This window comes from Pseudorca crassidens, chromosome 19, assembly GCF_039906515.1.
Source record: "Pseudorca crassidens isolate mPseCra1 chromosome 19, mPseCra1.hap1, whole genome shotgun sequence".
Lineage (NCBI taxonomy): Eukaryota > Metazoa > Chordata > Mammalia > Artiodactyla > Delphinidae > Pseudorca > Pseudorca crassidens.
The window spans coordinates 33,848,516-33,954,470 of NC_090314.1; the positions used below are offsets into that span (position 1 = coordinate 33,848,516).

Sequence of the window (105,955 nt, forward strand, 5' to 3'; positions counted from 1 at the left end):
TTCTCAGACACATGCACGCACAGACTCGCCAGACTGCCGTCTTCCCCACACGTGCACACAGACTGAGTCGAGAACCACTGCCTTAGTTAATGATGATTTGAATACATCACTCAGTTCCAACGGTCTGCTTGCTAAGAACGTCATTCTGAAGGCCTTAAAGGCAGGCCTCCTGGATTTTATCTCCCCTTAACTCATTCTGTGGCCTACAAATTGAAAGGACCACAGTAACTCAGATGTGGAAAGGGCCTGGAGATTCCCCCCAATAAAAGGTACCCCTGCAGCCACGTGGTAAGTTGTGCTGTTGTGATAAAGCAGAGGGCTGTTGGAAAATAATCAGAAATTCTCTCAGGAAGCCCAATTATATTTTTACGTCAAGAATCAAAATGCTGGTGCTGTAGACTTCAACCCATCATTCACAAACCTTTTATCCTGTAATTAAGCCAGATCTGCTGCTGGGCTAATTCTTCCCTGAATGACACCACCCTTTGAGCCAGGCCGTATGTCGGCAGAAGACTTCACTCTGATGATCTATTACACCAATACATCACCGCGGTGAGCTGCCTCCTTAATGGTTTATCTATAACACATCATCAAAGTGAGGCACGCTCATAATATATTGCTCAATAAGTCTGCGGTGGCCAAGGGGGGAAGCCACAAACAGCGGCCGAGTCCATGCCCTTACATGGTTGGTGTCAGTGCACGGGGCCCACGCTGGGCACTCCCTTCCTAAACAAATGTTTATGTAGGTGGGAGGGCTTCCACACCAATAGGCTTTTAAAACATGAAGAACCATGACCTTAAGAAAGTCCTATAAATCCAAAACAGAAAAGCCCCTCAGTGGGTAGTGAGATCGACCCTCCTAAGCCTGTCAAATAGGTAGAAAGTATTTTCCTTAAGCTCTTACTTAGTAGAAGGCCAGGGCCACTGCACTGCACAACTCCAGGGGGCGCCGTTCACAAGGCAGTCTGTGCAAATTGTGTCCCCTGGGGTTGTGCAACGTGCAGCCTGAGCCACCCCGCGCAGCAGCCCTGTTGGAGGCCTTGGTTAAGAGCAGAGACTCTGGCATCACTGCCTCCTTTGAATCAAGGTTCTGGGAATAATGGTTGTATTTCATGGGGTTGCTATGTGATTGAACAAGATAATGTAACCAGGGCACCTATTATGTCCTGAGCACTGAACATATATTAGCCACGACTGATAGCAACCTTAACAAATCCCGAGAGCCAGGACACCTGCAGGACCAGGGCTGGGGTAGCGGGCAGCCCCTGTGTACTGTGATCTCCATTCTGTGGGGCCCTGTCTAATTCTTATGTATTTAGATCCTGCTTCATTCCAAAGAAAAAAGGAGGGCGGGGGCTTCCCTGGTGGCGCAGTGGTTGAGAGTCCGCCTGCCGATGCAAGGGGACACGAGTTCGTGCCCCGGTCCAGGAGGATCCCATATGCCGCGGAGCGGCTGGGCCCCTGAGCCATGGCCGCTGAGCCTGTGCGTCCGGAGCCTGTGCTCCGCAACAGGAGAGGCCACAACAGTGAGAGGCATGCGTACTGCAAAAAAAAAAAAAAAGAAAAAAAGGAGGGCGAATGGACAAAAGAATGCTTACAGAAACTATACGAGGATAAAAATGAGTAGATGGGGACATCTGGACAAAGGGAAAGAAAGATCAAGCAAAGTTTAAGCAAAAGTAGTACACAAAACACCTCCAAGAATGGGCCAGAGTGGGAGAAATGGGCACACTCGCCTACTCAGCACAGCTGTTCTAGAAGAGCGATTTGGCAAGATGGTTAATGACATTCCTACAGAAAAAAGGGGCGGAGCATCGTACAATTTTGCTAGCATCCCCCAGTGCGTGCCGGTGCTTCATGTCAAAACAGGACTCAGAGGAAGCTGCTCTGTGAGGACCCATCTTCATAGCCGGCGTCTGGAACCTTTCCAGAGGAACAGGTCTGTGATAAGCAAGAGGGAAGCAGACAGACTCTGGGGGCTGGTGCCTGGAGGCACAAGAGATAACATCAACCCTGAGCAGGGCCCTCCCTCACGCTCCTGCTGCCGGCTGGGACCCTCTACAGCCTTCGAGCCGGAGCAGCTATGGCCCTGGATCAGAAGCATCCGCCCTTCGCCTGGCTCAGCTCACGGTCCCTCTGACTTCTCGGACCCTGGGTCCATTCAGCGGTCTGTTGAAACCTTTGGTTCTTATCCGCATTTCACAAAGTAGAGAATCGAGGTAGTTGACGGAACAAGAAATACAGCCATAAGCATTTTATGTAATTGATTGTGATTTGTAACAAGAAATATGTATTGGTCTCTGCCCCCGGCTCCTGACACAGGGCTCTTGAAACCCCTGTAATTTCCAGGGTGATAGGAGTGTTTTTTGTTCCAATGAGGTGACTCTAGGTGGGCTCTTAGATAGCTGCTGGATGAGGGCTGGTCACCAGAAAGCCCAAGCCACGATTAGAAGCTTGGAATTTTTAGCCCCGCCCCCCATTCTCTTGAGGAGGGAGAAGAGCTGAAAATGGAGGCAATGATTGATAATGCCTATATGACGAAGCTTCCATAAAATCCCAAAAGTATGGTGTTCGGAATGCTTCCAGGTTGGTGAACACGTGGGGGTGCTGGGAGTGTGGCGCCTTGGAAGCTCCACGTCCCTTCCCCATACCTTGTCCTAGGCGTCTCCTGCATCTGGCCGTTCATCTGATCCTTGGTCACGTATAAACTGGTAAACGTTAAGTAAGTGTTGCCCTGAGTTCTGTGAGTCTCCCTAGCAAATGAATGAAACCCAAGGAGGGGGGTCGTTGGAAGCTCTGATCTACATCTGTTTGGTCCGAAGCACAGATGACGACCTGGGCTTGTGACCTGCCGGCATCTGAAGTATGTGTGTGTGTGTATGCGGGGTGAGGGTGGGCAGTCTTATAAGACTGGGAGGCTGGGCTCTTAACCTGTGGGATCTGATGCTATCTCTGGGTTGATAATATCAGAACCGAATTAAATTGTAGGATACTCAGCTGGTGTCTCAGAGAATTGCTTGTTGCAGGGGGAAACCTCCACCTATTTGGTGACCAGAAGTGAAGTGTTTGATGTGAGTAGTGAAGGTAACTGACAAGAAGAAACACCCAGGAGGGAAGAACTGGGTTTTCCCCTACAGAGGAATGTGGAAGACTGAGTTTTTCCCCTACAGTAACGCTCCAAAGATAGAGGAACCATATTAGTTTCCTAGGGCTGCCGTAACTGCCACAAACTGAGTGGCCTAGAACACCAGGAATTGATTCTTTCACAGTTCTGGAGGCCGGAGTCTGAGATCAAGTTGCCTGCAGGCCATGCTCCCTCTGGGGGCTGGAAGGGAGAATCCCTCCTTGCCTCTTCCAGCGCTTGGTGGTTGCCAGCAAAACTCAGCACTCTTTGGCTTGTGGTTGCATCTCTCCAATCTCTGCCTCCATCCTCACATGACTGTCTTCCCTCTTTGTGTGTGTCTGTTTCCAAATATCCCTCTCCTTACAAGGGTGCCAGCCATTGGATTTAGGGCTCCCGCTAACGCAGTATAACCGCATGTGAATTTGATTACATCTGCAAAGACCTTATTGCCAAATAAGGTCACATTCACAGGCACCGGAAATTAGGACTTCAATGTACCTTTTGGGGGGGAACACAATTCAACCCAAAGCAGAACCTTAGTAGGTGTTACTATACAGAAGAACTAGGTGGAAATACACCCCAATGGAAGGAAGAGAGAATCTAAGTTAGCTCAACCCTCATCTATCGTAGCAGGAAGCCCAGACACTGTGACTGCGGTGGGTAAACAAGAAGTGGTGGTATAAACTATGATTTCTGGGAAAGTAATCACCAGAGGCGCTAAAACCAGAAGTATTTAACAGTGGTTGACCCCAGAGACAGACCTGGGGTAGGAGGAGTCTGAGAACCTGTTCAGGGAACTCTGGGGACATCTGAATATGGACTGGGTATTAGGTGATATTAAATTAATTTTTTTGGCTGCACTGCACGGCATGTGGGATCTTAGTTCCCCGACCGGGGATCGAACCCGCACCACCTCCAGTGGAAGCGCAGAGTCTTAACCACTGGACCACCAGGGAAGTCCCTAAATTACTTTTAATTACCATCTTATTAGGCTTAATGATGGTATTGTGTTGATGTAAGAAAAGGTCTTTTTTTTTTCAGAGAAGCAGGCTGAAGCCTTGGGTGAGGGAGGTCATGTCTGGACTTGCTTTAAAATACTTCAGAAAAAATACAGGCGAGCAAATATGGCAAAATATTAATAAGGGTTAAGTCTACACGATGAACGTATGGAGGATCATTACACTATTTTCTCTTCCTTTACGAGGGCTTCCATAATCAAAATTGAAAAAGTGAAAAGATTTTAAATAAGTATTTAGTAAGTCTTGGAACGTGCTCGCTCGCCCCATCTTTGTGGCTCTTCTGGGACCCACAGACCCAAAGAATAGGCCTTCTGAGGTCTTGTAGTTCAACCCCTTATTTTACAAATGGCTGAAAAGGTTTAATGACTTTCCAAAGTCACAGCCAATTCGTGGATGAGCTGGGGCCGGGCCGGGGTCTCCAGGAGCCTCAGCCGGTGCTCCATCTACTGTCTCAAGTCTTCTTCTCCTGCGTCGGTTTTGGGCTTAAGGGAGCTATTTTTAAATGTCAGTAAGAAGGGGCTTCCCTGGTGGCGCAGTGGTTGAGAGTCCGCCTGCCGATGCAGGGGACATGGGTTCGTGCCCCGCTCCGGGAAGATCCCGCATGCCGCGGAGCGGCTGGGCGCGTGAGCCATGGCCGCTGAGCCTGCGCGTCCCGAGCCTGTGCTCCGCAACGGGAGGGGCCACAGCCCTGAGAGGCCCGCGTACCGCAAAAAAAAAAAAAAAAAAAAAAAAAAAAAATGTCAGTAAGAAGCGGCAGCACACTCAGTTGTTTTTTTGTTTCTTCTTGTGTTGTGTTGTTAAGGCAGACATCACCTATGAGTTCTCATACGTACGAAATTTTGACTATACCCTGAAAGTTTTATTCTCTTCAACGTGACAGTAAAGTACATTCAAGTGCTTTAGATCTTAAAGTAACCCCTTTGGGGGTTGGCAACGCATGCCAGTTGAGCAGTAAGCATCTGTCATCTATCCTTCATTAATATTAATTATAGGTGGCCAGCAGCTCAGGGGAACAAAGTCCTGTGGGTGAGAGTTTCCTAAATTCGACCTTCCTGACTTTACAGGTATTCAAGGTGGTTCTTTTCAGAAGCCAGTCTGAATTTGATTTTGATTACTTCAGCAATCAAAAGGGAAGGAATAAACAGGTCCAACCTTAAGAACATGCTGGATTGGAGGTTAGGTTGCCCAGGCCAGGAGAGACCCGGCTGGAATGCTGTAGGACTGTGGAATGTTCTGGTGCCCTTTATCTGCCTGGAGCTCAGGTTACCAGACCGTTCCTACTCACCTGGCCTGTCTCCCAGGGCCCCTTCCTCTTCTCACACATCCAAAATTGGGAAAGTGAGGGGATGGGGCAATGTTGCCAAAGCAAGTTTGCCTTCTTAGGATTTAATGTGGAATTTTTCTGACATTAAGCCTCTTGTTCTAACCTCAGGGGCCCCATGAGTGTGGCTGGACAGCGAAACCGGGAGCCAGGGCTCAGGCACAGTCACTGAGGTAAGCCAGGCCCTGGGCTTGCACCCTTCCTCTGCCCGGTCTGAACTGGAGACCCTGCCTCGCTGTGAGAGGTGACAGCCCAAGGCTGGCAGCAGTGACAGCACAAGCCCATTGTTCCTTGAATTATACCCTCAGGGGGCTGGAAGGGAGCCAAAGTGACACATAGGCCACGGCAGGGGGATGGATCCCAGCAGGAAGCCAGGCCTTGGGAAGAGGATGCGCTCCAGGAGAGCAAGGAGGCCATGACCCTGCCATGAGCTGGAGCGGGGCCATTTCACCTCACTTGGCAGGAGCCAGGGGAAGCTGGTGCTAAAGCTCAGGGTCCTCCTCTCTCCCCGTGTTTAATATTCTAGAGATAATCCTGAGCATGTCTAGAGTTTCAACTGAGCACGCCGGGAGGGGGTTTGAGGAACAGTGGGCATTTCCTGCAGAATTCTTTAGCAGGAGAGACGGGACCATCATCCTCTTCTGCTGCTCTGCACCCCTCCTGAGGCCACAGTCTCCGGCTCTGCTCTCCTGGAAGAAGCCCAGCCCTGCAGCTCCACACCCATTTCCATCTTCCCACACCTTTATTTCACGTAACTGTAGAAGCCTTGAGAGTTTACGAAGTTCTGCCACACCAGCATCTTGGTGGCATTCTGCCCCCCAAAGCATCCTTGGTGCCAATACGATTATCCCCATGACATAGATGGGGGAGCATTCCTTTGTTCATTCACTGTGTATCAACAAATACACTTTCAAGGACCTATTAGGCTCCAGACCCTGTGCTGGGACTGAGTGTGGCTTAGAAGGGTTAAGTGACCTGCCCAAAGCCGCAGTCACACAGGGAGCATCAGGGTTTGAACACAATTCTTTTGACTGAGGCCTCGAGAGGAAAGAAGGCAGAGAGCTCTTCCTCCCAACGCACCCGGGTGGCACCCTAAGCCTTGTGCTCCTCTGACCTAGCATCCCGGGTGACCAGAGGCAGAGGGGTCCCACGACCCACCTGCAGACCAGCCAGGGACAAATGGAGGGAGACGGGCACTGGACAGGGGGAAGGACAATGAATAGATCTTTCTGGCTCTCCGGACCGCACTCCCATCCGACCCACCATTTCAGCCCTGGTACCCACGACCTCCTGCCCTTCATTGGGAGGAGGACCAGAGAGAGTTCCAGAAACTCCTGCCCCAACTGCTGAGCAGCCCCGGGTCCCAGAAACAATGTCTCTGAGGTCTTCTTCTGCTGGGCCTCTAGGTTGTGACCCTCTAGCTTCCCTCCACAATCTGGGGTGCAGGGGGGAGAAAGAAAGGAGAAAAGTTTAACATAAGGAGGGCAGGGGAGCAACAATGAGGAAGGAAGGAAGGGACAGAAGGAATGCCATTAAGAAACTGGTTTCTACACACACACACAAACACACACACACGTACACACACACTATCTGCCTAAGCAATAACTAAAGAAAAGCAGTTTTTCAGTGCAACCTACCAGCGATGGGTAAGTTCCAATAGTGGACAAGTTTGCAGGCTGGTGTTTGGTTTCCTCCTTTGTCTTCTTTGATTGATTGATTGACTGATTGATTGATTGGGTGCTAGAAGGCTGGAAGAAGATAAAGGAGATGGTAACTATTAGAGGGGAAGGGTTGAGAAAAGATAAATGGTTAAACAAGCGGCTGGTGAAAAGGTACTCGACACCACTGTTTGGTTTCTTCTGCATTTTGATCTAAAGCACATTCGTCTCCACCCAGTGGGAATCAACAGTTGCTGAGGCCTTCAAGCAGGGAGAGCAAAGACACATCTGATTTGTTCACGCTCATTTGCTCACAACTCCAAGAGGTAGATGTGAGTATTCCTGTTTTACAGATAAGGAAATTGAGGCACAAGCTATTCATTCACTCACTCCCCTAACGTCACAAGACAAAGCCATCTATCTGGGTTTCAAACCCAGGTCTGTCTCTGCAAAGGCCCGGGTTTTTTCCACTACTCCGCGCTGCTCCCCTGCCTGCAGCGTTTTCTCCCTCCATCCTCCGGAGCAAATTCGCAGATGTGTCACTGACTGGAGGAGGTTAGAGAACACTGCTCTGGGCAGGGTCCCCAGGGGCTCAGCACCAGTTAGGGTCCTTCCCCTTCTGCTCCTATTATGATGCAGACAGTGCTGGATTCCCCGCCCCCTACCCGGTAAGTCTTTGTCATCTGCCCTGAGGCCCATCCGCTCCCATCTCTACCCTATCCCAGGCACCCCAGGACCTCAGCTTCCTAAATCTCAGGCAGAACACCATTTTACAAGGACACTCTCCAACCTTGAAAGGCAAGGTACCCCGAGGCAAGGAAATAAAAATGATTGTGGCCGATCAGCATGAGAGTGCAGCGCCATCTAGCGGTGCTGGGGCCAAGGTCCCAGGCGGTGACATTTTCAAACAATCGATATCTCATTATCAACCATAATCACAACCTGATGTTTACTTTTGGAGAAATGTTCAGCAGCAAGGGATGCAAGTGCACTTTTCTGCATGTTTCAAGAGGTCTGCGATCCTAAATGCCACAATGACTATTAAACAGTGTCCTGCCCATGAGCAAACAGGAGGGAGCAGAGATTGATTGTATGTCTTTTCATCTAAGCTGCTCACCAAAAACAAAGCATCCATTGAAGCGACTGACCTTTCACTAACTGCTGGAAAGAAAATGCTTGATAAATAATAAATAGACCACTACTGGCTGTTACTTAGAATCATCTTTTAATTAAAAGAACTGAGCAACTAGAAGCTCAGGTGACTGACATTTAAGTTCCAGTCCAGGAAAAGCATCAATCGAGGGTAAAACTATCCCCCCGATGTAATTTCATTGTCAGCTAACATTTAACGAAAATCCCTTCTCTGTAATCTGCCCCGATGGTGGGGGGTAGGGGGTGAGCCAGGGAGGCGGCATTTGTAGGGAACATAGCACTTAACTTCCGGCCTCCCTTGCCTTCCCCTAGCAACCTTTTCATTTTCATGCTGCAGCAATAAACACTTGTCTGGTTCAGCGTCTCCACAGAAACTGCTCCAGTGCTGGGCTCATCCAATCGGAGACCCACTTGCCACACTGAGCGCTACCCTAGGAGTGACAGGAAAACCATTTCCTGCCTTTTCCACAGGAGGGCAGGTGCCCTTCCTCCATCAGCTAAGGTGACCTCAACCAAGCTGCTCACTGAACATGCTCAGGCATCCATCTCCTCGAGCACCATCAAAGGCTCAAAACACACGGTTAACCCAGCCAGCCGGTCCTCCACATTTTGGCTGTTCTGGAATAGAACGCAGGAACACAGGGACCAGGAACAAAGTAATAACCTTGCCCCCACCCACCCCCACCCCCCAAACACACACGACTCACCTTTCCTTGTTCCTAGCTCCACGGTGCCAGCCTGCTTCCATTATCGGAGCCACACCATGTCACATGCCCCAGGTCCCAGGTAGTCAGGGAAACAGACCGCCTGGTTCTGAGCAAGGCTTGGTCAGAGCTGAGAGCCTAGAAGGATGGATAAGGCCGCACAAGGCTAGCGTGCCTCAGCTGGGTGCCCAAGAACAGAGGCAGGCACCAGTGCTAGCCTCAGAGAAAATCTCATCATCCCACCTGAATGACTTTGTTTAAAAAAAGAATCTGTTGAATGTTTTCAAGTGGCAAGCCATCATTTATTTAGGGGGAAGGGTATCATTCTAACAAAATCAGGAATCCTTTGGAGGCACAGGTTTTCTGTAATTCCACTTTCACTATCAGGAAAACAGGACATTAAATATTATATAGACAGTCCCCGACTTACGATGGTCTGACTGACAATTTTTACACTTTACAATGGTGCAAAAATACGCATTCAGTAGACACCGCACTTTGATTTTTGAATTTTGATCTTCTCCCAACCTAGCAATATGCACTGTGATACTCTTTTCTTTTCTTTTCTTTTCTTTTTTTTTTTTGCGGTACACAGGCCCCTCACTGCTGTGGCCTCTCCCGTTGCGGAGCACAGGCTCTGGACGCGCAGGCTCAGCGGCCATGGCTCACGGGCCCAGCCGCTCCGCGGCATGTGGGATCCTCCCGGACCGGGGCACGAACCCGTGTCCCCTGCATCGGCAGGTGGACTCTCAACCACTGCGCCACCAGGGAAGCCCTGCACTGTGATACTCTTTTGTGACGCTGGGCAGGGCAGCTCCCAGTCAACCATGAAATCACGAGGGTAAACAACTGATACACTGACAACCATTCCGTCTTTCACTTTCAGTACAGTACTTAACAAATTACATGAGATATTTGACACTTTATATAAAAATAGGCTTTGTGTTGGATGATTTTGCCCAAGTGTAGGCTAATGGAAGTGTTCTGAGCATGTTTAAGGTAGGTTGGGCTAAGCTCTTATGTTCAGTAGCTTAGGTGTATTAAATGCATTTTTAACTTATGATATTTTCAACTTATGACGTGTTTATTGGGACTTAACCCCATCGTAAGTTGAGGAAGACTACACAAAATTACAAAAGACTTGTGTTTGCCTTTTAAGGACACACAATCAAGGATCGGTTCTACCCAACAAAAGCAAAAGAACTCTGTAAAACCTGGTGAATCTGGGACCACTTAAACAAGCCTCTCTATTTAAATGATGGGTGATGCAGGACCGTTTCATCTGCTGACTTTCTTGTTCCCCCGTCCTGGCTCGGTCCCCACACCCTGTGTCTCTCTACCCTCCCCCTGGAGAGCTCATTCATTCTCCTGGCTCCAACCCTTACCTGTGCTAAGGTTTCCTCCACATCTCCCAGACACCCAACCGATCTCTGTCTGCCACTTGAACATTGAGCCATGACCTCTAACACAGCATGTTGAGAACTGAAGTTCTCTTCCCCACCTTGCTGTCTGTTAGTGATATCGTTATTCTTCTGGTCACTCAGGTTTGCAACCTTGAAATCCCTGCCTTCAAGTGGGATGGCTACAGAGACCAAAGTCTTTCTGACATGTCTCTTCTTCCCTCCCTCCCTGCCAACTCCCCCAACCCTATTCTTTATGTCACATCTGGGTGAACCTTCCTCTGACCTGTTTTCATTATGCGTTATTTCCTTGCTCAAACTTCCTTATACCCACTCAAGTCCTCTGTGTAGTTCTCGAGGCCACCACGATCTGATCCCATCCTATCTGCTCAAACCTGTTTTCCACTGCTCAAGAGAGTAATAAAGGCACTTGTCACACATGCTACAAGTGAGTTTTGCATTCATTATCTCAAGTAATTCTCACAGTACTAACTGGAAGCCAAAGAGGCAAACGTCATCCCTATTTTGTAGTCAGAGAGATGGTGACAGGCACAAGGTCACACCAGTAAAAACTGGAACAACCAGAACTAGAACCCAGACCTTCAGACTTGTCTGGTGCAAACTTCCCTGTAACCTGGACACGTGCCTTCCTTGGCTTCAGCTCAGCGAACCCACATGGGGGGTCTACTCCTGATTTAATGATGTAGTGCATACAAACAAGAATTTCTGCCGTTGTTCACACTCTCAACAGGGAGAGGATAGTTACCTCTGGCATGGAGGACCAGGGTCAACCAGGCAGGAGTACAAAGAGCAGACCCAGGGTGCGAATGCAGTGAGCGCAGCCTGGAAGTGTCTCGACAGGGACTTGAGACTCAGTTTGGATGTTGGCAAACCTTGCGAGCAGAGATAGCTTTTGAAAGGGCTGTGAAGGTATGGTTTCTAAACACTGCGGTGGCAGGGAGGTGCTCCTGGCAAAAGAAACAGCACACACACTTCACGTCCCACCTGCCCTTCAAGGCTCTCCAGGCAGTGGTCCTAGACTAGTCCAGGGCTCATCCCTCTCCCCGACTCTCTACACTTCCGTAATTTAAAACGATTCCTGTTCATCTTGTTTTGAAAGTCACTCTTATTTTCCCAACTAGATTTTAAGCTCCTTAAAGAAGGCCGAGAATGAGGTCATACTTCCATTCTCTCCAAACACTATAGGGACCTGGTGATGGCTTTTGCCCACACTGACCATGGGAAGAGTTCTGAATTCCCCAAGGAAGCTTCACACCTTTGACAATGTTTTGTTTTTTTCTTTTTAAAGATTTCCCATCCTGGCTTTCTCAGAAGCCTAGACTTTGGTCACCCACCCCCCTAGCAGCTGCCAGTGGGGAGGGGGGTGGCTGTTCAGGGATCCTTCTGTTTGGGGCGCTGGGGCTCCTGGGTTCTCTCTCTGGCTCGGGGTGGGGGACAGGGAAGGCGGGAGCACGCTCCCAACCCAGCCCCGCAGCACGAAGACCTCTCCTCATATCGTGCAACCCAACCCGGCTCTGTGGGAACTGGCAGCCGCCACCCAGCCGCTCACAATGACATTCCCTTTGACTGTGTTTTGATCACTGAGGTTCAACCTAAAGGTTTGCTACGCGTCCATACGAAGGATCTCTGAGACATTAAGTGGAAAACAAGGTACAGAACAGCATACGTTGTGTCCCCCTGTACACACTCAAAATTATTTCTGGAAAGAAAGGTGATAGTGGTGGCCGCAGAGAAGGGAAAATGGGAGGGCCAGGGAACAGGAGTGGAAAGATTGACTTTTCACCTTCAAGTTTTGAACCATGAGCATGTATAACTTTTTGTTTAATTATGCAACAAATAATTTTTTTAAACGTCTTCATTTCTGTGACAAAGAAACCACCTTGGGCTTCCCTGGTGGCGCAGTGGTTGAGAGTCTGCCTGCCGATGCAGGGGACACGGGTTCGTGCCCCGGTCCGGGAGGATCCCACATGCCGCAGAGCGGCTGGGCCCGTGAGCCATGGCCGCTGAGCCTGCGCGTCCGGAGCCTGTGCTCTGCAGCGGGAGAGGCCACAGCAGTGAGAGGCCCGCGTACCGGAAAAAAATAAATAAATAAAAATTTTAAAAAAAGAAACCACCTTTTAAATCCCAGAAAGATAAGGTTTCTGAGCATGAGGGAGCCACGATCGCTCTTCTGAGAACAGAACCAACTGCTCCACCTGCCGCAGTCTTCCTCCCAAGGCCAGGCCCGGTATCTGGCACCCAATGGTTGCCTGATGTCGAATGGATGTAATTTACTTCCCCATCTAAATGTAAAGCATTCCCTAAACAAGAGGAATTGTACAACAGTGATAAAGGCGTGGGGGAGAAGCAGCATGGCTGAGAATGGCTTTTGCCTCATGTACTCATCGACCTTCCATTACCTGAGCACCATGTGCAAGGTGTACAGTCTGTGGGAGAGGCCACAGCAGTGAGAGGCCCGCGTACCGCAAAAAAAATAAAAAAAATTAAAAAAAGAGAGAAGGGAAACATACCAGAGAATCAAATGTGAACACAAAACCCCAAGCAAACCTACTAAGAATGAGTCCCATTCAAACAATACTTACAAAGGTTTCCTCATGCTATTTACAGTTTTAAAGTAAATTTACTTTATAAGCACCGAGGAATTCTTTGTTTAATACGGCCCTAACATAAAAGTTCACATAACTGCTTCTTCAAACCATGATACAGAGCTTTATGACAACCTGGAAGTGGAAACCAAGAGAAGGCAAACGTGATGCCTTAGAGATCGAGAAACATTTACACAGTTCAACTGTTAAAAACAGTACAACATTCACGCCGTGAATCCAGTCTGGATGTCAGTGTACACAGCATACAATTCTTCAGGGAGGTGAGAGGCCTGTCGACTGCTCTCCAGGTGCCCCCAAATGCTGGGCCTGTGGATCTTCTTTCAGAGACTGGTTCTCCTCCAACGCAGTCTGGGGCTCGACACCCATGGGTTCAGATTTCCAGGAAATGTGACTACCATCCTGTTGCTTAAAAGACCAGATATAAGTACGTCACACAGATGTTATGACTTTCACTCAATCAGCTGAAGCTATATGACTAGCACATTCTATCACTGACTCAAAAATCTAACATTAATATCTCAGGTCAAATTTGATTACAACAAATAATAAACATGATAAAAGTCTCTACAGAACCACAATTTTAAAAGCCCTCGTGACAACTCACTTGTTCCAAGCCACAGTCCTTACCACAAAAATCTAGTCTATTCAATCTAACGGTATTTGACCTGGAGCCACGGTTGGGGAAGGAAAACCAAGCCTTCCTTTAACCTCTGACAAACAGACAACCAATCCTAGTAACAGTTTTGCTAACAAAATACTCACAGTCCTTGCCTCTCCTACTCGTCTTAAAATGACACCTTCTGCCAATAAAGCCTTCCCTGCTTCCACAAATAACTTCTCTTCATCTGTTTCTCCAAGTTCCTGTAGTTCAATGTACTTCTCCACAAACCTAGAATTCCAAGCAGTCACATCTTCAGTCTGTATGTTGAGAGTCATCAAGACATGCTATTACACAGTCCTGAGTATTCCCTTAAGAGAACTTCCTAGGGAGTTTGGGATTGACACGTACACACTGCTCTATTTAAAACAGATAACCAAAAAAAAACAAAAAAACAGATAACCAACAAGGACCTATGGTTTAAAAAAAGAGCTAATTAAAAACAAAAGGAGATCTTCCTATAGGAACATCTTTTTCCTCAAGTGGAATGCAACAAAACCCCTCAAATTGACAACTAAATTCTAAAAAAAAGAAAGGTAACCAAAGACTCATGGAATGGCTTACCGTTGACAGGTAGACTTGAAGTTTGGATTGAACAGATCAAAAGCTTTTGGACCAGATCCATAGGTTGAATAAAATTTCCTAGAAAGTACAAAACAACACAATATAAATCTCCAGTTATAGATCATGACCAAGAATGGAGGAAAGAATAACTGCTGGGCCCTGAGGAACCGAGTATAACATGACCTACAGACCTTTTTTGTTCGTTTTAAATAAGCAATGCAGGCACATGGTAAATACATCAAATGTTACAGAAAGGTATCCAGTGAAAAGTAACACTCCTCCTCACCTCTGCACCCTAAACTCCCAGCTCCCCTCCCCTTAAGCAACGCTAACCCGTTTCTTGTGTATCCACCCAGGAATGTTCTACCACTATACAACCATACATGCATCTATCATTCCCTGTCCCCAGCCACGCTGTTTAACCCCAAGGATAGTAAACACATCTTTCCTTTTTACTTAATATTTCTCAGAGATCATTTCAAATCAGGGCACGTAGATTGTTTCTAGTCCTTTGCTACTTTAGACAGTGTTGCAATGATTACCTTTATCTATATTTCTTAGTGTACCGTGCAAATAAGCCTGTGGAATAATTTCATAAAAATGGTATTGCTGGGTCAAGGTATGTGCCTTTGTAATTTGGCCTTGCAAACTGCCAGAATGCTTGCCAAAGGGGCTGTGCCAACTTATACTCACACCGGGAAGGCAGGAGACCGCCTATTTCTATACACCCGCACCTAATTGTATCTTCTGACGTTTTGACCTTTGTCCATCTGACAGGTGAAATATTATAATTCATTGTAGTTTTGCTTTTCTTATGAAACAGGTTGAACATCTTTTCATGTTTAAAAGCAAATGAATTTCCTTTTCTGTGACCTGTCCACGTTCTTTGCCTATTTTTCCTCTTGGTCTTTCTCTTGACTCATAAGCAAACTTTATAGCAATATAAACAGGAATTAGCCCTCTGTCATACATGTTGCAAAATTTTTTCCCAGTATGTCACCTGACTTTTGATTTTGCTTATGGTAGTTTTTGTGTGCAGAAATTTTAATATTTTCATCTATGGCTTCTGGGTTTTTGTATCATGCTTAGGTAGGCTTTTATCACAGAGATTATTTTTTAAATTACCCCATAGTTTCTTCTAGAACTTTTAGGACTTCACTTATTACATTTAGGTTTTGATAAACCTGAAATTTATTTTGTTGTTTTAAGTTCTTAAAAATATCAAAAACACCAAAAAAAAAAAAAAAAAGGCCAAAAAGATAAAGGTTCAAAAAACGATTTAAGTATAAGGTGTTATTATTTTGGCCTTAACGGCAATAAAAGAGGAAGCAGTAAAATATTCCACATTCTCCAGTGACCATCACCCAGTTCCACTGCTACGCACACAGAAGCACAAATGATTTTAATATGTAAATGACCTTGAAAGCATCCTGACCGAGAGCATGCAATGGACCTGAGCAGAAAACTACTGAAGAAGTATTTAATGCCCCAAAGATCTCTGAAAATTTACAAGCAGAGCCAGAACATACTTGTTCTCCTACCTCAAAGGAGTGTCATGGGAGAAAAAAAAAAAAAGATTCGTCAAGTGAAAGGTGCCTGGACCTCAATAGAGAAAATGACTTTATAAATTGTTTTCTTACATCCAGAAATAGGGATAAGAATAAGGTATATGTATTAATTTCAATTAGGCACAATCTCTGATCTTAACATTTAAAGACAAAAGAAACTGTACACACTCTGGATACTAAAAACTGACATCCGTATTTGAGGGAAAGGGCTTTGTCAGTGAATTCCCAGTAAGCTGACCTTGAGCCTCATTGTTCTCATGACTAAAATGGAGACAAGGATACCGACCGACCCTGCAGGGTTGGAGTAAGACCTAAATGAGATAACGCTGGTTAAGGGCTTAACACGGTGCCAGCCACCAAACAGATGTGCAGAAACAGGTAGCTATCATTGCAATGATCAGTCAGTTGTTGGGCTCCAGATTCTACTTCTCTGAACTTCTGCTTCTCTCACATGGGTGACGGGCTCTGATTCCCTAATCCGGCTAGATAGACAAGACCGGCTCCACAGAGCAAGCCCAGACTCAATTCCTATTTAAGTTGTCAGACTGCTGGCTAAACCTTTCCTTCTAAAGTTCTGCAGCCTCCTGTCCACCATACGGGCCCGGCACTCACGCTCTAATCCGATCCTCGTGGTAGAAAATGTCCTGGATGTGAGCTTTCGCTTTGCCGTATCGCAAGTGGGGCCTTCGGAAGACCGGCTCCCTCAGTGGCGGGAAGGCATTATATATGTCAAACCAGAGGGGCTTCTCCTTCAACACACCAGCCCGCATCAGGTCCCGCGTCCTGAAGGAAGGGTAAAGAACGAAGATTAGAGGGCTTCCCTGGTGGCACAGTGGTTAAGAATACGCCTACCAATGCAGGGGACACGGGTTCGAGCCCTGGTCCGGGAAGATCCCACATGCACGGAGCAACTAAGCTCGTGTGCCACAACTACTGAGGCTGCGCTCTAGAGCCTGCGAGCCACAACTACTGAGCCCACGTGCCACACTACTGAAGCCCGGGCGCCTAGAGCCCATGCTCCGCAACAAGAGAAGCCGCCGCAATGAGAAGCCCGCTTCCCACAACGAAGAGTAGCCCCTGCTCGCCGCAACTAGAAAAAAACCAGCGCACAGCAAGAAGACCCACTGCAGCCAAAAATTAATTAATTAATTTAAAACCAAGGTCAGTCAGTGAATCAGTGTAGCCGCAGCCCGGGACACCGGCGGGGTCACAGAGTCCGGAAGACACCCGGAAGGAGGGCAGAGCAGGAAGTCCCCTACCTACAGGTAAGATGTTTCCATATTCCAAACCAACCTAACAGTGCTCGGGAGTTAATCTTCCACCTTCTTACGTGCGTCCCACCCCCCTCGCCCCATCCCCGTCCCGTCAAGGAAAATGCAAAGACGGTCCCGCCAGGCCCATCAGCCCCTTCCTCCCTTCCTCTTCCTAGAGACCTCCACTCGGGGAGCGGACAGGTGCGATCTTGAACATGAGAGCTAAGAAATTCAAGGGGTGACGTAGTCAAGCACAATTCTTCAGAAACAGGAGAGAGCACAAGAAAGGCCTGGCCGGGCTCAGACCCACCCAAGAAAGGGCGTAAAAAGGGGAGGCGCCCTCGGCCCACCCCGGCTCCGAGCACGCACCGCGAGAAAATGCTCCCCACGGTTTCCAGGCGGCTCCCCGCCATGCCCGGCGCCTCGGATGCCGTGCGGTTCCTCGTACCGGAACCGGAAGCGTCCACAGCAGGCAAAGTGACTGTAAGTCGCGGGCCGAGCCGCGGATCGCTGGGCTACCGCCCCGGCCCCAACGGGAGGGCGGAGCCAGGCAGAAGCAAAGGATGGCCGCATCGGCACGCCATCGGCTACACGCCAGGTTCAGACAGGAGCACTCGATAGCCGAGCCGCCAGGGAGGGAGCGAGCCAAAGCCCGGCAGAAGCAATAAATGACCGATCCAGGGGAGTGGTTAATTGTGGTGGTTGCTTTACCCTCCCTGGCCTTATTGAGCCAACTCCGCCCAAGAAGACCGGGCCGTGCGGAGGGAAGATGATGGGGAGGGAGGAGGGAGGCGCAGCCTAGGTCCTGGGAGAGCCAACTAGTCTAGGAATTCGTAAGGCAGAGATAAGAGGTCACCAGCTCTAGGTACGGGCTGCACCTAATTTTGGTTGGAGTCAAAGACTGCGCGGAAGGAAACCGAGGCCCGGGGAGGAACGTCACCCGCCCAGGGTCACCCTAGAGCCCAAGCCTCCGTCCTCCGTCTCCTACTGTTTAGCGCTCCCCACTAAACCCTTTGGCCCTGGAGCGCCACCTGCGTGCGCTCTAATAGGGATGCTGCGGGCAGCTAGGGTTTTCTCCCCGGAAGGCGTCGCTAGCTAGCTGTTCCTTAGAGCTTGAAAAGTGAAAGTGTCCGGAACAAACAAATTCCGAGAAGGAAACTCAAAAATCTGGGGAAGTATCCTCTCAGGATAACCTTTTGTCCCAGCAGTCATACTTTGGGTAAAGTACCCCATAGAAATTAAAACACAATTTCACGAGGATATTTGTGCAGAGATCGTCATTGCAGCATTGTTTGTAATGCACCCTCCCAACCATCGAATGGGAGATGGCTGGAAAATTATGCTTCATATAATCTATGGAGTCCTATGCAGCTATTGAAATGAACGAGCTAGATCCATACGTATTGACCTAGATGAATGCCCACGACTTATTGTTAAATGAAAAAGGAAATTGCAGAGAAGGTCTTTAATCAAAAGAAAAAAGAAATCTTTTAGACGTGTTTGTATGAGGATAGAAACTATGTGGAAAGGCACCTATGGCTGTGAACATTGATTATCTCCAGTGAGATTGCAGGAGGGGAAGGGAGAATTTTTTTTCTTTATGTATTCTTCAGAGTTTGACCTGTGAAGAGTTTGTATTCATTTTTGAACTTTTTAATCCAGTGAAATGTTCTGAATCACATACACACACAATATCTCCGGGGAGCCCCATTATCTTTGTCATCAAGAAAGTGTCAAGTCATCCCAGAGTCCTCCCTGCTCTCTGGGAGGCTGGTGAGGTGGAGGGGGATGTCTGATGAGCAGTTAATGCTTGCTTGTGTTCTCTCACCGAATCCACACACCTACCCACAACTGGCTGTTGTTATCCCCATCATAAATGAGAATGTGAGGCCACAGAGAGTTAAGTAACTTGTCTGATAGGTAACTGACAGAGCCAGGCTTCCAGCCCCACCTAGGCACTTTCTAGGACCCCACAATGCCTCCTTAGCCATGCCTCCGGCTGGAGACTAATGGGCTGAGAAGTCAGGCAAAACTGGTGCCAGGGGCAGGGGACAGGGTGATCTGAGGCCGAGGGCCGAGAGGTGGGTTTCACCGCTGCCTCAGGACCTTCTGGAGCAGGGAAGAGAGAGCACAGCTCTGGCCGCTGGGCCAAGCATGGAGTCCTAGGCAGGTCTACAAGACTTTGCTCTAGGGAGAGCAAACATACTCGCAGCTAAATATAGTCTTCCCAGGCTTCAAAACAAGTTTCTAATTCCGTCCAAGTAAGAACTAGCTGCCAGCCCAGACCACAGACACACTTCCCTTCTCATACTCGGGACTGCCCTGTAGGCCACTGCTGTTACCCAGTTACCGCTGCTAAAGAATTAGAAGGGCTTATTGCAAGTTCAGGGAGGGGAGCCAAAGACCCAAACGCTCGATGGGGGAGGAATTGCAAGGTGGCAGTTTTCTCTCTAGATCTTCTTGGGGAAGTCCCTTCCTCTTCTGAGCCTTTCACGTTTCCCCTCCAGCATCCTATTTCATGCTTCTGTGACTGAGAACGGAATGTTGGTGGGTAGTGTAAGGAACCATGGAGATGTGGGAGCAAAGATGCATTGGGAACCCTCTGAACCTGCAACAGGAAGTTGCATCCCAGGGAGCATTCATTCATCACGTAGGAGGGAGCTGGGGGCCGGCAGAATGGACAGTAGAGGTTTTCTGTCTTCTCACCCGGGCCTCTCAAAGCTGCAAGAAGCTGATGCACTCATGCCATGCACCACACCAGGGACCTGGATTATCTCCTTCAATAGTTCAACTACCTGAGGCCATAGATCATGTCCTGATAATCTTACAGATAAAGGAATAGAGCTTGTAAACTCTCCAGAAGGTCATATTCCTTCCACAATACCGCTTGGCCCCATTTTGTCCCGCTGCATCACACCGTAGATGTGCCCATTAATCCTGTCATCTTGGGCACTTACATAACTTTTCAAGCCTCTCTTTCCCCATGTAACATTTGGCGGTGTCTGCTCATTGCCAGAGTAAAAGCGATCATTCGTGTAAAGCACGCATCACAGTGCCTATACGTAGTAAGTGCTTGTAACAGGCAAGTCTAGTGGCTGTTACAGCATCACTTCTGCTGTTGTGTCCCGTAATCCACTGATTGCCCCCGAGACTGCAACATTTTGATGATATTCCATAGATTGCCTTAATGTTTGATTTTCTTGTTAAATGATCCATTCATCCCACAAACATTTTGGCGCCCACCTGACCCTGTGCTGAGTCCTGGAGAAGCTGGCTGTCCAGAGGGGGAGACAGAGAGGCAAATGCATAATTGATAAGTTATGTGCTGAATAGCTTATTGACTATTGGGTAGCTAGGGCTGCCATAACAAAATACCACAGACTGAATGGCTTAAACAACAGAAATCTATTGTCTCACAGTTCTGGAGACTGGAAGCCAGACAGAGATCAACGTGTTGGCAGGGCTAGTTTCTTCAGAGGCCCCTCTCCCCGGTTTGTAGAGGGCTGTCTTCTCCCTGTGTCTTCACACGGTCTTCCCTCTCTGTGTGTGTCCATGTCCTCTTCTTATGACTCCAGTCATATTGGATTCAGGCCCAAACTAATGACCTCATTTTTACTTAAATACCTCTTTAAAGATGCTATCTCCAAACACAGCCACATCCTGAGGTACTGGGGGTTAGGACCTCAGTGTATGAATTTTGGAGGGACACCATTCAGCCCACAACATTGATCAACAAGGACCGGAACTGAATAGCTTCCATTTGCCTGCCCAGAGCCACACCCACTCTGTGCCCTTCTTCACCCAGCTCTGCTTCCGCCCCCAGAGGCTGACTTCTAGGACGGCATCCTCCAGCCCCTTGCCCTCTGTTTCACCAATGGGAGGCATCGGCCAGGGACTGGGAAGAAGGAGGAGACAGAAGTCATTCCCACCCCTCCTCCGTATACAATCCAGGACCGTAAAGTCTTAGATCCGCAGGGCGGCCTCTTCACACCCAGCTCTCTCCCCAGGTTCCAGTCTCCTCCCTTCTCTTCAGGCCTAGAGACGGCCAACTGTGCCCCTCTGTACCACCCGTAGGGTCTAGGCCATCCCTTGCGGCTTCCCTACAGTCTGCCCACACCTTTGTAATTAGCGCCGAGGAGTTTGTCTGACAAAAAGAACAAGCGCATCTCCAATAGCAGAAGAGCTTTGGCAAGTGAACCCCCCAGCATGCTGATGAAATCATGAATACTGCAGAGAGCCAGGACCAGAGAGCAGTTAGATGTTGCTTTAAAAGGGGAGGAAAGCAGTAATATATATTCAATCCACAGGACAGGGCCCAGGAAGAGGAAGGGCATGGAGGGGGGGGTCTTCAAGGAAGAGGCAGGAGTGCCCCCTCTCACCTCCATGCTGTTTGTCTCCTGGCCCAGACCCTCCCTCCTTGGAGGCCCACACCTCCACTTCCTTTCAACAGTCAGGCGGGAAGGCGCTTCAGCCCCAGCACACACTCAGCCAGACCGCATGGATGTGCCCCTGGGACCTGCTTGCTCCCTCACCTTCTCTCTCTCACTTTGCGGGCCTGGCGTTGTAACTGTCTGCTTGTCTGAGTCTGTCTAGCTGGGCCTCTTTGAGGCAGCAACCAGGACTCTTATCTCTGCCTCCCCACACCCAGCCTGGTGCTTGGCCCAGAGCTGGCTCATAGAAAGAATTTTCCAGTTGAACAGCACGGAGAAATAAAACCAAGTTAGAGCAAATGAGGATGCAGTGACCTCAGCCCTCCTTTGCTGCCCTCCTTCCTGGAGGCCTTCCCTGGATACACCCATAGGGAGAAAGCTGTGGTTGAATGGAAGCAATCCTCCAGCCTATCAGGCCCCTGGTCACTTCCCGTTCTGGCTGTCCTCTGTGCCTCACTGATAGGATAGATCCCTTTTTATAAACCTCTGAGCCTCAGCTTGTCTTCTGTGAAATGGGCATCATCATAGCACCCACCACATAGCCTTGTTAACACCTATAGTTAACCAGTGGGTTAACAAGTGTAGTTATTACCAGTGGGTTAATACTTGTAGAGTGCTCAAAACTGTGCCTGGTGTATAGTAATTGCTCAATAAATAGGAGTAATGATGATAACAATTTCTGACCATTCCATGCCCAAGAGCAACAGATCACAATGTATTCAATCACACCTACAATTAAATCTCATCTAACAATTTTCAAGGCATTTTCTTTCTTTCCTTCTTCCTTCCTTCCCTTTTTTTCTTTCTTTCTTTCTTTTTTCAGGGATTGAACGCAGGCCCTCAGCAGCGAAAATGTGGAGACCTATCCACTGGACCACCAGGGAATTCCCTCAAGGCATTTTCACATGGCTGCCCATTCATTTCTTCAGCAAACAGCAGCCTTGCCCCCAAGGAGAATCCAGTTCAGGCAGAGGAGAGAGAAGCACTTTGTGCCTACCTGCCCTGGGTGGTCTGTATCACTGTGGAAACAGGAGCCAGCTAGGTCTGGCCTTTCGTTATCAGAATTAAAGTCCAGTGGGAACCACGCTGTGGAGTTTTCCCAGCAGAAGATGAGACCCTTGCAGGCACACATTTCGGGGCTGGGGTAGGCCCCTCTTTTCTTGGGGGAGGCAGAGCCCTCCATCTTTAATGTATACCTGAAGGTCATGGGGTTCTTGGAAAATGCAGATTCTGACCCAGTAGTTCTGGGGTGAGGCCTGAAACTGCATTTCCAAAAAAACTTCCAGGCTGACGCCAATACTGCTGGTCTGCAGATACAGTAATCGACTCACCCAAGTTTGCCACGGACTTTCCTGGTTTTAGCATTGAAAGTTCCACATCCCCACATCCGAGGAAACCACTCAGTCCTGGAAAACCAGAACAGTTGGTTACCGTATCCACAGACCACGCTCTGAATGGCAAGGTCAGAGCAAGACAGGCTCGTGCTGAGTTTGTACTGAGCTTCACAACTCCTCCCTGCAGAGTCCCTGGAATAATCCTCCTGGCCTGATAAAGGACTCTGACTCTTTATAGAAATGACAGGCCAGGTAGATGCTGGTTTTGTGGGGCCTGAAGCTTATGTAATCTCAGTGGCCCTTTTAAGAAAATGGTACAAAAATATCCTTGCTTTGCAAATTTTACCAAACAGAAGACCATGTGAACAGAGTAAACTTCCTCGTCTGGCTTCAGGCCACACAGGTGCTCGGGTCTTCCTTCTGGGAACATGGTGTTTGGGCCCCTCGGTGGCCAGCAACTGCCGCTTCTGAGAGATCGCCACCAGGTGGCAGTAGATCTACACAGCCCCCTTCAACACCCCAACCCACCCCCTCACCCCACCATCAACTCCAGAAACTTCCAAATCTTTCTCCAGCTGGTCTAGCCAATTAATCCAATGAATATTAATCTATGCTGTGATAATGGGCAAAAGAGGTTCATGTGTGGCTCTCAGCAGCATATTTGCCATCTAATGGAAATGCTAAGATTGTTTTAAAAATCAGATAAAGAATGCTAATAGGTGACTTCCGGGCATGCTGTTGAAGATGTTTTTAAGCAGGTGGACCTTTCCGTGCTCTACAGATTGCATTTATGCAGGGGTTCTAAGTCTTATCACCTGTTCCCGCCACCCCAATATATAGCTTAGTGTTTAGGCACCAGCTCTGGAGTTCAGCTGCCTGGGTTCAAATTCAGGCACTACCACTTACTGACGGTGATACTGAGTAAGGACCTTAACATCTCTGGGGCTCAGTTTCCTGATCTGGGAAATGGGAGTATAAATACTGATTTCATATAATAGTTGTGGGATAAAATAATGTTTGTAAAGCACCCCAGAAAAATGACTGACATACAGTAAGCACTGATAAGCAGCTCTCAGCATCATCGTCCCACACCTTACCTGCCTGCTTCAAACCAAGTTCTCCTGTGTTTCCTCCAACCTCAACCCCTTACCAGTTGCTTCAGGAGAACAGAGGGAGGGTTGAGACCCCAGCATGGTAATAACCAGGCCAGTTCTTCCGGGCACAGCATTCCCCAGCCCCATGAGCTCCTCGCAAGCTGGGACTGAGCCCCGAGGACACCAAAGCATACAAAGGGGGAGGGGCATTGGCTGGACCAGACTCCAGATAGCCCAGCTCAGCATTTTTGCAGAAGATGAATCTACAAGTATCACGTTGTGGATACCAAGAGCCCAGGACTTGCAGATGAGCATGGTGTGAGGCTGGGTGGCTGAGGCAGTCACCTGACCCAGCCCGACTCCTTCCTGGGTCCTCTACACACTGTTCGACTGGGAGGGACTCATCATGGAGCAGGGGCTTCCTCTTCTGTACTCCTGTTGGACCTGGTAAGCTTTCTTTGCCTTCTTTCCCTACAGCCCCCTCTCTGGCTCCAATCACCTTCAGCCTCATCTACACTAATAGGCGTAATAGTGAGTGTGCTCAAACTTTGCCGCACATTAGAATCACACGAGGAGCTTGTACAATCTGATTCCCAGGCTAAATCCCGAATCAATGAAACCACAATCTCTGGGAATGGGACCAAACAACAGAGATGATTCCAGTGTGCAGCAAGTTTGAGAACCAGTGTTTCTCAAGCCTTACTGGGCACAGAAGACAACTGAGGAGTTTTTTAAAATGCACATTCTGGTTCAGTAGGTCTGGAGCAGAGCTGGGAATTCTGTTTCTAACAAGCTCCCGGATGATAGAGATGCTGCTGGTCTGCAGACCAGACTTTGAGTAGCAAGGTAGTAGAACTGTGGTTCTCAAACGTATCAGAATCATCTGGAAGCCTTGTTCAAATACACCCCAAGTTCGGATTCAGGAGGTCTGGATGGAGGGCGGAGCACAGGTTTTGAAGTCAGGCAGCCCTGGCCCCTTTTCTTACTTCACACCTTGCTAGCTCTTAGGTAAGTTACTTAACCTTTCTGAATTGTCATTGCATCATCTGTAAAGTGGCCATTATTGGGCAAGATTAATTGGGCTAATATGAAACACCTAACAGACTGCTTAGCGCGCTGGTCCGCAAACTTGATTGCAAACTTGAGTGTGAACTTGAGTCACCTGAGGCGCTTTCAAAGAAACCAACCTGTAACTGCTGATTTACTTGGTGTAGGGTACTGAGCATCAAGATTTTTTAAACTACTCTGGTAATTCTACTCTGCAGCCAGTACTAGGTACTGACCTAACACCATGGCTCCCAAACTTTAGTGCATATCAGCAGCACAGACTGCTGGGCTGCACCCCCAGAGTTTCTGACTCAGTTTGGGGTGGGGTTGAGAATTGGCATTTCTAACAAGGTCCCAGGCGCTGGTGCTATGCTGGCGGCGGGGGGATTTACACTGATCAACAGCTATCAGTAAAGAATGCACAGAGCAGGGATGAGAGGATAATCTTGGGCTGCTGAGGTCCAGACACCAGGTCTGGAGCATCGCCAGCTGTCCAGGTACGTCAATTTACAAGCCCACCTGGGTCTACCTGGGCTAGGCGCAGGGCAGGCGTGGGGGCAGAACATTTTTGTAGGGGAGGCAGGAAGAACTGCATTGTTTATCCAGGAGAAAGGCCAATGAACTCAAACATGGCATGGGGACGGGGGGACTTCCCTGGCGGTCCAGTGGCTAAGACTCCATGCTCCCAATGCAAGGGGCCCAGCTTCGATCCCCGGTCAGGGAACTAGATCCCACATGCTGCAACTAAGAGTTCACATGCCGCAACTAAAGATCCCTCATGCCACCACGAAGATCCCGCGTGCCGTGACTAAGACCCGGTGCAGCCAAGTAAATGATAAAATAAACAAATAAATACTAAAAACAAACAAAAAATCATGGCATCAGAGGAAAAGCAGTGACTTGGCCTGGGTGACTCGGAGCCCAGAAATAAGTTGTGTGGGTTGAAGCCACAAGGAGGCCCACAGCTCAACACCAGGAAGAACTTTTTAACCTTGAAAACCGCCCTGTCTGAAAAGGGCACCAGCCTCCTCCTCTGGCAGTGAGCTCCCTGGCGCGGGAGGTGGTTCACCGAAGCCTGGGAGTAGGGAAAGCGAGAGGGGTTTGAACTGGAAGATGTCTGCGGGCCCTCTGAAGCCTGACACTACAACATCCCCGCAGCTCCAGGCGAGACGTAATTCTGGCAGCTTTCTGTTTATTTAGGAAGGTGACCGGCTGGAGCGCTCGCAACAGACTGCTGTTTCCCTGACCTGCCAGCAAGCGGTTTACTTTCCCAGGCAAACAGGAAGGCGGGCAGCGCCAGCAGGTGGGCGAGGCTGCGGTGCGGCACAGGGGCCACCTGAGGGGCGCTGCGGGGATGCCGAGCCCCGGGGCCCCGCGGGCACTGCGGGTGGGCCAGGCAGGCGGCCCACGGGCGCGGGGTGCAGGGGGGAGGGGGAGGCGAAGAGGAGGGTCAGCCCACGCGCCGCCACGTCAGAGCACCAAGAGAACACCAAGTCTTTATTACACGAATTCCTATGAAACTGCTCCAAGATAAAACCCACACGCAGGAGAAAAAACAAAAACAAAAAAACTGACAAAGCCACACACACGGACGGGGGGTGGGGGGTGGGGGGCGACTGGCGCTCCCCCTCTTCTGTGCCCGGTCATCAGGAGCCCTTGGGGGGCGGTGGGGATTGGAGGGCGGCAGCACTTCCGCACTCGCTCGGGAGGCTGAGCCGGGCCAGGGTCCCCCTCCGGCACCGCGGGGAGCCCGCCACGCCCTCACTATCTCGAGGTGGCTTAGGGCCACCAAGCCCCGCCAGGCTTGGCGCCCGCCCCCAACGCCCCACCGCCGCGCCGCTGGGCTGGCTCCCCGCTCGGGCCCTAGCCCCGTGCCTGCCCGGCTCCCCGGTTCTCCCGAGGTCGGCGCCTTCCCGCCTCCAGCCGGGCCACGGAAGCCCGGCTGCCCCTCCCTCCCTCCCTCCCTCCCTCCCGTTGGCAGTGGTTGGTGCCGGGTCAGGTTCGTAGGACCCTTGTTTTCCTCCTGGCCATTTGCCTTCTCACTCTTGGCAAGGGGCACCCAGCAAGCCCTTCTGCCCCAGAGGCTCTGGCCCGGCTGGCAGCCTCTCCTTCTTGCCCCTCAGTCCTGCACCTTCTCAGGGTTACTAAAGAACTGGCCGCTGCCCACCCTTAATGACAGCAGAACTTCTAGTCCAACTGGGGAGTCAGAGCCCCTGGAGCCCCCACTGTCGTGGGACTACAGGATCCCATCCAGGACTGACTTTTGTCTTCTGTCAGAGTAAACACTACCCCTGCCTAGCTAGAATCCGCCAGCTCCGGGGTGGCCAGCCTCCCCATCCCTGCTGGGGGCCCTTGCCAGCCCCTAACAGAGGCAGCCCGAGGGGCCCAGGCAGGGTACTCAGCAGATACCTCTCTGTGGTGGCCCATCACTCCTCAGAGCGGGCCTGAGTGACTGCCCAGGGCTTTCTCACCCAGAGCTCCGTGCAGGGGAGTGCCAAGGACCAGCACCCCTGGGGAAAGACTGAGATGCAGAAGGCCATGGGAATAAAGGACCCTAGGTGCCCAGAAGGGAGCTGCGGATGGGGGTATGGGATCAGGCAGTGTCTGTGGCCCGACAGGAGAGACCAGGACAAGAGGGGGGCAGGGGCTCCACCTTCAGGCCAACGAGCCTCTGGTAGGATCATCCTCCCCTTCTGGGTACTCCAACCTTTGCCAGTTTTCTGGGTGGTTTTTTTTTTTTTTTTAAGAAGAGGGGTTAGGTCCTACATTTCCACTCGTTCCCCACAGAACAGCCTGGCTACGAAAGGGACTGTGGTTGGCTGCTGCCTCCACCCTCAGGCCCTTCCTCCAATCACAGCATGCAACTCCGAAGTTCTCAGTCCCTTGGGAAGTGGCAGTGGCAGTGGCTGGGCTGGACTGTGGCTGGAGAACCACTGGGCCTCAGAACTCAAGCACCATCCGTCCGGCTGCAGCTGGGCTCTTCAGCGGAGGGCCGGTTTGCTCTGTGGCTGCCTCTACCGGGTCAGATGGTCTCCGGCGAGGAGAAACTGCTACATCTGGCAGGAAAAAGGGATGGGAGAAGTCTTTTTCAGTGGAGCCCAGGGGTCTTTCCTCACCACTGGTTCCTGGAGAGATGGTTCTGGGCAGAAGCTTCTAAAGACAGGAGGCTTCTCCTTCCCCCAGGGACTCTATGTCAGCCTTGGAACCCTGCCTGCGGTCACACCCAGCAATCCAAGCTCCTAGAAACATTCCAACTTGCAAAACAGCAGGGACTCTGGCAGCTAGAGATGGAGTGGGGCGGGTGGGGTGAAGCAGCTGTCTGTGAAGGGCTGAGAGGTGTGCCTGGGTGCCTGGCCTGTTCTGTGATACAGCGGTAGCCCAGCTGAGCTACACCAAGGGCACCTGTAGGGGCAGAAAAGTAAAATGGGATCAGAATTTGGTGGGACCCCCACACCAAGCTGAGGAGCCTTCGCTCGGAAGACCCGTTCAGAGAGCAAGGGAGAAATGGAACTGTAGTGGTGTCCTGGTGATGGGTAAACAGAGCAGGGGCAGTGAAGAGACCAGCAGCTGTTAACCAGGCGATGAGAGTCTGCCAGGGCAGTGATGCGAGGAATAAGAAGAGAAACGAACCGGGGAAATCGGAAGTGGGACTGTCTAGCTTTCAGTGAGTTGACAGCCAGGGCTAGAAAGACCATCGTGGGCACAGCTGGGGCCGTGGAGTGGATTTGGAGAACTAAGAGGGAGATTCGGATTTGGGAACCAACTGCACAGAAGTATTGCTGATGCTGTAAGAGAGGCTGGCGGCACCGCTAGGGAGAGGGAGTAAGGAGACTTTGAAGAGGGTCAAGCCCAGAGCTACGGGGAGAGCTGGGATTGCGGGAGTGGAAGGAGCCACGGGAGCCCAAAAGCTCACAGAGAATCAAAGGCAGAGAGAAAGGGGATCCAGGATTCCTGGGGCCACAGGAGCCAAGGGAGGGCAGTTTCAGGGGAGACGACGGGCATGGCGTGCAGAGACAGCACCAGAGGATGCAGAACAGGAAAAGGCCCAGGACCTGGCAGGTGACCCTGAGTCAGTCTGGGGGTGGGGGTGGGGGTGCCAGCTGGCAATGGGTGAAGGAGGATGCACGTTTCTGCAAACTGGGTGATGATGGAAAATATTGAGGACTCTTGGTTTTTAAGATGGGACGAGGAGGATGTAGACCTGAGGAAGGAAAGGGAAAAGCTGGAAGATTCAGGAAAGAAAGAAATTATGAGGAAGGTCCTGATAAGGGGTGGCTTTGGGCCAGCACGTTTCCCGGGGGACCAGTGGGAAGGAAGTGGTAGCGACACTGCACGGGAGGCGGGGGTCCTCCCCTCGGCTGGCTTTATTTCAGCATTCCGGATACCTGGGAAGCCTGGGTGCGGCAACATGGGTGAGGAGAGCCTGAGAGAACAGAAGAGGTCTGGAAGGGCCTGGTGGAGGGTGGCGAGTCAACTAGAGGTGACGTGAAGGCCAGCCGCCCAGGCTGAGGGGAGAGGGCGCCTGTACTCTTCCTGGCTGTGTCCTCCCCACCCTGGTTTCTCCCCTCCACTACAGCTACCCTGAGGGTAGCAAGTATTTCTCCATAGCCTGAAACAGGGCCATACCTGCCACACCGTGAGCTCAAGAAAGCCCTGTAGGGCTTCCCTGGTGGCGCAGTGGTTGAGAGTCTGCCTGCCGATGCAGGGGACATGGGTTCATGCCCCAGTCCGGGAAGATCCCACATGCCGCGGAGCGGCTGGGCCCGTGAGCCATGGCCGCTGAGCCTGCGCGTCCGGAGCCTGTGCTCCGCAACGGGAGAGGCCACGACAGTGAGAGGCCCGCGTACCGCAAAAAAAAAAAAGCCCTGTAGATAGCTGACCCCTGGGACCAGGACAGCGGCTGGGGGCAGGGTGAGCAGGCAGCTTCCTGATGGGGGAGGGGCTGGAAGAGGGACAGGTTCCCCTGAGCCCTGGAGGAGGTGTTGACACTCCCTGTTTCTTCCCCAGGGAGGAACTGGGATAGAGGAGGAAAAGCAGCCTGGAGGCCCATGGCTCCAGCCAGAAACAGAGCTGTCTTGAGAGGGGCCGTTCCCTCATCTTCCCCACCACCAAAACCCGAGGCAATGGCAGAGTTGTGTGTGGACGTGGCCAGGTGAGGCCACCTCAGTTTTTCTTAAATTAGTGTGCTGTGTGTATCCTGGACTCTCTTCTCAACTGTGTTGTAAACTATTCAAGGTCAAAGCTGGTTTTTCTCTTCCTGTTCCTAGCATCTGGCATAGGTGTGATTATCTTCTGTCAAATGAATAAATAACGCAAAACACTAGTTCCCCCATGCACACGCCCCCCTGCCGTAACAAGGGAAAAAACCCCCGACCTGCGCCATCTAGTTGCCTGAGCCTGATGCCTCTGGACCACGGGGAAGACCACCCTCTGGGGTGTGGGGCAGGGCAGTCCTGCACCTTACCTCTTACTGTCCTTCCCTTAGTGCTTCCTCCACCTTGGGCACCTCCTGTCGCCTTCCCCGGAAGTCTTCGTCTGAAAAGCAGAGGAAAGCACCTCACCCTCCACCCTGCAGGGCCTCACTCAGACACGTCTCCCAGGCTGGGCAAGACAGCTGAGCCAACTCTCTTCACCCTTGTTTGCCGGGGCACACGCTGATCCCCGGGAGCGATGCGCGGGTCTGGTGAGGGGCAACTGGGCACGGTGCGGGGTTAGGACCCCTGGCTGCTGCTCTGTCTCTATCGATGAGCTCTGAGGCCTTGGACAAGTTCTTCCCTCAGTTTCCTCATCTATAAAATGAGATGGGGAAGTTGGACTGTCCAGATGACCTCCAAGGCCCTTCTAGCCCTTGTTTCTGGATGTCTCCTGAGCACCAAAGGGCTCCTCTGCTCTGAGGCCTGAGGATCAGGGTTCAGCTGTGGGCCTTGGAAGGTCTGAGGCAGTGTCTGCTGGCCCACACGCCTTTGGGAGGGACTGAATGAACGCTGGAAGGCCTCTGGGCCCCAGACACTGAAACTGCCCAGCGCGTGGCTCTCAAGGGGAGGCCCTTCCATGTGGGTGGGCCTGTCTGTCCCCTCACACCCCAGAGAATATTCCCCAGAAACAGCACTCGGTGCTTTGTGCTCCAGGTAAAGATTTAGGTGGAGATGTGGCTGGGCCCCTTTTCAGGAGTGGAAGGGAGAGGAGATATGGACCAAGTCACGAGGGGGACCCATTTCCTTGGGTCGCCTGCCCACCAACCCTGATATGTCCCCCAGGTTCGGTGTCCCCTCCTTTACAGTCTGGGTTCACCTGTGAAACACCCAGGCCCTCCTCTTGGAGGACCACCCAACACAGGCAACTCAGAGCCCCGACTTCCCTGCACTCCCCGCCTCACCACAAGTGTGGCCCTCCACGTCGTCCAGGAGATTGGCTGTTGATGCCGCAGCCCCCAGTCTGCCGGGCCATTCAGGAAAACTGTCCCAGGGGTGGGTGGGCACTCCCTGTCCCTGGACTTCTACCCCCGCCCCAAGCTCAGGAGGCCTTCACCGCACCAGCCTTATCCCCCCAAACTCCCCAATACCTCCTGCAGGCTCCTTTTCTTGGGGTCAACTGAGCAGCCAGGCGCTGACTCTCTCCCCCAGCTCCCATCTCTGGGGACAGAGAAGGAACTTCCTCCCTGTTCTCCTTTGGCTGCTCAGCTTCTATAATAATATCCTGGGCCCTGTTTGACAAGCATGGATGGAAGTCTGGGTAAAATTGTGGAAAACCATATTTTTACTGGAGGAACTAAGAGTGAGAAGGCAGGGCCAACACGTGAATTGAGGAGGTGGAAAGGTCTGTGGATCAATTCAACTTAAGAAATTAGGGGGGTTTCCCTGGTGGTGCAGTGGTTAAGAATCCGCCTGCCAAAGCAGGGGACACGGGTTCGGGCCCTGGTCCAGGAAGATCCCACATGCCGTGGGGCAGCTAAGCCCGTGCGCCATAACTGCTGAGCCTGCGCTCTGGAGCCCGCGAGCCACAACTACTGAAGCCTGTGCGCCTAGAGCCTGTGCTCTGCAACGAGAGAAGCCACCGCAGTGAGAAGCCCGCACACCACAACGAAGAGTGGCCCCCGCTCTCCACAACTAGAGAAAAACCTGCATGCAGCAACGAAGACCCAACGCAGCCAAAAATGAATAAAATTAATAAATTTATATTAAAAAAAAAAAGAAATTAGGAAAAGGTTTGCTGATTTCCATGGAAGGACGAAGTTTTCTCTCAAGACGCAGATTACCCCAGACAAAAAGTTACAAAGTGGTAGGACAACTTCTGAGCCTACAGGGGCCTACACTGGCCTGTTCCCCATGCCTGGTGATGGGAGTCAACACTGGTGTCAAAGACAGGTCAGGGCTTCCCTGGTGGCACAGTGGTTGAGAGTCCGCCTGCCGATGCAGGGGACATGGGTTCGTGCCCCAGTCCGGGAAGATCCCACATGCCGCGGAGCAGCTGGGCCTGTGAGCCATGGCCGCTGAGCCTGCGCATCCGGAGCCTGTGCTCCACGACGGGAGAGGCCACAACAGTGAGAGGCCAGTGTACTGGAAAAAAAAAAAAAAAAGAGAGAGAGATAGGGCAGCGCCAGGCTGGCAGCAGGGCCCAGGGTGGGAGAGGGGAGAGTCACGTGGCCCGGTCCCACTCCGGGGGAGGGTTCAGCCTCAGGGAGTCCAGCCCAGGGTTTTCAGCACCCTTAGCACCCACCGCTGCCACCCGGTGCCAGGCTGGAAAGGATACGACTGATGCTTCAACAAGTGCTTCCTCTTTGACTTCCTCATCTTGGTCTTCTCCGAGAAGGCCCTGGCCAGTTCAAACAGCTTCCTCCGGGTGGCTAGGGGCAGAGAGACCTGTGAGCCGCAGTGAGAGCAGCAGGTAGCTGCCCCCCAGGACTGGGGCAGGGGGGCAGGCTGGTGGGGGAGGGAAGAGGTGACAGCAATCGCAGACCGGGGTCAGGCTGGTGCCCTGGCGGAGTGAGGCTGCCATCCTGGGTCGGCCGGCAGAGGCAGCACAGGCCACCGAGAGCCTGGCCAGGGACCGCAGCCAGCAGCTGAGATCCGGGTATTCCTCCTTCCCCAGCTGTGACAGACGGCTTCACATCTTGGCTTTCTTCCTGCCACCTCCCCTTCTCCCCTCTCCACCTCCAGGGTTGGTTCTGGGATTTCCATGACTAATCCGAGATTTTCTCTGAAATGGAGCCTGAAAGGATGGCAGCCTCATTCACGCATGGTTGTGTGTCTGGGGGGTGGGGTGGAGGGGAAGGCGGGACCCGGCTGGCAGGACTTCGTGGGAAGGGGCCACTGAGCCGGTGGACCGCCCACCCACGGAACGTGGACTTAGCTTGGGCCTCCCCACTCAGGCCCAGCCTGGCCAAGCCCCCTCAAGCCACAGAGACTGTGAACTCTAAAACGGCGGGGGGCAGGGGGGCGCGGTGTCCAGCACATTATTATTTTTCTGCAGACAGATGGCCCAAGAGGATTTAAAACTTAATTTGTATCCAGACTCAGTTGCACAGGGAAGTGCGGCAGGAAAGCTGAGGGAGCCAGCCCGTGATCAAAATGTCACTTTGGTTCACCAAGAGTCAGCTGCATTAAAATTCCGGGTGGCTCCCTCCCTCCCAGGAGGCCACAGGCCGGTCTTAGAAGAGCCGGGGAGGGGGCGTATGCTGGACTCACATTTTCCCATGTGTTTCAACTTGTCCCTGAATAAGGCATCTTCAGACGCAGCGGGGTTGTTGTCGCTGGTTCCTGGAAGGGGGAAGACACCTCTGAGGGCCAGTGGCTGCCCAAGGCCCGGGGAGGGGGGTCAGGGCTGTCCCCACAGGACAGGGGCTCAGCCCCACCCTTCCACTTGAGGAAGGGAGCAAAGAGCAGGCTTCTGCCCTAACCAGGAGGGAGCTTATAGCAAGGAGGACACCAGGGTTCAAGGAGCATTTCTTTCCCCACCCAAGCCTCACTCTCCCCTTTTCTGTAAAAAGGGTCAGGGGTCTGGTCTGTATGTGTGGAGGGCCGGCTCCCACAGGCTCCCAAGTGTCTGTTCCTCTGACCACGCTGCATTCCGTGAAGGCCCTTTGGTAGCTTGAAATCAGCCACGATGGGAGTGTTTACACCATGGAAGCTACCAGATGCTAAGCACTGGGGCTTCCCCTGCACCCCGACAGGCTGTCACACATTCACCAGCACGTGGCCAGCCTGCCTGCATCCTGACGTGGTGTGCCGAGTCTCCCCGTTCACTCGGCACCCACTTGGGTCCCTCTCTGCCCTTCTAAAGCTCCCACGCTAATCCCGAGTCACCTTGCCTGCTAAGTCCCTGTGAGTCATCCTGATCCACCTCAGCGGTCCCGGTGTCTATGGTTAATTTGGGATCAAGGACAAGAGGCTGCTGTTAAACCCCCAGATGCGTATCTGGTGGGACCTAAGCTCCCAGCCTGTCGCTTATGAATCAGTTCGACAGGATTTTCTCTCTTCAAGCTGGGATCAGCTGAGCTCCCCATCCTTCTGCCCCCCTCCCCCATTCTACCACGCGATGTAAGCTCTGTTTCGGGCAAGAGATGCGGATTCTTCCTCTGAGGCGGGCAGCCTGTGTGTGTGTGTGTGGTGGGCACTGGCTGACCAGGGGCCACTGTGCACACACACAGGCAGAGTCCAGATGTCGAGGATGGAACCGGGACCTTCAGAGTGTCCCCAGCTCCAGCCTGACCCTCGTCCGTGCAGCCCAGCAGCCTGCTGTCCACCCCTGGCCCTCCTTCAGCCACTGAGGCAATTCTTGCTTCTCACCACCTTGGACGTGAAGCTTCCAGTTCTATTCCTCCAACACTAAGGCAGAGCCTGGCCTGTGGCAGATACTCCCCAGGTACTGAATGAATGAATGAACGAATGAACTCTTCCCAGATTGATCCTGCCCTTCCGCGCCAACATGTTTTTGCCGTAATTAACAAGCATGTCTTCAGCCTTGCTGCTTCTTCTGCCTGTTTCTCGGACGCATCTCCAGTGTTTGCTCCCAGTAAAACCATAAGCTCCCCCCGGGCAGTGACCCAGTCTCTGAGTCCCTTGCCACCCCAAGCCCGACACCCCGTGGGACATTACGTGGTGTGGTGTGTCCCCTTCTTGCCCGTGCTCCAGGCACCTCCAAGGAGTTCAGCCAGTCCATTGGCCAATCCCGGGTGTGGGTTGCAGCAGCCGCTGGGTTGGTAAGAACACGGGGCTGCTGAATGGAGGGGCCATCTCCCTCTCGGAGAGCACGGAGAAGAGGGAGAAACCTCCCCACAAGCCTGCTTCCTCAGCCTACCCCCAAACTCCAAATACGCAAACCACAGCTGGGGTGTGAGCCCCCTACACCCTCCAGGCCCCTCTCTTAGGAAGGCAAGGTTACCTGGGACAGGAGCAGGAAAGTCAAAGTCATTTCCCACAGCTACGCTGCTGGATGTAGATTTCTGGGACTCGTATTTCAATCGATCTGGAAAAGGACCACATTCTGGTCGGGGAAGTTAGCTCCCACCCAGGGGCAGCCTGCGCTGAGATGCAGGAGGTTGTTAGAGGCCAAACCCCCAGAATCACACACACACACACATGCACACACGAAATATGTGCACACACGACGCCTACGGGCTCTCAAAGAACCAGAACTCTCAAAGATACAGAAACGACTGCCCTGACAACCTGCAGTGTCAGAATGTCAAAATGAGAAGGACCCTGGGAAGTCAGACAGTCCAGCCCTTCATTTAAAAGGAAAGACCCCGGGCTTCCCTGGTGGCGCAGTGGTTAAGAGTCCGCCTGCTGATGCAGGGGACGCGGGTTCGTGCCCCGGTCCGGGAGGATCCCGCATGCCGCAGAGCGGCTGGGCCCGTGAGCCACGGCCGCTGAGCCTGCGTGTCCGGAGCCTGTGCTCCGCAATGGGAGAGGCCACAGCAGTGAGAGGCCCGCGTACCGCAAAAAAAAAAGGAAAGACCCCGAGACCCCCAGCACCTTTAATGCAGAGCTGGGTCCAGCCTTGGGCCTCCTCTGTCTCAGGCCAGACTTCTCCCTGCACACCGTGCTCCCTCCCCCAAAACACAGTCAGACACACACACGCGCACACACCCACACCCCTCTCCCACAGGCCCCTCGCTGTACCCCCATCAAACACTCCCACCCTGAAGGGGGAAGGCAGCCAGGCTGGGGCCAGTAGAGTGCTGGGCCCAAGGACAACTCAAACACCCAAAAAACTCAAGAGCCCCTGCTCAAATGTCCTCTGCTCAGGGAGGCACCCACGGACCCAATCACTCTATTCCTGGAGCCCCAGACATATGGTGCCGAAGCCAGTGCCTGGCACAGAGCAGACAGGCAGGGGAGCAAGGGAGGGGCACCCCTCTCTCTCTCTGAGTTCCAGAGGAGGGAAGCGGTGGCTGGTGACTCAGGTCCCTGTTGGCAGACTTCTGGGGCTCCCACCAGGATAACTCAACAGCACAGAGGCCACCCCGAGCTCCAAGGCTAAAGCCAGCATCAGCCCCTCCTTAGCCGTGGAGCAGCGGCCGCAGCGCCCCACCCCGGGCACCACCTCTCTCCAGGGCAAGGAGGAAGTCGCGGTTGCGCTGCAGCTCCTTCATGAACTCCTCGTTCTGCAGGAAGAGCGCGATCCTCTCGTCCTCCAGGTATTGCTTCCAGCGGTTCTCCTGGTCCCGGGGTCCGGGCCCGGCCGTGAGGGGCCGGCCTCCCTCCGTGATCGCAGGCTTGGAGCCCCCGGAGGTAGCCTGAGGAGGGGAGCGAGCATGTGGACCGTCTACTCACAAGGACGCACGCTGCACAGATATCCACGCGCACCTGGGGGTACACGTGTCCTTCCCAGGATGCCGTGGCCGCACCCTGCGGCCAGCACCTCCTATCTAACTTCACAGGCCAGAGCCCTCTCTGCTGAGGAAGCAGCAAGGGCTTAAAAACTACTCCCCACCTCCTCCACCTTGGACGCCCCCCCCCCACCTTCCTTCATCAAAACCTGAATAGTCCGGAAGAGTGATCTGCGAACTGCTCAGGGTCCCCAAACTCAAAGCTCTCCCTGTCTAAGCTGTCTCAGGGGAGACCCCTTGCAGAGGGCCAGCCTCTGGGGAGAAGCACCTCTGCCGTTGACAGCTCCCCACCCCCTGCCCCTGCCCACCTCCCTCCAGCCTGGGGTGATGGCCGCAGCCAGGGAGCGTCCCCAGGGCTGTCACCTTCCTGGGCGGAAGAGGAAACTTCCAGGCCCAGACAGGAAATGAGGCTTTTGGTTCAGTGTTCTTTCCCTACAAACCCAGGGCAACAGAAACAGCTCAGCCTGGGCTTAAACAGCAGGGAGTGACACTGGCTGGCATGAACGGTGTGGGCAAGCAGAGCTGCTGCACAGGCCAGGGGCGGGGGAATCCTCCGTTACCTGTATGCTGTCCAGCTGCTGGGGCAGGATGCGGAGAAAGTCTTCGGGGAGGTTGCCTAGCAGTGGGGGGTTCCAGTTCCGATAGCGCCTCTGGCCGGAAGGGGGCGCGGAGCCCAGCATGTCGATGCTGCGGGGTGAGAGGTGACGAGGAGGAGGGAAGAGTCAGGCCCAAACACAGGTGTCCTGGCCCATCACACCAAGATCTTGCTCAGACTGGCACTGCTGCTCCAGAGCCTCCCGTGGCCTCCGCTGCCTCTAGCACAAAGGCCCAGCACGCTAGCTCCCCTTCTCAACCAGGCTTCGGCTGACCCCCAGCCTCTGGGCCTGGGCTCCGCTGCACTGGATGTTCCACTGCTCAGCGCCCTCAAGGCCTCTGGGCCTAGAGAGCTCTGTGTTGCCGGTGCACATATCGCGTGTTGTGGATTTTGACATGGATGTGGCAGTCATGGCCCTTCACGCTTCTATCCCTAGCACCTAGCATGACGCGAGCTCCTCCTGGCTGCTGAGTGCCAGGCGTGCTCCGAGTGAACAGACACAGAGCCGCCAGCAGCCCAGCCCGCCCCAGTGCTGGTTTGCTAGGGTCGGGGGACATGAGGACAGCAGGATCCCTAGAAGGTAAGTGGATCTAGGCTCCAGTTCTGGCGCAGCCACAAGCCAGCCACGTGGTCCTGGGTGAGACCCTGTCCCCTCTGGGGCTCAGTCTCCTACAAGCTGCTGTCTCCCTGCCCAAGTGCGTGGGAGCCCCTCGGGAGGCTGTCTCGAACAACGTGCTGAAAAGGCACATGGAGGTGTGGGATTGGAAGGGTCCTTGTTCCAAGTGGCGCTGGGGAACCGCTCCCCTGGGCCAAGGCGGAGGCCAACAGCGAGGCGGAGAGGAGAGGAAGGAGACCCTGGCACGTGGCCTCCCTGACCCCCAGCCTCCCGTCCGTCCTGGCCTGAGGGCGGCCTGGGGCCTGGCCAGGAGCTCCCCACAGCTCCTCGGCAGCCTGCAGCGTGGCAACCGCAGGACACGTGTTCTGCTGAATCAGGGAAATAACACACAGAGAAGGCAGCCGAGGGCCGGGAGCCACTCTCTCTCGGGCCTGGCTCTGATTTGGTCTCGAGCTCCAGGAATCCCGCCCGCCCCCTCACTGGAGGGGAGCTTTTCCGGGCTGCCCCTGACTATGGAAATAACTTCCTTTCTTTTTCTATTTTGGGCGGGTGGCCTGGCGGGCCCAGGGGGAAGGGCGGGGGTGGCAGCAGACGGGATAACAAGCCGCTAAAGGCCTGGTGGGAGCTCGGCACTCAGACAGGAGCCAAGGAACCCCGGGCACCCTCTCACTGTACAGATGCGGGGATGGTCCAGAGCAGAGCCTGCCTTACGGCCCGGGACTCCCATTCCTGGGCGCCTTTCCTCCTCCATCACTCATCCACCTCCTACCACTGTTGGCGGCTTCATTTTTCTCCAAGGGCCAGATAGTCAAGGGGGTGGATACCCCATCCCTCTGGGACTCGAGGACCTTCTTTGGTCGAGCCCGGCACCCTTCCTCCAGCTTCGGGGTCTTCATCTGGGACATGGGTGCCCACCCCAACTCAGTCACACCCACAGCTACCCAAGAAAGCCATGGAGAGAGAGCCCCGGAGTTGCAGCTGGACCCCTCTAGCCATTTGTTACTGAGAACCCAAGTCAGGAGGGGGGACGAGGAGTAGAAGGCTGAGTGTCCCTCGCTGCTGGGCTCGCGGTCCTGGAGGAGGGGCAGGCCCAGCCCCCTGCCCTGGCACCGGCTGAGATGAGGTCAGCCCACAGCTGTGAGAGCCAGGGGGACACTGAGTACGGGCGGCCCAGGCAACTCCACTGTGGTCAGAAAGGAATGTCAGAAATGAGCTGAGAGGCAAATAAAAAACTTCCAAGGCTGTAATTTCAATGGAAGAACAGCAGGTGGCCTGTGAGGAGGGGTGCCTCTGGGCTTCAGAGCCTGTCATTCATTCAGGAAAGGACAGGCTGGGCGAGGGGAAGGAGAGAGAAGGCTGGGGGGGACTCTCTGGACCCCAGAACTAGAACTGCATGCCCCATAAGACCCCCAGGCCTACCCAAAGGATATCAGAGCCCAGAAGGATTTCAGCAACAAGCCTTCCAGGCAAGATTTTTGGTAAAGACTAGACACTGAGGCCCTGATGGGGTCAGGCCTGTCCTGGAACACACAGATCGTCCTGCTAAAACCTGGGCCCAGGAATCCTGGCATTCCAGGCACGCTCCCCTGGGATCAGCCTGCCCCTCTGTGCCCCAGCAGGGCCAGCTCCCAAACCCTCTTCATCTTCACTCTCAAAGGCACCCCAGAGACTGGAGGTGGCAGAAGGGAGCCAGGCCATTCCTGCCCCCAACCCCCCCACTCAAATCTGATTGGCCCCAGCAGCCAGAGAGAGATTCCTAAAACACTAACCTCACCCCGTCACTCTCCAGCTTAAACCCCTGGCTGGAGGATAAGGTCAAAGCTCCTTGGAGGACCCCCAAGGGCTTCCACGATCTTCTCACCCCTCCAGCCTCACCCAGACATTCCATACTCCCTGGAGTTCCCTCAGATGGTGCCCCCTTTCCTGCCTCCAGGCCCTTGCACGTGGTTTCCTCTGCCTGGAACGCCCTACTGTCCTCCGCTTTACCAGCTAACTGCTGGGACATCAGTTCCTCTAGGCTGCCTTCCCTGTACCCTGCCGCGCGTCTCCGCCTCCCCCAGTCCCTGATCTCCTTGGGAGGTCAAAGCGGGGCTGTATTCATCTCTGTATCAGGTGACTCCATAATGCTGGAAATGCACGTCCTGGATGGAGAGACGGAATGAGGCCCTGGAAATGGGCTGGGGGTGGATCTGGGCCTAGCAGGGCCAACCCGGGGCAAAGGGGCACGTGCTCAGAGGTTGGCCCTGCCTCTTCGGAGCGCTGGCCTCTGAGGGCAGCCTTACCCCTGGTCTCAATGTTCACTGTCAGAGCTGACCTCAGAGGCCCACTGTGCAGCCACGGGCAGGAGGGAGCAGTAAAGCACTGGTGACAGGTCTGATTCATACCCGGCACTGTGCTAAGGGCCCCCCCCCACAATGCCTCATTCAACCCTCACAGGAGTGCTGAGGTGGGGATTAGTATTCCCATTTCACAGATGAGGCAAATGAAGCTCAGAGAAGTTAAGCAGTAGCCAAAGGCACCTCAAGAATCACAGTTAGGCAGCTAAAGGAGGCAGGGTGGGGGAGCACTCTGCCTCTGTCCGACCTCACAACTAAGTTCTCTTCCCTGGACCCACCCCCAGGCCAGCAAAGCCTTCATTTCCGGGTAAGGCCCCTGAACCTGAGGCAAGGGCAGTAACTTGTCCAAAGGTATGAGCAAGACCTCCTGAGCCTTGGTCTAGTGCTGAGGTCATTTTGCCCCCAACTGGGGCTCCCATCACTGGGCTACACTACCCCTGCCCTACTTCACCCCACCATGCACAGAGGAGGGGAGGGAGGATGCGGCCAGGATATCCATGCCAGGCTTACAATGGGATTCTGTCTCTTATGGGCTCAGTCTCACCTTCTGAAAAACAGGTAGAACTATTCTGCCTAATAGAAACTGAATTTTTTGCAAAAGCATCTTGGGATATTAAAAAAACGTCAAAGGAAAATCATTTAGCCCTGGGCATCATGACCCATCCTGGGCTGCAAGTCCTGCCAAGATCTCACCCAGACCTATCCACTTACCCCCTGCTTTGCCCCATTACAGCCTCTGGTATCACTTGTGATGGAGGACCTCAGCTCTGCTCCCGTCCCTGAGTCGAAACAATGCTTCCTCCTCCCCCCATAACTTTCTAGGCCTCTATCAGCTCCCTGAGCTGCAATCACAGAGGTTTTTCTCATTAGGGGGATGACAGGACACAGCAGGGAAGAGCATTTGTTGGCTTTGGAGTCAGAAATGACCTGGGTTCAAATCCCAGCTCTGTAGTCTTAGGGAAGTTATGAAACCTCTCTGAGGCTCAGTTTCCTCATCTGTAAAATGAGGATGACAACAGTGCCTACCTCACAAATTGTTAGATGGTTTGAATGCGATGGCGCAGGTAAAGAACGTTGTCAGTTTCAGGCATTTGAAGGGCACTTAGTAATGGTAGGTGTTATTATTATCTATACCTGTATGATCACAGAGTTCTCCACCACCACTGTCTGGGGCTCCCAAGACCCCCAGAAGGGAAGATCCACTGGAACAAGTTCCCTGTCCTGTCATGTCCCCACACCCCTCCCCACCCCAGGCCTGAGTTCTTCTCAGGACCAGCAGCTCCAGGACAAAGAGGCACCTGGGCTCCAACGGCCCTCTTCAAACACAGAGCCCAGAAAAACAAGCACTTCAGAGACCCAGGGACCCAGCTGGCAACCAGCTTCATTTTAAACTTCCAAATTACAGAGTCCCTGATCTGGACGAAGTCTCCAGGGACCTAACTCTTCTGCTTCCAATTATCGAATTACCCCAGAAAAAGAGACTTACTTGCTCCCATTGCTTAAAAATCCCCACAACGTCCCTAGAACAGGGATAGCAAATAGATATCCATTCCATCCATTACTGATGACTGTCTGGGAGTGCTGTTTTGAGGAGGATTCTCAGGTTCTGTCTCAACTTAGCAGGAAAGAACACAGTGATCAGTTAGTAATGTTTGCCATGGGCTCAGGAGGGGAAGTGTCAGTACACATTCCACGCGTCTGTCATCCCCAATCTGCATCTCCCAGAAAGCAAAGGCTGAGCATCGTTTATCTCTATGTCCTGTCCAGTGTTCAGCATAGCATCTAGTCTGGAGTAGGAATTTAGTGGATGTCTGATCTTGCAATCCTTACAGTTTGAAAGTCCTCTTTGGTATCCAGCTAAAATGCCTGTTGCTGCAGTAGAAGCCTGTTCCTGGTGGAACAGTATACCGAAGGGTCCAGTCAAGTTTCCCTCTGTGTTTGTACTCAATCCCAAACCCTGATCCCCTTCCCCATTGCCTTGTGTTCTGAGAGGAGATGGATTCTTACCGGGGAGGTGGAGTGGGGGGAGCCAGAGGGTAAGGCCTGTCGAACATGTGCATGTGGTAGGCTGGAGGGGAGTACACAGGCGGGGGTTCCTCGTCAGAGCTATCAGGTTCCAAGGTCCTTTCCAAAATCTGTATCAGAGACGACAAAGAAAGAAATATTAACAATCCTTCCTTGAATTTAAATAACATTTAGACAGAATCAAGTGTGGGCGAGGATGTGTAGTAAGGGAACTCTGCTGCTGCTAGTGGGAGTGTAAAGTGATATAACCAGCACTCTGCAAAACCGTTTGGCTTCCTGTACTAACGCTCAGCACATGGGCTACTTCTGAGCCCACGATTCCAACATACACAGCAGACGTGAAAGCTCTTCTCCCCAGAGGGAAGCTCCATGCAGCATTAGCCATCCAGGTAAGGTTCAAAACCAGGCAAAACATGGGGCTTCCCTGGTGGCACCGTGGTCAGGACTCCGCGCTCCCAATGCAGGGGGCCTGGGTTTGATCTAGATCCCACATGCATGCCACAACTAAGAGCTCGCAGGCAACAACTAAGGAGCCGGCGAGCTGCGACTAAGGAGCCGGCGAGCCGCGACTAAGGAGCCGGCGAGCCGCAACTAAGGAGCCTGCCTGTCGTGACTAAGACCCGGCACAACCAAATAAATAAATAAACACGTGGGGGTAAAAAACGGGCAAAACAAATTTACAGGGATTGCAGTTGGAGCAGTGTGACCTCTGGGGGTGGGGAAGGCTGAGAAGGGTCACAAGGGGGATTCCAGGCTCTGTTGATATTTCTTGATCCAGGTGCTGATGAAACTTCACCGAGCTGCATATTTGTGGCTCGTGGACTCTTCTGTCCCTGTGTTACTTTTGGTAAATAACTTTAACATCATTCCTACCCTCTCTCAAAGTACTTCCACATCGATTATGTCACCTGAAGCTCAAACAACTGGGCAAAGTAGGCTGTGGGTCATTACCCCCATTTTACAGATGAGGAAACTGAGGCCCAGGCTGACCGATTAACATGGCAAGAGCCACACACTGTTTCTACAACTGAGTCTTTAACTTAGATGTGGTCCCTACAGCAAGAGTGCCTCCTTCAGACACAACGCCTGCACACCCAGGTTGGATTCTCAGGGAGATAGCAGCAAAGGGAGAGCCCAGGCTCTTTCTTGGCCTCCTCTCCTCATCCAGGAGCCAAAGAAAGGGGCAGGAGAAGCCAAGGCTGGGCAAGGGCCAGGCTTCCTGCCATATGGACTGACCTGAACCCTTCTGCAAAGGAGTCTGGAGCAGGAAGAAGCCATCAACCTGGAGAGCCCAGGTCACACAACCCCACCCCCGCGCCGTCCTCTCCAGCTCTGTGCCCATCTCCTCCAAGACCAAAGAATGTGGGAAGGGCTCAGAGGCTGTCAATTGGCCCAAAATTCGAACCCCAAGTGAATTTGCAGAAATCACTGCTAAGATGCCTCTGCACATCTCTGCCCGAGCCCAGCCATGCCCAGGCACCCAGTCTCAAAGGGACACCACGGCGGGTGGGCAGGTGGGTGAGTGAGCGCGCACGTGCGCGCGCGCGCGCACACACACACACACACACACACACACACTGCCACGCTTTGTACACGTACAGCCAGCCTGACCCAAGGAGGCCTCCTGCTCTGGAATGCACTAACGTTCTTTCCTTTGAGGCAGAAAGTACTTAAACAGATGCTTTTGCAGAGAAAGAAGAATGCAGCTGCTTTTCGGGCCACTGCTCTTCTTACCCCAAATTTCCACAAGAAAAAGAGAGAACACTGTCAACTCCAGCCCTGCTCACTGACACACACTTGCACAACCTCCAGTGCCCGGCACACAAGTGCTCTAAGGGACAGGGTTCCACGCTGGGGCTTGTAGGCCGAGCCCCTCCCACTCAGTGGCTGGCTTGGACTGTCCCCGCGAAGCCGGCGAGATGGGCGAGGAGGGGAAGCCTCAGTAGGAATTGCTCCCAGAAGGAAGCCGCTTGGGGTTCCTCTGACTGGGGCCCATAGCAGCCCCACCTCGGGCTCAGAGAGATCGGGCCTCCACAGCCGCGCAGGGGGGCTTCCTCCCCTCTCAGCCGCTCCTGCCTCAGCGCGGCCTCCTGGGGCTACAAGAGCCAGACGCTCATCAGAGGCTCCTGGAGCAGAATGAGGAAACGCCAAGGAGGCAGACAGCAGGCCAGGCACGCTCCGGAAAGGCTGATCCCCAGTCTCCAGGGAGAAGTAACCCCAGCCATGTCTCTGGACTCCGCCCCCCCCGCCCCGCCCCGCCCCCTCCCCCTCCCCCACCAGCCACCGTGAGGCTGTTCTTCTGGCTCTAAAGGTGCTGAAGTTTTTGGTTCTGTGGCTTCCTGGCTTAACTCCATGTGGGTGATGGATGCCTGCCAGGTGCTCTGGGGGCCAAGGTCTGGGCCATTTATCTGACAGGAGATATTTCTCTGTGGCAAGGATACCCCTCGGGCCAGCCCACCATCCATCAGCCCCCAGAGAGGGGGCTTTTTCAGTCAGCAGTTATTGTCATCCCAGCTGCTGCTCATAAATTTTCCGCAGCACTTTCCGCTGGCTCAGGAACCGCCTGCCGATGGGCCCACGCAGAGCTCCAAAGATGGGGGGTTGGGGAAACAGCCAAGGAGGGGTGCTGAGAAGGGGCTCAATCCGGAAAGCAAGATTCTTGGGAAAACAGAAGCGCACACAGTGCAGGCCCATCTAGGGCATCAGGCAAGCTTTGCGGAGGGTCACAGGGCTGTGGGTGCCATGAACAGAGAAGGAAATATGATCCTACCTGCCAGACTGTCAGAACAAATGAGACTGTGGAAGGGGGTCAGCGTTTGCAGAGAACTTTCCTTCCAGCTCACACTTAAAGGATGTACCTGCACACACATACACACACCTCCCTTTCACAAAGAAGATCTGGTTTTTCCAAAACTCCCTCCACTGGCTAATCCAGGCAGAGCCAAGGAGTGCTCTCCCGGGGAAAGAGACTAAAGAAAGCTGCGCAAAGACAGCAGCAACATTCATTCATTCAACAAACACTCCCCGAGTGCCTGCTATGTGCAGTGACTGTCCCGGGTGCTGCGCGTGACACAGGGATGAGCCAGATGCCGTTGCCCACAGGGCTTCTCCTCCATCCGGAGAGAGAACTCCCAGGCAGCAGCCCTAGAGGAGGAAGAGCAAGCGGGCTTTGCCCTACAGGATGCCTCTGATGAAGGGAGAAGAGCCACCTGCAGGGCTGTGTTGAGAAGGACTCTGAGGCCACATCTGGGTCTAGGTTTCCCACTGTAAACGGGGGTAATAATAACGCCACTTCACAAAGTTTATGAGATTCGAAGAGATGATCACCTAAAGCATGTAGGATGGTGCCTGGCCCAGGCTGGGACTCAGTGAAGAGCAGAGCTGAATCCGATCTGCTGGGTCCTTCCGTCCTATCCATGGCTGCATGTCCCAGATGCCCCTGTGGGCAGTGACCCTCTTGTTGAAAGACTCTGAGTGCCCCTTCTTCACCCAGCACTGCACGTCCTGCTGAGACTAGGGGCTCAGACATCTACTGAGCTCTTGGAGGGGCCGAGGAGGCCTGGTCACACCCAGCAAGTGGGCCTTGATGCAGTGGGGCGGTCCCTTCGCCCTCAGCCACCTTCCTGGAGAGAGGAGGGAACTGCTTGGGTATCGCTCGCGCCTCGGTCAGAGGAACTGAACTTGCAAGCTCTCCTCCACGGGTCCCTACGCTCCAGAACACACCACACTCCTTCTCAACCGCAAGGCCTCCTGGTCTCTGCGCACTCTAGGATCCTCACAGAAGGTCCTGCTGCCAGATCCCTAACATTCCTGCTCTATTTCACCTCCGAGCCTTTGCACAAGCTGTCCCCTCTGCCCACACACCTTTCCCTCACTCTTCACTCTTCCTCTGGGAAGCCATCCCTTCCTCTCTGTTGCTTCCATTTCTCCCATCCTAGCACTCACCCCTCCGGGCTGCCATTGCCTGACACCTGCCTCTAGTCCTCTCTGGACTGTGAACTCTGTGGGGACAGAAACTCTGACCTTAGCAGGTACCTGGAGGTTCAAAAAATACAGACCAGACAGCTCCAGCCCGGAAGTGGGGTTCGGGACGTTGGGGTGGGGGCTAGGTGTCTACATTTTGAACAGGCTCCTTCATTCTGATGACCCCTGACCCAGGGTCTAGTACCGTGCCTGGCACAGCCCTGGAGTAGTGTTTGTTTAGTGACCGCATGAATTTTGCCCATAAAATAAGGCCACGGGCTGACTTGGGTACGTTTCCCTGGGAGAAATAAGGCTGCTTGCTAGGTAGAACCCAGACAGGAGTATAACCCAAGTCCTCTAACAGGTTCAAACAGTTGTTGGAGCTCCTGGGAATTATCGGGGCCGTGCCCCTACCTCCGGGGGGATGCTGTCCTCCGAGTCCGAGCTGTCCTCGTAGACGCTGCCGCCACCCGCCTCCAGGTTCATCTGCAGCAGCTGGTCGATGGTGGCGTCCACGGCGCCGCTGTTGGCACGCAGCACGCACTCGATGATGTCGTAATCCATGTTGGGGAACATGGTCTTGAAGTCGTCCATGGCCTGGTTGAACTCGAGGCGGCGCACCTGGCGGGCGGGCCGGCTGTTGTTGAGCTCCTGCGAGGCGGCCGCGCTGCCCCCAGCCCCGCGCGCCGCCGCCGAGCCGCCGCCCCCGCCGCCGCCCCCGCCGCTCCGGCGGAACAGGCTGGTCATCTTGCCGAGCCGCTGGGGGAAAATGTTTCCCGCCGGCGCCGAGCCCCTTCCCCCGGGTCCCTGCGCCGTCGCCGCTCGCTCGGCGGCTTCTGGAAGCTCAGTCCCGCGACGGGCGGGGTCCCCGGGTCAGGAGACAAGGGCGCGGCATCCGGGCCTGGGCCGTGCGGGGCTGGGCGGCTGGTCATCCACACCCCGGGAGCATCCTGGGTCCGGCTCCACGGACCATCCCACCTGAAACCGAGGGAGACAAGAGTCAGGGGCAGAATGCAACGAACTCGGCGACCCCCGCCAAGCCCACGGGAGAACAGCTTCTTTCTGCTTTCTCTCCAGCTGCAGTAAACAGCCACAGCTCTTTACCAGTTAGCAAGGGCTTACATCCTGACACCACTGTGAGGTAGGTGCTATCATCCCCCTTATGCAGAGGCACAGACCTGAGAAAGTGCAGGAGGCGGGGATTTGAACCCAGCACTATGGCCCCTGAGCCACTGGTCTCAACCACTACACACACTGCCAAGGACTCCTAGAGACTTGACTGGGGCAGGAGGGGCTCTGTATAGGCAATGTCCTCCCCCTCTGGTCTCCAGCCCATCCAGTCTCTGCTTTCCTTAGCTCCCTCACCTCAGGGCCCCACCATCATGGCATCCACTTGTGCAGAGCTCCAGTAAATCTGCAACAGAACGCAGTGCAGCCCACTCAGAACCAGGCCTGTAAATCACTTCCAAGGTAGCACTTCTGCTAGTGCAGGTAACTGAGAGTTGAATGTGTCCAAAAACATCAAGTTCTGACTTTCTCTTGCTTATCCCAGCATGTACGGTAATTTTGCTAAGTGTAGAAAAGTGGCAGCTTTATTTTCAGGGACTGTTCCAGCACAGGATATTCTTAAGTCCTTTTCTAGTACTGGGGGTCATCATCTTAACAGATGATAGAGAAGAGCTGGTGTGAGCCAATCAGCACGATCTTCCTTGCCATGATCTCCACAGTTAACTGATGATGAAAGGAAGACCAGACCAGACCAGACCGTGTGGAAGGTGCAGTGGAAGCGCCCTCCCTCACCCTGAGGCCGGAAGACACATCACTACCACTGATTCCTTCTGTCCCTAAAGGTTAGTCCCCTCACAGGTAAAAATGGGGCTTCATACTGTCCCCCAGTGCCTTCCAGTGCCACCATGCTGAGATTCTTATCTCCTTCAAACCTCCACCTCCTTCGAGGGACGTGGAAATTGTCCGGGGCTTATGCTCTGGGGCTTGCTGGGTGGGTGTCTGCCTAGTCCCAGGGAGGCGGGCTGTGTTCAAGAGCAGGAAACTAGAAGCACATGGGCCCCATGCAGCCTCCGGACACTGATGTTACAGAACTATAATCCCCTCCCACCGCCAGAGAAAACCTCTTAACACTGGAATATCTACATGCAGATACATTTTTCTATGCACATACTACCATAAGTATGAATTCATTTTACTGAAATGTGATCAGACCATAAATTCTACTATGCAACTTCCTTTTTTCCACTTAATGATTGATTGTAGCCATCTTCTCATGTCAGAACACAGAGATCTCCTTCATGGTCTTTAATGCCTGAGTAGTATTCTGACGACTGGGTGAAGTAATGACTTATTATCCAACCTCCTCCACCCCATCGCTTCCCAGACGAGCGAGTCACAGCTCAGAGAGGCCAAAGCCAGTGCACAAGGAAGCCCAGAGGAGAGACCTCAAAGGATCTGTCCAAGAAACGTGTTATGAGGATGAACACAGGAGGGGAGTCAAGTGTGACGTGGCCTCCCACAGCTGGCTTTGGACACCCCAACTCCCCTCACCCACACCTTCCACCCGCCCTGACACACTGTAAGGTCAGAGGATGCTGCCAAAACACCCTCCAAAGTGGGGCTCCACCCTGGTGTCTACCTTTGTCCTGAGTTCTGGAAACTTGCCCTGAGGCTTCTAACAAGGGCCTCAGGGCCAGGAGGCCCCAGAAGCCGGGCCCTGGGCTGCAATCTGCTGTCCTGGTGTCGTCACACACGGGGGTCAGTGCCTTGTGCTAACGCGTCTGGAGTCGGCCACCTTCACCACCTTCGCCCTCCCCCTCGAGTAATTTCATAAGAGAGATTGAGGGACCTGGCTCTCACTTTGCCAAGGGCAGCCCCTTGGAGAAAGAGGCCGGGACCTGATCCCCCCCTGACAGAGGAAGAAGAAAGATGATGGGGTCCACGTTTTCCCCATTAACAGCCCTCTTTACAGGTCCCTTGGGCTCCGGGCCTGAGTGTCGGGAAGCCCCCAAGAAACCTTCTTGCCCTCCTACCATTTAAGTAAGTGCCCTGATTCAGCCCCAGGCGGCAACTCCCGCTCTGCCGCTCCAGCTGTGGGACCTGGTACCCGTCCCCTGTCCTCTCTGTGCCCAATCCCTCACCTACACGAACGGGGCTTCCATGAGAATTAAACAGGATAATCCTCAGCACGGTGCCTGGAACGTGGTTAGCTGCGTGACTGTTGTCGCCGCTGCCCCACAAGGCCGGCAGAGAGCCAGGGGCCGTTGGTATCCAGCCAAGCTGCTCCTGGAGTGGATGGGGCGGGGGATTCTAGGCGATCCTTCCCCAGCATCTGGATATCAACCCCCCGAAATTCTGTCAGCCCTCGGGAAGGAGATACCGATCCTCACAGCCCCAGGGGAGGCTGGGCTGCAGCAGCTGCTTCCATTTACCCCAGGTGCAAAGCCTTGAAAAAGAGCACGTTGTGTGTCTGCCGCGACATGAAAACGGCCGACAACGCTACAGCCTGCTGCACATTACAGATGAAGAGCCGAGACCCAGGACCAGAGGAGCTGCCCAGGACACAGAGCAGGAGCGGTAAAGCCTTGACTTTTCCATCAGAGAGCGTTTCTGTGGATGAGGAGAAAGCGGCTCAGAAACAGTAATGGGAAACAGGATTCAGTGTAGAGAAATGCTATTTTCATAGGACTCTGCAAGGAGCCACGGACTCCCAGAGCCAGGCTGCCTATAATTAACACCAGGAGGGGTCGCTGTGAGGGCCCCCACTTCTCAGAGGACCATCTCCCCAGCCCTCGCTGAGCTCAGGTGCAGAGGCTGAGGCCAGGGCTGAGGTTTGGCCAGCGTGGCTGGGAGCAGGGAGAAGGACTGTCCTCAGGGTCAGAGTCATCCGTGCCAGGCTGCCTTCTACAACCGGCACAGCTCAAATGAAAAAAAATTTTAAACACATGAAAAAATGAAGTAGGCAGCTTAGGTGTACAAGCTTGTGCCAGGCGCTTTCACATTTAATCTTTTTTTTTTTACAACTCCAGAGACAGATGTTATTGTCCCCACTTTATAGCTGTGGAAACCAGTTCAGAGAAGTTAGGTAACTTGTACAAAGTCACACAGCTAGTGTGTAGAGAAGCCAGAATTAGGAACCCATTTCCTAAGAGGCAAAAATGCCAAGTCAGGCTTGCAGGGCTAGGAGCGGAGGAACCTCAGAAAGGCTCAGGAGACGGCACAGCCTGGCTGACATTCCAGCAGAGGAAATGTGACCCAGACAGCACTGGCGGAGGGAGGGCAGGGAGGGGGTCTGTTGGCTCTGCCCCAGAACTGGCTCTGTGACCTTGGGGAAATCACTCCTCCGCCTCTCTGAACCCTGGCTGCTGGGCACTGGCAGGGAAACAGAGGGAGATAACCCCTGACTTCTGAAAAAGGAAGTGAATCTAACCTGCTGAGCCCATTAGACCTCTTGGAGGCAGACTCAGAGGCTCTCCTGAATTCACAGGTTGTGAGCAACCTGGGGATTGGGAAGCAGAAACCCCATACCTGTCCTCCCCCAGGTCCCAGGGAGCCAGGCCTTCCGCCTCCCCAGAAAGGAATCCAGGCCTGGCAGGGGCGGCAGACAGCCAAGCTTCCCTCCAAGCGTGTGTAGACAGCCAAGGCCTGAGTCACTCCCGGCCTGGCCCAGGGAGGTGGGCCAGCTGCCCAAGTCGGAGAGTCATTCTCCCGACTTTGCCCAAGGTCATCCCAGCCAGTCTCCTGCAGGGCCAGGTAGGGCCCACATGGGGGATGTGAGAGCCCAGGAGCCAGAATGGATTCCCATTCTGCCTGTGCCTGGTAAGGCTGTGTGACTTGGAGAAATTATTTCATTTCTCTGAACCTCAGCTTCCTCATCTGTCAAAGTTGGGATCATACCTACGTGGAAGGGGTGTTGTGATAGAATTTATACGGGTGCCTCAGCATAGGAAGCACCCAACGAGACAGGTTGGTGCGACCTCCGGCCCGGGTCTTGGCCCTTTTCCTGAGCTATACTCAAACCTTGAGTGATCTTGTCCAGTCCCACAGCTTTGATACTGTCTACACGCCGAATATTGGCTCCCACATGTCTCTCGCCCTGAGGTCTCCCGGGAACGCGCCCTTGAACTCCACACTTGCACAGCCGACCCGCTGCCTCCACGTGGATGTCCAACAGCAGCTCCAACGTAACTTATCAGGCGGATGAGTAAAGAAGGGAAGGAAAGAAGTTGGAGTGCAGCAACTGTGGGTTCCCTTCCCCTCTCTTCCTTCTCCGGCTCATATCAACGGTGGGGACGGGGTGCTTTCTCCATTTCCAAAGCCCTGTCTTCTCTGCATTCTCATTCAGTCCTCACAACAAACCTATCATTTATACAGGGTGTGCATTATTACCCCACTTCACAGACGAAGCGACCAAGGCCAAGGCTGCTCAGTGACACGGTCAAGGTGCCTGAGCCCTCTGCCGCCTGGCCTGAGGGCCTCCTCCCTGGCACACAAGGCTGGTCTGTTGGTCTTCTTTCCAAGCCAGCGACAGCTCCAGCGGGCAGGAGCTCGACCCCCTCCAACACCTGAATTGATACTCTGCTGCCTCCCAGGAGGACCAGGACTCAACCCCAGAAGGTGGGGATTAGAAGAGGAGGCCTCAGGAGGAGGTATGGGGCTGGGAGGCCAGAGGTCCCAGTTGCCAACACTTTTCTGCACGCCCCCCCCATTCTTCTGAAGTGACTACCCGAGGCCAGCTGTGTCGCTGCACACCCCTGGCTCCCTCCTCTAAAAACTCCCAGGGACAGACCGGATCTTGTGATCTATCTGTAACTGCTGTGATCACAGCCTGCAGAGGGACTCGCTGTCCCTTCTTGCATAAGATCTGGGCCCAGCCCAATGGCACTACCATTCCAGGCCACTAGGTGGTGTCCCAGGGCTCAGGCCACAGCTGCTCCCAGGAAAGGGCATACAGATCAGCTTCTCTCCAAGAACTCAAAAATCAGCCCCACCCCCGACTCTCGGGCTGACTAAAAGGAAGAGGAGCCACCCAGCCACTCCAGGGATCTTAGAATCCAAGACTGGAAGAGTTTCAAAATAATTTATTCCCAAGGTGCGAAATACAAGGCGCACACGCCACTTATTTATATCCTGTGTCCTTGGCAGACATCACTAATCCATCTAGGTATTGTCCTATGGAACCCACACAGCCTCAGAAGCCTTTTCAACTCAGCCCTCTGGGCAAGTCACTACCAAGTGATTAGAACTGGCAAGCAAGATACACCCTGCTTGCCAGCCCTTTCATTTCCCGTATGAGAAGACCAGGCCCAGGCTTATTTTGTCTCATTAGGAATCTGGGCTGCAAAAGCCAGCAGGGCCAGAATGAGGTCATATGACCCCTGGGATGCTTGTGTAACCATGGTTAAGTCCTGGGGAAACCTCAAGTGGGTAATGGCAGTGTTAATGGAGAAGCCGCTGGGCCTGGGGCAGCTGCATCCTTGTCCAATTGTCACCTCAGACGTGATGGGGGCAGGGCACAGGGATGTCTGCCTGAGCTTCTTGGCTTATGAGCTAGAGAGGCCCCAAAAGGGGAGAAAGGAGGGCAGGACAAGAGACAGAGAGAGGCTGTCAGGGTCTGTGTGTGTGTGTGTCCGAGTGTGTAAGTGTGTGTGTATGCGCGTGAGCACCCGGCGGGGGAGGGGGGGCGGGGGCAGCCCTGACAGAGGCGCCTTGTCCTCCGGTCCCTGCACAGTCTTGTTTTCTTCCCAAGCTATTAATGTCACTGCAGCTTCAAACGCCCGGTGACCTTTAAATGCCGAGCCTCCTGCTCCAGACCAAGGCGCGGAAAGGGCTTAATGGAAACTCAAACGGCCACAGCTGCTGGGGCCGCAACAAAGCCAGCCTCATTCATTCCCGAGGCACCGGGAGCTGCTGGGCAGCCACACCTGTGCCCACCCCCCGGGGAAGGGGGTGTCAGGAAGGGCAGAGAGGACCCTCGGGCACGGCCATTGGGAAAAGGAGGCCTTATTGGACCTAAGAGAAGAGGAGGAGGAAGAGAGGGAGAGGCAGACTCAGTTCTGCCATGCCCGGCTGTGTGACCTTGAGTTAGCCACTTACCTCTCTGGGCCATCCCCCATCAATTAGTCCAATCTAAGGCTGGGGCAGGAAAGAAATCCACCTACCCCAGTAATATCTTTTAAAAATCTATACGAGAAAAAAAACAAAAAAAGATGTTTTCTTTCCTAATTTTTCTCTCTCTTGCTTCAACTTCTGTGGGCAGGTCTACAGCTGATGGGGGCTGTTGTGTATGGACTAGGGCAAGAGGTTTCAAAGGAAGTTAATAAGGTCCCTACCCTGTGAAAGGACTGGCCCCAGAGCTTCAGTTCTAAGGACACCATTGTTCATCTTTGCTCCTGAGGCCCAGACATTGGGCTTGGTTGCCGTAAAAGGGCTGAGAAGTCAGCTCCGCCTTCCAGTTGAAAAGATCCAAGATGAAGCTCCTCAGGCATGAATAACGTGTCATTTGTTCGGCTCATCTTGGTAGAATGACGGTAATAATAGCAATAATGATAACATAACACTTATCGCCTGCTTCTTTATGTACCAACCACTATTCCAAGTGCCTTATGCCTGTTAATAACTCTTTTCATCCTCTCTACAGCCCTAAGAGGTACATATTACCAATGCTATTTCCACTTTATAGATAGAAAAATGAGGCACAGAGGAGTCGAGGAATTTGTTCAAGGTCACACAGCTAAGTGGCCAAACTGATCTGACTCCAGACCTGGCACTCTTAATCCGTCAGGCCTGACCCCCTTTCTGCATTCCCGAGGCTGAGCACGGAGTCAGGCACACAGCAAGAACTCAGTAACTGTGAACTGAATTGACTCCTAATGGGGCAGAGTTGCCCCTGGAGAGGCTGGGGGTACCTGGTGCTCATGTCCAGGGAAGAAGGGAGGAGGAAGGAGTCCAGGCAAAGCCTACCAGAAGGAAAGACAGAACCATGGCAGTTTCCTTACAAATCCCTTTTCTCTACTCCACCAAGGTTGTCCGTTGCCTGGGCAACCAACTGTTTTCCATCTCTACCTGAACTGGTTGGGACTATTTCCACAACAATCCGTCTCTCCATCAACAAGCGTTACCAGCTCGGCCAAGACTCTCAACCCAGGCGCCTGGGAGGAGATCAGACTTCAGTTGACAGAGGGGAAGCTGCTCCCCGCTGCCCCACCCAGGGACTGCAGCCTTGCGGAGCGCCTCTGGGCTGGCAGGAATGTGTTTGTACCTGGGACCAAGTGCAATGGCCCAAACTGGGAGAAGGGGGCCCTGGCAGCTCAGGTGCCAGGCAGTGAAGCTGGGCTGGCTCCAGGCATGAGCTCTTGCTGGCCCAGTTCCAGCTCCTTGGGAAAGAGGGGCCAGCTGCCCCTCCCCGGGCATGTCCTTCAGGCGGTTAAGCTGAAGGCCCCTCCACAGGCTGGGCCTGCATGGTCTGATGCTGAGCCCTGAAGTCTGGGCAGGAGATGTCTCTGGGCCCCTGGGACAGGTGGTCAGTCAGTGATGCCACATAATTCAGTATCTGAGCATGCCCAGGGAGTCCAGGCCAAGGAACCAAGATTAGGGAGGGGTGCTCAGAGCAGAGGAGGGTCCTGGGAACTGAAGTCCCAACTCCTGTCCCCTTACCCCACACTAGCACACACTTTGCACCCACCCACTGATCCATGAATTCCACTTCTATGCAATTCATATAACACATTTGATGGAACACTATACAGTGGTAAACAAAAATAAGGCATCTCTGTATGTCTCTATGCCCAAGACCTATTGCTTAGGGGAACAATGCAAGGCACAGAAAAGTAAGTATAGTCTCTATACTATAGTGCATTAGGGTATGTGTATGTCTACATATGGAGAGGGTGAGGGAAAGGGCTCTGAAAGGATTCATAAGAAACTGATACTATAGGCTTCCACTGGGGAGAATTAGGTCATAAGAGACAGATCAAGAAAACTTTTCTCTGTAAATCCTTTGGTACCTTTTAAATTTTGATTCATGTTCATTAATTTTAAAATTATAAAATAAGCAGATAACCTACAAAGAATATCAAAATGATAGCTCTGCCAGTGATTTTCTGTTCTCTTTGCATATGCATATTATCTACAATTGACATGAATTACTTTTTAATAATAGTCATAGCAAATATCTATGAGCACATACTGTGTGCCACGCACTTTCTAAACACGTGGCATGCATCATCTCATCAAAGCCACCCCACAGTAAAGCAATTATACCCATTTTACAGATGAGGAAACTAAGACTCAGAGAGTGTAAAGAGCTTACGTAGGGTCACACAGTCAGTGACAGAGCCAAAATGTGAATGCAAACAATCTGTCCCCAGAGTCCATGCTCTTCTCAACCTCCGTCTTACACTGTTCTCTGATTTTAAAAAACCAAGTCAAACCAAACCAAAAACAACTGAATGATGACAGAAAGAAATCTTAAAAGCACAGAGCCTCCAGGGCTTTAAAACTTTTGTGATCCTTCGAATCCCAACTCCATCCCTCCTACCCGGACTATCTGGGCAAGCCCTCCCTGGCCAGAGCCTCAGCCTCAGGGCCAGGGCCCCACCTATCTCCTGGGAGGGTTGCAGGGTACACAGAGATTCCCGGTGGGCAAGGTGATGGCTGATGCCACAGCTGTTTCAGGGGTCAGACCACAGTGTGGAGGGCCCACCGGAGCAGCGCAGTGGGGCGGGGTCTAGCCAGGAAGCTCCCCGTGGAGGGGAAACCACAAGTTGGTTTTTACCGGCGCTGTGTCTGGGGTAGGAGCGCAGCGGCTAAGGATGGGCTTGAGCTCAGGGCTAACCCCGGCTTCCATCCCGATCACTGCTGCTTGGGTGAGTGGAACATCTCTGAGTGCGTTTCCTCATGTGTAGAACAGGGACACCTGTATGTCCTCAGACAGGTTCCTGAGGGGGATCACGTTCTCTTAGTCGGGGCAGCCGTCAGTAAGACTGTCTGTGTCTAGAGCCTGGCCCAGGAGTCAGGCCTGGGGTTATGATCTTTTTTTTTTTTGGCTGCGTTGGGTCTTTGTTGCTGCGCGTGGGCTTTCTCTAGTTGCGGCGAGTGGGGGCTACTCTTTGTTGTGGTGCACTGGCTTCTCATTGGATGGCTTCTCTTGTTGCACGGGCTCTAGAGCACAGGCTCAGTAGTTGTGGTGCACGGGCTTAGCTGCTCCGCGGCATGTGGGATCTTCCTGGACCAGGGCTCGAACCCGTGTCCCCTGCATTGGCAGGTGGATTCTTAACCACTGTGCTACCAGGGAAGCCCCTGGGGTTATGATCTTGAATCCAGCCCTGAGCGGGGAGAGTATGCAGCATTAAGGCTCTTCTCAGGTGCCTCCAGGACCTCAGGCTGGGGTGCTCTGGGACCCCTGCGTGGAGCTGCCGCTGCTGCTGGGGGCTGGGCTGGTTTGACAGGGGCCTGCCCCCAGGGAGGGGCTCCGGGCTGTGCAGCAGGAGCACAGGCACACAGAGGGCCCTTCTCCGAAGTGCTTCCTATAGCAGCTGGGGAATGCAGGTCCCGGGCTGGGGAGCAGGGGCTTGGGGAGGGGCCCAGCTTCAAACAGCAGGAGGCAGCTGCAGCCCGAGGGCCACCACCCCTCGCAGGCAGGCAGCCGGGACACCATCAGAAATTCCGCCCCGCCCAGACAGCAGATGGGACTGTTCAGAGCCACTTACCAGGCCCGTGCTACTCTCTTCAACCGCAGGCTGCTCGCTCCCCCGCGCCCCTCCTCTGCCACCGCTGGGTTAGGTATCCCTCCCCACCTGTGGCCCTCCCTCACCCACACTGCTCAACTCCAGTACCCGCGTGCCCACACATGCCCTCAGGAAGAAACCCCATGCTCTCCCTGCCAGATGGTGTGTGTTGCCTGAGGTCAGAGCTCAGTGGCCACAGGGCTGGGATCTGAACCCAGATTGTGGCCTCCCGGGCCAGCGCCCTGTCCCCGTGTGGGCGTGCACCCCAGCGCAGCGACGCACAGCTCATGCGTCTGCTTGTGCCACATACACCAGCTCCCTCCAAGCCTTCACTGCACAGGCGGGTGCCACAGATGCCTCAGGCCCTCACAGCCAGGGGCCACGCTCCCTTCCTTTAGATTTTCCTGAACCCTCCCGCCCAGCCCAGGCACTCAGTCCACTCCTCTCTTCACCCAACTTGGAAGCTGTGTTCTTCCGCCAGACTGTCCTACACACACGCTAACGTGCACTAACCGCCCCCTCAGCCTTCCCACGGCCCACCCTGCAACCCCTCCCTTCGCTAGGCTGACAGCAGGGCCAGATGAGGCCCTGGTCCCTCTCTCTCTTCCCCAAATGTGCCCAGAATGGTTTTTACAGCATCAGGTGCATCAGTGGTGAGGGGTGAGGTCAGGCTGACCTGATTTGCAGCAAATCTGGCCAGAACCAGAACCTGGAAGTGGCACACCCTGGCCCAGAAATCAGCTTTCCGGTTCCCTGCAAAACCAACTCCCAGATGGGAGTGAAGGAGGGCTGCAGGCCCGCTGGGGCTGGTAGCCCTGGCCCTCAAATCTGACAGTCAGGGGAAGGGGCAGGAGATCCTGGCGGTCCCAGAACCAGCCTGCTTTGCCTCCAGGGGGCCTCAGTCTCCATCCCTAGAAAATGGAGAGAAAGAGTCCCTGTTCAGTCTGACCTTCCCCATCACTGAAACCTCCCAGAGATGCAAGGACATGAGTTGGGGTGGGGGACGGATCAGAGCCAGAGAAAGGCACCACCAAGCTAGGTACAAACCATGGTGACACCTCTGCAGAAGGGGGTGGCTGCATCCCAGTCCCCCAGGGCTGGAAGGACCTGGACCCTTTCTTTAGCTACAGAACCAGAACCCTTGTCCTCAAATGACATCCTCAGCAGACATCCATTCCATAAAGACATAAAGCAGAGGCCTGCCCTCCCCTCCCTCCCCCAGCAATTAGCGATCAGAGAACGTGCCATTTACTGAGTGCTGGGCTGTGCTTCCCGTGCACTGTGTTAATCCTCACGATAATCTAGTACCGCAGATTATTACCTTCTACCACCATCAGAGCCATTTTACAGATAGGGACAAGGGGTCGTCATGTGTGACCTAAAGGTCGTCCAGGGCTGCACCACATCCAAATTGCATGGCCTCACAGGAAAGAAACCAGTGTGCTGTCAAGTCTTCTGACACACCAGTTTCTTGCAACCTGCTTTAAAGCCTAGGTTTAACCAGAGCTGTTTGCATCTCTGCCTGTTCCCCGCACGGCTACCGGCCTGCTCACGAGGCTCTGGGAAGAGCAAATGTGCTTTTCTATCAGTCTAAAAGCAAATGCCCTTTGCGTTATAGCAATGTATCTGAGAGGATGGTGGAGACCGCCTTCACCAGACTCCTCTGAGGGGTTTGCTAAGGACACACATTCTTCACCCCACTATGAAATCAGAATTTCCGGGGCTACAGCCTGGGAATCTGTGTGTTAACAAGTTCCCCAGATCATTCGAATGTGCAGTAAAGTGTGAGGACCACTACCTTACAGAGTGATGCGGTTTGGGGCCCCAGATTCTGACTTTAGCTCCATCACTGACCAGCCAAGGGAACTTCAGCAAGTCATTTCACCGCCTGAGCCTTCAGGTACCCATCTGAAAAATGGGCAAGGAGGACTAAATGATCTTCAAGGTCCCTTTCATTCTTGGCATCCTCTGTGTGTGCCCTGAGTCCCCAGATGGTCCACAGCTGTCTGAGCTGAGTTTCGTGGACTGTTCAGTCACTGGAGCAGCTGAGGTACACTGTAGGCACACATTAAAAAGAATTCCTATCTGGCTGATTTATGGAGATCTGCAAAAATACCTTATCTCTGGCTCCAAGCCCTGAAAAAATGGCTTTTGGATTATCCATGCCACCTCCCTGCTCCCCTGAATAGCCATTTTTTTCATTCCAGCCTGAGCCAATCAGGATTCTGTAAACATTAGGCCCACACACCTGGGCTTAATCCACAGTCATCAAACAAACGCTCTGCCACTTCACCCCACAAGCCCAAACTCGCAGCCGCTCTGTCCCTCCCAGGGAAGCCGCCAGCCAGGGATGTGTGGACCCTGCACTCCCTTCCTTCCAGTGTGGGATGGGCACGAGGGCTGGGTCGGAGAGAGCGTGTAGCTGGAATGGCCCCAGCCTACAAGTGGGTTACAAGTCACCCAGACTTAAGGGGTATGAGGCGACAATGAGGACAGTCCAGCAATTGCTGGGACCTTTCCAAAGCAGCTGGACACTCCTTAGTCCCGTATCTCCTTGAGGAGCACTGTTAAAACACGAGGTATTCAGCTAGTGCTCAAGCACTTCTTGCTGGTGGCAAACACGACTGACTCATCCTTCAAGGTTTATGAATCTTTGACAGAGGAGCTGTAGTGGTTTTCAGGCCCACAGCCCACAGACACGGGGTGAATCCGGATTCATGCTCCCTTTGTGTGGCACAAAGGGGGGAACCCATGTGCGTGTGCCAAATAACCAAAGAGGAAAGACCAACAGGAAAGGCAGGAGTGAAAACCCAGCTTCCACAGTGGGAAACATCTGTGAATTGTAGCCAAGGTCTGCTGATCCCAGCCGTTTAAAAATCCTGAAATAGATCATTCTCTCACTCTGAACGTGATGACTGCCCCCAAATGATTGTGCTTTACATGTGCACAGCACTTTACAGTTTCCAGTGCTGGGGGCGAGTTCCACAAGCCAGGCTCTAGGCTGGGCCTGTTCCCCGAGAGCAGGGGCTCAGCTGGCACCATGCTGGGCACTTCACCTCCATGGAATCCTAGCAACAGCCCTACGAGGTAGGAGGTGTTACCTTGCAGATGGGGAAGCTGAGGCACAGAGGAATTAGATACCAAGCGGCTAAGTCAGGATTCTACCCCCAAGCCCATGTTCCCAACCACTCACTGCACTGTCACCCTACTTATAATGAGGAGCCTCTGATCTCTGTGTGGGGCACAGAGGGAAACTGAGGCTCCAGAAGGGTTGGGAACGTGGGGTCACCCTGGGGCAGGAGAGAAGCGGCTGCATGGATTGGCCAGGAGCAGGGAGATAGAAAAGAAGGGGGTGCAGTCCAGCTCAGAGCAGAGCAGGCCGGTCCTGCCATATGCCTCCTCTGCTACAGGGGTCCCAGGGCCAACAGGACCCTGCCAGGCTCCGGCTCCCACCCCCAGCAGGGTCCCCCTGTCCGTCCCTGGGCTCTTCAAGCTGGGTTTCCATCCCAACCACAGCGGGCAGCAGCTGAGTGAGTCGGGCCCAGCAGGAGGAAGTGGCCACACTTGAAAATCATTAACATGCAGGGCTGAGCTCAAGCCTTTGTTCTTGAGCAAGGACTGTAGCATTTCACTTTCAGGAAGGAGCTGGGAGGGTGGGGCAGGATCAGAATTGCACAACCAAATGCACAAGCTCAGACACACAGAGGTCCCACGTGGAAAGTCTGCTTAGACGGCCCCTGCGGAAAAGTACGAGCAGACCCACGGACCCTCACATACGGCGGGTCCACACAGAGAGCACAGGCCAACTCATACCCTCTGCTTTTTAAATCAGAGAGGCCTTTCAACAGGGGTAAATCAGGGTCATGTGGTCAATCGGCTTCTAAGTCAGGGACGCCAAGCAAAGGGAGGATGCAGACAGGCATAGAGGGAGGGTGGGAACTCAGGCCTCCCACCCGCCTGACCACAGCGGGAGCCCCAGGTCGGAGAGGGACAGTTCGCCCCACGTCTGGCTGGCAGGGGCAGCCCCAGCTCTGAGTGACTGTCTTCCTACATGCCCCTCTTCCCGAAACACAGCATCCCTCTTCCAACCATGTGCCCCCCACATCCACCCTGCCCATGTCTCCCAGATGCAAGGAAAGCACAGCAAACAGCCCTCACGGGCACCCCCAGCTGTGAGTGTCCAGGTGAACGTTTCAGGGCTGTAGCTCTTCCCTGAAAGAGTCACATCTCAGCCACCGGCAGTGGTGGGAAAGGCTGTGACGTGAATTAGTTAATTCTGGGACAGGGTGGATGAAGGTTGGGGAGGTGAGAGGAAGGGAAGGGAGAAAAGTCAGTCAACAAGGAGAAACCTGTTTTTAAAAATGTAATACAGGGGATTCCCTGGTGGTGCAGTGGTTGAGAATCCACCTGCCAAGGCAGGGGACACAGGTTCAAGCCCTGGTCCGGGAAGATGCCACATGCCACGGAGCAACTAAGCCCGTGCGCCACAACTACTGAGCCTGAGCTCTAGAGCCCGTGAGCCACAACTACTGAGCCCGCGCGCCTAGAGCCCGTGCTCCACAACAAGAGAAGCCACCGCAATGAGAAGCCCGCGCACCGCAATGAAGAGTAGCCCCCGCTCGCCGCAACTAGAAAAAGCCCGCGCACGGCAACGACGAACCAGCACAGCCAAAAATTAATAAATAAAAAATAAATAAATTTATTTAAAAAAATGTAATACAGGGAATTCCCTGGTGGGCCAGTGGTTAGGACTCCGAACTCTCACTGCCAACGACGCGGGTTCAGTTCCTGGTTGGGGAACCAAGATCCCACAAGTCGCGCAGCATGGCCAAAAGAAAAAAAAATGTAATACAAACAAGAATAAAACAGCTTTGAGCGAGTCCCACGGCCCTTGGAACAGGACCGTCCCTAGATCCCAGGGAACAGACCCCCTGCTCCCCTCCCCACCTCGAAGGGGTCAGTCAGAGGCTAAGGTTTTACCCTGCTCCCCTCCTGCACCTCATTAGAGCTTAACCTCCAGGCCTTCAAGGAAATTGGTAGAAATGAGACCCTTGTCCTTTGTCAATTAGGCCCTCTCACACTCTTGGACAACCCCCTGTTCCCTTTGGGGGTGGCAGAGGGAAGTGGAAAGGAAAGTGGACTTGTTTAGGGAAGCTGCCGGCTCCCAGAGTTGTGGGACGTCTGGCAGGGGCAGGCCACCCACCAGGTCCAGCTCCCCCCCCTCAAAGCCCCTCTGTTTTTAAAGGGCTTTCGGGGACAGGAAGCAATAAACAGAGTCAAGCGTCCAAGATGCAGGGGCTGATTATGCAGTTTGTGGATTTTCCAGGCCTCTTTGTACTCTCCCACCAGCTGCCTGGGGCTCTGCAGAAAAAGGTGCTGGCAAAAGATAGGCTGGTCCTTGGCTTGAAAGGTGGCCTTTTGCCAGGCCTAAGCTGGGTCTGTCCAAGTGTGTGAGGGCACAGCATGCCTTGATGGTCCCACAGCCTCCTTCTCAGAGCCCCAAAGAGAAACCCCGCCCGCCCCATGCTGTGAGAGTCTGGACTCTCTCTCTCTCCAGCTGCAGCTCACCTCTCTGCCCAGCTCTAAGTTACCTCCTCACTTCAAAGGAGGCTGACTCCCAGAATTCCCAGAGGGGAGGGTGTACCACGCCAGGCTGCAGCTGGATAAGGCCAGGTGGGTGGCCCTCCCTCACAAAACACAGCTCAGCTAGTTTAGCTACCCCAAGCGTAGAGCAACTTGGGAAAAGCTGAGACTGATGGGGAAGGTAGTTCTTGGCCACATGGCCTGCCCAGTGCCAAGGTCAGCTCTGGCAGCCGACGTGTGCAAAGCTGTGAGTGCATAGGGTTTGTGAGAATTGTCTCTCACTACCCGGGAACCGATACATGACACAAGTGCATCCACAGAACGGAGAGGCACACAGCCGAGAACTTCAGGTGCAACATGGGATGACATGGAAAAAAACCAAGCGGCAGGGCCAGGTGTCCCACTTTTGTTGAAATGTCTGAGTGTATGCTTGTATATTTGGAGAGGTACAGGGAGGGGTCCAAGTGGATACACACCAAACACTAAGTAGCAGTTGTCTAAAAGGGAGGGTTGCATCGTTACTTCATGTACCTCTGCATCCTTTGAAGTTTTGTTTTCTTTGTTGTTTTTTTTTTTGCGGTACGCGGGCCTCTCACTACTGTGGCCTCTCCCGTTGCAGAGCACAGGCTCTGGACGCGCAGGCTCAGCGGCCATGGCTCACGGGCCCAGCCGCTCCGCGGCACGTGGGATCTTCCCCGACCGGGACACGAACCCGTGTCCCCTGCATCGGCAGGTGGACTCTCAACCACTGCGCCACCAGGGAAGCCCTCCTTTGAAGTTTTTATAACAAACATGCATCGTTTTTCTAGTTGAAAGTTAAGAATTATTTTAAAAGGTACACTGCGACATAAAATGTACCGCTGCTATGGAAAACAGTTTGGTGGCTCCTCGAAAAGTTAAACACAATTACCATACGATCCAGCAGTTCCGCTCCCAGAGATGCAGATATTTGAACACCCGTGTTCATAGCAACATTATCACTATAGCCCAAAGGTAGAAAGCACCCAAGTGTCTGTCACCGGATGAACGGATGAACAAAATGTATCTATACATATAGAACCATGGAATGTTGTTATTCAGCCCCAAAAAGGAATGAAATTCTGATACATGCTATAACATGGATGAACCCTGAAAACACGCTAAGCCGGACACAGAAGGACAGACACGGTATGATTCCACTTTTATGAGGTACCTAGAATAGGCAAGTTCTTAGAGACAGAAATCAGAGCAGAGTTTCCCAGGGACTGAGGGGATGAGGGGATGGAGAGAGATTGTTTAATGCGCACAGAGTTCCTATTTGGGATGATAGACAAGTTCTGGAGATGGACAGTGGTAATGACTGCAGAACACCGTATGTATACTTAATGTCACTGAATTGCCACTTAAAAGTAGTTAAAATGGTATGTCATGTTCATTTTATCACAATGAAAATAAAAGACAAAATCAGGCAGGATGAGGCACTGGGTTGTAGAAGAGACTGCGACTCACCGGGCAGAAGGGGGCTCTCCTTGGGCTATGCAGAGAGAGGGCCAACAGCACACAGGAAATCCTGCCTGCACAGAGGGGCTCTTTCCCCATCTGCATGGAGTAGGCCAGGGGACAACGACAGCCCTGTTGACGAGGAATGTTCATATGGTCTGCAGAGTCACACATGCCACGGGGATGGCCGTGCAGGGATACTCTGTGGGACATTTGTAACGGCTGAGTTATGATACACTAGGAAACAGCTATTAGAAAAGGTTAGTGTGTCAGAACATGCAGCGTACATCTTGAGAGCCTCGGACGGGAGCCGGGAGAGGAGAGACGGCTGGCCTGCCCTGCAGGGCGAAAGGAAGAGGACGAGAGAGAGAGAGAGAGAGGAGCAGCAGAGGGCTGTCCTGGAGGCGCTCTGGCAGGCAGAAACCACTTCTTCACTCGTTCATTGAACAAACATCACAGAGCACCCCCCCAGGTGCTAGCCAGTGGGAAAGTGAGGGCGAGAGGGGGATAAGAGGAACTCAGCTGGTGACGACCTTAAGGCACCTTCACCCCACCACCCACCTTGCTCAAAAAATATACCCATATATAAAACAAGAAATTAAAAGCTGTTCCTCGGGCTTCCCTGGTGGCGCAGCGGTTGAGAGTCCGCCTGCAGATGCAGGGGACGCGGGTTCGTGCCCCGGTCCGGGAAGATCCCACATGCCGCGGAGCGGCTGGGCCCGTGAGCCGTGGCCGCTGAGCCTGAGCGTCCGGAGCCTGTGCTCCGCAACGGGAGAGGCCCGCGTACCGCAAAGAAGAAAAAAAAAAAAAAAGCTGTTCCTCATCCCCACCTTCTTGAAAAAGGCAAAAATCCCTCTTACTTGAGCTGTTCAATCCAGAACAGGAAATAAGATCAAAACTGCCAGCATGGGCTCCCCCCCAACCCCCCGCCGCCCCCGGGGCCTGGGCCTTATTCCCAGGAGAGGGCCTGTCCGCCAGTTACCAGGCATCCACCCTTACGGGATTCTTTCTTCCTAAAGGGCAGGAGCAGAGAGGAGCACGGGCACGCCAGGGCGGGAGACCAGAGTTTGCGTCCTGTGACCGATGAATCCAGACTCACATGCACAGTTTCCTGAGGTCTCACACCCCTTACCTCCACGTGTGCAAGGACGCAGAGAAGCCACATGTGGGAGCACGTTTACGGTCAATGACAGCTCTGCCTCACTCGAGATAAGAATGTTTAAACAGCGAACTTTGTTATAAAAGGACATTGGGACTTCCCTGGTGGCGCAGTGGTTAAGAATCCGCCTGCCGATGCAGGGGACACGGGTTCGAGTCCTGGTCCTGGAAGATCCCACATGCCGCGGAGCTACTAAGCCCGTGTGCCACAACTACTGAGCCTGTGCTCTAGAGCCCATGAGCCACAACTACTGAAGCCCGTGTGCCTAGAGCCCGTGCTCCGCAACAACGGAAGCCACCGCGATAAGAAGCCCGCGCACCACAACGAAGAGTAGCCCCCGCTCGCCGCAACTGGAGAAAGCCTGCACGCAGCAAAGAAGACCCGACGCAGCCAAAAATTAATTAATTAATTAATTTTTTTTTTAAAAAAAGGACATTGTATCCAGGGCCTTCCTGAAACTTGTAATGTGTGTATGTGTGCGCAGAGGCAAGAGGGGAGCAGGCAGTATAGCCTTCTCAGACACCCGCTCCTTCCAGAATTGTACTGCCCAAGAAGGTAGCCACTAGTCACGTGTGGCCAGATAAATTTAAATTTTAATTATTTAAAATTAAATAAAATTTAAAATCGGTTCCTCGGTCATGCAACCACATTTCAAGCGTCTGATGGCCGTCACGTTGAACAGCACGTGTATTAGAACATTTCCAACATCACAGGAAGTTCTATGAGACAGTGCTGTTCCAGGACCTAAGGGGAGCCCTCCTCCTCAGCAGCATGATGTCCCGGTGTACCATCATTGGGGGGCTTCGTTACAATGATCTGGGGGGGGACCAAGGACTGTGGACAATTGATCCCCAACAGAAAAGCCCTTCCACAACCTTCTGGGAAGGGCAGGTAAGTGCAAAGACCCCCTTCTCCTGGGCAGGCAGAGCTAGGGTGAGTAGTAGGCCCACTCCCCACGGGTGTCCTTGGCCTCAACCAAGATCAAAGCTTTGGCCCGGTTCCCATGGTGAAACCTGACACCCAGGCAGGGAGAAGCAGGAATCCAGCTAGGAGCCCGAGTCTGGTTTCAGAAGCTGCAGGGCCCTGGGCTCAAGGACCTGATTCAGAAAAGTGTCTTCCGCTTGCCCTGCCAGGACGAAGGGGGAGCTTAGCATCGGCAGGGCTCATCCATTGTCCCCTCTCCTGGCTGTGCCCCATGGTGGCCCTTGCATTGCCTCCTTGGGCTTCTGGGAAGGAGTCAGAGGAAACGGGCAGCTGAGGCAGGGTGTGTGCTGACGGGGTATGGGAGGGCTACTGCTTATTAAAGAAAAAAACCATTTGTTTCCAGGAACCCAATGCACCAGGCTAAGGAAATGAATGCAAAGGGAGTCTGAAAGCACACAGAAGCCCGGGTGCTTGAGCCTGTATCTCAAGAAACTGTCAAGGCAGCTCCTGCCCCTGCAGCACACACACCGCACACAATGACAGAAATGGCTGAGACAGCTTCACTCCTGACTTAACTGATCTCCTCAAGAATTTCCCCATTTGAGTCAAAGGGGAATCCCTCTTCTCCCTGCAGCCTGTCTCAGCTTGGCCCTGAAAGTCAACCAAAATGAGCTGTAAATCTGAAGTTTTTCCTGCAAGCTGCAGATTGGGGGCTAGGGGCTGGGAGGTGGGTGGGCAGCAACCCACAAAGGGTGGGAACAGCTGGAAATGAAGCCCAAGGGAGGACCGGTGAACAGGGCTTCCGGTCCTGACTCTGCCACACAGATCCTTGAGCAAGCTCCTTTTTCCTTTCAACCTTTTTACAAAAATAAAACAGATACAGAAAACTGCACAAAATACACGTAAGTTTAATGAATCATCATAAGGCAAACACCTTTCAACCACTCAAGTCAAGAAATGAAACTCTGCCAGGTGCTCCAAAACCCTCTCCACGCGCCACAAGCTGTTTGCATGGTAATCACTTCCTTGCATTTCTTAACCCTCAAATGTGCATGCCTGAGCACTATACTTAAGTCTTGCACAGTGTCTTTAAAGTCTATTTTAATCTACAGGTTCCCCCTTCATCCCTTTTGTTCCTTGTAATTTATGAGCTGCACAACCCAGGCTGTTTAACTCCAGACTTCCCTACTATCTGAAGTTCATGGAACAAGTTTCCTTTTCTCCCTGAGTCTTAGTTACTGCTTCCTTACCAGTGCCACCCTGCCCACCTTATGGCGCTCCTGTCAGCAACAAAAAGAGACAGCCTCAAAGCACATCAGGAAATGCTTATGAAATTACGTTAAGCAAAGGATGCAGGATGCAAACGGATACATATGGTGTGCTTTCAACTACATAAAGGAAAGATGCCTAGGAAAATGGAGCAGAAGAAATACTCCAATCTATCAGTAGTTGTCCTGGATGTTGGTGGAATTCTGTACCCCCCTTTTTCTTCCTTGTATTTTCCACAATTAGCATATAACAATGTGATAGGGGAAAAATCATTTTTAAACATTTTCAAGAAAAGAGCGCTCTGAAAGCGTGGCGCGAGATCGAACGTGTCACCGGGCTTGTCTGCTCTCCTGTCACAGGACCACCTGGCTTTGCTCTCTGCTCCCACGGCCACCACCAATCCAGCTGGGATCCTCGGCGTCCCGAGCCTGCTTCCCTTGATGCCTCCTGGCTGGTCAGCCCGTCTCCTTCCTGTCTTTGCTCTGTGCCGCCAGCAGAAGAACTCATCTAAACCGTGCCAGGTCGCTTCCCAGCCCCTCAGTCTCTTGTGTAAAGATCAGACCCCTTCCTTTTTCTGCATCAGCCGTCACCACACTCCGTGAGCATCAGGGTCACCTGCAGGGCTTGTCAAACACACACTGCTGGGCTCTACCCCCAAGGCCACTGGTTCAGGGACCACGGAGCACAGCCGTCTGCACCTCTCCTCTGTCCTCATAAACAAGGCCTGTCCAGCTTTCACGCCCCTCTCAGGTTCCCCTTTTCCGAGAGGCAGTCTCTGGAAACTTCGGCCAGTACTGATGCCCCTCTGCTCTTCCAGGTCAGCCACAGCGCTCAAAGCGGTCTGGTGGCCTTGAAGAGGGGAGAGAGTGCTGAGTGGCCGTGATGACGGGCAAGGTGGCACGTCATCCTTTGCTGCCTCCTTCTATCAGACCTCAGGGCAGACTCAGGGAGGGACACTTCTTCAACGCCCCCACGCCACCCAGGGGGTGTTCTGCGTGTACCAGGGAAACTGGGTCTGTTTCATTCACAGACACCCCAGCGACATTCACACACGGGCTTCTAATGGTTCACTCATTCATTCACTGGCAGGCAAAAAACACTTAGGGAGGACCTACTGTATGCCAGGATATACAAGATAAAAATCTCTTTTCACAAAGAACAAGAATGACAATAGCGTGGGTTACAGCAGAAAGGGCTCTGTGAGGAGCCCTTCCAACTGCAGCACGAGAGACAGCTGCGCACACACAACCGTGGCCTGAGAGGCAGGTGTTGGTGCCGCCAGTAAGCACACACAGGTGTGGACGCGCCCTTGTGCAGCCATGGGAAAGGCTTGGCTGCCGGTCACAGGCTTCGTTGTCCCCCAGCTAAGCCACCCTGGAGTCGAGGACAGGATTTATGGGTAGATATTGTTAGGAGAACAGATGTCCAGGCAGGCGGGCAGAGCAACTGGGAACAGTGGTCGTGATTGTGCCAGCCTGGGACCCAGCGGAGGGAGGCAAGAAGACACTGCGGTGTCTGAGGAGCAGACCCCTACCCCGCTTCTTCGAACACCCGGGGCTCGGGACCCTTAGGCTCTCTGCCCAGCAAGACATTCAGCAGGCTGAAGACACCATGGACTCTGTAAGGCAGGTTCTGGCTTCTCCATGACCTTGGACAACGTTTACTTCCTTGTGCCCCAGTTTCACTATCTAGTAATACCTTTTTAAAAAGTAAGTAAAGCCAAAAAACAAGATGATAGAGATCACCGTCAGAAGAATAAAAGGACAGATTAAAAACAAACAACAACGGACCTCCCTGGTGGCGCAGTGATTGAGAGTCCGCCTGCTGATGCAGGGGACGCAGGTTCGTGCCCCGGTCCGGGAAGATCCCACATGCCGCAGAGCGGCTGGGCCTGTGATCCATGGCCGCTGAGCCTGTGCTCCGCAGCGGGAGAGGCCACAGCAGTGAGAGGCCCGCGTACCACAACCACAACCACAACAACAATGCCATTTTGTAAAAGTAAGAGGAAGTACAAGGAGATTGGGCAGGGAAGATCCATCAGCACCTCAGTGTGGAAACCCTAAAGGTACTCGGGCATCCCTGAAGCCAGGATTCTCAGGTGGAGGGGTGCAGCAGGATCTCCGGGAGCTTCTGAAAGGCAAAGGTCCAGGGCCCTCTACTGAACCAGAATCTCCTAAGGTGCACACAATCCTTGTCCTCCAAACCCCAAGCAAGTCAAAGAGGCTCAGGGGGGCTTCCCTGGTGGCGCAGTGGTTGAGAGTCCGCCTGCCGATGCAGGGGACACGGCTTCGTGCCCCGGTCCGGGAAGATCCCACATGCCGCGGAGCGGCTGGGCCCGTGAGCCATGGCCGCTGAGCCTGCGCGTCCGGAGCCTGTGCTCCGCAACGGGAGAGGCCGCAACAGTGAGAGGCCCGCGTACCGCAAAAAAAAAAAAAAAAAAAGAGGCTCAGGGGTATTCTGGGCTGCTCCCAGTGTATCTGGGATAGATATACTAACTCAGAGGTGAATGGCAAATTATTATCTAAAAGAGGGGGAGGGAGGGACAGTGGCTGCAGGGAAAACATCAAGGGAGCTCAGAGACAAGCTGGAGGCGAGAAGGAATGTCAATATTGAGGTGCCCTTCCTTTCTGCTCCCCACTCCAGAAATCTGGTACTGGAGAGGAGATAACCTCCTCTTCGCACAGGTTGACCAGTCCTCCAGGGACCTGCTGCTTCAGCCACGTGTGGCCGAGTCCTGGGCTGCTCCTTCCTCTGGCCACCATACCATCCCAGCACTTTTCCCTAGTCCCGTGCTCTTAACGCCTCGGCCCTAGCAGCCTCACCCTGACCAACTGCAATTTTACGATTCAGAACACAGACCTCCTCCTCCAGGAAGCCTTCCCAGATGCACTCCTTGGCTCTCCCCTACATGGCCTGGGCCTGTTAGATTCTTGCTGCACCATCAAAATGGCAGCACTAGTCACATGATATCGAAGTTACCAATGTGCCAGCTGGTGGCCCTGACAGAGCAGGCATTTTTTGGTCTCATTCAGCTCTCTGTCCCCAACGCCTAGTTCAGTGCCCAGCATAAAGCAGGTAAGCAATATGTACAGGCAGACCTCGGTTCATTGCCATTCACGTTACTGCACTTCATAGATGCTGAGTTTTTTACAAATTGAAGGTTTGTGACCACCCTGCATCGAGCAAATCTATTGGTGCCATTTTTCCAACAGCGTTTGCTCAGTTTGTGTCTCGGTGTCCCATTTTGGTAATTCTCACCGTATTTCAAACTTTTTCATTATTATTATATTTGAGCTGGTGATCTGTGATCAGTGATCTTTGATGTTACTACTGCGACTGGCTGAAGGCTCAGATGATGGTTGGCATTTTTTTCTCAGTGAAGTATTTTTTAATTAAGGCATGTACATTGTTTTTTTTTTAAGACATAATGCTATTACACACTTAATAGACCACAGTATAGTGTAAACATAATTTTTATATGCACTAGGAAACCAAAAAACGTGTGTGATTCACTTTGCTGCGATACTCACTTTATTGCGGCGGTCTGGAACCGAACCTACAACATTTCTGAGGTCTGCCTGTATATTTATGCTGATCAGGAGAAAGGGAGGGGAGGAAATTTTAAATTAAACAACGGCACACTTTTCAAAACTCTAGGGAAATTATAGCAAATATTTTCTTTAGCGCTGCCTATGTGCCACAGAGAAGCCTGAGACACAGGGAGGGAAGGGCGGCCACGGTGGCAGAGCTGGGTGAGAATCCAGGCAGTTTGGCTCCAGAGTCACTGCTCTCAACCACTCTGCCATGGTACCTGTGGTTCAAAGGGAAAAGAAAAAAGAGTAAAACCTGGAGAAAATAGCTCCCTCTGCAGTCCTTGCTCCTGTGGCTTGGGGGTCACCCTTCAGACAAAGCAGAGATTCAGGCTGCTGCCCACGGGAGCAGAAGCAATTGGTGAAGGCCTCTCTCAGTGAGGTGCCACGGACCCTGCTGCAGCCCCTGGGAGAGCCCGGAAGTTAGCAGTCCCAACTGGGAGCTCCCGGAGGTCAGTTTAGCAACAGGGACAGGGATGATGCCATCCAGGGCCTTTTTGCTCTGGGCCAGTGAGAGGATGTCCCACCAGCCCAGGGGGCTTCATTCAGGAGAGGCTATGAGGAAAAGCAGGGACCCGGGGTGGCATAAAAGTAGGCAGAGAGAAAATGCATTCAGAGTTAACCGGAATGATTGAAAATGGACCATACGCCAGGCACTTGGTGACGTGCGTCCCCACAGGATTTAATTTTCACACCAACCCAGTGAGGCAGCTGCCACTCTCCTCGTCTTACCAACAGGAAACTCGGGCATTGTTCTGCTGGAACAAGAGAGAGCAGGGAGGCAAGGCTCCCAAATCAGGTGTGTTTGGCCAAGGCTGAGTAGAGATGTAAGGGTCTTTGGGTAAAGCGTTAAGGCTACTTGCCCTTTGTTCTCTTTCTTCAAGACAGACCAAATAAAATGGGATTTAGGTGAGACGCCAGAAGAAACTTTCTTGACTGTAAAGAGGTGTTAGAAAGAGCACTTCCCAGGAAAGACCCCTGAACAGTGCATCGCTCCAGCAAGTGCCTGTTCTGCAGCAGGAGACTGGACCGCCTGACCTCTATCACCTGACGCACTCGGAGTTCCCCTCAGACATCTTGACTCCAGCTCCAGTCTCAAGGGAGGCTTTTGGACAACACAAATCTGAGGTCAAACACATCCTTTGCTAAATTTGACAAGCAGATGGGTGGAGAGTTCTGATACTGAAATGAAGCGTGGAGTTGGCGTATTTGATCAACGAGTAAAGCTGGCACGAGCGTGGTACTGAGTGATAAAAGCCTACTGTTTCGCCTGTTGGATAACATAGCTTGTCAAGCCAGTAGCGACCGAGATGACCACAGGAAGTGTGGCAGGCAAGCCGCTCAGGCAGAAAACTGCTCAGGAAGCCCGGTCCTGCATGGACCACCCTCGCGTACTTGCTACTGAGCTGCTGGGGGTCCGTGAGGACACAGAGCAGATCTGCTGTCGCCCTGGGCTGCTCGGGCCAACACTTTTGCCTTGACCTGGAACAGCAGTCTCCCTGCCGTGATCAGCCCGGGGAATGCAGGACACCCTGGGCAGGAGGAGGGGGCACCTGGGGGCCTGGATCACATGCAAAAATGCTCAGTCTAGTCTAAAGAGAGGCTCCCAATTCTGAAGTTTCATTTCAAACCAGGCAACTCACTGGTTTGAGTCAAACACAGAATTTACTATTTACCATAGAACAATCATATGACAATGATTTTGCAGTTTACCCAGATGTGGGGCTTCCTTAAGGTAAAAGGGTATCAAAGAGGTTCAAAACCTCTCCACCCTCCCCGGAGAAACCAAGGCCTGGAAAGGTTAAAGGCCTCGTGCAAAGTTCCTGCCGGAGGATCAGCAGGTCCCAGCTCTCCCACCAGCTTCCCGCCCCAAGTGGCCAGCAGCTGCCTCTGTGCTGTGAGTACGGGGCGGCGGGGGGGTGAGGGGGCTGAGTGTCTATAAACCATGGCGCACTCGCTCCACCCATGGCCTCATGACGCACGAGGCTCCACCACACAGGCCAAGCCCAGGCACGGGTCCCCAGCTGGAGGGCCGACTATGGCTCCCCCAACCTGGGAGCTCCAGGCCACTGCAAGTCTTCCTGTGCGGTCCCCACCTTCCCCTTTGAATCCCAAAGAGGGCAAGAGGGTGGAGAGCAAAGAAAAATCCCCAGCCGGCAGGCATCAATTTGCCCAAAGCAAAGGCAACGTAAAGGCTGCGCCTGTTTCCATGGAGACGCGACGGGCGAAGCAAAACAGAGCGATAAACACAAACCGTCACCACCTTCTGGGCCAGTGTGACCCATGTTGTCAGGCCAGAGCCCTGACGGGAGGACATCGGAAGGATTACAGGCAATCAGAAGAGCCGCAGACAAACCGGAAGCCCTTTCAGTAGGTAGAGAGCGAGGCAGCACCCCCCACCAGCCCCCAGGCCTACAGATTAGCCTGGCCCCCACTCTTGAGAAAGACCCTGAACAAAAAAAACCAAAGTCCAAAGTGAATCATTATTCACTTTACAAAAGGATTCTTTGCTTGACAAAGGGATTCCTTGAAAGGGCCAGAGCCCAAGGTAGACTGGAGCTTCGCTTTGTTTCATTATTTACTTCTGTGGGCCAGAGGAAGAGGGGGAGAAGGGAGTAACTTGCAGCTGAAAGTTTGTTAGAAAAGATGACAAAATTCCTAAGGGGAAGGCGTAGAGGGGTGGAGACAAGACTGTGCTTCTAAAACATTTGCCGGGAGAGGCCCTCGAGAAATCGAGCCAGGGCAGCTTTCAAACAGGAGGCAAGAGAGCCGAGTGCCTGTGGCCCGTCCCCCGGGAAGGGCACAGCACAGGAGGCGGGCAGCAGAGTTTCCAACAGGTCCCCACGGGGTGGACCCCAGAGCCATCAGGCTGCGAGGAAAAGCAGGGAGCAGTAAGGGGCAGCAGGAAGGCAGGAGGCCAGCAGCAGGCTCAGCAGGTGGCAGGGGTGTCACCCTTTATCAGGTGACATTTATTTATGAAGCATCTCTTTGCATGTGCTTGCCATCCTGGGGAGGGATGCCCTGCCCTTGGAGAGTCTCAACCAGGCCTTCACTCCACTCGGTCTTTTTCATAATTCCTACGAGGAACAAGAAACAAGCGTTGCAACAGCAAGAATATTTCCTGAGCGTGCGAACTAGCCATTGTCTCCTGTACCCCCTCAACCACCCCGTGAGGGAGACATTATTCTTATTCCCATTTACCCATGTGGAGACAGGCACAGAGAGGTAAGTAACTTGCCCAAGGTCATGCAGCTAGTAAGTAGCAAAGCCAGGATTCAGACACAAGTCTGCCCAACTTCAAAGCCTGTGAACACTAGGCTAAATGCCTACCGCATCAGCCCATTTCACCCACAGAGATGCCGAGGAGGAGAGAATGCAAGCGAGTTGCACTGAAGCAGGGGATGGACTCTGAGGACCAGCTCTCCTGACACACCCAAGGCTTGTCTGACTTGTGATACCTCCCCTGGGAAGGGAAGCCAGCTTTCTTGGTGGGGTACGTGGACTGCTCTGTGGCCATTAAGTCACTCACCGGGTCTGGGCCTCAGTTTACCTCTCTGCCATTCATCAGTGTAGTGTGAGTCCCCCACTACCTCGCTGAGAGAGAGGAACTGGGAAGAAACGTGGGGCAAGGTCCAGGGCTGTCATCAGGGAGCCCACGGGAGGAACAGGCTCAGTCCCAGCTCCAGAGATTCACAGAGATCCACAGGCTCTGGGTTGAGCAACGTGATGTTCACAGAGCAAAAGCCTAGGCAGCAGCTCCAGGAGGCATCTGGTTCAATGGTCTGCCCACCAAGGTACACCTGGGAAACTCGGGGACTTCCTGACATGGTTGGCCTTCAGGGAATCAATTTCCAAAACCTCCACTTCCCCGTGGTGTCCTTCCACATACCAGTGTGCTGGGAACCATCGGAGCCCACCAGCTCTCTTTCGAGGTGGCCCTCCTCAACGCTTCCCCGAAGAAAGGCCCATTCCCCCAGCCACCCAACTTTACTCTGGTGCTTTGCCCTGGTAAAAGCCACCAAACAAAGGGACAACTCAAGAATGCAGCACTCCTGGGAGGAGTCTCCTGAGGATGGACATTGAGAAGGGAGCTGGCCTTAGTTTACCAAGACCTTCTCTAGCTTATCTACCCATCTGTTTATTTTAGAATTAGGAAGGAAGGAAGCTGACACAGGGACACCTGTTTAACACATTTATTGGAATAAAAAAATGGAGTCAGAGTTTTTCCAACACAAAGCATGATTTGGCTGACGGTCTAACAACGAGGTCCAGCTTTGCCAGTTAGGAATTACGGCAGACATTTTCCATAACTGTGTGGGCGGAGTTTGCCGTTCTAGGCTTTGACAAAATAAGCCTGGAAATACGCTCTGCTTAAAGTTATGAGAAAAGAATTTTATATGTGAAGTTTTAAATGTGTAAGGAGATACAGTTTTTCAAAATTCTTTTGGCAGGTGTGGGAGCAAAAAAAGTTTGAAGCCTGTGTCTTTACTTCCCTGGAGCCACACTCAGAGGCTGTAGCTTCCACACCACCCACTGGGCCATGAGAGTAATAGGTTCTCAAGAGAAGGCAGCCGCAGTGCATATGACAAGCATTCGACCTGGACCCAGGGTGCAAGTTTATTTCTGCTACTTCTTAGCTGTGTGGATCTGGTTAAGTCACCCAAACTCCCTGAGACTCAGCTTCCCCATGAGCAAATGGGAATAATACCATATGAAGCATATTAAAAATCCTGATGTGGGGCTTCCCTGGTGGCGCAGTGGTTAAGAATCCACCTGCCAATGCAGGGGACACGGGTTCGAGCCCTGGTCCGGGAAGATCCCACATGCTGCAGAGCAACTAAGCCCGTGTGCCACACCTACTGAGCCTGCGCCCTACAGCCCGCGAGCCACAACTACTGAAGCCCTCACGCCTAGAGCCCGTGCTCCGCAACAAGAGAAGCCACCGCAATGAGAAGCCCGCGCACCACAACGAAGAGTAGCCCCCGCTCTCCGCAACTAGAGAAAAGCCCGCGCGCAGCAACGAAGACCCAACACAGCCAAAAAAAAAAAAAAAATCCTGATTTGATGATGATAACATTAAATGAATAACAGAGAAGTGCACGGCACGAACAGCACCAAATAGTAGCCAACCAGCAAGTGTTTTCTGTTTGGCTTGGACAACCTGATGGCCTCTATCTCCAGATGGTACTAATAACTGATATTTACTGAGCACTTACTATGTGCCAGGCACTGGACTAGGTGCTTCACAGGCCCCAGTTCATTTTGTCTTCACATCCATCCTATCGGCAAGGTGTCATTCTTATTCCTCGATTTATAAGCACAGAAAGCTTACACACTTGCCCAGCTCAGTCGGCTAGAGGTTAAAGGCCCAGTGGGTCTGTTCAGTTCCAGAGCCCGTGCTCTAAACCCTCCCTATTCAAAGTGCGGCCTCCGACTGGCAGCATCTGCACCGACTGGGACCTTATTAGAGATGCAGGATCCCAGGGCCTACTCCATACCTACTGAATCAGAATCTGCATTCTAGCAAAATCTACGGTTGATTCCCATGCGCATCCCTGTTGGAGAATCCCTGCTCTAGACCACCAGTCCAGCTGATTTACAACCTGGCTTTATCCTGCTGAAGGCAATGTTAGAATGTTTGCTTTCTCCACACGTGCACACACACAGCTGGCAAGTAAAGCCAGCAAGGCGGTTAAGGGTTACAATAATCCATCAGTGACACATGCAAAAGGCGTATTTTAAAAAGGGCTGGGAGGACTCACGTCAAACACTCATCAGTGGTTACCTCTGAGGAGTGGTATGGGATGGGGAGAAGGGGTGGTGGAAGGGGGGGCCATTTGTTTTATTTGTTTATATTTTTCGTTTTTAATATTTATTTATTTATTTGGCGGCATCGGGTCTTAGTTGTGGCATGCAGGATCTTTAGTTACGGCATGCGGACTCTTAGTTGCAGCATGTGGGATCTAGCTCCCTGACCAGGGATCGATCCCGGGCCCCCCGCCTTGGGAGCATGGAGTCTTAGCCTCTGGACCACCAGGGAAGTCTCAGGCCATTTGTATTATGTGAAATTTTTAATAAAAAGAATGGAGTTGTTTATTGGTTACACAATTTTTCATAAAAAGCATGACAGTTCCCCGGAAGGCCAGGAAGGGGGGCCCTAGGGAAGTGTTGGTAGAAGAAAAGGGTTGCTGGGCTTGTAGTCATAAGAACTGGATTCAAGGCCAGGCTCTGCCCCTAATTTGCCTCGGGACAGCAGGGCTCTCACTTGGCATCTGTGGGCCTGTGTTTCCCCCACTATAAAGGGGGGTCGCCCCACGTACCCTTCCAAGCCCCACAGCATGGGTGCAGGGACCAACCGTGCAGCGAAATGCACAAGAGGCCTGTGTGAAGGGCAGGGTGCTGTGTTTCTTGAAAGGAAAAGCGACGAAAGAAAGCAGTGAAACATTCCCCCTCACTCATTCCATTCCCCAAACACAGGCAGTCCATGACTTTATAAGGAAGACACACACAGCAACCTGGATTTAGAGTCCGTGGGAGCCCCAGGCTGATTTTCAAACCCTTATTCGAACTTAAAAGTTAGGTTTGGACGTGGTTCAAAACACAGAGAGAAAGGGCTTTCTCAGCCTCTTGCCCATTCTCTTTGCTCCTCGCCGGGTTTCTCTGCAGGCTCAGGACTCGGGGATGCTGTGTTGGGGCACAGATGCTCCCCTCTGCTGTGCCTTCCATGCCTCCCCACACACGGCCCTAGCCCCGGCGCTGCCTCCCAGCTGCTCTGAGGGTCCACAGTTCGGCTCCCTCTGGCCGATGCCTTAGTTTCCCCACTTTTATCTTAGAACCGGAAGGAGCAGCAAGTCCTCCCCTAGCTTGTCTCGGGGGAGGGGTGGAGTCTGGGTCCACAGGGATAAAGGCACTCGCTCCAACCCACAAAGCTAGCTTAAAATAAATAGAGCTGGGTCGGGTTCTCTATGACCTTTGGAAATACCTCCTTTTCCTTAAGATTTTTCCATCATTCCTTTGCAACTTGTCCCCTCATTCTGAGAGATGCACAAATCTGAAGACTAAAAGCTGCTGTGCTTTTCCTCAAACCGAATGATCCTAAAACCACACAGTCTGAAGGTATCATTGAAACTGAGCCAGAAAAGAATCCCGTCAGATTTTCCAGTGAGAACCAGGCCCTTCGAAACCACTACGAGCTTCAGCTACAGTGAAGTAATGGCGAAAGAAGCCTCCACGCAGGCAGTTCCAGCCCCAATATACTTACGTGGCCTTAGGCACCTAACGTCACCTCTCCGAGCCTCAGTTTTCTCATATGCGAGACAGTGAGAGAACCGGCACCTTTCGGGTTTAAAAAGAAGATTCTAGATAAGAATAAAGCCTTTCGTGCAGAGTAGGAGCTTGGTAAATAGCAACTATTACCATCATGATCATCTCACTCAGGACCATCCAACCCAAAGACAGGGGTCTGTCTAAATCAGTTCTCCACTCTTGTCACACATTAGAATCAACTAAGGAAAGTTTTTTCCTTTTAAAAAAATACCAGTGCCCAGACCTTATCCCCAGTGACTCTGATTCAGTCGTGTGGGTTAGGCCCGAGGGAATCAGTACATTTGTTACAGCTCTCCAGGTGATTCTAATGTGCACCTGTGATTGAGAACTGTGCTCTGAATCCTTGCTTCTCAACCTTGAACGTGCACACGAATCTCCTAGGGGCCTTGCTAAAATGCAAGTTCTGACTCAGCAGGGTTAGCGTGAGGCCTGAGAGTCTGCATTTTCAACTAGCCCCCAGGTGACGCCAGTGCTACTGCTTCATGGCCTCAGGAAGAACGGCACCCAAAACCCAAGGTCTTGGGCAGATGGCTGGCAGGTTTATAAGATTCTTCTCTGGAAGTCTCAAAGGCTGGCTCTGTCTAGCCAGGCTAGAGCTCACTGCCTCCTGGAAGTAGACAGCCAACTATATGCCCTCAGACTGGGGCACAAGGACCCAGAACCAGAGCTTGTCCTCAGATGACGCTCTCTTCGGCTTCATGTTGTTGTTTTTTGGCGGTGGTGGGTGAGGCAGGGAGGGGTGGTCTTAGCAAGAGCCTGCAGACACGCGTGGCCACAAAGGCACACTAGCAAGTTAATCATGACACCGCACCCTGCATTCCTGTGGAGTTGCCTTCTCAACACCGTCGAAGACAAAAGCCAGAAGGAAAGGGTCCTAGTTACTTTCGCTCAGATCGGCGGGGTGTAGGAGGGCATGGCCCGACCTGGCACCATGGCCCATCCAGAAGGAGCTGAAAACAACTGCACCTCTGGTCCGCCTGCTTCCTCTGAGCAGCCAAGCAGGAAAGCTTCCTGCCTGGAGCTGGCTAGGTAAGTGCACAGTTGAAGGGACTCCAGGGAAACATGAGGTGGGAAGGGGCTGGACGGGCAAGTCCCTCCGGCTTTGAGGGTGGTGCATTTTGTGACCCTAAACAACATCAACAACCCAACACTGACGGGGCACCTATTACGTGCCAGAGAATTTTACAGAAATACTCTAATTGGATCCTCACGTCAACTTCGCAGGTCAGGCATCACTGCTTTCATTGTACAGGTGAGAAGACTGAGGCTCAGTGGATAAGTAATGGAACCTACAGAGGACAGAGTCAGGATCGGAAGCCAAGCTCAAAACTTAAAATCTCTCGATGCCTCAACTTACCCTTTCACAAGAAAGGGAAAAGCGTATAAATGAACAGAACTGAAAGTGGCTTCGTTATTAATCATTATCCTCATCAGAAGTGTAGTTAAGAGATACTGGGAGAAACGGTTGGTGTCTGTCCTGACGTTCAGGTGGCTAAGCCCAGACCCCTGCAGTCCCCAGGCCCTTGAGGGGAGGGTGAAATGCACCTGACGACTCCAGGGTGAGTACAGGAGACTTCAGGGGAAGGCCCGGCTGTGGGATACAGCTAGGGTCCAAAAACCCAACAGCTCAAGGAAGGAGACGGAGCTGAGTCACAGCTGCATGTTCCCAGCACCCGGGCCACCATGCCAGGCCCAAGGCTGGAAATGTGCCCATGGGCCCTGAGGGCCAACCTGAACCTGTGCCCCATCGCCTCACCCCTGCATAAGTCATGGAGGCTTCCTGAAACAGCCGGGGGCCGTTCAAGGACTACAGCACCAAGGGCCAAAGAGGCCATGCTGGGAGCCTCTGTCCCATTGGCCCCAGGCCCCTCCTCCCAGCACCCTTGCAGCTCTGGATTAATATTACACCCATACAACCCCGACAGTGGCTCCTGACCATCCAGCTCCGTGAAGGTCTGAGGCTTAACATACAGACAAGCTGGAGATGGAGGGGAACAACAGGGGATGCACAAGGAGGCAACAGCGTAGCCACTGAAAATGTTTTAGAACCACACCATTTCATTAAGAATGCTCATTCTACAGTGTTACATGAAAAAGCTACATGCAGAAGTATGTCATCAGTAAGATAACAACTGACTGTTTAAGAATCTATGCACATTAAGATGAAGAACGGGGCTTCCCTGGTGGCGCAGTGGTTGAGAGTCCGCCTGCCGATGCAGGGGACACGGGTTCGTGCCCCGGTCCGGGAAGATCCCACATGCCGCGGAGCGGCTGGGCGCGAGCCATGGCTGCTGAGCCTGTGCGTCCGGAGCCTGTGCTCCGCAACGGGAGAGGCCACAGCAGTGAGAGGCCCGCGTACCGCAAAAAAAAAAAAAAAAAAAAAAAAAGGATGAAGAACAGAGGGAGACACAATCAAATGTTATTGGTGGCACCATTTAAGTGATCAGAATGATCACTTTTTTTGGAAATTAAGCATTTTCCAGTTTTTCTGGAATGTAATGTAGAAGGTAAACTACACAGGGGTCAAAGGAGCACATTCTTTTTTTTTTTTTTTTTTGATTGAAGGACAGTTGATTTACAAGAGGAGCACATTCTGACTAAAGTCCGTGTGTCTGAGGAGTCAGGATGAAGACTTGCAGAGAGGGCACAGCCCAGGCGAGACAGTTCACAGCAATGAGATGGAACAGGCACATCTGCAGTCCAAGGCCACGGGGCTATGGTGCTCAGACCTGGGCCAGCGGGCCAGTGGGGGACCCTTCCCAAGGGGCTGGAATTCTCCAGGGAATATAACAAAAAGCCCCTTAATCCTTAAAGTGCTCTAAAGGACTCTATTGAAAGGCGCCTACTGAAAGAGTGCAGTCAGGTGCTCTGCCCCACGCTGGGGGCAGCAGACAGCTGCCACTGCAGGCTCCAGCGTCCCTCGAGACTCCCGGCCGAGGAGGATTCCTGCCTGTGCTGCAAAGCCCCACCAGCACAAGGACAGAAGAGAGCTGAGCTTCACCATATGGGGCTCAGGAGCCTCCTGGGAATGCCGGCGGGAGGGGGAATGGCAGGTCCCTAAGCCCTGTGCAAATGTGAAGGAGGGAAGAGGTTTAAAGTGAAGGAACAGCACCAGCTGTCGCCAAAACAACACTAATTACAGGGGCTGTGCCGCCTGCACCAGGCCGGGCTCTGCAAGCAAAGATCCTCCCAGGGGCCCGGCAGTCACCCAGCCGCCTGTGCTTTGCTGCCTTGTGGATGGGCTGCAGGCCTGTCACCCAACTGGGCAGGGAAGCCCAGGCCCAGAAAGCAGCTTCCACAGGTCCTGCTTACTGAGACGTCCCCATCACAGGGTCAGTTGCCTGGGCTGCGGGCCAGGGCCAGGAGACACTGGAATGTGGACAGGACTAGAGAAGCTCCTTCTCTGGAGTTTTGTTTTTTTTTTTTAATTTTTGGCTGCATTGGGTCTTCGTTGCTGCTCGCGGGCTTTCTCTAGTTGCAGCGAGCAGGGGTTACTCTTCATTGCAGTGGGCGGGCTTCTCATTGCGGTGTCCTCTTGTTGCAGAGCACGGGCTCTAGGCGTGCAGGCTTCAGTAGTTGTGGCTCGCGGGCTCAGTAGTTGTGGCTCACGGGCTCTAGAGTGCAGGCTCAGTAGTTGTGGCTCGCGGGCTCTAGAGTGCAGGCTCAGTAGTTGTGGAACGCGGGCTTAGCTGCTCCGTGGCATGTGGGATCTTCCCAGACCAGGGCTCGAACCCATGTCCCCTGTGTTGGCAGGAGGATTCTTAACCACTGCACCACCAGGGAAGCCCTCTGGAGCTTTTAAAGACCTAAGTATCTGGAATAGCAACAGTAAAATAGGAAAAAATTGATGTCCTTGTCCCTTGAAGCTGGGGAAGGGGCAGAGTCAAGTGGAGAGACCAGAAATGCCAGTTCTCAGGGGCTCCTCACTCGCAGCTCACAGCTCATCACGGCAAGGAGCTCAAGTTCACCATCACTGACGGGGCGTGGGGGCGGGGGGTGGGCCCTGGACGTCCTCCTGCCCAAGGCATTTCTGCTGAGACCCTGGGGTGGACTGAAAAAGGCCCACACTCAGGAAGCCAAGGAGGTAGGAAGCGCCCGGGTCCAGACCCGGGTTTTGTCCCTGTTCTGTGGCTTCCTAGCCATGGGGCTGGTGCCAAGCCGCTTCACTCCCCTAAATTAGGTGTAAGCGGTACCCATCCTCGCTACTGCATCAAAACGTGTGCGGATCCACGAGAAATGCATGCGATGGTATTTCTAAGACTATCAAATGCTAAACAAATGGAAGGTGGCATTATGACTAGCGGGGCGTCATTATAAAGCGGGGGCATTTTGCTTCTCTCTCATGACAACATGCAAATTAGAAGCAAAAACAGACACATGCCTTGTTTTTCAAGCCCTTCACCCACACACTCTAAAACAGGACTGGATGGGGCAGCCTCAGGAACATAGGATGGGGCTCCTGAACCGGAGGGGAAAGGGAAAGGGAGAAAGGAGTAAACAAAACCAGCGAGACTAGGGAAGAAGTAAGAAGGTTAGAACCCAGATTCTGGCCTCCTGGAAACGAGCCCCGCGTCCCTGGGAAAGAGGCCGAGATGAAAGAGAGGCGCAGCTGGGGGAAAACAGGCCGTGAGAACAGGATGCGATTGTTCACCAGGACAGGCTGAGCAGCCACCCCGGCTTTGTGCGTTGATGTAATTAAGGCCCGGTAGGTGGGGGCCGAGGTTTGGAATCCTTTAGCTCCTCGCTATTCTCCCGGGACAGCTGAGCCCGAACTTGGGGCTGGAACTGGGGGTGGCTCAGCTAAAAGGGGACAGCGGCCCAGGCGGCCAGAGGCAAAGCCCTCATTCCTGCCTGAGAGGCACTTCCTTCTCCCCAGTACTTTCCCCGGGAGTTCCCTGAAGGCCGGCCTCTGCCCTGACCCCAGTTAACACTCCCACTAATTGCTGGGGCTGCAAGAGCCCAAAAGCCCAGGGAGCAAAAGAGCCTGAGTTAATTAAGGAGAGAAAAAAAGTCTGCTTCTCTGTTCTTCCTTCCCCTCCTCCCTGCTCCTCTGGGTCGGGCGTCTAGTTTCAGGGAAGCTCCAGAGGCAGGGATCTTCAGCCTGGAGCCAAAACCAACAATGGCACATGGAAATTACTGAACGGGAGCAGCTGGGCCGCGAGGGCTTCTAGAAGCCTTGCTCCAAAGCTGTCCAACTTTCCAAATTTCCCAGAGGTATGTCAGGGGGCCACTCCACACCCATCCAAAGGAAAGCCTCATGGTCTCAGTCCAAATACTGTTTGCTCTCAAATCAGCACAGCACAAGTTCTTGCTACCAAGGTGGGATTCCTCCAGAGGGCAATGGGCATTCTGTAAGCTAAACAGTAATAATGCAACATAGGCATTTGACAGATATTACCTCATCTAATTTCACAACTACCCTATGAGGTAAGTACTATCCTTGTCCCGACTTCATAGATGGGGAAACTGAGGCTTAGAGGAGATAATTAATGTACCCAAGTTCAACAAGCCAGCAAGCAGCAGAGGAACGATTCAGACCCCTGCACTCTGACTCCACAACCTGCCACTTGGATATTCTAGTACACTAGTAACAAGCCTTGTGGAGCTTCTTAGCCAAGGGTCCTTGAGGTTTCGATGAGGTCCAGGGATCTCCCCCCAACGACATCAAATGCACAATTGAATGTGTTTGGGTGTGCATACACTCTTCAGGGTGAAGGAGGGTGTCGAAGTTCTCTTTAGATTATCAGAGGGGTCTGGAACCCAAAAAGAGGTTAACAAACATGGACCAGTGAGGTGACACCCCAATCCATGCCTGCTAAGTTGACTCCAGAACACAGATCTTCTAACTTGAGTCCTCTACTCTTTCACTTCATCTCCTCGTTCTGATGAAACATCCAAGCGGGAAGCTGAATTTCTCCGCAAAGAGATGATGCACTGGCCGTTTAGAATTAGGCAACTTAGCACTGAAAATCCACCACCCGGCGGGTGAAAGGGATTTCCTATCCACTGCTTCTTACTTCTTTCCACCGCTGCAAAACAAGTTCCAACATTGTCCCAATCCTGATCCTTGGTTTTGCTTGGATTCACACAGAGGAAAATACATTACCTGCAGCCCTAAACTATCAGAAATTCACAGGGGGAAGAAAGTTTCTGTTCCAAACGAATTTTCTACACTTTTAAAGACAGCTGTCTATCTAAAAGCAATGGTATTCCCTTAACTGCAGCCACTGTCCTCATTTTCAGATGCTCCAAGACAGCAAACAGTAACAGTGCTGCTGCTGCCCACAACTGACAGCCAGTATTATCGAGCACGCATTCTGCGCTCCACCCACGCTTACCTCATTTAACCCTAACTCCAACCCTAGGAGGCAGAGGCGTTATTATCTCTGACTTACAGATGACAATATTAAGACTCAGAGAGGCTAAACAGCTGCCCAAGAACACACAGCAAGTTAAGTGACAGAACCAGGGTTCAAACCCAAGTCTATCTGACCCCAAGATGGGGCCCTAGACCAGGGCCACTTAAAGCAGGTCTGCAGACCATTCAGAAACTGTTAGTCGTGTATCCTTGGCAAGATAAGCACAGGAAAAGAGAGTAAGTAAGGGTTTAGAGATGTTTCTAGCAATTTGATATTGCTACCACATTCAAACATGCGACGGGAGACTTGCCTCTTTGAATAGGGAAAGCATATAGACCAGTTAAGACTTGTGCAGAGGGTCATGCTCGTCGGGCCACATATCCGTCCCCAGAAGAATGAAATAAACCACCCATCCTTCACCTCAGAGTTTGAGAAGCACTGCCCTAAAGCGCTCTGCAAGGACGGGCACCTACGCCCCTCAAATGAGGCCACCCCCGCAGTTGCCCCCCTCAGCGAGCAGTCTTCTAGCAAGGCATTCCTCAGGCTTTTACGTGCCCGCAAACCACCTGGGCCTCTTGTTAAAATGCAGACTGACTTGGGCAGCCCGAGGTGGGGCCCAAGACTCTCCATTTCTCACCAGGTGGCGTGGGTGCTGCTGGTCTGGGGACCCGACTTGAGGAACAAGTTTCTAACGGCACATCACACAGGGGCAGATAAGGCTGGTTCCAGAAACTCCACTGGACAAAGCCAGCCAGAGCCCAGCAAAGGGCCCGAGAACAGGCTCTCCCCCCGGGACTGGCTGTGAGGGGGCAGAAGGCCCTGCATGGGACCGGGTTCCTATCACAGGCAGCCCTAGCAACACACCTTTCCCACCCCAACCTGAGCCTGGGACACCAGGGGCCCTTTTTTCCTGAGTTGCAGAAAAACTGCCTTAAGGGCAGAGAAGAGCGGCTCTGAGGCATTTGCTACCTATAACCAGACCCGAGAAGAGGAGGTATTCTGATTAAACTGTGCCTCCTGCCTCAGCTCTGCTCCTGCCACCCTGCAGCTGGATCTCAGCCAGTGATGCCCAGGGAGGACTACCACACACGTGCTTGGGTCATCCCAGGAGGGCAGAAATGGCTCCTCAGTGGCCACTCCTGTGGCCAGAAAGGGCCACGAGCAGGGAAACTCCAAGGGGAAATGGTTCCCACTTCCTTCAGGTTACCTGTCTTATTCCCTGGAAGTTCTTGACCGTAGAGACTTTCCTCCTTATTACCAGTCTGTCTCTCCTAATTTAACTTATGGCCCAAGGACTGAAGGACTATGTACTTATTAAAGGGGCAATTCACAGTAAAAGGCTCAGATCTCCCACTCATTCAGGGATTCACTGTTTCATTCAAAACTATTTATGGGGTAACTGCCATGTGTCAGGTACCATGATGGACTCGAAAGACGAGGGACACTTCCTCACTCTTCTCTAAGAAGTAGGGAATAAATGACCGAAGGGGCCATGAAGCCAAGCCATTAACTAAGGCAAGGGGCACTGCATCTTCCTGGAGCCAGCAGGAAGGCGAGCTTCTGCACAGTAGCTTTCATATATGCACGGACTTAGGGAAAGTCAGTCCGAGGGTGGGGCTGGGCACTTGAGGCCGATGGTACCTGACAAGGGCTCCTTGACTTGACTCACAACAGGGCGCAGAAAGGCCTGAGGGTTACTGACACACACAGCAAACACAGAGGGGCTTGACGTCCAAACCAAAAGTGTCTGGACAAGACACAGACCCAACTCTGGCGAAAATCAGGCTGAAAAAATCAACTCCGGATCTCAGCTGACTCTCATGAAACCACGAGGCTCTTTCTTCTTTGCGAAAGCAAACCACGTTCTCCTACCTCCAAACCCTGCCATGTGCTATTTCCCTACAAGATGCTCTCACCAATGTCAGTAGCACTACCACCCCTAATTGTGATAGCCAAAAACGTCCCCAGACACTGCCAATGTCTCCCAGGGGACAAAATCATCCCCATTTGCAAACACTGCACTGGAGGGATGGCCAGAAACCCTGGCTGTGCATGAGAAACACCTGGGGAGCTTCTAAAACTCACCCATGCCTGGGTCCCACCCCACACACATTCTGATTCTGGTCTAAGATTCTATACGTAAACAAGAATGTCTGTCACTTTACAGGCCCTTAATGTTGCTTTAATGTGCTGGTTGACTCATCCATTAGACTGACTCTCTCCAGAAGCATGAACTACATCTCTTATTTCCCTCTCTCCACAAAGCTCCAGACAGTGCTCCATGCAGTGCCTATTTTATGCTAATCAGAAGAGTCTGGAAAGTTCTTGAGCCCTCTCCACCCCCACTTCAAATGAAGAAGCCACTTCAAATGGCACCATCTCCCCCAGATGACAAGAAGAATCTACAACCTCCAAACCTCAAAAGCAGGAGGGGACAGAGGAGATGGGGGCCGATGAGAATGCAGCCACCTGACTTGGGTCTCAGTGTCCAACCTCTGAATGAGTCCCCCTTCATGCTCTCCTGTGGGTGTGAGGACCATTTGCTAAATGGCCAAGACACCCACCTATGTATACTCAAGTTTATTGACCCCCCACTTTTCTTGACCAGAATGGGGGCAGCAGCAGCAGTAGAAACTCCAGTCTACCTGATTGAACGCTGTTTTCCTCAGGCTGATGGTGAGCTGAAAATAAATGCAGGCCCAGAATCAGCTCCTTTCTGAGCTGGAAAGGTTAGGATCTTTCCCAACACCTCGCTCAAGGATCCCCAGGGGGATCTGGAGAGCTGATTGACAGAGGCCTGGCCAGTGTTAACAGTTAACTGATGTAGTCAAGTTCATGTCCTGCCTCCCCATCTCCCCACACCTGAGGCTGCCCCTGCTGGCCACCCCTTCGGACAAGGCCAAAGAGGGATGGAGTGTCAAGGGAGAAGATCTGGCTATTAACCCCTAGCCGCCCTAAGTGGAAATGCATTCATCATTCACACAGTCGTTAACAAATGTACAGAGACTACCTGAAAAGTGATACACGTGCTTAGAGAGCAGACATGCCATTCTTCCCAATTTTTATACTTGAGTTAAAGACAAAACGAAGGGAGGGAAATCCAGCGGCCAAGCTCCCCCAAAGACAGCAAAGGCTATTCAAGCTCCCAAGATCAGCTTTCTCACTAAATTTCACTGGCTAATACATAAGAATGTAAATTGCCATTTGGTTACATTACACTGAACGAGTGACTTAGTATTTTCTCTGATATTTTCTCATTTGCTATTCATTGCCCAAAGGATGCGTGAGTCTTAAAGATCTGCTTCAGGTGGCCCTGGCTAGCTTGCTAAAATCCGTCTAGGGCAGGCGTCCGCAACCCCTGGGCCGCGGATCGGTAGCCATCCGCGCGGCCAGTTAGGCACCAGACAGTACAGCAGGAGGTGAGCTGCGGGCGAGTGAGCGGCGGGCGAGACAGCCGAGCTTCATCTGCGCCTCCCCATCGCACGCACAACCGCCTGAACCGTGCCCCAAACCCCCCAACCCTCTGTGGAAAAACTGCCTTCCGCGAAACCGGTCCCTGGTGCCAAAAAGGTTGGGGACCGCTGGTCTAGGACACCGAGGCCTTCCATTCTTGGAGGCCAGCAGGATAGGGATTTTTTTTTTTTCCAAGCTTCCTTCCCTCCCCTCAGTTACACACAGACACACACACCCTGTTGCCTGGAGACTGAACACATTCCTCATGCTTACGTTTCTTTTCATTCTCCAGAAGCAGGATCTGTGGAAACTGGGGCCTCCAGGAAACAAGCCTGGGGCGGGGGAGGAGGGGACCCGGAGTGACACTTCCTCACCAACAGGCCACCCCCTCCCCGCTGCCCCCCTTTCCTCCCCGGGTCTGAAAAGCCCGCTGGCTGCAACTGAAGGGCTCCCACAGGGAACAAGGCCCCCTTTGAAAGTCCGTGTTGACCGCAGCCCGGCCGGGGTTGCCATGGCCACGGTCCTCCCGGCAGCCCGGAGCCGGCGCAGCGCCGGGACACCCGTCCTGACCCCCTCCCCGGGGCCCCGCGGGCCCCCGACACCCCTCTCCTGCACCCCGCAGCTGCTGGAAGCGCCGATTTTCCTCAAATCAGAAAACATCCTCCTAAAGGGGACGAAAGAGGATTAAGGCTCCCCCCGGAGCAGGCCGGAGGCGCCTCCCTCCGGGCCCTGCCTCCCCGCCCGGCCGTCCGCTCACGGGGACAAGGACCCGCACGACCTCTTTCTGTCATTCATTCTCGCAGTGCCCAGGGCCCAGCGGCCAGGGAGGTCGGGAGGGGCCGGCTTGGGCTCGGCCTCGGCCTGAAGCCGCGGGCCGCCGGGACCCCGGGCCTGACGGCGGCAGCCGGGCAGCTCCAGCCTCGCCAGGCCCACGTTCCTCCCGGTCCCTCCCCCCCGCCCCACCCCCGCCCCCCGCCCCGCTCCGAGAAGCCAGAGGGAGCTGGGCCTCTGAATAATTCAGCCCTCAAATTGCTCTGTGGTCGGAAGGGTTTCTTCATTTATTTTTTAACTCTCCAGGAGCTGCAGTTTCACCACGGGAAGCACTTTAATCCCAAACGTGGATCTGGTTTGAGACCCGGGGCCTCCCAGGACTGCAGGGAAGGGGGTCACTGAACTTCCAGAATCCAGCCAACCGCCCACCCAGCGCCAGGGCTGGGAAGCGGCTGCAGGTCGGGAGGAGGGCGCAGGCCTCCAGGGAGGAACTGAATTACTAGAAAGCCCTGAGTATCAGCCCCCTAGGCTGCCTCTAGTGGGCCATGCCCAGCCCCCGCCCCCCAGCTTCCCACCCTCCCTCCCCACAGTCCTGATGTTCAGTCTGACTCAAGAGGCCTGGAGCACACAGTGTTACCACGCGGCCACAGGTCCCTGGCAGCCGGCAGCCTTGGCTTCCGTTAATCATGTTAGCTGATGTTTTACTGAGCCTTCATGTCATATAACCCTCACAATAACCTAATGAGGTAGGTACTATGAATATCCTCATTTCACAAGTGAGGAAACAGACTGGAGGAGGTTAGGAAATGTCCCCAGGTCATATAGCTAGCAAGTGAAGGAGGATTCACACCCAGCTGTCTCACTGCAGACGGCAAGCCTTAATGCCCATGTTACATGGCCCAAGCATACGCTGCACACAGCATCCTCAGAGAGCAGAACTCAGCCCGAAGAGGTGAAGAGCCTTGCTCGTAGTCACACAGCCCACTGGGGCTGTGTCGGACGAGGACCGAAATGCCATGATCTGGGCTAACATCCTTTCCACAATCACAGTGTCAACTACCGAGGCAGGTGAGAGCACACTCCAAGTATTCCCTCTTTTACAACGTTACGGTCTAACGGCCTATAATCGAAGCTTGACCCCTGGCAATGCCCCCACGCTAGTCCTGTCCACTCCCTCCAGTCTCTGCTCCATGACCTTCCAACAAACAGCTCACCTGCCTCCACCAAAACTTAAACCCTCTCCCACAGCATTATAATCTCTCCCATCCCCCTCCAGGGCAGTGCGATCTCCAAGACTCCTAACGAGAAACCCCACACCACCCTGCCAGCTCATATTTATGCAGCACTTTATAGTTCTCAAAGCGCTCTTACAGACATCATCCAATCAACTCGACAACCCTTGAACTAGGTAAGCACCAGCACCTTTCTGAGGACTGCCCCCACCCCCATCCACAGTGGACAGCCCCCAAGCCAGGTGCTACTATATGACCATGTGTTCCTGACCATCACTGCTTGGACCAGCAGGAGACAGCTGACACAAAGGAACAATCAGACTCTTTCCTCAGGAATTTGAATCAAGGTTCTGAGATACAATTCAGTCTGATAGTTACTGGAAGGAGGATGGGTATATTTGGGGGCTGAGGACCCATGACATCTGGCACACATCCACAGACGCAGTGGCATCCTCCAGTTCCAGGCACTTGGGAGGCCAGCCGTATTTCCTGCCCTTGATTCCTCCATTCCCCCGTGGCTTCAAATAGCTCAAGCTGGCTTCTGTTACTTGCAGTCAGTAGAGTCTGAACTAACAGATGGGTGGATAATTATCCTCCTTTTGCAGATGAGGAAAGAGGCTCACAAAGGTGGAGTGACCAAATGAATATCACATGACCCAAATGTAGTAAAGGAGAGGTTAAAATCCCTGCGAAGTGACTCTCCTTCAGTGCCATCTCTTGCCTCCTTCCCTGGATTAAAGAAAGTGGCAGGTGCTCCCTTCTTGTTAGTGTTTAAAAAAAAAAAATTATAACTGAGGATAAGTGATTAGGCTGGAGGCACTCCAGTGGTTTAAAGCCAGAGACAAGAAATACAAAATCCTCTCCTTTGAAACCATGAAGACAATCCTTTGCTCCTCTACATTTCCCAGCCTCCTTTGCAGTTAGGTTGGAGCCATGTGACCAGTTCTTGACAAATTAAATGCACACAGAAGTAACAGGTGTCAGTTCCTTGCTAAGGCAGTTAAAAGCCAGGGGCTGGGGAACTGTGATGGCCCCATATTCCAGATGGTGTGGCTACAGGTGGGGGAGGGCTGTCTAACCCACGTCAGACTTTCCATGAGCACAAATGAACCCTAGATGGTGTCAAGCCACTGGGATGTCAGGGTTTGATTATTACTGCAGCACAGTCTAGCTTCTCTCCTGGCTGAAACACACGAATCATTCAACCGGGGCCCTTCAGCACATTTCTCTGGTCTGCAGGACGCTGTATTTGTTTGTCTAACATTCATTTGTTCAACAAATATTTCTAGAACATCAAGACTAGATGCTGTAACGTGTCCATACAGCCAAGAGCACAGTAGTGAAAAAGACCCAATCCCTCTCCTCAAGATGCGCCCTATCTGGTGACCCACAGGCCCTACATTGGCACTAAAAGGAGCAGTCCTACAGGTGTGAAAGCAGGACCTCCCACCCAGCCACTGGCTAAACTGAGCCCAAGAAAAGGTAAGCTTCCAGGAGGCAAAGACAGCTTGTCCCAGCAACTCCGGGAAGGTAGCAGCCAAGACTGAGTTCGCACCGGGTTTTCATACCCTGGGCTGTACCAGCTCCCCTCCTGCCAGCCATGCGGCCACACACAAGTGCCTCCCTTGCCCTGGGCACAGAACAGAGGGGAGAGGGCATCCAGGAGGAGTCATCAAGAGAGCAGGTGGCTGGAAGAACACAGGAGCAGCAAAAGACACGGCTCATCTGCCCTCACCCTCTTCTGCAGCAAGAGTTATCTCCTCTGGGAATTACACTCCTGCTTAATTTATTTTAGCCCCCAAAGTCCCCAACAGCTGAGCTTTTTTCCCCTGACCCCATGTAGTTGAGGGCCAACCAGAGAAATCATCACTCTGTCTCTTTCTGCCAAAAGCTAGATGAGGAGACAAGTGAGGCAGGTAGGGCCACCACATAGAGTTGTACGGGCTGTTCACTGCACAAGGTGCCCCTCCAAAGGGGCAAATGGGGCTGGAATCCAACCTATGCTCTGCTTACCAAGCTGCATACCCTGGAGAAAGGGTCCCTTCTTCTAATTCACACAAAGGTGTCTGCTCTATGCCGCGGCCCCAGAAGCACTGGAGCAGGGGCTTCTCCACAAGGAGCGAAGAAGTTTGGTGATGGGTCCGTGGGAATGTACTGTACTAGCCTCTCTCAATTTGGAGTCTATCTGAAAATTTTTACAATAAAGTTTAAAAAAAAAAACCACATCCCACTCAGTAAGTGGCTGTATTACTTAGGCATGTTACCTTACCCCTTAGCCCTCAGCCTTGGTTCCCACACCTAAAAAGACAATAATCCCTGGCTCATAGTTTGGTACAGGACTAAATTAAAGGACTGAAGTGAAATGCTTGAAACAGTGAGTCCTCTTACACATGGGAGCTGTTAACAGTAGCTACTGCTGATGGCTGGGGCAAGAAGGAAAACGAGGCGAAATGGGGGCAGCGGGGCCCTGCAGAGAAAAGCAACCGCTCTGGGGAAAGTTCGCCATGAAGCCAGAGGGTGTCTGAAAACGGCCGCCGTATTACCATTCCTAAACTGGGCTTCCAGGGGGGCTGATCTGAGGGAGTTTTCTTGCAATACCTCCCTCCCAGGTGGACTTTGAATTCCTCTGGGGACTCCAGCCTCGGCTCACAATCCAAATGACAGTCCACAGAAAGGTCACAAAGAGTGGCTCAGAAAAGGATGCGCCCCCTAGCTTCCTCGCAAACTCAGAGACACACAGGGCGGCTTCTGGGTGAGGCGGGGCAGGCAGGGAGTACTCACACCTGGAAGGCTCCTATCTGAGTTCTAAAGAGAACAAGAGGGCCCCAAAGATGTCCCAGGGGAGTCAGGCGTTAGCACAGGGAGGGCCCCACCCCCTTCATGGGGTGGAGTCCAAGTGGCCATTCACGTCCCTAAAGGTCAAAAACTATGTTTGCAGTGTCTCTAGTTGTATGTGATGAATTTTTACATTATTATCTTCAAAATTATCACTGCTATGTATGAATTTCACCAGTGGTTTGCCATTTAAAAATGACACACACACCCCAATTTATTTCCCCTTAAGGCCTATTCCTTCCCCAGAGCCTCACAGGGATGGAGAGGGCTGGAGGTGGCAGTGGCACAAAGCTGGGAGCCCTTCCCAAATCCCCTGGGGGTATCTCACCCTTGGCTCGAGCCACCAAGACCCTCTGCGTTGGCCTGGCCTCTACCTTGGGATACCCAAACAGAAGCCCTCTGGTTTCAGTCAAATGCCACCTCACTCACTCGTGCTTTCTTTTCTTTCTTCTTTTCCAAGATGAAAGCTAATAGGATGATTCATTCTCTTAAGTCAACTCATGAGAAGAAAGGAAGTCACCCAGGTTCCCAATTCTCTCTCCTTTGAACACCAGCCACTCCATGGCTCACCCCCATATGCATTTCAGAGAGATGCAATAACAAAGAAGAATTTCCACTCAAAAGCCCATCCTTCACCTTGCCTTTCATGTGTCAAGAATTTGCTATCTGTATCCATAGCAGTTAGTTCTAAGTTTCTGAAGCTGTCACAGCTGAGGGCTGAGTTGGGATGTAAAGACAGGCTTCCAAATAAAATGATAGGAAAGTGATAGGAGATCCCTATCCAAATAAAGTGATAGGAGAGCAAAGAGACACATGGCCCTTAAATCCACAGCGCAGCCCCTCACCGCAGAGAGTAAAAATCCACCCAGAAAATGTCCTTCTCTGTCCCTGTCGGCTCTCTTCAGCTCTGTCCCAAACTTAGAAACAGCTGTTTCCCTATAACTCCAAAAAAAGCTCTCATATGCCCCATCTCCTCATTCTTTCCAACACTGTGATCTGTACACTTAATCTACCTCCAGGCTCAGCTTATCCCTCCCTCAGCTTGTCAAAGAAGAAGAGGAACAGTCAAGGAGTAAGAAGTACAACACGACAACAAAGCCCTCTTGGAAACACCATCTACAGACTCAGCAGCCCGGCTTTCTGAGTTCAGATCCCAGCTCCTCGGTTACCTAACTGTGTGACCTTGGGCACGTTGACTTAACCCTCTGAGCCTCCGTCTCCTCATACGGAAAGTGGTAAATAATACTATACTCATACGGGGCTGAGTAAATAAATATATACTCTTAAAATGCACAGGAAGGTGATTGGCATGCAATAAATACGTAATAAAAATGTTATCATTATTAGACCATCACAACCATCTAGTGCAACAGGGATTATTATTACCAGCTCTAGTTAACAGATGTGTTCAAAAGCCATTTGTTGCCGGGGTACAATAATAGATTAACCTCAAGAAAAGTACAAATTAAGAAATTAAGTGATCTGCTCAGAACAACACAGATGACACAGTCCATACATGGCAGAGCTCAGCCTGGATCTCTCATCTTGGACTCCAAATCACACACTCAGAAATTTCACACTTTAACACGCTCCCTTCCTCAGGCATGGAAATTTGAGAAGTCCCATGGATAAGCATCAAAAACAGACTTCAATTCTATAAGCCCCAGAGAGTGGCAGTATCTCAAGGGAATGTTGCAGGATTTGCCAAACAAAATTAATTTCCATTTGTTTTCATATTCCAAGAAAATATACCAAAACGGCCTTATACCACCTCACCAAAGGTGTCAAAAGACCCCTCAAGGCCAAGGATCACACCCACCTCAACAATAGTTCAGGCTCCCTCGAGAGGCTCCCAGGCTGTCAGCAATTTGCAAAAAAGGTCAGTGCAAATCATTTGGGAAGGCATTTGTGCAGGCCTGGCCTAAGACATGTAGACTTCCACCAAGCCCGTAGTTTTTAAAACCATGCACTGTCTTCACCCTGGATAAATAGCAGCGAGGCTACAGAAATATTTCCATCACACCCGAAAGCCTGCTTGCCACCACAACGCATTGAAATGGATGTTTCCAATTCGAGGAGAGCTCAACAAAAATATCGAGAAACACCCCAACCTTTCCAGCAGAGGTAACCATTCTGGCATTTAGGAAACCTCTGAACACGAGTAAAGGATGTTTGTGGACACAGATTATTTGGGAAACATATGCCCTCATGCCCAAAGTCTAACTATATCTAATACATGGATTGAGCCCATTTCTTCCAGCTCTATTATGAATGTTCATTCATTCGAAGATTTCTACACAAGTACTTTCATCAGTGCTCTTTGTGTATTTCAAGACTGTGATGAAATCATCTTATGGCCATGCTGGAGAGAACTAGGAGTAAAAAGAGTTTAGCACTGGAGCCCTGGCTCTACCACTAACTAGCCACGTGATTTCATGAAATGATGATAATAACAATAATAATAACAACAGCAGCAGCAGTAGCAGCAGCTAACGTTTATTGAGAACTCACGATTTGCCAAGCACGTGCTAAGGGCTTAATAAGTGATCCTCATTAGCAACCATTAGGGGATATTACTACTCCCATTGCATGGGTCAGGAAACTAAGACTCCGAGAGCTTGAGTAACTTGCCCCAAGAACACAGCAGCAACTAGCAAGGGTGGATTCAAACACAGGCAGTCTGACTTGCGGTTCTTAACTACATACCATAGTTCTTTTCAAGGTGCTTAATGACCCAGGACCACAAATCCCTCTATAGGAGCCGTCTGGATAATCTTCAAAATCCTTTCTGGCTTTGAAATTCAGTGATTCTTTTAGAAATAAAATGAATTTATGACTTCGAGGAATAAAATGCAATGATGCTCTAGCACTGCTAAGGTGGGATGAAACATCTGTGTCTGCCACACCCACATCCGGTCCCGGGAGGAAAAGTGCTGATTTTCTAGGATAATGATGCCCTGTGAAACCACCAGACTGGCCCCAAACCGTCTCAGGAAGAACGACAGCTTGAAGACAGCGTCTTAGAAGATGCTCCAACTTGCAAAGGTCTGCAAGTCTCAACTATCAGCTCTCAAACCTTCATTTGTCTCTTTTTTTTTTTAAGGAAACTCAAACACAAGAAGATGCAAGTTTTAAGGATACCGGTACAAGGTGGGTGTAGGCCTCGTGGCACACTTACACCTGGCTTTCCTCTCAGCTCTGCACCTGCTCGTGGAAAATCCACCTCATCCAGGTAATCTGTGTTTTACAGCTTCCCTACAACCTCCCAGCTCAGTAGTCCTGTAACTGTGCGGGGTTTTGCCCTGTGCACACCTGCTGCTATCTTCCTTCTTACGCTGCCTCCCAGCCCATAGATACACACATGCTCAATGGCCGCCTTCCCCGACTCCAGCTCTGATTCATCTTCCTCCTCTCCCTGCTCAGCCACAGGAGTTCCCTGCCCACCCACCTTGCCACTAGTGGCAGCCAATGGTGAGACTCTCCCAGCTCACTTCTCTCACTCGCCCTAGCTCCCCGCGCGTGCTCTCTCTCTCTCACTCAGCTCCTGGTACAGCCTGAAACCGAAACTAATCTCAGACCTGAACGAAGTGAAATAACGATTTCCTACGCCTGATCATCCTACACGACTACAAAGAATCTTCTCCGCAGAGCTCCAGATCTAGCGTGTTGGTCGCCGGGAAAAACAGAGTTCTGCAGGTGCCTGCTAAAACCCGATGCTTCCTTAATGAACAGGCAGGAGGAAGGAAGAGATCCTCCACAGGGTTTTCTGCTGCTGCTGCTTTTCTTTAATTTGCACAAGTTAATTTAAATTCACCCCAGCAAGTAAAGTTCACCACCCAGTATTTTAAATTCCTTTTCCAGCATCGGTTCGTGTTTGGCTCATTCTTAAGCAGATTCTCTTCTGAGAGCAAGCCTTGCTCCCTTTGGAGATCTCTGCAGCCATCTTGCTTGCTACGCAGCTTAGATGGCTAGACCACATGCTTTTCCTAAATTCGAAAAATGCAGCCTTTACTTTCACGCTGGGAACAAAAACAACAACTACAACAAACGAACAAAGAGAGCAAGTCATCATAAATGAACATAAGGTCTGCCCTTGAAACCCTTTCAAAGAATTATACATTCTGAGAAAAATCCCAAACTGTTCTGTTCATCATTCTTGCCCCCAGCATGCTTTTGGACGCCTTCCTCTGTTGCTGGGGGCATCGTGTAATGATTCAGTTGTCGGCTTGGGCAAAACAGAATTGAAATGGTAAATGTACTGGCCCAACAAGTGTTTGGTAAAAGAGTAATAACTTGTGGATCGTCTGCTATTCACTCTTCATTCAACAAAGTTTACTGAAGGCCCTGTAGGTATGCCTGAAGCTCATCTAGGTGCTGGGCCAGAAGGGTGAATAAGATGACCGCTGGCTCCGACTGGGCCATTCTCAGAAACATCTCCTGATTAGGAGCTGAAGCTTTTCTCTAGTGCCAGCGGACAGACAAGCGGTCAACTACTTGCAGGTCTCCTGCAGCCCTCTTCACGAGGCGTGGACTCCACCCAGTAGGGCTGCGGAGTGCCCCCAGAATGCATCCCCTCTGACAGGGATTGACACAGGGCAGCACACGGCTGCTGGGCAGATGTGGTTTGTGTCTTGGCTCATTAACTAATGAATGAGCCACTTACGGTGATGGGCACTCTTCAGCCACTTCAATGGTAAAAGGAGGGGTTAGGCCAGATGTGAGCAACATTCTAGCTCAAAAATTCCAGATCCTTTTCCCCTCCCGTTGCTGAGCTGACACAGATCTCGAGGGGCCTCTACTTCATCTTCCTGTCTCCAGATGAAACCTCTTAAACCACAAAGACAAATGGAACTTGTTCCCATTTCTAAAGACCTTCGGGGATGGCGGTTCCCCTCCGCTCCTGTGTCACTTGTTCTCACATCTCACATCCTATCTGCAACACTGTCCTCAGACCTTACTCGAGTCCCTCCTCTGCAGTTTACATTCATTTGCCTCTGGTTCTGCTTCTAAGTACGGAGAGACAAGAGTGAATCACTGTGTTCTGAGCAACAACTCTTACAAGATTTTTATTTCTTCTTCAGCATGTTCACTGCAGGCAGTATAGGAGGTGACTTTAAAAACCACAAAAGCATCAAGGTAGCCAAATAAGGCAAGGGCGTTGCAGGATCCAGAAAATTCGACCCTCGGTTCTACTCAGAATTCACAGAGTGGGAGAGCAATACACTCTGTGGTCAGATCGAAAGCCCATGGGAGGCTTCCCTGGTGGTGCAGTGGTTGAGAATCTGCCTGCCGATGCAGGGGACACGGGTTCGTGCCCCCGTCCGGGAAGATCCCACATGCTGCGGAGCGGCTGGGCCCGTGAGCCATGGCCGCTGAGCCTGCGTGTCCGGAGCCTGTGCTCCGCAACGGGAGAGGCCACAGCAGTGAGAGGCCCGCGTACCGCAAAAAAAAAAAAAAAAAAAAAAAAAGCCCATGGGGCAGCAGCCACCTTTACCCTCACTCAGCTCAAGTGCCCCCTCCTGCAGGAAGCCCTTCCTGTCCCAGCTCCTCTTCTGGCTGGAAAAGCATCCCCTTCTTCAGCGCTTCACCTCAGTGCAGCATTTGCCATGGCAGCTACAGTTCTAGGCTGACATGTTTATCCCCCCAACTAGACTATAGCCATCTCCCAGACAGGGGTCATGTCTTAGTGACCTTTGTACTCAGGGTCAGGCCCCAGGAGAGTGTCTGGCACTGAGCCAGTGGTTCTCAGTAGGCTGCGCTAGGCTGAACCCTCCAGGCACGTCCCAATGATGCTTGAATGTTGCATTATCAGCCCTTCACCCTGAGCACGTAACCCCTCCAATCCCCCCACCCAGCATCCCCGCCTCCCAGCCCTTGGCTCAGTAGGGGTCTCTCTGAGAATTTCCCTAACGATGTAAGCTCTATAGCCAGGCCTCTTGGGTTCAAATCCTGGCTCTGCCAGTCTCTAGCCATGTCACCTTGGTCAAGTTACTTAACCCCTTTATAGCTCCGTTTCTTCACTGAAAAATAGATATAATATCTCATAGGACCTTGTGAGGATGAAAGGAGCTGATCCACGAGAAGCACTTGGAACAGGGTCTGACCCACAGCAAGTGCTCAGTGAGAGCTGGAATTATTATTTACCAAGCCTATTGCTTCACAGAACCCCTGACCTGCCCCTGGCAGCTTCCACTCCTGACTGACATTGGGCCTGCCCTCCCCCCACTAGACCCCCTTCCTCCAGGACCAATATTAGCATTAACATAGAAAACCATTCAACCCTTTTTACTGATTATCATCCTCCCCCCACCCCACCCCCACCAGCTTAGAGGGCAAATCCTCCAAAGAGAAGGGAGAAGAGTTGGTTCCACAGCAGGGCTACGAACGCCGGGTCATTCTGCCCCCAACTATGTTTCTCTGTCATCTCTTGACATTTCAGCTCGTCATCTCCCCTCTGCTCAAAATTTAAGCCTCATCCTATCCCATCCCACCCCTCCAAAAGCCAGCCTCAGCCTCTAGTTTTTACCAAAGATCTTCCTTAGCAATAAGAAGCCTCAGAACATTAGCACCCAAGTGAAGAAATAATAATAATAGTACCTTCTGTCTGGCATAGATCTCCTTTCATTTTTTCTAAAGCTGAGAAACTGAAGCATCTACAAAGTCATAGAGTAAGATGGAGAGCTGGAATTGCAACTGGGAATATGTATGTACTTCAGATCCTGCATTCTAAACCACTAAGCTATTATGGAAATGGGCACAGAGTGGCCAGATTGCCTCCTGCGGGTGGAGGTTAGAGGGATTTGGAAAGTTTTCATCCCACCAATCATTCCTCAGTGCATTTCACATTTTATGAAAAGGGAGTTTATGTTGACAGGCATTGTTACTCTATTTATTATTTATGACCTGTTTTAAAGATAAGAGCCATAGCTGCATTATTAGGAGTCCATTATATTACTCTGACACATCAGAGATGCCTACTGGGAGGTTAAAAGCAGAGAGCATCAGAGAAGAACTGAGTGAGCCGACATAACCAGCATTCTAAACTCACCAACCTGTGGCAGCCGGTGTAGCGGCCGACAGACAAGTCCTGGCCACCGATGAATGCGAATCTCTAGTCACCACAACGGGACCCTTACATCCCACCAACACAACTTCCAAGTTCCAAGTCAGGGACCACTGGACCACAGTGTCTCCAAAGCCCTTTATGGTTCTCACTTCCTGTAAGTCTAAGAGCCAACAAAACGGAGACATCACCTCCTCCAGGCCACCTTGTATAGTCAGAGGTGATCCCTGTCTGACTCCCAGCTTCTTGCCCCCCAAGGCTCCAGAATACACCTGCCTATGTTGCTTATTGCCAGGATCGGGGAAATCCATAAGGGCAAAGTAAATGTAGGAAGCTCTGAAGGAACAGACTAGTCTGAGTGCTACCACATGCTCAACACTGCTTGCTAGGCAAAGAAAAGTCTCCATGGACTACCATTGTCTGGGGGCACCTGAACCTAAGAAGGGCTTCTCAGTACCAAGCAGAGAAGTCACAGACAGCAGACCCTACTAAAGCCTCTTCCAGATCCCCAAGTATAAATGCCACCAACACCTGAGCAGCAGCCCAGGGCCCAGTGAGCTTTGGCTAAGAAAGAAAAGGCAGGCCAGGTCTCCTTGGGGGTGCACTGGGGATGGTGACAGCCATTCCCTCTGGCCCCGACTTGCCTAGTCCAGAAGGATCTAAGGAACCTAAAATACCTCGATCCTGGCCTTGAACAACTCTGCCCAAAGCCCTCCTCAAAAGGAGGACTGTCTTTCATGCTTACACTCTCCACTGAAGCACCTTCTCCCACCTCAACCCCGTGGCCCCAAGAATGAGCTGGGGCTATTAAAGTACCTCGCTCCTATTCTGTTGAAACACCAGAATATCCATCCCTCACCCTGTCCCTGTATTTACCTCTAATTCAACAGTTCTGTGGCCCTGGCCCAGTTAGTGCCCAGAGCCTTCTCACCACATAGACAGCAAAATCAGCCCCTGGAGAAGGGCCACCACATCAGCCCCCATCCTCTGGCTAGCTGTAGGGAGCTGGGATCTGGTCCAGGGTTTCCAGGTCTCTATGGCCACGGCCCAAAGTCGCATCGGAAGGTCATGAGAAAAGCCCTCTTGAGAGGTCTGCTCTCCGCACCCTGGGACTATTCACTGACCCGACACAAAGGAGAGAACTGCTCTGAATGGCCTAGGCTGGACCAGACTCTAGATCAGGGGTCTCAACAGGGGCCCCAGTTCCAAGGGGCACAGTGACCTTCTGATACTACATACAAAATGTGTCCTCACACACATGCACGTGTCAGAGGGAGGGAGGGGGGAGTTAGAGTTGTCACCGGATTCTCAAAGGGACACATAACCCCAACTCTGGCCCCAAGTCCCTCCCCCCCGCCCCATCATATCATCATCCCTAGACCATCCTAGCTGCCCAAGGTCTCTCTCCTATTTAAGGATGTGCCCAGGCCCGAGTCCCCACTCCTGATCCCCTGTCTCCTGTCCTTCCAGCTGCAGAACGTGAGCTGGGGTGGGGTCCCTCACACACCCTCCAGCTTCCTGGTGACCTGAGCCAGGTTTCTCTCTCCAGCCCAGGGATGCCATCCTCCATTCAAACTGAGGTTCCAAAGGCCTCGACTGCCAACAACAGAGAGGGACCCATTTCACACTTGATCCCAAGGGGGCCAAATCTCATGGTGAGACAACTTCCTTCATGAGAGAATTCCTGGTGTCCCTCACCTCCTTCAGGCACACCTGGCCAGCTCCACCCAGGCTGTAAAGATGAGCATGCCTGGCAAAGAAAAGGAATGAGAGGCCCAAGCACCTCCCTGAGTCCCTTCTCCCGAGCAGGGCGGCTCAGGGTACTGCAGGGTAACTAACAGGAAGGCACCCTCCCCGTGCTCAGCGATGCTCCTGCCGGAGGGTCAGGTGGGGAGTGAGAAGGTCTTGTATCCTCTATCACCTCTAGGACAACTTAATAAATTCCCAGTCACCCTCCACTCTAACCACAAAAAGGAAAATCTAAAACCTCCCTCCGCTTAAATCAAATTCCTCTCCCGGAATTTCATTTCTTGGAACTAAAACTTCTTTTAACGGGAAAAGAAACGGGCAAGCCCGTGCTAGGTGTAAGACAACAATGCAACCAGAAAATGAAGAGGAAAGAAAGAATTAGCGCCGACACCAACCCCCTGGAGCTTAGAGCCCTGGGCACTTAGGGCCGGACGGGGTGGGGTGGGGGGGAAGCAGGGGCGGGGACAGTGCCTGGTGAACTTTCCCTGGCCGAGCCACGAGAGATGCAGCTCCCAGGGGACCGGGTGGAACCAGAAAAAGCTGAGCCGACCTGTGACATCCGCGGGGACAGGAAGCGAACCTCTCCTTTTCCTAAAAGGAGCTCTGGCCCCGGCAGGCGCCCCCCGCCCCGCCCCCCCGCCAGCCGTCGCCAAGCAGCCAGCGCCCCCCCCAACCCGGCCCGGGCCAAGCGGGGAGGGGCGCCCACACACACAAGGGGGAGCAGCCGGGGAAGGGGCTCCGGGCGGCGCCGGCTCGCCGAGGCCTCGCTCGCTTTCCCCGCGCTGCCCGCCCGCGACCACCCCTCTCCCCGCGCGACCCGCTCCCAGCCCCCAGGTGCCCGCTCGCCCCGCGCGCCCGCGGCCCGGGAGGAGGCGGCGGCTCGGGAAGGATGCGGGGCCGAACCGCCGCACGAGGCTGAGGCGGCGCGGGCTCCCGGCAGCAGCGGCGGCCGCCCAGGGAATCAAACTCGCGCCCGCCCGGCCCTCCCGGCGGCGCCTCGGAGACCGGGCCCGGGAAGGTGGGGCCTGGCCGGGTCGGGGCCGCGCGCGGGCCGGGCGGCGCCGGCGGGGAGCGAAGGGAGGTCTTACCGAGCAGCCGCGCGCGCGTCCGCTCCCCGCGGGCCGGAGAGGCCGGGGGCTGGGGGAGGGGCGCGATCCCGCGGCGGCGGCGGCGGCGGCGGCGGCGGCGGGCCGGGTGCGGCGGCGCGGCTGGGGCGCGGGAGGCGGGGAAAGCGAGGCGCGGCCGGCTTCCTAGCGGCGGGCGGCGCGAAATGCAGCTGTCCCTGCGCGGCCGCCGCGGGGCCACAAGTGGGGCTGCGCGGGGAGGAGCGGGACTGCGGGCCGAGCGCGGGCCGGGCAGCGGCCCCCAGACCCTCTCCGATGCAGACCCCTCGGAGGGAGGAGGGAAGCGGCATCGGGGTCCGCTAGTAACGCAGTCGCGGGGGCCGGGGGCTGCCAGGCCAAGACGAGGCGGATCCCCGCCGGACCCCCGCAGCAGCCGCGGGGACTCCCGGCTGGCGGGCCGGAGGGCGTGAGCGGGGAGTCTCGGTCCCGGGCAGAGTGGGTGCGGGGCGTCCTGCCCCACCCTGCTCGGGGAGCGACGCCGGGAGGGAGACCAGAGACCTCGGCTGGGGGCGGGGGAGACCTAAGAGCCGGACTGCCCGAGAGGGTGCAGAATGTGGACACGCATCTGGGACCTGGGACACCTGTGGTGGAGGGGAGGGAGGCCCCCCGGGAGTAAGGGCTCAGGAAAGTAAACAAAATAAAAGGCTGAGGTCAAAGGAGATGGTGGGGAGGAGGTCAAGAAATCAAAGTAGTACCCAATCACACCATCAGATGTCACCTGCCATCTCCCCATCTCCTCTCAAACATACCAGGTCACTTCAGGGGCGTCTGAGCCCTGAGATCTCCCACAGAAGAACTTGTTTAATAAATGGGAAATCAACTTTGGCTCTTCTTTTCCACATGGTTTAGTTTCAGACTCCAACTGGGGGGTGGGTAGGGTGGGGCAGGTGGTGGGTGACCTGCCAAGCATCCAGCTTTGAAGAGGACCTACCTAAGGAAGGGATCTGAGGCTGACAATGGCCAGAATGCAGGTCCAGCACTGCCCCCAGACAGCTTGCCAAGGCCTGCACCCTCCTCCTGGATAAGCGTGCCTTAGAGACCCACTTGCCCATCTGGGTACAGATCTTAGGGAACAGCTCCCTCCCCTCCTCCCCTGAGGGCTTGCAGTCCCCTAGCCAGCTGAGACAAATCAACGTGCTTAGCCACAGAGACATCTGAAGGTAAAAACCACAAACCAGAGTGCCCCAGACACCCGTGTGTTTCCATCATTTGCGTGTCGAGGGTAAGTTTCTTCAGCAGGTTGGGAACCTGGGAGAGGGAGAAACCTCAGAACCACACCCTCTGGGGAGGCCCAGCAGTAACTAGCGTGTGGAGTTGAGCTCCAGGGCCAGTTTCCCAACCCCCTCCCAGGGATCTCCTCTCTCCCACCCACCTGTCCCCAGGCCCCCTCACTTGGTGGTACATTCAGTTTTGGGGGCCCTTGAAACTCCAGGAGGTGGTCCCTAGACCCCAGGTTAAAGACCCTTAATCTGGAGGGACTGACCCATGCCTCCGTGCTGACTCCTGTCTCCTTTCCCAAAGTGGTAACCGAGAGCTCACTCACTAGATTATGTTACACTTGCCCACAGTGCAGTTCATGTCACTTTTCTGCTTACTTGCAAGATCCCTCTGCAGTTCCTCTCCCTGTCACCTTGGCATTTTGGAGCTGGGAAAATGCACCTGCAAACTTGGAGATTTTGCTGTTTACACTGGGAGGCCAGTGCTCACAAAATCTTTTCATGTATTACTCATATAGTCATCAAATGAAACCGATCACCGTAATGGACGCTCTTCCTTGAAGAACACTTCTTAGGCGTTGGTAACATACTCTTCCTCTCCGGGCTGTCTTCCTGGAAGCTTTTCCTCAGACTCCTTCCCTGCCTCTCACACCCCACTGGGTAACCTCGCTTGCTCCCACCACTGCATCTGAGCTGAATGTTCCCCAGGACCCCAGGCCAGCCCACCCTCCTGGGCTCCAGCCCATCACACCCAGCTGCCTGCAGAGGCTTTCCACCTGCAGGTCCCTTGGACACCCCAAATGCAAGGAGGCGAGAGGTCCAGAGCATTTCCTTCCCAAGCCCCCCCGACCCCAACCCTGGCTTCACAGCTGGAAACCTCAGTCCGAAGTGTCCCTTCCCCTGCAGTCTATTGGTTATGGAGGCCTGTTCCTTCCTCCTCACTCTCCCCATCCTTTGTTTCCCTGGCTTTACCCTGGTTTGGGCCCCTCTTGTCTCTGCTCATCTCAGAGCTTGAGATGTCCCTTTGCTTTCAGTTCTTTCTCTCCTCCCCCCACAGCCCGCCCCGCTTCATACCCACAAACACTACAGAATGTGCCCTGGTAAGACACCCGTACCCCAACCCTGCCCTACCCTCAGGCCATTGCCCTATTTCTCTCTTGCCCACTCATCAGGAGACTTAACATCCTCTCTCTGCTTCCTCAGTCCCCATTCAATCCTCGAAATCCAGCTTTCTTCCCCATCATAACCTTTCCATAGGAGGCACCAGCGGCTCCCAGTCATTTCAACCCACTGGCCTCCTCCCCACCTCACCCTTGGGCCCGCTTGTCACCTGGGATGCCGTTAACTCCTCCTTGAGGGGACTCTCACCCCCAAGGCCTCCTATCCTCTTGATTTTTCTACAGACGCCTTCATTTTTTTCTCCTTTTGGCCACGCCACACGGCTTGTGGGATTTTAGTTCCCTGACCAGGGATTGAACCCGGGCCCTCGGCAGTGAGAGCGCAGAATCCTAACCACTGGACCGCCAGGGAATTCCAACCAACTCCTTCATTACTTCAGCTCTGCCTGCCTCAGAGGCTTTGCCAGGGCACAGTCCTCTTCACTTTTCCATAAATCCTGCAATTCCCAGGGTGCTCTCACGGAGGGAAGAGAGCAGAGTGGGTACCAAGCCCTGACCGTGCCACCTGCTGCCGCATGACTCTGGGCAGGTTACTTAACTCCCTCTGTGCCTGTTTCCTGATTTGTATTTGGGGCTCACTACAGTGCCTA

The 105,955-nt window shown here is 52.9% G+C and overlaps 2 protein-coding genes across 6 annotated transcripts; both read right to left on the minus strand.

Moving 5' to 3' along the window:
- Window positions 1-12,999: 12,999 nt before the first annotated feature.
- MRPS23 (mitochondrial ribosomal protein S23) lies at window positions 13,000-17,578 on the minus strand. The gene is made up of 5 exons (XM_067714146.1): window positions 17,418-17,578; window positions 16,408-16,578; window positions 14,228-14,305; window positions 13,768-13,894; window positions 13,000-13,410 (listed from the first exon to the last, which is right to left on the minus strand). Exons 1-5 carry the CDS (start codon window positions 17,459-17,461, stop codon window positions 13,258-13,260), a joined length of 573 nt encoding a protein of 190 aa, XP_067570247.1. The 5' UTR covers window positions 17,462-17,578; the 3' UTR covers window positions 13,000-13,257.
- An 8,852-nt stretch (window positions 17,579-26,430) lies between these two features.
- CUEDC1 (CUE domain containing 1) lies at window positions 26,431-103,080 on the minus strand. Of its 5 annotated transcripts, XM_067716087.1 has the most exons (12): window positions 102,935-103,008; window positions 78,320-78,393; window positions 46,733-47,296; window positions 42,338-42,465; window positions 37,344-37,470; window positions 36,498-36,690; window positions 35,334-35,417; window positions 33,638-33,709; window positions 32,703-32,796; window positions 31,330-31,388; window positions 30,418-30,488; window positions 26,431-28,009 (listed from the first exon to the last, which is right to left on the minus strand). In XM_067716087.1, the coding sequence occupies exons 3-11, from the start codon at window positions 47,063-47,065 to the stop codon at window positions 30,421-30,423; spliced, it is 1,158 nt and encodes a 385-aa protein (XP_067572188.1). In that variant the 5' UTR covers window positions 47,066-47,296; window positions 78,320-78,393; window positions 102,935-103,008; the 3' UTR covers window positions 26,431-28,009; window positions 30,418-30,420. The 5 variants fall into 5 exon arrangements, with proteins under 5 accessions (XP_067572188.1, XP_067572187.1, XP_067572189.1 ...); XM_067716086.1 differs by lacking the exon at window positions 78,320-78,393 and having other exon boundaries at window positions 102,935-103,080; XM_067716088.1 differs by lacking the exons at window positions 78,320-78,393; window positions 102,935-103,008 and adding an exon at window positions 49,468-49,933.
- Between the last annotated feature and the right edge of the window lie 2,875 nt (window positions 103,081-105,955).

Excerpts from the sequence above, each read along its gene's own strand:
- MRPS23 (XM_067714146.1), bottom strand. The coding sequence starts at position 17,461 with ATGGCGGGGAGCCGCCTGGAAACCGTGGGGAGCATTTTCTCGCG. Across the intron at positions 14,306-16,407 it reads CACGAGGATCGGATTAGAGC|GAAATTTTATTCAACCTATG; the intron begins GTGAGTGCCGGG and ends TGTACTTTCTAG. Across the intron at positions 13,411-13,767 it reads GAGTAGGAGAGGCAAGGACT|CAACAGGATGGTAGTCACAT; the intron begins GTGAGTATTTTG and ends TGGTCTTTTAAG.
- CUEDC1 (XM_067716086.1), bottom strand. The coding sequence starts at position 47,065 with ATGACCAGCCTGTTCCGCCGGAGCGGCGGGGGCGGCGGCGGGGGCGGC. Across the intron at positions 31,389-32,702 it reads CACTTGTTGAAGCATCAGTC|ACTGGGGGCTGCGGCATCAA; the intron begins GTATCCTTTCCA and ends ATGGCCCGGCAG. Across the intron at positions 30,489-31,329 it reads CGTGGAGGGCCACACTTGTG|ACGAAGACTTCCGGGGAAGG; the intron begins GTGAGGCGGGGA and ends TCTGCTTTTCAG.